Source organism: Engystomops pustulosus, chromosome 11 (genome assembly GCF_040894005.1).
Source record: "Engystomops pustulosus chromosome 11, aEngPut4.maternal, whole genome shotgun sequence".
Lineage (NCBI taxonomy): Eukaryota > Metazoa > Chordata > Amphibia > Anura > Leptodactylidae > Engystomops > Engystomops pustulosus.
In genome coordinates, this window is record NC_092421.1 from 89,741,403 (window position 1) to 89,885,581 (window position 144,179).

Consider the following 144,179-nt stretch of genomic DNA (forward strand, 5'->3'; position numbering starts at 1 on the left):
CTCGAATCTTCCCAGTGCCCAAACCTGGGGGTAAATGGTGATCGACTTGAGGTACACAAACAAGTTTCTAGTGAAAAGTTATTGAGGTTGGAAACAGACAGGGGCAGCTCTGCTAGAGACCGGAGATGACCGCGATACCATTGCCCTAACAGATCCAAACCTGCATAAACCCATCATGGAGAAACACTGGGACTGAGAATAGCGATTCAAACTGGGGGCACTTGTGGGGTGAGGGGCATATACACTCACCGGCCACTTTATTAGGTACACCTGTCCAACCGCTCGTTAACACTTAATTTCTAATCAGCCAATCACATGGCAGCATCTCAGTGCATTTAGGCATGTAGACATGGTCAAGACAATCTCCTGCAGTTCTCCCGAGCATCAGTATGGGGAAGAAAGGTGATTTGTGGCCTGTGAACGTGGCATGGTTGTTGGTGCCAGAAGGGCTGGTCTGAGTATTTCAGAAACTGCTGATCTACTGGGATTTTCACGCACAACCATCTCTAGGGTTTACAGAGAATGGTCCGAAAAAGAAAAAACATCCAGTGAGCAGCAGTTCTGTGGGCGGAAATGCCTTGTTGATGCCAGAGGTCAGAGGAGAATGGGCAGACTGGTTCGAGCTGATAGAAAGGCAACAGTGACTCAAATCGCCACCCGTTACAACCAAGGTAGGCAGAAGAGCATCTCTGAACGCACAGTACGTCCAACTCTGAGGCAGATGGGCTACAGCAGCAGAAGACCACACCGGGTGCCACTCCTTTCAGCTAAGAACAGGAAACTGAGGCTACAATTTGTACAAGCTCATCGAAATTGGACAGTAGAAGATTGGAAAAACGTTGCCTGGTCTGATGAGTCTCGATTTCTGCTGCGACATTCGGATGGTAGGGTCAGAATTTGGTACAACAACATGAAAGCATGGATCCATCCTGCCTTCTATCAGCGGGTCAGGCTGATGGTGGTGGTGTCATGGATCCATCCTGCCTTGTATCAGCGGGTCAGGCTGGTGGTGCTGGTGTCATGGATCCATCCTGCCTTGTATCAGCGGCTCAGGCTGGTGGTGGTGGTGTCATGGATCCATCCTGCCTTGTATCAGCGGGTCAGGCTGGTGGTGCTGGTGTCATGGATCCATCCTGCCTTCTATCAGCGGCTCAGGCTGGTGGTGCTGGTGTCATGGATCCATCCTGCCTTGTATAACGGGTCAGGCTGGTGGTGCTGGTGTCATGGATCCATCCTGCCTTGTATCAGCGGCTCAGGCTGGTGGTGGTGGTGTCATGGATCCATCCTGCCTTGTATCAGCGGCTCAGGCTGGTGGTGGTGGTGTCATGGATCCATCCTGCCTTGTATCAGCGGGTCAGGCTGGTGGTGGTGGTGTCATGGATCCATCCTGCCTTGTATCAGCGGGTCAGGCTGGTGGTGGTGGTGTCATGGATCCATCCTGCCTTGTATCAGCGGGTCAGGCTGGTGGTGGTGGTGTCATGGATCCATCCTGCCTTGTATCAGCGGCTCAGGCTGGTGGTGCTGGTGTCATGGATCCATCCTGCCTTGTATCAGCGGCTCAGGCTGGTGGTGGTGGTGTCATGGATCCATCCTGCCTTGTATCAGCGGGTCAGGCTGGTGGTGGTGGTGTCATGGATCCATCCTGCCTTGTATCAGCGGGTCAGGCTGGTGGTGCTGGTGTCATGGATCCATCCTGCCTTTTATCAGCGGGTCAGGCTGGTGGTGGTGGTGTCATGGATCCATCCTGCCTTGTATCAGCGGGTCAGGCTGGTGGTGCTGGTGTCATGGATCCATCCTGCCTTGTATCAGCGGTCAGGCTGGTGGTGGTGGTGTCATGGATCCATCCTGCCTTGTATCAGCGGGTCAGGCTGGTGGTGCTGGTGTCATGGATCCATCCTGCCTTGTATCAGCGGGTCAGGCTGGTGGTGGTGGTGTCATGGATCCATCCTGCCTTGTATCAGCGGGTCAGGCTGGTGGTGCTGGTGGTGTCATGGATCCATCCTGCCTTGTATCAGCGGCTCAGGCTGGTGGTGGTGGTGTCATGGATCCATCCTGCCTTGTATCAGCGGCGCAGGCTGGTGGTGGTGGTGTCATGGATCCATCCTGCCTTGTATCAGCGGGTCAGGCTGGTGGTGGTGGCGTCATGGATCCATCCTGCCTTGTATCAGCGGCTCAGGCTGGTGGTGGTGGTGGTGTCATGGATCCATCCTGCCTTGTATCAGCGGCTCAGGCTGGTGGTGGTGGTGTCATGGATCCATCCTGCCTTGTATCAGCGGCTCAGGCTGGTGGTGGTGGTGGTGTCATGGATCCATCCTGCCTTGTATCAGCGGCTCAGGCTGGTGGTGGTGGTGTCATGGATCCATCCTGCCTTGTATCAGCGGCTCAGGCTGGTGGTGGTGTCATGGATCCATCCTGCCTTGTATCAGCGGCTCAGGCTGGTGGTGGTGGTGTCATGGATCCATCCTGCCTTGTATCAGCGGCTCAGGCTGGTGGTGGTGGTGTCATGGATCCATCCTGCCTTGTATCAGCGGTTCAGGCTGCTGGTGGTGGTGTCATGGATCCATCCTGCCTTGTATCAGCGGGTCAGGCTGGTGGAGGTGGTGTCATGGATCCATCCTGCCTTGTATCAGCGGGTCAGGCTGGTGGTGGTGGTGTCATGGATCCATCCTGCCTTGTATCAGCGGGTCAGGCTGGTGGTGGTGTCATGGATCCATCCTGCCTTGTATCAGCGGCTCAGGCTGGTGCTGGTGGTGTCATGGATCCATCCTGCCTTGTATCAGCGGCTCAGGCTGGTGGTGCTGGTGTCATGGATCCATCCTGCCTTGTATCAGCGGGTCAGGCTGGTGGTGCTGGTGTCATGGATCCATCCTGCCTTGTATCAGCGGCTCATGCTGGTGGTGGTGGTGTCATGGATCCATCCTGCCTTGTATCAGCGGGTCAGGCTGGTGGTGGTGGTGTCATGGATCCATCCTGCCTTGTATCAGCGGGTCAGGCTGGTGGTGGTGGTGTCATGGATCCATCCTGCCTTGTATCAGCGGCTCAGGCTGGTGGTGGTGGTGTCATGGATCCATCCTGCCTTGTATCAGCGGCTCAGGCTGGTGGTGGTGGTGTCATGGATCCATCCTGCCTTGTATCAGCGGCTCAGGCTGCTGGTGGTGGTGTCATGGATCCATCCTGCCTTGTATCAGCGGGTCAGGCTGGTGGTGGTGGTGTCATGGATCCATCCTGCCTTGTATCAGCGGCTCAGGCTGGTGGTGGTGGTGTCATGGATCCATCCTGCCTTGTATCAGCGGCTCAGGCTGGTGGTGGTGGTGTCATGGATCCATCCTGCCTTGTATCAGCGGGTCAGGCTGGTGGTGCTGGTGTCATGGATCCATCCTGCCTTGTATCAGCGGCTCAGGCTGGTGGTGGTGGTGTCATGGATCCATCCTGCGTTGTATCAGCGGGTCAGGCTGGTGGTGGTGGTGTCATGGATCCATCCTGCCTTGTATCAGCGGGTCAGGCTGGTGGTGGTGGTGTCATGGATCCATCCTGCCTTGTATCAGCGGGTCAGGCTGGTGGTGCTGGTGTCATGGATCCATCCTGCCTTGTATCAGCGGCTCATGCTGGTGGTGGTGGTGTCATGGATCCATCCTGCCTTGTATCAGCGGCTCAGGCTGGTGGTGGTGGTGTCATGGATCCATCCTGCCTTGTATCAGCGGGTCAGGCTGGTGCTGGTGGTGTCATGGATCCATCCTGCCTTGTATCAGCGGGTCAGGCTGGTGGTGGTGGTGTCATGGATCCATCCTGCCTTGTATCAGCGGGTCAGGCTGGTGGTGGTGGTGTCATGGATCCATCCTGCCTTGTATCAGCGGCTCAGGCTGGTGGTGGTGGTGTCATGGATCCATCCTGCCTTGTATCAGCGGGTCAGGCTGGTGGTGGTGGTGTCATGGATCCATCCTGCCTTGTATCAGCGGCTCAGGCTGGTGGTGGTGGTGTCATGGATCCATCCTGCCTTGTATCAGCGGTTCAGGCTGGTGGTGGTGGTGTCATGGATCCATCCTGCCTTGTATCAGCGGTTCAGGCTGGTGGTGGTGGTGTCATGGATCCATCCTGCCTTGTATCAGCGGGTCAGGCTGGTGGTGGTGGTGTCATGGATCCATCCTGCCTTGTATCAGCGGGTCAGGCTGGTGGTGGTGGTGTCATGGATCCATCCTGCCTTGTATCAGCGGCTCAGGCTGGTGGTGGTGGTGTCATGGATCCATCCTGCCTTGTATCAGCGGTTCAGGCTGGTGGTGGTGGTGTCATGGATCCATCCTGCCTTGTATCAGCGGGTCAGGCTGGTGGTGGTGGTGTCATGGATCCATCCTGCCTTGTATCAGCGGGTCAGGCTGGTGGTGGTGGTGTCATGGATCCATCCTGCCTTGTATCAGCGGCTCAGGCTGGTGGTGGTGGTGTCATGGATCCATCCTGCCTTGTATCAGCGGGTCAGGCTGGTGGTGGTGTCATGGATCCATCCTGCCTTGTATCAGCGGGTCAGGCTGGTGGTGGTGGTGTCATGGATCCATCCTGCCTTGTATCAGCGGCTCAAGCTGCTGGTGGTGGTGTCATTGATCCATCCTGCCTTGTATCAGCGGGTCAGGCTGGTGGTGGTGGTGTCATGGATCCATCCTGCCTTGTATCAGCGGCTCAGGCTGGTGGTGGTGGTGTCATGGATCCATCCTGCCTTGTATCAGCGGCTCAGGCTGGTGGTGGTGGTGTCATGGATCCATCCTGCCTTGTATCAGCGGCTCAGGCTGGTGGTGGTGGTGTCATGGATCCATCCTGCCTTGTATCAGCGGCTCAGGCTGGTGGTGGTGGTGTCATGGATCCATCCTGCCTTGTATCAGCGGGTCAGGATGGTGGTGCTGGTGTCATGGATCCATCCTGCCTTGTATCAGCGGCTCATGCTGGTGGTGGTGGTGTCATGGATCCATCCTGCCTTGTATCAGCGGCTCAGGCTGGTGGTGGTGGTGTCATGGATCCATCCTGCCTTGTATCAGCGGCTCAGGCTGGTGGTGGTGGTGTCATGGATCCATCCTGCCTTGTATCAGCGGGTCAGGCTGGTGGTGGTGGTGTCATGGATCCATCCTGCCTTGTATCAGCGGGTCAGGCTGGTGGTGGTGGTGTCATGGATCCATCCTGCCTTGTATCAGCGGGTCAGGCTGGTGGTGGTGGTGTCATGGATCCATCCTGCCTTGTATCAGCGGGTCAGGCTGGTGGTGGTGGTGTCATGGATCCATCCTGCCTTGTATCAGCGGCTCAGGCTGGTGGTGGTGGTGTCATGGATCCATCCTGCCTTGTATCAGCGGCTCAGGCTGGTGGTGGTGGTGTCATGGATCCATCCTGCCTTGTATCAGCGGCTCAGGCTGGTGGTGGTGGTGTCATGGATCCATCCTGCCTTGTATCAGCGGGTCAGGCTGGTGGTGCTGGTGTCATGGATCCATCCTGCCTTGTATCAGCGGCTCAGGCTGGTGGTGGTGGTGTCATGGATCCATCCTGCCTTGTATCAGCGGGTCAGGCTGGTGGTGCTGGTGTCATGGATCCATCCTGCCTTGTATCAGCGGGTCAGGCTGGTGGTGGTGGTGTCATGGATCCATCCTGCCTTGTATCAGCGGCTCAGGCTGGTGATGGTGGTGTCATGGATCCATCCTGCCTTGTATCAGCGGCTCAGGCTGGTGGTGCTGGTGTCATGGATCCATCCTGCCTTGTATCAGCGGCTCAGGCTGGTGGTGCTGGTGTCATGGATCCATCCTGCCTTGTATCAGCGGCTCAGGCTGGTGGTGCTGGTGTCATGGATCCATCCTGCCTTGTATCAGCGGGTCAGGCTGGTGGTGGTGGTGTCATGGATCCATCCTGCCTTGTATCAGCGGGTCAGGCTGGTGGTGGTGGTGTCATGGATCCATCCTGCCTTGTATCAGCGGGTCAGGCTGGTGGTGGTGGTGTCATGGATCCATCCTGCCTTGTATCAGCGGCTCAGGCTGGTGGTGGTGGTGTCATGGATCCATCCTGCCTTGTATCAGCGGGTCAGGCTGGTGGTGGTGGTGTCATGGATCCATCCTGCCTTGTATCAGCGGCTCAGGCTGGTGGTGGTGGTGTCATGGATCCATCCTGCCTTGTATCAGCGGCTCAGGCTGGTGGTGGTGGTGTCATGGATCCATCCTGCCTTGTATCAGCGGCTCAGGCTGGTGGTGGTGGTGTCATGGATCCATCCTGCCTTGTATCAGCGGCTCAGGCTGGTGGTGGTGTCATGGATCCATCCTGCCTTGTATCAGCGGCTCAGGCTGGTGGTGGTGGTGGTATGGATCCATCCTGCCTTGTATCAGCGGGTCAGGCTGGTGGTGGTGGTGTCATGGATCCATCCTGCCTTGTATCAGCGGCTCAGGCTAGTGGTGGTGGTGTCATGGATCCATCCTGCCTTGTATCAGCGGGTCAGGCTGGTGGTGCTGGTGTCATGGATCCATCCTGCCTTGTATCAGCGGCTCAGGCTGGTGGTGGTGGTGTCATGGATCCATCCTGCCTTGTATCAGCGGCTCAGGCTGGTGGTGCTGGTGTCATGGATCCATCCTGCCTTGTATCAGCGGGTCAGGCTGGTGCTGGTGGTGTCATGGATCCATCCTGCCTTGTATCAGCGGCTCAGGCTGGTGGTGGTGGTGTCATGGATCCATCCTGCCCTGTATCAGCGGCTCAGGCTGGTGGTGGTGGTGTCATGGATCTATCCTGCCTTGTATCAGCGGGTCAGGCTGGTGGTGGTGGTGTCATGGATCCATCCTGCCTTGTATCAGCGGGTCAGGCTGGTGGTGCTGGTGTCATGGATCCATCCTGCCTTGTATCAGCGGGTCAGGCTGGTGCTGGTGGTGTCATGGATCCATCCTGCCTTGTATCAGCGGGTCAGGCTGGTGGTGCTGGTGTCATGGATCCATCCTGCCTTGTATCAGGGGGTCAGGCTGGTGGTGCTGGTGTCATGGATCCATCCTGCCTTGTATCAGCGGCTCAGGCTGGTGGTGGTGGTGTCATGGATCCATCCTGCCTTGTATCAGCGGGTCAGGCTGGTGGTGCTGGTGTCATGGATCCATCCTGCCTTGTATCAGCGGCTCAGGCTGGTGGTGGTGGTGTCATGGATCCATCCTGCCTTGTATCAGCGGCTCAGGCTGGTGGTGGTGGTGTCATGGATCCATCCTGCCTTGTATCAGCGGCTCAGGCTGGTGGTGGTGGTGTCATGGATCCATCCTGCCTTGTATCAGCGGGTCAGGCTGGTGGTGGTGGTGTCATGGATCCATCCTGCCTTGTATCAGCGGGTCAGGCTGGTGGTGGTGGTGTCATGGATCCATCCTGCCTTGTATCAGCGGCTCAGGCTGGTGGTGGTGGTGTCATGGATCCATCCTGCCTTGTATCAGCGGCTCAGGCTGGTGGTGCTGGTGTCATGGATCCATCCTGCCTTGTATCAGCGGCTCAGGCTGGTGGTGGTGGTGTCATGGATCCATCCTGCCTTGTATCAGCAGCTCAGGCTGGTGGTGGTGGTGTCATGGATCCATCCTGCCTTGTATCAGCGGGTCAGGCTGGTGGTGGTGGTGTCATGGATCCATCCTGCCTTGTATCAGCGGCTCAGGCTGGTGGTGGTGGTGTCATGGATCCATCCTGCCTTGTATCAGCGGCTCAGGCTGGTGGTGGTGTCATGGATCCATCCTGCCTTGTATCAGCGGGTCAGGCTGGTGTTGCTGGTGTCATGGATCCATCCTGCCTTGTATCAGCGGCTCAGGCTGGTGGTGGTGGTGTCATGGATCCATCCTGCCTTGTATCAGCGGGTCAGGCTGGTGGTGCTGGTGTCATGGATCCATCCTGCCTTGTATCAGCGGCTCAGGCTGGTGGTGGTGGTGTCATGGATCCATCCTGCCTTGTATCAGCGGGTCAGGCTGGTGGTGGTGGTGTCATGGATCCATCCTGCCTTGTATCAGCGGCTCAGGCTGGTGGTGGTGGTGTCATGGATCCATCCTGCCTTGTATCAGCGGCTCAGGCTGGTGCTGGTGGTGTCATGGATCCATCCTGCCTTGTATCAGCGGCTCAGGCTGGTGGTGGTGGTGTCATGGATCCATCCTGCCTTGTATCAGCGGGTCAGGCTGGTGGTGGTGGTGTCATGGATCCATCCTGCCTTGTATCAGCGGCTCAGGCTGGTGGTGGTGGTGTCATGGATCCATCCTGCCTTGTATCAGCGGGTCAGGCTGGTGGTGGTGGTGTCATGGATCCATCCTGCCTTGTATCAGCGGTCAGGCTGGTGGTGGTGGTGTCATGGATCCATCCTGCCTTGTATCAGCGGGTCAGGCTGGTGGTGGTGGTGGTGTCATGGATCCATCCTGCCTTGTATCAGCGGCTCAGGCTGGTGGTGGTGGTGTCATGGATCCATCCTGCCTTGTATCAGCGGCTCAGGCTGGTGGTGGTGGTGTCATGGATCCATCCTGCCTTGTATCAGCGGGTCAGGCTGGTGGTGGTGGTGTCATGGATCCATCCTGCCTTGTATCAGCGGGTCAGGCTGGTGGTGCTGGTGTCATGGATCCATCCTGCCTTGTATCAGCGGCTCAGGCTGGTGGTGGTGGTGTCATGGATCCATCCTGCCTTGTATCAGCGGCTCAGGCTGGTGCTGGTGGTGTCATGGATCCATCCTGCCTTGTATCAGCGGCTCAGGCTGGTGGTGGTGGTGTCATGGATCCATCCTGCCTTGTATCAGCGGGTCAGGCTGGTGGTGGTGGTGTCATGGATCCATCCTGCCTTGTATCAGCGGGTCAGGCTGGTGGTGGTGGTGTCATGGATCCATCCTGCCTTGTATCAGCGGGTCAGGCTGGTGCTGGTGGTGTCATGGATCCATCCTGCCTTGTATCAGCGGCTCAGGCTGGTGGTGGTGGTGTCATGGATCCATCCTGGCTTGTATCAGCGGGTCAGGCTGGTGGTGGTGGTGTCATGGATCCATCCTGCCTTGTATCAGCGGGTCAGGCTGGTGGTGCTGGTGTCATGGTGTCTTTGGGCCCCTTGGTACAACGCCACAGCCTACCTGAGTATTGTTGCTGCCCATGTCCATCCCTTTATGAGCACAATGTACCCTGTAACATCTGATGGCTACTTTCAGCAGGATAATGCGCCATGTCATAAAGCTGGAAGCATCTCAGACTGGTTTCTTGAACATGACAATGAGGTCACTGGACACAAATGGCTCCACAGTCACCAGATCTCAGTACAATAGAACATCTTTGGGATGTGGTGGAACGGGAGATTCGCATCATGGATGTGCAGCCGACAAATCTGCGGCAATTGTGTGATGCCATCATGTCACTATGGAGCAAAATCTCTGAGGAGCTTCCAGCACCTTGTTGTATCTATGCCACGAAGAATTGAGGCAGTTCTGAAGGCAAAAGGGGGTCCAACCCGTTACTAGCATGGTGGACCTAATAAAGTGGCCGGTGAGTGTATGATATATGTAGTATTATCTGGTAACGGTACACGGTAGTATTTGATAAGGGTGTTATGGTATTATCTGGCGACGGTTTTGTGTAATTACTTATCATTACATTCTTGACATTATACAATAATACATAAAGATTTCTGTATTTACATAGAAAAATAATAGCGCTATACACAAGACGATGAGGAACGGAAGAGGAAGGAAAATATTTAAAAAATGTGCAGCTTTGCAGAATTCATCCAGCAGGAAATCAGCAGATGCATCGAATATCCGCATTATATGTTCTGCCTGAACAGTGGAGGAGCCAACCTGCAACACACAAGCAGCACAACCATCATACTGTATAGAGGAGAGAGACCAGTACATAGGGGGCAGTATTATAGTAGTTATATTCCTGTACATAGGAGGCAGTATTATAGTAGTTATATTCTTGTACATAGGGGGCAGTATTATAGTAGTTATATTCCTGTACATAGGGGGCAGTATTATAGTAGTTATATTCCTGTACATAGGGGGCAGTATTATAGTAGTTATATTCCTGTACATAGGGGGCAGTATTATAGTAGTTATATTCTTGTACATAGGGGGCAGTATTATAGTAGTTATATTCCTGTACATAGGGGGCAGTATTATAGTAGTTATATTCCTGTACATAGGGGGCAGTATTATAGTAGTTATATTCTTGTACATAAAGGGCAGTATTATAGTAGTTATATTCCTGTACATAGGGGGCAGTATTATAGTAGTTATATTCCTGTACATAGGGGGCAGTATTATAGTAGTTATATTCCTGTACATAGGGGGCAGTATTATAGTAGTTATATTCCTGTACATAGGGGGCAGTATTATAGTAGTTATATTCCTGTACATAGGGGGCAGTATTATAGTAGTTATATTCTTGTACATAAAGGGCAGTATTATAGTAGTTATAATCCTGTACATAGGGGGCAGTATTATAGTAGTTATATTCCTGTACATAGGGGGCAGTATTATAGTAGTTATATTCCTGTACATAGGGGGCAGTATTATAGTAGTTATATTCCTGTACATAGGGGGCAGTATTATAGTAGTTATATTCCTGTACATAGGGGGCAGTATTATAGTATTTATATTCTTGTACATAGGGGGCAGTATTATAGTAGTTATATTCCTGTACATAGGGGGCGGTATTATAGTAGGTATATTCTTGTACATAGGGGACAGTATTATAGTAGTTATATTCTTGTACATAGGGGCAGTATTATAGTAGTTATATTCTTGTACATAGGGGGCAGTATTATAGTAGTTATATTCTTGTACATAGGGGGCAGTATTATAGTAGTTATATTCTTGTACATAGGGGGCAGTATTATAGTAGTTATATTCCTGTACATAGGGGCAGTATTATAGTAGTTATATTCCTGTACATAGGGGCAGTATTATAGTAGTTATATTCCTGTACATAGAGGGCAGTATTATAGTAGTTATATTCCTGTACATAGGGGGCAGTATTATAGTAGTTATATTCTTGTACATAGGGGGCAGTATTATAGTAGTTATATTCCTGTACATAGGGGGCAGTATTATAGTAGTTATATTCCTGTACATAGGGGGCAGTATTATAGTAGTTATATTCCTGTACATAGGGGGCAGTATTATAGTAGTTATATTCTTGTACATAGGGGGCAGTATTATAGTAGTTATATTCCTGTACATAGGAGGCAGTATTATAGTAGTTATATTCTTGTACATAGGGGCAGTATTATAGTAGATATATTCTTGTACATAGGGGGCAGTATTATAGTAGTTATATTCCTGTACATAGGAGGCAGTATTATAGTAGTTATATTCCTGTACATAGGGGGCAGTAGTATAGTAGTTATATTCTTGTACACAGGAGGCAGTATTATAGTAGTTATATTCCTGTACATAGGGGGCAGTATTATAGTAGTTATATTCCTGTACATAGGGGGCAGTAGTATAGTAGTTATATTCTTGTACACAGGGGGCAGTATTATAGTAGTTATATTCTTGTACATAGGGGGCAGTATTATAGTAGTTATATTCTTGTACATAGGGGGCAGTATTATAGTAGTTATATTCTTGTACATAGGGGGCAGTATTATAGTAGTTATATTCTTGTACATAGGGGGCAGTATTATAGTAGTTATATTCTTGTACATAGGGGGCAGTATTATAGTAGTTATATTCCTGTACATAGGGGCTGTATTATAGTAGTTATATTCCTGTACATAGGGGCAGTATTATAGTAGTTATATTCCTGTACATAGAGGGCAGTATTATAGTAGTTATATTCCTGTACATAGGGGGCAGTATTATAGTAGTTATATTCTTGTACATAGGGGGCAGTATTATAGTAGTTATATTCCTGTACATAGGGGGCAGTATTATAGTAGTTATATTCCTGTACATAGGGGGCAGTATTATAGTAGTTATATTCCTGTACATAGGGGGCAGTATTATAGTAGTTATATTCTTGTACATAGGGGGCAGTATTATAGTAGTTATATTCCTGTACATAGGAGGCAGTATTATAGTAGTTATATTCTTGTACATAGGGGCAGTATTATAGTAGATATATTCTTGTACATAGGGGGCAGTATTATAGTAGTTATATTCCTGTACATAGGAGGCAGTATTATAGTAGTTATATTCCTGTACATAGGGGGCAGTATTATAGTAGTTATATTCCTGTACATAGGGGGCAGTAGTATAGTAGTTATATTCTTGTACACAGGGGGCAGTATTATAGTAGTTATATTCCTGTACATAGTGCGTAGTATTATAGTAGTTATATTCCTGTACATAGGGGGCAGTATTATAGTAGTTATATTCCTGTACATAGGGGGCAGTATTATAGTAGTTATATTCCTGTACATAGGGGGCAGTATTATAGTAGTTATATTCCTGTACATAGGGGGCAGTATTATAGTAGTTATATCCCTGTACATAGGGGGCAGTATTATAGTAGTTATATTCCTGTACATAGGGGGCAGTATTATAGTAGTTATATTCCTGTACATAGGGGGCAGTATTATAGTAGTTATATTCCTGTACATAGGGGGCAGTATTATAGTAGTTATATTCCTGTACATAGGGGGCAGTATTATAGTAGTTATATTCCTGTACATAGGGGGCAGTATTATAGTAGTTATATTCCTGTACATAGGGGGCAGTATTATAGTAGTTATATTCCTGTACATAGGGGGCAGTATTATAGTAGTTATATTCTTGTACATAGGGGGCAGTATTATAGTAGTTATGTTCCTGTACATAGGGGGCAGTATTATAGTAGTTATATTCCTGTACATAGGGGGCAGTATTATAGTAGTTATATTCTTGTACATAAAGGGCAGTATTATAGTAGTTATATTCCTGTACATAGGGGGCAGTATTATAGTAGTTATATTCCTGTACATAGGGGGCAGTATTATAGTAGTTATATTCCTGTACATAGGGGGCAGTATTATAGTAGTTATATTCCTGTACATAGGGGGCAGTATTATAGTAGTTATATTCCTGTACATAGGGGGCAGTATTATAGTAGTTATATTCTTGTACATAAAGGGCAGTATTATAGTAGTTATATTCTTGTACATAGGGGGCAGTATTATAGTAGTTATATTCCTGTACATAGGGGGCAGTATTATAGTAGTTATATTCCTGTACATAGGGGGCAGTATTTTAGTAGTTATATTCCTGTACATAGGGGGCAGTATTATAGTAGTTATATTGTAGTACATAGGGGGCAGTATTATAGTAGTTATATTCCTGTACATAGGGGCAGTATTATAGTAGTTATATTCCTGTACATAGGGGGCAGTATTATAGTAGTTATATTCCTGTACATAGGGGGCAGTATTATAGTAGTTATATTCTTGTACATAGGGGGCACTATTATAGTAGTTATATTCCTGTACATAGGGGGCAGTATTATAGTAGTTATATTCCTGTACATAGGGGGCAGTATTATAGTAGTTATATTCTTGTACATAGGGGGCAGTATTATAGTAGTTATATTCCTGTACATAGGGGGCAGTATTATAGTAGATATATTCCTGTACATAGGGGGCAGTATTATAGTAGTTATATTCCTGTACATAGGGGGCAGTATTATAGTAGTTATATTCCTGTACATAGGGGGCAGTATTATAGTAGTTATATTCCTGTACATAGGGGGCAGTATTATAGTAGTTATATTCTTGTACATAGGAGGCAGTATTATAGTAGTTATATCCCTGTACATAGGGGGCAGTATTATAGTAGTTATATTCTTGTACATAGGGGGCAGTATTATAGTAGTTATATTCCTGTACATAGGGGGCAGTGTTATAGTAGTTATATTCCTGTATATAGGGGGCAGTATTATAGTAGTTATATTCTTGTACATAGGAGGCAGTATTATAGTAGTTATATTCCTGTACATAGGGGGCAGTATTATAGTAGTTATATTCTTGTACATAGGGGGCAGTATTATAGTAGTTATATTCTTGTATATAGGGGGCAGTATTATAGTAGTTATATTCCTGTACATAGGGGGCAGTATTATAGTAGTTATATTCTTGTATATAGGGGGCAGTATTATAGTAGTTATATTCTTGTACATAGGGGGCAGTATTATAGTAGTTATATTCCTGTACATAGGGGCAGTATTATAGTAGTTATATTCCTGTACATAGGGGGCAGTATTATAGTAGTTATATTCCTGTACATAGGGGCAGTATTATAGTAGTTATATTCCTGTACATAGGGGGCAGTATTATAGTAGTTATATTCTTGTACATAGGGGGCAGTATTATAGTAGTTATATTCCTGTACATAGGGGGCAGTATTATAGTAGTTATATTCTTGTACATAGGGGGCAGTATTATAGTAGTTATATTCCTGTACATAGGGGGCAGTATTATAGTAGATATATTCCTGTACATAGGGGGCAGTATTATAGTAGTTATATTCCTGTACATAGGGGGCAGTATTATAGTAGTTATATTCCTGTACATAGGGGGCAGTATTATAGTAGTTATATTCCTGTACATAGGGGGCAGTATTATAGTAGTTATATTCTTGTACATAGGAGGCAGTATTATAGTAGTTATATCCCTGTACATAGGGGGCAGTATTATAGTAGTTATATTCCTGTACATAGGGGGCAGTATTATAGTAGTTATATTCTTGTACATAGGGGCAGTATTATAGTAGTTATATTTCTGTACATAGGGGGCAGTATTATAGTAGTTATATTCCTGTACATAGGGGGCAGTGTTATAGTAGTTATATTCCTGTATATAGGGGGCAGTATTATAGTAGTTATATTCTTGTACATAGGGGGCAGTATTATAGTAGTTATATCCCTGTACATAGGGGGCAGTATTATAGTAGTTATATTCTTGTACATAGGGTACAGTATTATAGTAGTTATATTCCTGTACATAGGGGGCAGTATTATAGTAGTTATATTCTTGTACATAGGGGGCAGTATTATAGTAGTTATATTCCTGTACATAGGGGGCAGTATTATAGTAGTTATATTCTTGTACATAGGGGGCAGTATTATAGTAGTTATATTCCTGTACATAGGGGGCAGTATTATAGTAGTTATATTCCTGTACATAGGGGGCAGTATTTTAGTAGTTATATTCCTGTACATAGGGGGCAGTATTATAGTAGTTATATTGTAGTACATAGGGGGCAGTATTATAGTAGTTATATTCCTGTACATAGGGGCAGTATTATAGTAGTTATATTCCTGTACATAGGGGGCAGTATTATAGTAGTTATATTCCTGTACATAGGGGGCAGTATTATAGTAGTTATATTCCTGTACATAGGGGCAGTATTATAGTAGTTATATTCCTGTACATAGGGGCAGTATTATAGTAGTTATATTCCTGTACATAGAGGGCAGTATTATAGTAGTTATATTCTTGTACATAGGGGGCAGTATTATCGTAGTTATATTCCTGTACATAGGGGGCAGTATTATAGTAGTTATATTCTTGTACATAGGGGGCAGTATTATAGTAGTTATATTCCTGTACATAGGGGGCAGTATTATAGTAGTTATATTCCTGTACATAAGGGGCAGTATTATAGTAGTTAAATTCCTGTACATAGAGGGCAGTATTATAGTAGTTATATCCCTGTACATAGGGGGCAGTGTTATAGTAGTTATATTCTTGTACATAGGGGCAGTATTATAGTAGTTATACTCCTGTACATAGGGGGCAGTATTATAGTAGTTATATCCCTGTACATAGGGGGCAGTATTATAGTAGTTATATTCCTGTACATAAGGGGCAGTATTATAGTAGTTAAATTCCTGTACATAGAGGGCAGTATTATAGTAGTTATATCCCTGTACATAGGGGGCAGTGTTATAGTAGTTATATTCTTGTACATAGGGGCAGTATTATAGTAGTTATACTCCTGTACATAGGGGGCAGTATTATAGTAGTTATATTCCTGTACATAGGAGGCAGTATTATAGTAGTTATATTCCTGTACATAGGGGGCAGTATTATAGTAGTTATATTCCTGTACATAGGGGGCAGTATTATAGTAGTTATATTCCTGTACATAGGGGGCAGTATTATAGTAGTTATATTCCTGTACATAGGGGGCATTATTATAGTAGTTATATTCCTGTACATAGGGGGCAGTATTATAGTAGTTATATTCGTGTACATAGGGGGCAGTATTATAGTAGTTATATTCCTGTACATAGGGGGCAGTATTATAGTAGTTATATTCCTGTACATAGGGGGCAGTATTATAGTAGTTATATTCTTGTACATAGGGGGCAGTATTATAGTAGTTATATTCTTGTACATAGGGGGCACTATTATAGTAGTTATATTCCTGTACATAGGGGGCAGTATTATAGTAGTTATATTCCTGTACATAGGGGGCAGTATTATAGTAGTTATATTCTTGTACATAGGGGGCAGTATTATAGTAGTTATATTCCTGTACATAGGGGGCAGTATTATAGTAGTTATATTCTTGTACATAGGGGGCAGTATTATAGTAGTTATATTCCTGTACATAGGGGGCAGTATTATAGTAGTTATATTCTTGTACATAGGGGGCAGTATTATAGTAGTTATATTCTTGTACATAGGGGGCACTATTATAGTAGTTATATTCCTGTACATAGGGGGCAGTATTATAGTAGTTATATTCCTGTACATAGGAGGCAGTATTATAGTAGTTATATTCCTGTACATAGGGGGCAGTATTATAGTAGTTATATTCCTGTACATAGGGGGCAGTATTATAGTAGTTATATTCCTGTACATAGGGGGCAGTATTATAGTAGTTATATTCCTGTACATAGGGGGCAGTTATATAGTAGTTATATTCTTGTACATAGGAGGCAGTATTATAGTAGTTATATCCCTGTACATAGGGGGCAGTATTATAGTAGTTATATTCTTGTACATAGGGGGCAGTATTATAGTAGTTATATTCCTGTACATAGGGGGCAGTGTTATAGTAGTTATATTCCTGTACATAGGGGGCAGTATTATAGTAGTTATATTCTTGTACATAGGGGGCAGTATTATAGTAGTTATATTCCTGTACATAGGGGGCAGTAGTATAGTATATTCTTGTACATAGGAGGCAGTATTATAGTAGTTATATTCCTGTACATAGGGGGCAGTATTATAGTAGTTATATTCTTGTACATAGGGGGCAGTATTATAGTAGTTATATTCTTGTATATAGGGGGCAGTATTATAGTAGTTATATTCCTGTACATAGGGGGCAGTATTATAGTAGTTATATTCTTGTATATAGGGGGCAGTATTATAGTAGTTATATTCCTGTACATAGGGGGCAGTATTATAGTAGTTATATTCCTGTACATAGGGGCAGTATTATAGTAGTTATATTCCTGTACATAGGGGGCAGTATTATAGTAGTTATATTCCTGTACATAGGGGGCAGTATTATAGTAGTTATATTCCTGTACATAGGGGGCAGTATTATAGTAGTTATATTCTTGTACATAGGGGGCAGTATTATAGTAGTTATATTCCTGTACATAGGGGGCAGTATTATAGTAGATATATTCCTGTACATAGGGGGCAGTATTATAGTAGTTATATTCCTGTACATAGGGGGCAGTATTATAGTAGTTATATTCCTGTACATAGGGGGCAGTATTATAGTAGTTATATTCCTGTACATAGGGGGCAGTATTATAGTAGTTATATTCTTGTACATAGGAGGCAGTATTATAGTAGTTATATCCCTGTACATAGGGGGCAGTATTATAGTAGTTATATTCCTGTACATAGGGGGCAGTATTATAGTAGTTATATTCTTGTACATAGGGGCAGTATTATAGTAGTTATATTTCTGTACATAGGGGGCAGTATTATAGTAGTTATATTCCTGTACATAGGGGGCAGTGTTATAGTAGTTATATTCCTGTATATAGGGGGCAGTATTATAGTAGTTATATTCTTGTACATAGGGGGCAGTAGTATAGTATATTCTTGTACATAGGGGGCAGTATTTTAGTAGTTATATCCCTGTACATAGGGGGCAGTATTATAGTGGTTATATTCCTGTATATAGGGGGCAGTATTATAGTAGTTATATTCCTGTATATAGGGGGCAGTATTATAGTAGTTATATTCTTGTACATAGGGGGCAGTAGTATAGTATATTCTTGTACATAGGGGGCAGTATTTTAGTAGTTATATCCCTGTACATAGGGGCAGTATTATAGTAGTTATATTCCTGTACATAGGGGACAGTATTATAGTAGTTATATTCTTGTACATAGGGTACAGTATTATAGTAGTTATATTCCTGTACATAGGGGGCAGTATTATAGTAGTTATATTCTTGTACATAGGGGGCAGTATTATAGTAGTTATATTCCTGTACATAGGGGGCAGTATTATAGTAGTTATATTCTTGTACATAGGGGGCAGTATTATAGTAGTTATATTCCTGTACATAGGGGGCAGTATTATAGTAGTTATATTCTTGTACATAGGGGGCAGTATTATAGTAGTTATATTCCTGTACATAGGGGGCAGTATTATAGTAGTTATATTCCTGTACATAGGGGGCAGTATTATAGTAGTTATATTCCTGTACATAGGGGGCAGTATTATAGTAGTATTATTCCTGTACATAGGGGGCAGTATTATAGTAGTTATATTCCTGTACATAGGGGGCAGTATTATAGTAGTTATATTCCTGTACATAGGAGGCAGTATTATAGTAGTTATATTCCTGTACATAGGGGGCAGTATTATAGAAGTTATATTCCTGTACATAGGGGGCAGTATTATAGTAGTTATATCCCTGTACATAGGGGGCAGTATTATAGTAGTTATATTCCTGTACATAGGGCGCAGTATTATAGTAGTTATATTCCTGTACATAGGGGGCAGTATTATAGTAGTTATATTCCTGTACATAGGGGGCAGTATTATAGTAGTTATATTCCTGTACATAGGGGGCAGTATTTTATTTGTAGACCCCTTTTACACAACTGAAATGACACTTACCCTTTATAACCACACTCACATCTTCTATGTTGGTGCAAGTTTTGGATTAGCCATGTCCTGTACCTTGCTCTCCTCTGAAAGAGAAGAATATTATAAAGTGTATTAATGCCTTGAGTGAAGCAGATATAATGAGCTATTAATGTGACATATGACCCTTATATTCTGGGAGTTTCCCTAATAGAACGATAAACAGTTGAAATTTAGTGTTCAGCAAATCATAAAAGCCTAAATTTATCTAAATTTACATTCAAACAAATGAGGACTGATCTGCAGTGACCTGGTTTGGCCTCTGCACAGAGGATGGCGCTGTTTAGTCCAGTTCTTTGTGGGGGTGCTGAGTGCTGGACCTCCACTGCTCTGATATTGCGGAGCTTTTCCTATATGACACTGCATTTAGCCCAGGATACACCTTTATGTCTGGGTCTCCATACGGGGAAGGAAGGTTAGTTTTGGGCACCTAAGTGAGTGCTGAAAGGCCCCGGCCCCCTGCAGGTAAGTAAGGTATAGTCCCATTAAGTAGGGGAAGGACTTACCACTCTCCGGTGCCGGGCGATCAAAATTGTCAGGATGGTCACAATCAGGACAAACACGATGACTCCCACCACGACGGTCACCCAGAAGAAGGGGCTGGCCTGGAAACCAAGCGCCGGCTCTGCAGAAGGAAGAGGATACAAGTCTGAGTTATCTCCTCTTAAAGGGTCTCTGGAGATTCCCAGGTTTACGCAAAATATTTAGGCTGTGGACCTTCCAATCTCCCAATAGACTGAGACGTCTCGTCTTTCCCTGGAGGAGAAGCGTCAGGGGATCTCTAATGATTAGAGAACAGATCAGATGCTTCCGTGTCCAGCTCCTCCTCCCCTCTCGCAGCGTAGAGTCTCAGGGAGAAAGAGCAGCTACATCACATAGGAAAAGGGATCTACGAGCCGCTGGAAGGTGAAGGAGACGGGACTATAATCCGATCTTTAGTATATCATTAGACCTCACACTGCTGTGCTGCTTCTAGCTTCAGCTTTCTGTCTCTGCTATGAGTAAAAGCTGCATCAGTCTGGTTGGACACTACAGCATTCACACAGAGTAGAGGGGCAGGGCTGTGGAGCCGGTCCATGCAGGGAGCTAAGGTGTAGACCCCGCCCCCCGGAGCCTAATGGTCCCTAATTCCCTGACCACATGATAGGTGGGGGTCCCATACCCAGCGTCAGGGTGGCCCTGGTCAGCTCTTTCTTCAGGAGGAAGGCGCCACAGGTCCAGTTTCCCGTTGTCTCCGGTAGAACAGTCATTGCTTTGGCGAGGTTTGGTTCTCCTGGAGGTCCGCAGATCTGGTGGTCGCTGTCCCCGTGTCGCCAGCAGAGCCTCCCCGCCTGGTCCAGGCAGTTGATGTGGCACAGGAGGGTCACGTTCCCCCCGGTGATGATGTCGCTGTGAGACGAGGACACTGGGAAAGGAAAATATAGAATAAACTTTAAAGCGGCTACAAGTCCATGAAACCCGGAATCCTCCAGCGCTGATCCGGAGGACATAAGGCTGAAGCTGATTGGCCCAATGTAGGGAAGCCGCTTTCCTGGGTGACAAATTGCATCGTGTGAATTGTGTCACGTGATACTGGAGTGCGGAGCTTGTGCAACAAAACAACATTTTTAAGTCATTTATGACAACATTTTAGAATTTTATGTTATTTGAGGACGACTAAATGTAATAATTTGACATAGAACCCCCCATATAAATGACCCCCCATATAGAGGACCCTCATATAGTGGAAATCCGCCCGCCCCTGTATAGAGGACCCCAATATAGCGGAACCCCCCCCCTGTATAGAGGACCCCAATATAGCGGAACCCCCCATATAGAAGACCCCCATATAGTGGAACCCCCCGTATAGAGGACCCCCATATAGCGGAACCCACGTTTAGAAGACCCTCCGTGTAGAGGACCCCCATATACCGGAACCCCCGTGTAGAGGACCCCCATATAGCGGAACCCCACGTATAGAAGACCCTCCGTGTAGAGGACCCCCATATACCGGACCCCCCCCATATAGAAGACCCCCATATACCGGAACCCCCGTGTAGAGGACCCCCGTATAGAAGACCCTTTGTATAGAGGACCCCATTTGGCGGAACCACCCCCCCTCCCCCTGTATAGAGGACCTTCTAGGACAGTGATGGCTAACCTATGGCACTGGTGGTGGAGGTGGCACTCGGAGCCCTTTCTGTGGGCACTCAGGCCATCACTATTGCACTCCAGGTATCTTCCTGCAGTCCCAGACAGCCCAGGACTTGCTGTGCACAGAGGTATTGTAAAGTGACAGCTCTACCTGGGACTATTTTCTGCTATATTGGTGCCTCAGGTGCTGGTATCAATGAAAGATGTGACACAGAAAGGAGTATAAATCACAAATTACATTTCTGTATTGGCACTTTGCGAGAAATAAGCGGGACTTTGTTGTAGTTTGGGCACTCGGCCTCTAAAAGGTTTGCCATCACTGTTCTAGGATGAAACTATCATCGCTTTCTCATCACAGAACTACAACTCCCAACCTGTGATATTGGCCACACACAGGTCCCGGTGCAGCCGCCTCTGTCGCCCAGCGATCTGCAGGACGATCTCCATCCGGTAGTGGCCGCTCTTTGGATGGGTGAGGGCGACGCTCAGGTCCTCGGGGTGCGCCTTCTCCTGACACCTGGAGGGCCAACACGCGGCCCCCGATGTCACTGTCAGCGTCTGCACCGTCACTTTGTTACTGGATAAATACTTGAGATCTCCTTCTACGGCCCCGACCCCTCCCTGCAGGGGGGACTCCCGAACCTTGAAATTAAAGATGAAGGGGAGGGAGAGCGGCTGCTGCCCCCCCAGGTACACGATGGAAGGAGACAATGTAAAACCTGCAGATAAAGCGAAAACTTAGTCAGATAATACGAACAAAGTTGAACCAAAATATAAGTATTCAGTGATATCAGCAGCATGTTATAGAGCAGGAGGAGCTGAGCAGATTGTACATAGTGTCCTATCTGCAGGCAGCATGTTATAGAGCAGGAGGAGCTGAGCAGATTGTACATAGTGTCCTATCTGCAGGCAGCATGTTATAGAGCAGGAGGAGCTGAGCAGATTGTACATAGTGTCCTATCTGCAGGCAGCATGTTATAGAGCAGGAGGAGCTGAGCACATTGTACATAGTGTCCTATCTGCAGGCAGCATGTTATAGAGCAGGAGGAGCTGAGCACATTGTACATAGTGTCCTATCTGCAGGCAGCATGTTATAGAGCAGGAGGAGCTGAGCAGATTGTACATAGTGTCCTATCTGCAGGCAGCATGTTATAGAGCAGGAGGAGCTGAGCAGATTGTACATAGTGTCCTATCTGCAGGCAGCATGTTATAGAGCAGGAGGTGCTGAGCAGATTGTACGTAGTGTCCTATCTGCAGGCAGCATGCTAGAGAGCAGGAGGAGCTGAGCACATTGTACATAGTGTCCTATCTGCAGGCAGCATGTTATAGAGCAGGAGGAGCTGAGCAGATTGTACATAGTGTCCTATCTGCAGGCAGCATGTTATAGAGCAGGAGGAGCTGAGCAGATTGTACATAGTGTCCTATCTGCAGGCAGCATGTTATAGAGCAGGAGGAGCTGAGCACATTGTACATAGTGTCCTATCTGCAGGCAGCATGTTATAGAGCAGGAGGAGCTGAGCACATTCTACATAGTGTCCTATCTGCAGGCAGCATGTTATAGAGCAGGAGGAGCTGAGCAGATTATACATAGTGTCCTATCTGCAGGCAGCATGTTATAGAGCAGGAGGAGCTGAGCAGATTGTACATAGTGTCCTATCTGCAGGCAGCATGTTATAGAGCAGGAGGAGCTGAGCAGATTGTACATAGTGTCCTATCTGCAGGCAGCATGTTATAGAGCAGGAGGAGCTGAGCAGATTGTACATAGTGTCCTATCTGCAGGCAGCATGTTATAGAGCAGGAGGAGCTGAGCAGATTGTACATAGTGCGCTATCTGCAGGCAGCATGTTATAGAGCAGGAGGAGCTGAGCAGATTGTACATAGTGTCCTATCTGCAGGCAGCATGTTATAGAGCAGGTAGAGCGGAGCTGATTGTACACAGTGTCCTATCTGCAGGCTGCATGTTATAAAGCAGGAGGAGCTGAGCAGATTGTACATAGTGTCCTATCTGCAGGCAGCATGTTATAGAGCAGGAGGAGCTGAGCAGATTGTACATAGTGCGCTATCTGCAGGCAGCATGTTATAGAGCAGGAGGAGCTGAGCAGATTGTACATAGTGTCCTATCTGCAGGCAGCATGTTATAGAGCAGGAGGAGCTGAGCACATTGTACATAGTGTCCTATCTGCAGGCAGCATGTTATAGAACAGGAGGAGCTGAGCAGATTGTACATAGTATCCTATCTGCAGGCAGCATGTTATAGAGCAGGAGGAGCTGAGCACATTGTACATAGTGTCCTATCTGCAGGCAGCATGTTATAGAGCAGGAGGAGCTGAGCACATTGTACATAGTGTCCTATCTGCAGGCAGCATGTTATAGAGCAGGAGGAGCTGAGCACATTGTACATAGTGTCCTATCTGCAGGCAGCATGTTATAGAGCAGGAGGAGCTGAGCAGATTGTACATAGTGTCCTATCTGCAGGCAGCATGTTATAGAGCAGGAGGAGCTGAGCAGATTGTACATAGTGCGCTATCTGCAGGCAGCATGTTACAGAGCAGGAGGAGCTGAGCAGATTGTACACAGTGTCCTATCTGCAGGCGGCATGTTATAGAGCAGGTAGAGCGGAGCTGATTGTACACAGTGTCCTATCTGCAGGCTGCATGTTATAGAGCAGGAGGAGCTGAGCAGATTGTACATAGTGTCCTATCTGCAGGCAGCATGTTATAGAGCAGGAGGAGCTGAGCACATTGTACATAGTGTCCTATCTGCAGGCAGCATGTTATAGAGCAGGGGGAGCTGAGCACATTGTACATAGTGTCCTATCTGCAGGCAGCATGTTATAGAACAGGAGGAGCTGAGCAGATTGTACATAGTATCCTATCTGCAGGCAGCATGTTATAGAGCAGGAGGAGCTGAGCAGATTGTACATAGTGTCCTATCTGCAGGCAGCATGTTATAGAGCAGGTAGAGCGGAGCTGATTGTACACAGTGTCCTATCTGCAGGCTGCATGTTATAAAGCAGGAGGAGCTGAGCAGATTGTACATAGTGTCCTATCTGCAGGCAGCATGTTATAGAGCAGGAGGAGCTGAGCAGATTGTACATAGTGCGCTATCTGCAGGCAGCATGTTATAGAGCAGGAGGAGCTGAGCAGATTGTACATAGTGTCCTATCTGCAGGCAGCATGTTATAGAGCAAGAGCTGAGCACATTGTACATAGTGTCCTATCTGCAGGCAGCATGTTATAGAACAGGAGGAGCTGAGCAGATTGTACATAGTATCCTATCTGCAGGCAGCATGTTATAGAGCAGGAGGAGCTGAGCACATTGTACATAGTGTCCTATCTGCAGGCAGCATGTTATAGAGCAGGAGGAGCTGAGCAGATTGTACATAGTATCCTATCTGCAGGCAGCATGTTATAGAGCAGGAGGAGCTGAGCACATTGTACATAGTGTCCTATCTGCAGGCTGCATGTTATAGAGCAGGAGGAGCTGAGCAGATTGTACATAGTGTCCTATCTGCAGGCAGCATGTTATAGAGCAGGAGGAGCTGAGCAGATTGTACATAGTGTCCTATCTGCAGGCAGCATGTTATAGAGCAGGAGGAGCTGAGCAGATTGTACATAGTGCGCTATCTGCAGGCAGCATGTTATAGAGCAGGAGGAGCTGAGCAGATTGTACATAGTGTCCTATCTGCAGGCAGCATGTTATAGAGCAGGTAGAGCGGAGCTGATTGTACACAGTGTCCTATCTGCAGGCTGCATGTTATAAAGCAGGAGGAGCTGAGCAGATTGTACATAGTGTCCTATCTGCAGGCAGCATGTTATAGAGCAGGAGGAGCTGAGCAGATTGTACATAGTGCGCTATCTGCAGGCAGCATGTTATAGAGCAGGAGGAGCTGAGCAGATTGTACATAGTGTCCTATCTGCAGGCAGCATGTTATAGAGCAGGAGGAGCTGAGCACATTGTACATAGTGTCCTATCTGCAGGCAGCATGTTATAGAACAGGAGGAGCTGAGCAGATTGTACATAGTATCCTATCTGCAGGCAGCATGTTATAGAGCAGGAGGAGCTGAGCACATTGTACATAGTGTCCTATCTGCAGGCAGCATGTTATAGAGCAGGAGGAGCTGAGCACATTGTACATAGTGTCCTATCTGCAGGCAGCATGTTATAGAGCAGGAGGAGCTGAGCACATTGTACATAGTGTCCTATCTGCAGGCAGCATGTTATAGAGCAGGAGGAGCTGAGCAGATTGTACATAGTGCGCTATCTGCAGGCAGCATGTTATAGAGCAGGAGGAGCTGAGCAGATTGTACACAGTGTCCTATCTGCAGGCGGCATGTTATAGAGCAGGTAGAGCGGAGCTGATTGTACACAGTGTCCTATCTGCAGGCTGCATGTTATAGAGCAGGAGGAGCTGAGCAGATTGTACATAGTGTCCTATCTGCAGGCAGCATGTTATAGAGCAGGAGGAGCTGAGCACATTGTACATAGTGTCCTATCTGCAGGCAGCATGTTATAGAGCAGGGGGAGCTGAGCACATTGTACATAGTGTCCTATCTGCAGGCAGCATGTTATAGAACAGGAGGAGCTGAGCAGATTGTACATAGTATCCTATCTGCAGGCAGCATGTTATAGAGCAGGAGGAGCTGAGCAGATTGTACATAGTGTCCTATCTGCAGGCAGCATGTTATAGAGCAGGTAGAGCGGAGCTGATTGTACACAGTGTCCTATCTGCAGGCTGCATGTTATAAAGCAGGAGGAGCTGAGCAGATTGTACATAGTGTCCTATCTGCAGGCAGCATGTTATAGAGCAGGAGGAGCTGAGCAGATTGTACATAGTGCGCTATCTGCAGGCAGCATGTTATAGAGCAGGAGGAGCTGAGCAGATTGTACATAGTGTCCTATCTGCAGGCAGCATGTTATAGAGCAAGAGCTGAGCACATTGTACATAGTGTCCTATCTGCAGGCAGCATGTTATAGAACAGGAGGAGCTGAGCAGATTGTACATAGTATCCTATCTGCAGGCAGCATGTTATAGAGCAGGAGGAGCTGAGCACATTGTACATAGTGTCCTATCTGCAGGCAGCATGTTATAGAGCAGGAGGAGCTGAGCAGATTGTACATAGTATCCTATCTGCAGGCAGCATGTTATAGAGCAGGAGGAGCTGAGCACATTGTACATAGTGTCCTATCTGCAGGCTGCATGTTATAGAGCAGGAGGAGCACAGCACATTGTACATAGTGTCCTATCTGCAGGCAGCATGTTATAGAGCAGGAGGAGCTGAGCACATTGTACATAGTGTCCTATCTGCAGGCAGCATGTTATAGAGCAGGAGGAGCTGAGCACATTGTACATAGTATCCTATCTGCAGGCAGCATGTTATAGAGCAGGAGGAGCTGAGCAGATTGTACATAGTGTCCTATCTGCAGGCAGCATGTTATAGAGCAGGTAGAGCGGAGCTGATTGTACACAGTGTCCTATCTGCAGGCTGCATGTTATAGAGCAGGAGGAGCTGAGCAGATTGTACATAGTGTCCTATCTGCAGGCAGCATGTTATAGAGCAGGAGGAGCTGAGCACATTGTACATAGTGTCCTATCTGCAGGCAGCATGTTATAGAGCAGGAGGAGCTGAGCAGATTGTACATAGTATCCTATCTGCAGGCAGCATGTTATAGAGCAGGAGGAGCTGAGCACATTGTACATAGTGTCCTATCTGCAGGCTGCATGTTATAGAGCAGGAGGAGCACAGCACATTGTACATAGTGTCCTATCTGCAGGCAGCATGTTATAGAGCAGGAGGAGCTGAGCAGATTGTACATAGTATCCTATCTGCAGGCTGCATGTTATAGAGCAGGAGGAGCACAGCACATTGTACATAGTGTCCTATCTGCAGGCAGCATGTTATAGAGCAGGAGGAGCTGAGCACATTGTACATAGTGTCCTATCTGCAGGCAGCATGTTATAGAGCAGGAGGAGCTGAGCACATTGTACATAGTGTCCTATCTGCAGGCAGCATGTTATAGAGCAGGAGGAGCTGAGCAGATTGTACATAGTGTCCTATCTGCAGGCAGCATGTTATAGAGCAGGAGGAGCTGAGCAGATTGTACATAGTGTCCTATCTGCAGGCAGAATGTTATAGAGCAGGTAGAGCGGAGCTGATTGTACACAGTGTCCTATCTGCAGGCTGCATGTTATAGAGCAGGAGGAGCTGAGCAGATTGTACATAGTGTCCTATCTGCAGGCAGCATGTTATAGAGCAGGAGGAGCTGAGCACATTGTACATAGTGTCCTATCTGCAGGCAGCATGTTATAGAGCAGGGGGAGCTGAGCACATTGTACATAGTGTCCTATCTGCAGGCAGCATGTTATAGAACAGGAGGAGCTGAGCAGATTGTACATAGTATCCTATCTGCAGGCAGCATGTTATAGAGCAGGAGGAGCTGAGCACATTGTACATAGTGTCCTATCTGCAGGCAGCATGTTATAGAGCAGGAGGAGCTGAGCAGATTGTACATAGTGTCCTATCTGCAGGCAGCATGTTATAGAGCAGGAGGAGCTGAGCACATTGTACATAGTGTCCTATCTGCAGGCAGCATGTTATAGAGCAGGAGGAGTTGAGCACATTGTACATAGTGTCCTATCTGCAGGCAGCATGTTATAGAGCAGGAGGAGCTGAGCACATTGTACATAGTGTCCTATCTGCAGGCAGCATGTTATAGAGCAGGAGGAGCTGAGCAGATTGTACATAGTATCCTATCTGCAGGCAGCATGTTATAGAGCAGGAGGAGCTGAGCACATTGTACATAGTGTCCTATCTGCAGGCAGCATGTTATAGAGCAGGAGGAGCTGAGCAGATTGTACATAGTATCCTATCTGCAGGCAGCATGTTATAGAGCAGGAGGAGCTGAGCACATTGTACATAATGTCCTATCTGCAGACAGCATGTTATAGAGCAGGAGGAGCTGAGCACATTGTACATAGTGTCCTATCTGCAGACAGCATGTTATAGAGCAGGAGGAGCTGAGCACATTGTACATAGTGTCCTATCTGCAGGCAGCATGTTATAGAGCAGGTAGAGCGGAGCTGATTGTACACAGTGTCCTATCTGCAGGCTGCATGTTATAGAGCAGGAGGAGCTGAGCAGATTGTACATATTATCCTATCTGCAGGCAGCATGTTATAGAGCAGGAGGAGCTGAGCACATTGTACATAGTGTCCTATCTGCAGACAGCATGTTATAGAGCAGGAGGAGCTGAGCACATTGTACATAGTGTCCTATCTGCAGGCAGCATGTTATACAGCAGGGGGAGCAGAGCAGATTGTACATAGTGTCCTATCTGCAGGCAGCATGTTAAAGAGCAGGAGGAGCTGAGCAGATTGTACATAGTGTCCTATCTGCAGGCAGCATGTTATACAGCAGGGGGAGCAGAGCAGATTGTACATAGTGTCCTATCTGCAGGCAGCATGTTATAGAGCAGGAGGAGCTGAGCACATAGTACATAGTGTCCTATCTGCAGGCAGCATGTTATAGAGCAGGAGGAGCTGAGCAGATTGTACACAGTGTCCTATCTGCAGGCAGCATGTTATAGAGCAGGAGGAGCTGAGCAGATTGTACACAGTGTCCTATCTGCAGGTAGCATGTTATAGAGCAGGAGGAGCTGAGCACATTGTACATAGTGTCCTATCTGCAGGCAGCATGTTATAGAGCAGGAGGAGCTGAGCAGATTATACACAGTGTCCTATCTGCAGGCTGCATGTTATAGAGCAGGAGGAGCTGAGCACATTGTACATAGTGTCCTATCTGCAGGCAGCATGTTATAGAGCAGGAGGAGCTGAGCACATTGTACATAGTGTCCTATCTGCAGGCAGCATGTTATAGAGCTGAGCACATTGTACATAGTGTCCTATCTGCAGGCAGCATGTTATAGAGCAGGTAGAGCGGAGCTGATTGTACTCAGTGTCCTATCTGCAGGCAGCATGTTATAGAGCAGGGGGAGCTGAGCAGATTGTACATAGTGTCCTATCTGCAGGCAGCATGTTATAGAGCAGGAGGAGCTGAGCACATTGTACATAGTGTCCTATCTGCAGGCAGCATGTTATAGAGCAGGAGGAGCTGAGCAGATTGTACACAGTGTCCTATCTGCAGGCAGCATGTTATAGAGCAGGAGGAGCTGAGCAGATTGTACATAGTGTCCTATCTGCAGGCAGCATGTTATAGAGCAGGAGGAGCTGAGCAGATTGTACATAGTGTCCTATCTGCAGGCAGCATGTTATAGAGCAGGAGGTGCTGAGCAGATTGTACATAGTGTCCTATCTGCAGGCAGCATGTTATAGAACAGGAGGAGCTGAGCAGATTGTACATAGTGTCCTATCTGCAGGCAGCATGTTATAGAGCAGGAGGAGCTGAGCAGATTGTACATAGTGTCCTATCTGCAGGCAGCATGTTATAGAGCAGGAGGAGCTGAGCAGATTGTACATAGTGTCCTATCTGCAGGCAGCATGTTATAGAGCAGGGGGAGCTGAGCAGATTGTACATAGTGTCCTATCTGCAGGCAGCATGTTATAGAGCAGGAGGAGCTGAGCAGATTGTACATAGTGTCCTATCTGCAAGCAGCATGTTATAGAGCAGGAGGAGCTGAGCACATTGTACATAGTGTCCTATCTGCAGGCAGCATGTTATAGAGCAGGAGGAGCTGAGCACATTGTACATAGTGTCCTATCTGCAGGCAGCATGTTATAGAGCAGGAGGAGCTGAGCACATTGTACATAGTGTCCTATCTGCAGGCAGCATGCTATAGAGCAGGAGGAGCTGAGCGGATTGTACATAGTGTCCTATCTGCAGGCAGCATGCTATAGAGCAGGAGGAGCTGAGCGGATTGTACATAGTGTCCTATCTGCAGGCAGCATGTTATAGAGCAGGAGGAGCTGAGCAGATTGTACATAGTGCGCTATCTGCAGGCAGCATGTTATAGAGCAGGAGGAGCTGAGCACATTGTACATAGTGTCCTATCTGCAGGCAGCATGTTATAGAGCAGGAGGAGCAGAGCAGATTGTACATAGTGTCCTATCTGCAGGCAGCATGTTATAGAGCAGGAGGAGCTGAGCACATTGTACATAATGTCCTATCTGCAGACAGCATGTTATAGAGCAGGAGGAGCTGAGCACATTGTACATAGTGTCCTATCTGCAGACAGCATGTTATAGAGCAGGAGGAGCTGAGCACATTGTACATAGTGTCCTATCTGCAGGCAGCATGTTATAGAGCAGGTAGAGCGGAGCTGATTGTACACAGTGTCCTATCTGCAGGCTGCATGTTATAGAGCAGGAGGAGCTGAGCAGATTGTACATATTATCCTATCTGCAGGCAGCATGTTATAGAGCAGGTGGAGCTGAGCACATTGTACCTTTCACGCTGATGGTTTTGGAGATCTTGGTTTGGACGCCATTGTTCATTGTTATGTGACAGGTGTATTCGCCGCTTTCTTCTATCGTCACGTTCGTCTTTTCCAGGCTCGGTCCTTCTGTAATTGGTTTTCCGTCTTTCAACCAGGATACACGGAGACCCTGGACTGTAGAGGACTTCACGCTGAGCCTCAGGTCCTCGGTCATGATGAGGACATCAGAAGGTTCTGCTAAGACTAAAATATTAACAAATGCTTCAGGAAATTCTGTCTCTGGCCCTGAACCAGAACTTTCCATGTACCGGACCTCCAAGGCCTCAGGAAACCAGCGGGTGAGTCCGGTGATTAACCTGTGTAATAGAGCCGGTTCTGGAGCTCCGTTATGTGGACCAGACACCTGCGCAGGGCATTGACTACAATGGGGGTCATTCACTAAGGGCCCGATTCGCGTTTTCGGAAATCATCGCGTTTTCAGGCAGAAGATTTACCACCTAAATAACATTTTGAAATATCTGAAGAATTTATTTTGATGTCTCACGGCTACAAATCGAATATCGCTTTTCCGGATTTTCAGAATTTATTATTTTGGGGATAATTTGTTTTTTTAATGAAATTTTCAATATTTAACATTTAAAATCCCCCCCATCAAACACAGATTTTAGGAAAATTGTTAACCCCTTGGCCGTTACTTCTCCCCAGTACAGAGACCCCCCACATGTGGCCGTTACTTCTCCCGAGTGCAGAGACCCCCCACATGTGGCCGTTACTTCTCCCGAGTGCAGAGACCCCCCACATGTGGCCGTTACTTCTCCCCAGTACAGAGACCCCCCACATGTGGCCGTTACTTCTCCCCAGTGCAGAGACCCCCCACATGTGGCCGTTACTTCTCCTATGTACAGAGACCCCCCACATGTGGCCGTTACTTCTCCCGAGTGCAGAGACCCCCCACATGTGGCCGTTACTTCTCCCAGGACAGAGACCCCCCACATGTGGCCGTTACTTCTCCCGAGTGCAGAGACCCCCCACATGTGGCCGTTACTTCTCCCGAGTGCAGAGACCCCCCCACATGTGGCCGTTACTTCTCCCCAGTACAGAGACCCCCCACATGTGGCCGTTACTTCTCCCGAGTACAGAGACCCCCCACATGTGGCCGTTACTTCTCCCGAGTGCAGAGACCCCCCACATGTGGCCGTTACTTCTCCCGAGTGCAGAGACCCCCCACATGTGGCCGTTACTTCTCCCGAGTGCAGAGACCCCCCACATGTGGCCGTTACTTCTCCCGAGTGCAGAGACCCCCCACATGTGGCCGTTACTTCTCCCGAGTGCAGAGACCCCCCCACATGTGGCCGTTACTTCTCCCCAGTACAGAGACCCCCCACATGTGGCCGTTACTTCTCCCGAGTGCAGAGACCCCCCACATGTGGCCGTTACTTCTCCCCAGTACAGAGACCCCCACATGTGGCCGTTACTTCTCCCGAGTGCAGAGACCCCCCCACATGTGGCCGTTACTTCTCCCCAGTACAGAGACCCCCCACATGTGGCCGTTACTTCTCCCGAGTGCAGAGACCCCCCACATGTGGCCGTTACTTCTCCCGAGTGCAGAGACCCCCCACATGTGGCCGTTACTTCTCCCGAGTGCAGAGACCCCCCCACATGTGGCCGTTACTTCTCCCGAGTGCAGAGACCCCCCACATGTGGCCGTTACTTCTCCCGAGTGCAGAGACCCCCCACATGTGGCCGTTACTTCTCCCGAGTGCAGAGACCCCCCCCACATGTGGCCGTTACTTCTCCCGAGTGCAGAGACCCCCCACATGTGGCCGTTACTCCTCCCGAGTGCAGAGACCCCCCCCACATGTGGCCGTTACTTCTCCCGAGTGCAGAGACCCCCCACATGTGGCTGTTACTTCTCCCGAGTATAGAGACCCCCCACATGTGGCCGTTACTTCCCCCGAGTGCCGAGACCCCCCACATGTGGCCGTTACTTCTACCGAGTGCCGAGACCCCCCACATGTGGCCGTTACTTCTCCCCAGTGCAGAGACCCCCCACATGTGGCCGTTACTTCTCCCGAGTACAGAGACCCCCCACATGTGGCCGTTACTTCTCCCGAGTACAGAGACCCCCCACATGTGGCCGTTACTTCTCCCGAGTACAGAGACCCCCCACATGTGGCCGTTACTTCTCCCGAGTGCAGAGACCCCCCCACATGTGGCCGTTACTTCTCCCCAGTACAGAGACCCCCCACATGTGGCCGTTACTTCTCCCGAGTACAGAGACCCCCCACATGTGGCCGTTACTTCTCCCGAGTGCAGAGACCCCCCACATGTGGCCGTTACTTCTCCCGAGTGCAGAGACCCCCCACATGTGGCCGTTACTTCTCCCGAGTGCAGAGACCCCCCACATGTGGCCGTTACTTCTCCCGAGTGCAGAGACCCCCCACATGTGGCCGTTACTTCTCCCGAGTGCAGAGACCCCCCCACATGTGGCCGTTACTTCTCCCCAGTACAGAGACCCCCCACATGTGGCCGTTACTTCTCCCGAGTGCAGAGACCCCCCACATGTGGCCGTTACTTCTCCCCAGTACAGAGACCCCCACATGTGGCCGTTACTTCTCCCGAGTGCAGAGACCCCCCCACATGTGGCCGTTACTTCTCCCCAGTACAGAGACCCCCCACATGTGGCCGTTACTTCTCCCGAGTGCAGAGACCCCCCACATGTGGCCGTTACTTCTCCCGAGTGCAGAGACCCCCCACATGTGGCCGTTACTTCTCCCGAGTGCAGAGACCCCCCCACATGTGGCCGTTACTTCTCCCGAGTGCAGAGACCCCCCACATGTGGCCGTTACTTCTCCCGAGTGCAGAGACCCCCCACATGTGGCCGTTACTTCTCCCGAGTGCAGAGACCCCCCCCACATGTGGCCGTTACTTCTCCCGAGTGCAGAGACCCCCCACATGTGGCCGTTACTCCTCCCGAGTGCAGAGACCCCCCCCACATGTGGCCGTTACTTCTCCCGAGTGCAGAGACCCCCCACATGTGGCTGTTACTTCTCCCGAGTATAGAGACCCCCCACATGTGGCCGTTACTTCCCCCGAGTGCCGAGACCCCCCACATGTGGCCGTTACTTCTACCGAGTGCCGAGACCCCCCACATGTGGCCGTTACTTCTCCCCAGTGCAGAGACCCCCCACATGTGGCCGTTACTTCTCCCGAGTACAGAGACCCCCCACATGTGGCCGTTACTTCTCCCGAGTACAGAGACCCCCCACATGTGGCCGTTACTTCTCCCGAGTACAGAGACCCCCCACATGTGGCCGTTACTTCCCCCGAGTGCCGAGACCCCCCACATGTGGCTGTTACTTCTCCCGAGTGCAGAGACCCCCCACATGTGGCTGTTACTTCTCCCGAGTATAGAGACCCCCCACATGTGGCCGTTACTTCTCCCGAGTATAGAGACCCCCCACATGTGGCCGTTACTCCTCCCGAGTGCAGAGACCCCCCCACATGTGGCCGTTACTCCTCCCGAGTGCAGAGACCCCCCCACATGTGGCCGTTACTTCTCCCGAGTGCAGAGACCCCCCACATGTGGCCGTTACTTCTCCCGAGTACAGAGACCCCCCACATGTGGCCGTTACTTCTCCCGAGTGCAGAGACCCCCCCACATGTGGCCGTTACTTCTTCCGAGTACAGAGACCCCCCACATGTGGCCGTTACTTCTCCCCAGTGCAGAGACCCCCCACATGTGGCCGTTACTTCTCCCGAGTGCAGAGACCCCCCACATGTGGCCGTTACTTCTCCCGAGTGCAGAGACCATCCCACATGTGGCCGTTACTTCTCCCCAGTGCAGAGACCCCCCACATGTGGCCGTTACTTCTCCCGAGTACAGAGACCCCCCACATGTGGCCGTTACTTCTCCCGAGTGTGGAAAACCCCCACATGTGGCCGTTACTTCTCCCGGGTGCAGAGACCCCCCACATGTGGCTGTTACTTCTCCCGAGTGCAGAGACCCCCCACATGTGGCTGTTACTTCTCCCGAGTATAGAGACCCTCCACATGTGGCCGTTACTTCTACCGAGTGCAGAGACCCCCCACATGTGCCCGTTACTTCTCCCGAGTACAGAGACCCCCCACATGTGGCCATTACTTCTCCCGAGTGCAGAGACCCCCCACATGTGGCCGTTACTTCTCCCGAGTGTAGAGACCCCCCACATGTGGCCGTTACTTCTCCCGGGTGCAGAGACCCCCCACATGTGGCCGTTACTTCTCCCGAGTGCAGAGACCCCCCCACATGTGGCCGTTACTTCTCCCGAGTGTAGAGACCCCCCACATGTGGCCGTTACTTCTCCCGGGTGCAGAGACCCCCCACATGTGGCTGTTACTTCTCCCGAGTGCAGAGACCCCCCACATGTGGCCGTTACTTCTCCCGAGTGCAGAGACCCCCCACATGTGGCCGTTACTTCTCCCGAGTGCAGAGACCCCCCACATGTGGCTGTTACTTCTCCCGAGTATAGAGACCCCCCACATGTGGCCGTTACTTCTCCCCAGTGCAGAGACCCCCCACATGTGGCCGTTACTTCTCCCGAGTACAGAGACCCCCCACATGTGGCCGTTACTTCTCCCGAGTGCAGAGACCCCCACATGTGGCCGTTACTTCTCCCCAGTGCAGAGACCCCCACATGTGGCTGTTACTTGTGTTATTGGGGCACAGCGGGGTGCAGGAGGGGAGGAGGGACCTGCAGCTGCCAGGATTTTACTTTCCTCATTGGCCGCTTTTGTAGGATATAAAATTTTCGCTTTTCCGTTATTGGGGTCATGTGACGGCATTTTTTTTGTGGGATGAGAAGCTTTTCCCAGTGTCACCATTTTGGGGTCCGTTTCTCCCATTGCTGATAATTTAGGAACTTTTTTTTAGGGCAGGAGTAGAAAAGCATCAATTCTGTGCTGGATTTTATTTTTAATAATCCTGGGATCTTTATTCTAGGCGTCGCTGCGATCACGGGGATTCGGATATTATTTTTAATGTTTTACTAAATTTGCCAAATAAAACCCTAATGTGGGGAAAATCATTTTTGCATTGCCTCTTCCAAGTGGCAGAACATTTTAGCTGTTGTGGCTACGGAGCTGGTTGATGGCTCGTTCTTTGCAGGACATGTTGTACTTTGCACCAGGATCATTCTGGAGTGCAGAGGTTCTTTTGATCACTTTTTATAGCATTTTTTGTGGGATTCAATGGGTAAAAATCCAAATTTTGGCAGTTTTTTACAGTTTTTTTTGTACAGCGTTCATCGTGCGGGTTCAATAATTATTTACTGTTATTCTACGGGTTGTTCCGGACGCGGTGATACCATGTATGTGGGGTTTGTTTTATGATTTAGACTTTTTGGGGTTATACGTCTCTTTACATGTTATGGGGCTTATGGGCAGTTTTATTGATTTATTTATTACTTTATTTTTTATTGAATAACATTTTTTTTTCACTTTTTTCACCAATGGGACATGAACCATCTGATTGCTTCTTCATGATAATATCCTGCAATACTGATGTATAATACTGATGTATAGCCGGGTGTGGGCAGTGTCAGCCTGTGCACATACACCGCCCATGGGTGTTACATTGGGGTGTCAGCTGTTAGTTACAGCCGACACCCCCATAATCCCGATGCCGGTTCCGCTCAGATCTTGATCTGAACCGGCATCAGCTCTGCGTACGATATATCGGACGCTGAGCCCAAAAGGGTTAAAAGGAAACCAATGAGAAAAACAAAAACCTTGTTGTGACTTTTACCTTGAAAGACAAAGATTTCCAGCGTGGTTACGACCTCCCCGGCTCTTACACAGGTGAAGGTCCCAGCGTCTTCCAGCTTCACGTGTTTTGTCTCCAGATTAATGGAGCTGCGGACTAAGACCTGGAAGTGTCCGCTCCCTGCGCAGACACCGATAAAGGGAAAACCTAAGAATTACCATAATGTCATGTATCCACTTCCTGCAAATGCTTCATATTGTTTGTATCAATTCCTCCCGATTTTCTAGATCTCTGCTTCCTGTCATCCTATAGAAAAGCTTCATTGTTTACCAAATAGAAATCTAACCCTGGTCATGTGATGTCACACAGGTGCACGAGCCACAGAGAGCAATCAGAGCTGTGTGATATAACGAGCCGTGCACCTGTGTGACATCACATGACCAGGGATATAATGAGCCGTGCACCTGTGTGACATCACATGACCAGGGATATAACGAGCCGTGCACCTGTGAGACATCACATGACCAGGGATATAACGAGCTGTGCACCTGTGTGACATCAGATGACCAGGGATATAATGAGCCGTGCACCTGTGTGACATCACATGACCAGGTATATAGCAAGCTGTGCACCCGTGTCACATCACATGACCAGGGATATAACGAGCCCTGCGCCTGTGTGACATCACATGACCAGGGATATAACGAGCCGCGCAGCTGTCTGACATCACATGACCAGGGATATAACGAGCCGTGCACCTGTGTGACATCACATGGCCAGGGATATAACGAGCTGTGCACCTGTGTGACATCACATGACCAGGGATATAACGAGCCGAGCACCTGTGTGACATCACATGATCAGGGATATAACAAGCTGTGCACCTGTGTGACATCACATGACCAGGGGTATAACGAGCCGTGCACCTGTGTGACATCACATGACCGGGGATATAACGAGCCGTGCACCTGTGTGACATCACATGACCAGGGATATAATGAGCCATGAACCTGTGTGACATCACATGACCAGGTATATAACGAGCCGTGCACCTGTGTGACATCACATGACCAGGGATATAACGAGCCGCGTACCTGTGTGACATCACATGACCAGGGATATAACAAGCCGTGCACCTGTGTGACATCACATGACCAGGGATATAACGAGCCGTGCACCTGTGTGACATCACATGACCAGGGATATAACAAGACGTGCACCTGTGTGACATCACATGACCAGGGATATAACGAGCCGTGCACCTGTGTGACATCTCATGACCAGGGATATAACGAGCCGTGCACCTGTGTGACTTCTCATGACCAGGGATATAACGAGCCGTGCACCTGTGTGACATCACATGACCAGGGATATAACGAGCCGTGCACCTGTGTGACATCACATGACCAGGGATATAACGAGCCATGCAACTGTGTGACATCACATGACCAGGGATATAACGAGCCGTGCACCTGTGTGACATCACATGACCAGGGATATAACGAGCCGTGCACCTGTGTGACATCACATGACCAGGGATATAACGAGCTGTGCACCTGTGTGACATCTCATGACCAGGGATATAACGAGCCGTGCACCTGTGTGACATCACATGACCAGAGATCTAACGAGCCATGCACCTGTGTGACATCACATGACCAGGGATCTAACGAGCTGTGCACCTGTGTGACATCATATGACCAGGGATATAACGAGCCGTGCACCTGTGTGACATCACATGACCAGGGATATAACGAGCCGTGCACCTGTGTGACATCACATGACCAGGGATATAACGAGCCGTGCACCTGTGTGACATCACATGACCAGGGATATAACGAGCCGTGCACCTGTGTGACATCACATGACCAGGGATATAACGAGCCGTTCACCTGTATGACTTCACATGACCAGGGATATAACGAGCCGTGCACCTGTGTGACATCACATGACCATGGATATAACGAGCTGTGCACCTGTGTGACATCACATGACCAGGGATATAACGAGCCCTGCGCCTGTGTGACATCACATGACCAGGGATATAACGAGCTGTGCACCTGTGTGACATCACATGACCAGGGATATAACGAGCCCTGCGCCTGTGTGACATCACATGACCAGGGATATAACGAGCCGCGCAGCTGTCTGACATCACATGACCAGGGATATAACGAGCCGTGCACCTGTGTGACATCACATGACCAGGGATATAATGAGCCGTGCACCTGTGTGACATCACATGACCAGGGATATAACGAGCCGTTCACCTGTATGACTTCACATGACCAGGGATATATAACGAGCTGTGCACCTGTGTGACATCACATGACCAGGGATCTAACGAGCCGCGTACCTGTGTGACATCACATGACCAGGGATATAACGAGCCGTGCACCTGTGTGACATCACATGACCAGGGATATAATGAGTCGTGCACCTGTGTGACATCACATGACCAGGGATATAACGAGCCGTGCACCTGTGTGACATCACATGACCAGGGATATAATGAGCCCTGCACCTGTGTGACATCACATGACCAGGGATATAACGAGCTGTGCACCTGTGCGACATCACATGACCAGGGATATAACGAGCCGTGCACCTGTGTGACATCACATGACCAGGGATAGAACGAGCCATGCACCTGTGTGACATCACATGACCAGGGATATAACGAGCCGTGCACCTGTGTGACATCACATGACCAGGGATATAACGAGCCATGCACCTGTGTGACATCACATGACCAGGGATATAACGAGCCGTGCACCTGTGTGACATCACATGACCAGGGATATAACGAGCCGTGCACCTGTGTGACATCACATGACCAGGGATATAACGAGCTGTGCACCTGTGTGACATCACATGACCAGGGATATAACGAGCCGTGCGCCTGTGTGATATCACATGACCAGGGATAGAACGAGCCCTGCACCTGTGTGACATTACATGACCAGGGATATAACGAGCCCTGCACCTGTCTGACATCACATGACCAGGGATATAACGAGCCCTGCACCTGTGTGACATCACATGACCAGGGATATAACGAGCCGTGCACCTGTGTGACATCACATGACCAGGGATATAACGAGCCTTGCACCTGTGTGACATCACATGACCAGGGATATAACGAGCCGTGCACATGTGTGACATCACATGACCAGGGATATAACGAGCCGTGCACCTGTGTGACATCACATGACCAGGGATATAACGAGCCATGCACCTGTGTGACATCACATGACCAGGGATATAACGAGCTGTGCACCTGTGTGACATCACATGACCAGGGATATAACGAGCCGTGCGCCTGTGTGATATCACATGACCAGGGATAGAACGAGCCATGCACCTGTGTGACATCACATGACCAGGGATATAACGAGCTGTGCACCTGTGTGACATCACATGACCAGGGATAAAACGAGCCGTGCGCCTGTGTGATATCACATGACCAGGGATAAAACGAGCCCTGCACCTGTGTGACATCACATGACCAGGGATATAACGAGCCCTGCGCCTGTGTGACGTCACATGACCAGGGATATAACGAGCCGTGCACCTGTGTGACATCACATGACCAGGGATATAACGAGCCATGCACCTGTGTGACATCACATGACCAGGGATATAACGAGCCCTGCGCCTGTGTGACGTCACATGACCAGGGATATAACGAGCTGTGCACCTGTGTGACATCACATGACCAGGGATATAACGAGCCCTGCGCCTGTGTGATATCACATGACCAGGGATAGAACGAGCCATGCACCTGTGTGACATCACATGACCAGGGATATAACGAGCTGTGCACCTGTGTGACATCACATGACCAGGGATATAACGAGCCGTGCGCCTGTGTGATATCACATGACCAGGGATAAAACGAGCCGTGCACCTGTGTGACATCACATGACCAGGGATATAACGAGCCGTGCGCCTGTGTGACATCACATGACCAGGGATATAACGAGCCCTGCGCCTGTGTGACGTCACATGACCAGGGATATAACGAGCCCTGCGCCTGTGTGACGTCACATGACCAGGGATATAACGAGCCTTGCACCTGTGTGACATCACATGACCAGGGATATAACGAGCCGTGCACCTGTGTGACATCACATGACCAGGGATATAACGAGCCGTGCACCTGTGTGACATCACATGACCAGGGATCTAACGAGCTGTGCACCTGTGTGACATCATATGACCAGGGATATAACGAGCCGTGCACCTGTGTGACATCACATGACCAGGGATATAACGAGCCGTGCACCTGTGTGACATCACATGACCAGGGATATAACGAGCCGTGCACCTGTGTGACATCACATGACCAGGGATATAACGAGCCGTGCACCTGTGTGACATCACATGACCAGGGGTATAACGAGCCGTGCACCTGTGTGACATCACATGACCAGGGATCTAACGAGCCGTGCAGCTTTCTATAGAATAACAGGAAGCAGAGATCTAAAAAAATCTGGAGGAATTGATACAAAAAAAACCTTTTCTTTACAGAATTAATTATTGAAGGGCTCGTCCACTTTCAGAAAAAAAATGTATATTAATTCCCACTTAGCAGGACCGGTAATGATGTCATGAGCAGCTGATCACATGTTGATGACATCATCAGAGTTCCTTCATGCAGGGGGCGTGTCTCTGTGTAATCTGCCATTTTGTCACATGGAAACAGGTGGAAGTTTCCAGCATTTGGGCACCAGGTGTATATATATATACCAGGTACTATGGATGAGATTACTATGTACTTATAGTCACACGAGTGGAAGGTTCCTTTAATTTCTGCGTCACATGGGTGATTATCAAGCAGGTGACCCTATAATAGGAGGAGCCCGGTCGCTGCAGAACCTCTTACCTGAGTTCTTGCCGTGTGTCGTTCCCCATTTGTTGTGTTTTATGAATAAGTTTCCATCTTTGTTCCATATAATTTCTGGGGTATCGCCGCTTCTATGGTCCCCGCAGGACAGAGACAGGTCCTTCCCGACCTCAGCCGTCATCTTCTCACTGGACGCCTCGGGGACACCTGGAGATGAGAGTAAGGGGGCGCGTACATGACATAGGGGGTGACCTGAGAACCGTTGGGCGTGGCCATGTCACTGGGGTGTGGCCGTGTCACTGGGGCGTGGCCGTGTCAATGGGGCGTGACCATGTCACTGGGGTGTGGCCGTGTCACTGGGGCGTGGTTGTGTCACTGGGGTGTGGCCGTGTCACTGGGGCGTGGTTGTGTCACTGGGGTGTGGCCGTGTCACTGGGGCGTGGTTGTGTCATTGGGGCGTGGCGGCGTCATATTATCCCTCCTCAGGGCGGACCTGGGATCATAGAGTCGGACCTATTCCTCCCGTCCTAGAGGGTTTGGGGTGCAGACCAGGGCCGGGGGTCCCCCTTGTGCTCTCAGCTTTTGGGTCTTATCTTCTCTATGTAACCCCATAACCTGGTGGCCATGAGTGGTATTGCAGCCCAGGTATTTCCAGGTGAGTTCTGCAGGTAGATGCCCCCCCAGCACTTACCTCCCTGGAGGAGCAGGAGGCACAGTCCCAGCAGTTTCTCCGCCATTTCCTGGAGCCGTCTGGTTCCTTGCGTTTTCCTTGAAGAATAATGATGAAGATTTTAGGTCCCACAAAAGTCCTCGGATTCGTTTTTTTTGTAGTTTTTGCTGCAATTTTTACATCTGGTTCATAAATCTAATTCCAGATCTAAAGTACAGACACAGGGAAAGATGGGTGGGATCTCCTGCCCATCACACCCAGGGAAAGCTGAGTGACAGTCATCATGTCCGCGCTGTGGGGAATTGCTCTGGTAGTTGACTGGTAGCAGTGCAGGAAGCAGGGACACACGCAGGTTTAAAGTCCAACTTAAGTGTTTATTCACACTTGCAAAACAGAACACAAATTCAGCCTTGGCTTAGGCACATGCAAAAACATTATAAAAGTAATTCCTGCCCGGCTAGGCGCTGTCTAATACATTTGGAGGACCCTAGCTATCCGGGTACCAGGCTGCCTGACACACGCTCTTGGCCAGCAGTAGTACAGGAGGCACTCAGTTACCTTTGCTGTGAGAATGCAATCTCGCTTTCAGCTCTGCAGGTAGGGCCTCTCCTACTGCTTCTGGCCTGCAGACTAAATCAGACCCTAACGAGGCCTGTGACCCGCACCTGTGACCCTATACCTGTGCCCTGCCCCTGTGCCCTGCACCTGTAACCCTATACCTGTGCCCTGCCCCTGTGCCCTGCACCTGTAACCCTATACCTGTGCCCTGCCCCTGTGCCCTGCACCTGTGACCCTATACCTGTGCCCTGCCCCTGTGCCCTGCACCTGTAACCCTATACCTGTGCCCTGCCCCTGTGCCCTGCACCTGTGCCCTGCACCTGTGACCCTATACCTGTGCCCTGCCCCTGTGCCCTGCACCTGTAACCCTATACCTGTGCCCTGCCCCTGTGCCCTGCACCTGTAACCCTATACCTGTGCCCTGCCCCTGTCACCTGCCCCTGTGCCCTGCACCTGTGCCCTGCCCCTGTGACCTGCCCCTGTGCCCTGCACCTGTAACCCTATACCTGTGCCTTGCCCCTGTGCCCTGCACCTGTAACCCTATACCTGTGCCCTGCCCCTGTGCCCTGCACCTGTGACCCTATACCTGTGCCCTGCCCCTGTGCCCTGCACCTGTAACCCTATACCTGTGCCCTGCCCCTGTGCCCTGCACCTGTGCCCTGCACCTGTGCCCTGCCCCTGTGCCCTGCACCTGTAACCCTATACCTGTGCCCTGCCCCTGTGCCCTGCACCTGTAACCCTATACCTGTGCCCTGCCCCTGTGCCCTGCCCCTGTGACCTGCCCCTGTGCCCTGCACCTGTAACCCTATACCTGTGCCCTGCCCCTGTGCCCTGCACCTGTAACCCTATACCTGTGCCCTGCCCCTGTGCCCTGCACCTGTAACCCTATACCTGTGCCCTGCCCCTGTGCCCTGCACCTGTGCCCTGCCCCTGTGACCTGCCGCTGTGCCCTGCACCTGTGACCCTATACCTGTGCCCTGCCCCTGTGCCCTGCCCCTGTGCCCTGCACCTGTGACCTGCACCTGTGACCCTATACCTGTGCCCTGCCCCTGTCACCTGCACCTGTCACCTGCCCCTGTGACCTGCCCCTGTGCCCTGCACCTGTGACCCTATACCTGTGCCCTGCCCCTGTGCCCTGCACCTGTGCCCTGCCCCTGTGACCTGCCCCTGTGCCCTGCACCTGTGACCCTATACCTGTGCCCTGCCCCTGTCACCTGCCCCTGTGCCCTGCCCCTGTGACCTGCCCCTGTGACCTGCCCCTGTGCCCTGCACCTGTGCCCTGCCCCTGTGACCTGCCCCTGTGCCCTGCCCCTGTGCCCTGCACCTGTGCCCTGCCCCTGTGCCCTGCACCTGTGCCCTGCCCCTGTCACCTGCCCCTGTGCCCTGCACCTGTGCCCTGCCCCTGTGACCTGCCCCTGTGCCCTGCACCTGTGACCCTATACCTGTGCCCTGCACCTGTAACCCTATACCTGTGCCCTGCCCCTGTGCCCTGCACCTGTGCCCTGCCCCTGTGCCCTGCACCTGTGACCCTATACCTGTGCCCTGCACCTGTAACCCGCACCTGTGCCCTGCCCCTGTGCCCTGCCCCTGTGCCCTGCCCCTGTGACCTGCCCCTGTGCCCTGCACCTATGCCCTGCACCTGTGACCCTGCACCTGTGACCCTGCCCCTGTGCCCTGCACCTGTGACCCGCACCTGTGACCCGCACCTGTGCCCTGCACCTGTGACCCTGTACCTGTGCCCTGCACCTATGCCCTGCACCTGTGACCCTGCACCTGTGCCCTGCCCCTGTGACCTGCCCCTGTGCCCTGCACCTATGCCCTGCACCTGTGACCCTGCACCTGTGACCCTGCCCCTGTGCCCTGCACCTGTGACCCGCACCTGTGACCCGCACCTGTGCCCTGCACCTGTGACCCTGTACCTGTGCCCTGCACCTATGCCCTGCACCTGTGACCCTGCACCTGTGCCCTGCACCTGTGCCCTGCCCCTGTGACCCGCCCCTGTGACCTGCCCCTGTGACCCGCACCTGTGGGCTATACAGAAACCCAGGAGCGAAGCCCGGGTGGAGTAGGAGTCCCACTACTCCATAATAAGCCGCCCAGTACGGACATTACCAATGTGTCCATGTTAGCGAGGCCAAAACAGACCAGACAGACTATTCCTGCTCATCACATGGGTCACTGCGGACAGGGCTTTTACCACCTGCATTTCATCTGCCTGTAGGACAAATAGCGGTTTTCCCAGATGACGCCTCGCACTATACCGCGCCCTGTGTGATGTATATTCGTGCAGATGCAGAGGATGTGATTTGGAGAGACGGGAGAAGGGGGAGGGGGGGGCTGAAGTGGTTTTGTGGGCGCTGCACGCCCCAACCCCAAACCTGCCATATCCCAGGATGCAGACACAGAAAACCCGTACAGACTTCCTGTTACTGCGGGAGACCACCGGAAAACGGGGGAAGAGGCCGCTACATGAGATAAGTGCTGATGGAGAGGAGGTAGGTAGCTGCACAGTACAACTTCTCCCGGACATGAATGCTGCACAGTACAACTTCTCCCAGACATGAATGCTGCACAGTACAACTTCCCCCAGACATGAATGCTGCACAGTACAACTTCCCCCAGACATGAATACTGCACAGTACAACTTCCCCCAGACATGAATGCTGCACAGTACAACTTCCCCCAGACATGAATGCTGCACAGTACAACTTCTCCCGGACATGAATGCTGCACAGTACAACTTCTCCCAGACATGAATACTGCACAGTACAACTTCCCCCGGACATGAATACTGCACAGTACAACTTCCCCCAGACATGAATACTGCACAGTACAACTTCCCCCAGACATGAATACTGCACAGTACAACTTCTCCCGGACATGAATGCTGCACAGTACAACTTCCCCCGGACATGAATGCTGCACAGTACAACTTCTCCCAGACATGAATGCTGCACAGTACAACTTCCCCCAGACATGAATGCTGCACAGTACAACTTCCCCCAGACATGAATACTGCACAGTACAACTTCCCCCAGACATGAATGCTGCACAGTACAACTTCCCCCAGACATGAATGCTGCACAGTACAACTTCTCCCGGACATGAATACTGCACAGTACAACTTCTCCCGGACATGAACACTGCACAGTACAACTTCTCCCGGACATGAATACTGCACAGTACAACTTCTCCCGGACATGAATGCTGCACAGTACAACTTCTCCCGGACATGAATACTGCACAGTACAACTTCTCCCGGACATGAATACTGCACAGTACAACTTCTCCCAGACATGAATACTGCACAGTACAACTTCTCCCAGACATGAACACTGCACAGTACAACTTCTCCCGGACATGAACGCTGCACAGTACAACTTCTCCCGGACATGAATACTGCACAGTACAACTTCCCCCGGACATGAACACTGCACAGTACAACTTCTCCCAGACATGAATGCTGCACAGTACAACTTCCCCCAGACATGAATGCTGCACAGTACAACTTCTCCCAGACATGAATACTGCACAGTACAACTTCCCCCGGACATGAATACTGCACAGTACAACTTCTCCCAGACATGAATGCTGCACAGTACAACTTCCCCCAGACATGAATACTGCACAGTACAACTTCTCCCAGACATGAATACTGCACAGTACAACTTCCCCCGGACATGAATACTGCACAGTACAACTTCTCCCAGACATGAATGCTGCACAGTACAACTTCCCCCAGACATGAATGCTGCACAGTACAACTTCCCCCAGACATGAATGCTGCACAGTACAACTTCTCCCAGACATGAATACTGCACAGTACAACTTCTCCCAGACATGAATACTGCACAGTACAACTTCTCCCAGACATGAATGCTGCACAGTACAACTTCCCCCGGACATGAATACTGCACAGTACAACTTCTCCCAGACATGAATACTGCACAGTACAACTTCTCCCAGACATGAATACTGCACAGTACAACTTCTCCCAGACATGAATACTGCACAGTACAACTTCCCCCGGACATGAACGCTGCACAGTACAACTTCCCCCGGACATGAATACTGCACAGTACAACTTCTCCCAGACATGAATACTGCACAGTACAACTTCCCCCGGACATGAATACTGCACAGTACAACTTCCCCCAGACATGAATGCTGCACAGTACAACTTCCCCCAGACATGAATGCTGCACAGTACAACTTCCCCCAGACATGAATACTGCACAGTACAACTTCTCCCAGACATGAATGCTGCACAGTACAACTTCCCCCAGACATGAATGCTGCACAGTACAACTTCCCCCAGACATGAATGCTGCACAGTACAACTTCTCCCGGACATGAATGCTGCACAGTACAACTTCTCCCAGACATGAATACTGCACAGTACAACTTCTCCCAGACATGAATACTGCACAGTACAACTTCCCCCGGACATGAATGCTGCACAGTACAACTTCTCCCGGACATGAATACTGCACAGTACAACTTCTCCCGGACATGAATACTGCACAGTACAACTTCTCCCGGACATGAATACTGCACAGTACAACTTCCCCCGGACATGAATACTGCACAGTACAACTTCCCCCAGACATGAATGCTGCACAGTACAACTTCTCCCGGACATGAATGCTGCACAGTACAACTTCTCCCAGACATGAATACTGCACAGTACAACTTCTCCCAGACATGAATACTGCACAGTACAACTTCTCCCAGACATGAATACTGCACAGTACAACTTCTCCCAGACATGAATACTGCACAGTACAACTTCCCCCAGACATGAATACTGCACAGTACAACTTCTCCCAGACATGAATACTGCACAGTACAACTTCCCCCGGACATGAATACTGCACAGTACAACTTCCCCCGGACATGAATGCTGCACAGTACAACTTCTCCCGGACATGAATGCTGCACAGTACAACTTCTCCCGGACATGAATACTGCACAGTACAACTTCTCCCAGACATGAATACTGCACAGTACAACTTCCCCCAGACATGAATGCTGCACAGTACAACTTCCCCCAGACATGAATGCTGCACAGTACAACTTCCCCCAGACATGAATGCTGCACAGTACAACTTCTCCCGGACATGAATACTGCACAGTACAACTTCCCCCAGACATGAATACTGCACAGTACAACTTCTCCCAGACATGAATGCTGCACAGTACAACTTCCCCCAGACATGAATGCTGCACAGTACAACTTCCCCCAGACATGAATGCTGCACAGTACAACTTCTCCCGGACATGAATGCTGCACAGTACAACTTCTCCCAGACATGAATACTGCACAGTACAACTTCTCCCAGACATGAATGCTGCACAGTACAACTTCTCCCAGACATGAATACTGCACAGTACAACTTCTCCCAGACATGAATACTGCACAGTACAACTTCCCCCGGACATGAATGCTGCACAGTACAACTTCCCCCGGACATGAATGCTGCACAGTACAACTTCTCCCGGACATGAATGCTGCACAGTACAACTTCTCCCGGACATGAACACTGCACAGTACAACTTCCCCCGGACATGAATACTGCACAGTACAACTTCTCCCGGACATGAATACTGCACAGTACAACTTCTCCCGGACATGAATACTGCACAGTACAACTTCTCCCGGACATGAATACTGCACAGTACAACTTCTCCCGGACATGAATACTGCACAGTACAACTTCTCCCGGACATGAACACTGCACAGTACAACTTCTCCCAGACATGAATACTGCACAGTACAACTTCTCCCGGACATGAATACTGCACAGTACAACTTCCCCCGGACATGAACACAGCACAGTACAACTTCCCCCGGACATGAATACTGCACAGTACAACTTCCCCCAGACATGAATACTGCACAGTACAACTTCTCCCAGACATGAATACTGCACAGTACAACTTCTCCCGGACATGAATACTGCACAGTACAACTTCCCCCAGACATGAATACTGCACAGTACAACTTCCCCCAGACATGAACACTGCACAGTACAACTTCCCCCGGACATGAATACTGCACAGTACAACTTCTCCCAGACATGAATACTGCACAGTACAACTTCTCCCAGACATGAATACTGCACAGTACAACTTCTCCCGGACATGAATGCTGCACAGTACAACTTCTCCCGGACATGAATACTGCACAGTACAACTTCTCCCAGACATGAATACTGCACAGTACAACTTCTCCCAGACATGAATGCTGCACAGTACAACTTCCCCCGGACATGAATACTGCACAGTACAACTTCCCCCAGACATGAATGCTGCACAGTACAACTTCTCCCAGACATGAATACTGCACAGTACAACTTCTCCCGGACATGAATACTGCACAGTACAACTTCCCCCAGACATGAATGCTGCACAGTACAACTTCTCCCAGACATGAATACTGCACAGTACAACTTCTCCCGGACATGAATACTGCACAGTACAACTTCTCCCAGACATGAATACTGCACAGTACAACTTCTCCCAGACATGAATGCTGCACAGTACAACTTCTCCCAGACATGAATACTGCACAGTACAACTTCTCCCAGACATGAATGCTGCACAGTACAACTTCTCCCAGACATGAATACTGCACAGTACAACTTCTCCCAGACATGAATACTGCACAGTACAACTTCTCCCGGACATGAATGCTGCACAGTACAACTTCTCCCGGACATGAATACTGCACAGTACAACTTCTCCCGGACATGAATGCTGCACAGTACAACTTCTCCCGGACATGAATACTGCACAGTACAACTTCTCCCAGACATGAATGCTGCACAGTACAACTTCCCCCAGACATGAATACTGCACAGTACAACTTCCCCCAGACATGAATACTGCACAGTACAACTTCCCCCAGACATGAACACTGCACAGTACAACTTCTCCCGGACATGAATACTGCACAGTACAACTTCTCCCGGACATGAATACTGCACAGTACAACTTCCCCCAGACATGAATACTGCACAGTACAACTTCCCCCAGACATGAACACTGCACAGTACAACTTCTCCCGGACATGAATACTGCACAGTACAACTTCTCCCAGACATGAACGCTGCACAGTACAACTTCCCCCGGACATGAATACTGCACAGTACAACTTCTCCCGGACATGAATACTGCACAGTACAACTTCCCCCGGACATGAATGCTGCACAGTACAACTTCTCCCGGACATGAATACTGCACAGTACAACTTCTCCCGGACATGAATACTGCACAGTACAACTTCTCCCGGACATGAATACTGCACAGTACAACTTCCCCCGGACATGAATACTGCACAGTACAACTTCTCCCGGACATGAATACTGCACAGTACAACTTCTCCTGGATCGGTCTGTGTGTAGTGGGGTGCATTATGTGTTGGGGGTGCCGGGGGGCTTCGGGCAGATTCCCCACATTTCCTGCGCTCTGTCCCAGCGAGACCCCGGATCCGTTGTATGAGCCTCCAGTGACCCCAGAACATCCGGCTCAGTACTGCCCCATAGTTACCCCCACACGGAGGGCAGAACAGAGAGAACAGCAGTGTGAGGAAACCTCTCTCCAGAGACTGTCAGCAGTCTGTATGGTCGCAGCTGCTGACAGTTCCCTATGTTGCGGTTCCGGAGCCCCTCACATGATCCGTGCACCGGGGAGGACCTGGAGGTTCTGGCTCGGAGCTGGGGGTAAGATCCGTCATGCAGGAAGGAGGGGCAGGAGAGCGGGGCAGGAAGGAGGGGCAGGAGAGCGGGGCAGGAAGGAGGGGCAGGAGAGCGGGGCAGGAGAGCGGGGCAGGAAGGAGGGGCAGGAGAGCGGGGCAGGAAGGAGGGGCAGGAAGGAGGGGCAGGAAGGAGGGGCAGGAGAGCGGGGCAGGAAGGAGGGGCAGGAGAGCGGGGCAGGAAGGAGGGGCAGGAGTGCGGGGCAGGAAGGAGGGGCAGGAGAGCGGGGCAGGAAGGAGGGGCAGGAGTGCGGGGCAGGAAGGAGGGGCAGGAGAGCGGGGCAGGAAGGAGGGGCAGGAGAGCGGGGCAGGAAGGAGGGGCAGGAGTGCGGGGCAGGAAGGAGGGGCAGGAGTGCGGGGCAGGAAGGAGGGGCAGGAGAGCGGGGCAGGAAGGAGGGGTAGGAGTGCGGGGCAGGAAGGAGGGGCAGGAGAGCGGGGCAGGAAGGAGGGGCAGGAGTGCGGGGCAGGAAGGAGGGGCAGGAGAGCGGGGCAGGAAGGAGGGGCAGGAGAGCGGGGCAGGAAGGAGGGGCAGGAGTGTGGGGCAGATTCTCACCCCTTCATCTAGAACAGTGGTTCTCAACCTGTGGGTCGCGACCCCGGCGGGGGTCGAACGACCAATAAACAGGGGTCGCCTAAAGCCATCGGCGCCACGATTTTATAGCATTTTTTGGCACGGATACAATATTCTTGTACAGGGTTTGGGGGGGAGAAGCACTGATCTAGGAGAAAGCTGGGGACATCAAACATTCCGAAATATTCTCCTTTACCCAAACAATTCTCATTTTCTAACAAAGTTTCCAATTCTTCCGCTTCCGGGTCTGGTTGTGGCAGCGATTTATCATCAGTCAGAGCTGTGGTTACCGCACTGCGGGGTCCGGGGGTCTCAGGAAGGATGGGGGGGGGGGGGGTACGTTTAGGGAAACATATTCGGAAGCGACTGGTAAATCAGAGCAAATCTCTGGTGAGAATGATGAATACCTGAATCCCACCACATCCCCCCGAGGAGCGCCCCCCCCCCCGTATACCGCACCCTATATACACGACCCCCCAGGAGCGGGCTCTGAGGTGCACCCCCGCCCACATACGCCGCACGCTATATATACGACCCCTTGCAACCAGAACAACAATATATCAGGTCCAAATGCGGCGCCACCCGGTGGCCAGAAGCTTTCTGCATCATTGTGACCACCAGATACATACGACATTTCCTACGCAGGAGCTTGCGCTCAGATTCGGAGCAAATAAATGGCCAAACGCAACTCGTGTCCGGGGGCTGTAGTATCACACAATATTGAATAAGCTGCAGTACCACATACAACCTACAGACTAGAGGGGCGCTGCTTCTATTAAAAAGCTTTATTGGTCTTTCTAATAAACAGGGGGTGGGGATAATATATATATATACTGTATGTGATAAATGTAACAAATCTTAATAATGCTGAACCACAGAGGATGATCCCCGCAGTGAACTGTGGATCTTTTTAGGTTAATAAAGTCGATCTATATGAACCCGATCACAAGGTTCCTTTCTTATTAAATATACATTAGAAATTCTGTGCTTTAGAGATCCCCTTTAAATATATAATTTGGTAAAACAGGACAGGGCTGTTATATCAGGACTCGCCAGCAGAGGGCACTAGATACAAGCAGCCAGAATCATGTGGAAGGGAACCTCCGGTACTGGACCTGCTAACAGAATCATAAGAATAATCAATGTATCAATAATGTATCGATAATAATTAGAGATGAGCGAGTATACTCGTCCGAGTATACTGCTGGGTGGAGTATTAGCATACTCGGACCGGCTCGTTACTCGGACGAGTATCTCGCCGGCTCGAGATCGAGCATTAAATTAAGTGAAGAACAGTATTTTTATTACATAATAAAATATCCCAGATGTTTGCAGATGTTTTACTTGTAAGAACACATTGAAATAACACTATTCTTCACTTTGCAGGTGTTCGCGCGTATCTCCGAACCTATCGGAAGACACGCACGCACATCTGCAATGTGAAGAATAGAAGTAAAACATTAAAAACAGTGAATACAGGAGCATTTAAGTGCAGAACACATTGAAAGAACAATATTCTTCACATTCCAGATGTTCTGAACATCTCCTAACTTAGCGGGAGACACGCGCGAACACCTGCAAAGTGAAGAATAGTGTTATTTCAATTTTTTCTTACAAGTAAAACATCTGCAAACATCTGGGTTATTTTATTATGCACTGTTCTTTTAATGTTCTCTTTTACTAAAAAAATGCTCGAGTCTCCCATTGACTTCAATGGGGTTCGTTATTCGAGACGAGCACTCGAGCATCGGGAAAAGTTCGTCTCGAATAACGAGCACCCGAGCATTTTAGTGCTCGCTCATCTCTAATAATAATGTATCAATAATAATGTATCAATAATGTATTAATAATAATAATGTATCAATAATAATGTATCAATAATGTATTAATAATAATAATGTATCAATAATAATGTATCAATAATAATGTATCAGCAGCAGGAGAAATGACAAGTTTATGTTCTTTTTTACATTTTTGCTGAGTAGTTACATTCCCTCTCATTTTGACCTCCTCTTAGGGGAAGTTCATTTCTATAATGTAGGAAATTTTAGGCAATAACCACAGGATCTTTTATTGATCTGTAAGAGGAGTGATTAGTGTAGGATTGTGGGGGGTCTCCCGTGCACCCGACCTCCCACCCATCTGCAGGATTGTAGCAGACAGATCGCTGCTTCTGTTTCCTGGTGAATATGGCTGATGTGTAATACCGCGCTCGGCCACCACACCACATGTGGCGCTGTGCTTGGTGAAAGTAAAGGTAATCCAGCGTTCACCCGAATACTAATAATTTGTGGGAGTGTCGGACTCCACCCATCTGATATATGTCACCCGCCCTAAGGATGAGCCGCACGATGTGTAGCTGCTCTAGGACTGTTATACTGTTACATAGAGATGGATGGCGCAGCCGCCGCAGAGTTACTATAGAAGAGACAAACATTTCTATCCAGCGTTTATTAAGTGTATAAAAGGTGAAAGTGGGGGGTCCCTTTAAGAGTTCTGGGGGGGGGGAGGCATTGTGTGACTATAGATTATGCGTCTGCTGATTATTTCCTATTACCTCGCTGCACACAGAATGACAGCTCAGCACTTTCCCAATAACTGACGAGTCATCGTTATTGTGACGCCTCGTTAACCACATTTAGGGGAGTTCACTCTATTACAAGAAGTGACAGATCGAGACGTCCACACGAGGTCATTACAGAGAATCAACAACCTCTGCTGTCAGATTCTTATCTGTTTCTTGGAAAGCTGGGTGACTGAAAAGCAATATGGCTCAAAAATGAAGCCCCGCCCACAAAACAGCAGGGGTCATTAGGGGTCAGGACCTCCCACCATGTTCTACTGACATGATGCTCTTTTAAGCAAATTCTACACCTACCAAATTTTAACACCTGTAAGCTAAGCCCCACCCCTTATATCTGAGCTCCACCTCCTCTCAGCTAAAGCACAAGAACATTTCCAAAAACAAAACATTTTGAATTAGAAATGCAAAAAATTCTGGTCGTTTTCCAAGAGACAACATATTCCAATATCTTCACCAAAATTCTCTGAGCCTTAAAGTAGTTTTCGGATTCCTGCATCTCCAGTAGCAGCTCCCCGGTCTCTGAGGCTTCCAGGACCACGGGATCAGTAGTGATGATATCATGGACAATACAGAGGTCAGGGGTCAAAGAGTCCAATACTATACACCATCCAGTGCTCTACAGCGTCCAATAATCTACAGTGTCCAGTGCTCTACAGCGTCCAACAGTCTACAGCGTCCAACAGTCTACAGCGTCCAACAGTCTACAGCGTCCAATAGTCTACAGCGTCCAATAGTCTACAGCGTCCAATAATCTACAGCGTCCAATAGTCTACAGCGTCCAATAGTCTACAGCGTCCAATAGTCTACAGCGTCCAATAATCTACAGCGTCCAATAGTCTACAGCGTCCAATAGTCTACAGCGTCCAATAATCTACAGCGTCCAATAATCTACAGCGTCTAATAGTCTACAGCGTCCAATAGTCTACAGCGTCCAATAATCTACAGCGTCCAATAATCGACAGCGTCCAATAGTCTACAGCGTCCAATAGTCTACAGCGTCCAATAATCTACAGCGTCCAATAGTCTACAGCGTCCAATAGTCTACAGCGTCCAATAATCTACAGCGTCCAATAGTCTACAGCGTCCAATAGTCTACAGCGTCCAATAGTCCACAGCGTCCAATAATCTACAGCGTCCAATAATCTACAGCGTCCAATAGTCTACAGCGTCCAATAATCTACAACGTCCAATAGTCTACAGCGTCCAATAGTCTACAGCGTCCAATAGTCTACAGCGTCCAATAATCTACAGCGTCCAATAGTCTACAGCGTCCAATAGTCTACAGCGTCCAATAATCTACAGCGTCCAATAGTCTACAGCGTCCAATAATCTACAGCGTCCAATAGTATACAGCGTCCTATAGTCTACAGCGTCCAATAATCTACAGCGTCCAATAATCTACAGCGTCCAACAGTCTACAGCGTCCAATAATCTACAGCGTCCAATAGTCTACAGCGTCCAATAGTCTACAGCGTCCAATAATCTACAGCGTCCAATAATCAACAGCGTCCAATAGTCTACAGCGTCCAATAGTCTACAGCGTCCAATAGTCTACAGCGTCCAATAGTCTAAAGCGTCCAATAATCTACAGCGTCCAATAATCTACAGCGTCCAATAGTCTACAGCGTCCAATCATCTACAGCATCCAATAGTCTACAGCGTCCAATAATCTACAGAGTCCAATAGTCTACAGCGTCCAATAGTCTACAGTGTCCAATAATCTACAGCGTCCAGTGCTCTACAGCGTCCAATAGTCTACAGCGTCCAATAATCTACAGCATCCAATAGTCTACAGCGTCCAATAATCGACAGCGTCCAATAATCGACAGCGTCCAATAGTCTACAGCGTCCAATAGTCTACAGCGTCCAATAATCTACAGCGTCCAATAGTCTACAGCGTCCAATAATCTACAGCGTCCAATAGTCTACAGCGTCCAATAGTCTACAGCGTCCAATAATCTACAGCGTCCAATAATCTACAGCGTCCAATAGTCTACAGCGTCCAGTGCTCTACAGCGTCCAATCATCTACAGCATCCAATAGTCTACAGCGTCCAATAATCTACAGCGTCCAATAGTCTACAGCGTCCAATAGTCTACAGCGTCCAATAATCTACAGCGTCCAATAATCTACAGCGTCCAATAATCTACAGCGTCCAATAGTCTACAGCGTCCAATAGTCTACAGCGTCCAATAGTCTACAGCGTCCAATAATCTACAGCGTCCAATAATCTACAGCGTCCAGTGCTCTACAGCGTCCAATAGTCTACAGCGTCCAATAATCTACAGCGTCCAATAGTCTACAGCGTCCAATAGTCTACAGCGTCCAATAATCTACAGCGTCCAATAATCTACAGCGTCCAATAGTCTACAGCGTTCAATAGTCTACAGCGTCCAATAATCTACAGCGTCCAATAGTCTACAGCGTCCAATAATCTACAGCGTCCAATAGTCTACAGCGTCCAATAGTCTACAGCGTCCAATAATCTACAGCGTCCAATAGTCTACAGCGTCCAATAGTCTACAGCGTCCAATAGTCTACAGCGTCCAATAATCTACAGCGTCCAATAGTCTACAGCGTCCAATAGTCTACAGCGTCCAATAATCTACAGCGTCCAATAGTCTACAGCGTCCAATAGTCTACAGCGTCCAATAGTCCACAGCGTCCAATAATCTACAGCGTCCAATAATCTACAGCGTCCAATAATCTACAGCGTCCAATAGTCTACAGCGTCCAATAGTCTACAGCGTCCAATAGTCTACAGCGTCCAATAATCTACAGCGTCCAATAGTCTACAGCGTCCAGTGCTCTACAGCGTCCAATCGTTTACAGCGTCCAATAATCTACAGCGTCCAACAGTCTACAGCGTCCAATAGTCTACAGCGTCCAATAATCTACAGCGTTTAATAGTCTACAGCGTCCAATAGTCTACAGCGTCCAATAGTCTACAGCGTCCAATAATCTACAGCGTCCAATAGTCTACAGCGTCCAATAATCTACAGCGTCCAATAGTATACAGCGTCCTATAGTCTACAGCGTCCAATAATCTACAGCGTCCAATAATCTACAGCGTCCAACAGTCTACAGCGTCCAATAATCTACAGCGTCCAATAGTCTACAGCGTCCAATAGTCTACAGCGTCCAATAATCTACAGCGTCCAATAGTCTACAGCGTCCAATAGTCTAAAGCGTCCAATAATCTACAGCGTCCAATAATCTACAGCGTCCAATAGTCTACAGCGTCCAATCATCTACAGCATCCAATAGTCTACAGCGTCCAATAATCTACAGAGTCCAATAGTCTACAGCGTCCAATAGTCTACAGTGTCCAATAATCTACAGCGTCCAATAATCTACAGCGTCCAATAGTCTACAGCGTCCAATAGTCTACAGCGTCCAATAGTCTAAAGCGTCCAATAATCTACAGCGTCCAATAATCTACAGCGTCCAATAGTCTACAGCGTCCAATCATCTACAGCATCCAATAGTCTACAGCGTCCAATAATCTACAGAGTCCAATAGTCTACAGCGTCCAATAGTCTACAGTGTCCAATAGTCTACAGCGTCCAATAATCTACAGCATCCAATAGTCTACAGCGTCCAATAATCTACAGCGTCCAATAATCGACAGCGTCCAATAGTCTACAGCGTCCAATAGTCTACAGCGTCCAATAATCTACAGCGTCCAGTGCTCTACAGCGTCCAATAGTCTACAGCGTCCAATAATCTACAGCGTCCAATAGTCTACAGCGTCCAATAGTCTACAGCGTCCAATAATCTACAGCGTCCAATAGTCTACAGCGTCCAATAATCTACAGCGTCCAATAGTCTACAGCATCCAATAGTCTACAGCGTCCAATAATCTACAGCGTCCAATAATCTACAGCGTCCAATAGTCTACAGCGTCCAGTGCTCTACAGCGTCCAATCGTTTACAGTGTCCAATAATCTACAGCGTCCAATAATCTACAGCATTTAATAGTCTATAGCGTCCAGTGCTCTACAGCGTCCAATAATCTACAGCGTCCAATAGTCTACAGCGTCCAATAGTCTACAGCGTCCAATAATCTACAGCGTCCAATAGTCTACAGCAGTGATGGCAAACCTTTTAGAGGCCGAGTGCCCAAACTACAACAAAGTCCCGCTTATTTATCGCAAAGTGCCAATACAGAAATGTAATTTGTGATTTATACTCCTTTCTGTGTCACATCTTTCATTGATACCAGCACCTGAGGCACCAATATAGCAGAAAATATTCCCAGGTAGAGCTGTCACTTTACAATAGCTCTGTGCACAGCAAGTCCTGGGCTGTCTGGGACTGCAGGAAGATACCTGGAGTCATCTCTGGTGATGGCCTGAGTGCCCACAGAAAGGGCTCCGAGTGCCACCTCTGGCACCAGTGCCATAGGTTAGCCATCACTGCTATAGACTATTAAATGCTGTAGATTATTGGACGCTGTAGATTATTGGACGCTGTAAACGATTGGACGCTGTAAACGATTGGACGCTGTAGAGCACTGGACGCTGTAGACTATTGGACGCTGTAGATTATTGGACGCTGTAGAGCACTGGACGCTGTAGACTATTGAATGCTGTAGATTATTGGACGCTGTAGATTATTGGACGCTGTAAACGATTGGACGCTGTAGAGCACTGGACGCTGTAGACTATTGGACGCTGTAGATTATTGGACGCTGTAGATTATTGGACGCTGTAAACGATTGGACGCTGTAGAGCACTGGACGCTGTAGACTATTGGACGCTGTAGATTATTGGACGCTGTAGATTATTGGACGCTGTAGACTATTGGACGCTGTAGACTATTGGACGCTGTAGATTATTGGACGCTGTAGACTATTGGACGCTGTAGATTATTGGACGCTGTAGACTATTGGACGCTGTAGATTATTGGACGCTGTAGACTATTGGACGCTGTAGATTATTGGACGCTGTAGACTATTGGACGCTGTAGACTATTGGACGCTGTAGATTATTGGACGCTGTAGAGCACTGGACGCTGTAGACTATTGGATGCTGTAGATTATTGGATTCTGTAGATTATTGGACGCTGTAGATTATTGGACGCTGTAGATTATTGGACGCTGTAGACTATTGGACGCTGTAGACTATTAGACGCTGTAGACTATTGGACGCTGTAGATTATTGGACGCTGTAGATTATTGGACGCTGTAGACTATTGGACGCTGTAGACTATTGGACGCTGTAGATTATTGGACGCTGTAGATTATTGGACGCTGTAAACGATTGGACGCTGTAGAGCACTGGACGCTGTAGACTATTGGACGCTGTAGATTATTGGACGCTGTAGATTATTGGACGCTGTAGATTATTGGACGCTGTAGACTATTGGACGCTGTAGATTATTGGACGCTGTAGACTATTGGACGCTGTAGATTATTGGACGCTGTAGACTATTGGACGCTGTAGACTATTGGACGCTGTAGATTATTGGACGCTGTAGAGCACTGGACGCTATAGACCAGTGATGGCAAACCTTTTAGAGGCCGAGTGCCCAAACTACAACAAAGACCCGCTTATTTATCGCAAAGTGCCAATAAAGAAATGTAATTTGTGATTTATACTCCTTTCTGTGTCACATCTTTCATTGATACCGGCATCTGAGGACACCAATAAAGCAGAAAATAGTCCCAGGTAGAGCTGTCACTTTAAAATAGCTCTGTGCACAGCAAGCCCTGGGCTGTCTGGGACTGCAGGAAGATAACTGGAGTGCAATAGTGATGGCCTGAGTGCCCACAGAAAGGGCTCCGAGTGCCACCTCTGGCGCCAGTGCCATAGGTTAGCCATCACTGGTCTACAGCGTCCAATAATCTACAGCGTCCAATAATCTACAGCGTCCAATAGTCTACAGCGTCCAATAGTCTACAGCGTCCAATAATCTACAGCGTCCAATAATCTACAGCGTCCAATAGTCTACAGCGTCCAGTGCTCTACAGCGTCCAATCGTTTACAGCGTCCAATAATCTACAGCGTCCAATAATCTACAGCATCCAATAGTCTACAGCGTCCAGTGCTCTACAGCGTCCAATAATCTACAGCGTCCAATAGTCTACAGCGTCCAATAGTCTACAGCGTCCAATAGTCTACAGCGTCCAATAATCTACAGCGTCCAATAGTCTACAGCGTCCAATAATCTACAGCGTCCAATAGTCTACATCGTCCAATAGTCTACAGCGTCCAATAGTCTACAGCGTCCAATAATCTACAGCGTCCAATAATCTACAGCGTCCAATAGTCTACAGCGTCCAGTGCTCTACAGCGTCCAATCGTTTACAGCGTCCAATAATCTACAGCGTCCAATAATCTACAGCATCCAATTGTCTACAGCGTCCAGTGCTCTACAGCGTCCAATAATCTACAGCGTCCAATAGTCTACAGCGTCCAATAGTCTACAGCGTCCAATAATATACAGCGTCCAATAGTCTACAGCGTCCAATAATCTACAGCGTCCAATAGTCTACAGCGTCCAATAACCTACAGCGTCCAATAGTCTACAGCGTCCAATAGTCTACAGCGTCCAATAATCTACAGCGTCCAATAATCTACAGCGTCCAATAGTCTACAGCGTCCAGTGCTCTACAGCGTCCAATCGTTTACAGCGTCCAATAATCTACAGCGTCCAATAATCTACAGCATCCAATAATCTACAGCATCCAATAGTCTACAGCGTCCAGTGCTCTACAGCGTCCAATAATCTACAGCGTCCAATAGTCTACAGCGTCCAATAATCTACAGCGTCCAATAATCTACAGCGTCCAATAGTCTACAGCGTCCAGTGCTCTACAGCGTCCAATCGTTTACAGCGTCCAATAATCTACAGCGTCCAATAATCTACAGCATTTAATAGTCTATAGCAGTGATGGCTAACCTATGGCACTGGTGCCAGAGGTGGCACTCGGAGCCCTTTCTGTGGGCACTCAGGCCATCACTATTGCACTCCAGGTATCTTCCTGCAGTCCCAGACAGCCCAGGATTTGCTGTGCACAGAGCTATTTTAAAGTGACAGTGCTACCTGGGACTATTTTCTGCTTTATTGGTGTCCTCAGGTGCTGGTATCAATGAAAGATGTGACACAGAAAGGAGTATAAATCACAAATTACATTTCTGTATTGGCACTTTGCGATAAATAAGCGGGTCTTTGTTGTAGTTTGGGCACTCGGCCTCTAAAAGGTTTGCCATCACTGGTCTATAGCGTCCAGTGCTCTACAGCGTCCAATAATCTACAGCGTCCAATAGTCTACAGCGTCCAATAATCTACAGCGTCCAATAGTCTACAGCGTCCAATAATCTACAGCGTCCAATAATCTACAGCGTCCAATAGTCTACAGCGTCCAGTGCTCTACAGCGTCCAATCGTTTACAGCGTCCAATAATCTACAGCGTCCAATAATCTACAGCATCCAATAGTCTACAGCGTCCAATAATCTACAGCGTCCAATAGTCTACAGCGTCCTATAGTCTACAGCGTCCAATAATCTACAGCGTCCAATAGTCTACAGCGTCCAATAGTCTACAGTGTCCAATAGTCTACAGCGTCCAATAATCTACAGTGTCCAATAATCTACAGCGTCCAATAGTCTACAGCGTCCAATAATCTACAGCGTCCAATAGTCTACAGCATCCAATAATCTACAGCGTCCAATAGTCTACAGCGTCCAGTGCTCTACAGCGTCCAATAGTCTACAGTGTCCAATAATCTACAGCGTCCAGTGCTCTACAGCGTCCAATAGTCTACAGCGTCCAATAATCTACAGCGTCCAATAGTCTACAGCATCCAATAATCTACAGTGTCCAATAGTCTACAGCGTCCAATAATCTACAGCGTGCAATAATCGACAGCGTCCAATAGTCTACAGCGTCCAATAGTCTACAGCGTCCAATAGTCTACAGCGTCCAATAATCTACAGCGTCCAATAGTCTACAGCGTCCAATAGTCTACAGCGTCCAGTGCTCTACAGCGTCCAATAGTCTACAGCGTCCAGTGCTCTACAGCGTCCAATAGTCTACAGCGTCCAGTGCTCTACAGCGTCCAATAGTCTACAGCGTCCAATAATCTACAGCGTCCAATAGTCTACAGCGTCCAATAATCTACAGCGTCCAATAGTCTACAGCGTCCAGTGCTCTACAGCGTCCAATAATCTACAGCGTCCAATAATCTACAGCGTCCAATAGTCTACAGCGTACAATAGTCTACAGCGTCCAATAATCTACAGCGTCCAATAATCTACAGCGTCCAATAGTCTACAGCGTCCAATAGTCTACAGCGTCCAATAGACTACAGCGTCCAATAATCTACAGCGTCCAATAGTCTACAGCGTCCAATAGTCTACAGCGTCCAATAATCTACAGCGTCCAATAGTCTACAGCGTCCAATAGTCTACAGCATCCAATAATCTACAGCGTCCAATAGTCTACAGCGTCCAGTGCTCTACAGCGTCCAATAGTCTACAGCGTCCAATAATCTACAGCGTCCAGTGCTCTACAGCGTCCAATAGTCTACAGCGTCCAATAATCTACAGCGTCCAATAGTCTACAGCATCCAATAATCTACAGTGTCCAATAGTCTACAGCGTCCAATAATCTACAGCGTGCAATAATCGACAGCGTCCAATAGTCTACAGCGTCCAATAGTCTACAGCGTCCAATATTCTACAGCGTCCAATAATCTACAGCGTCCAATAGTCTACAGCGTCCAATAGTCTACAGCGTCCAGTGCTCTACAGCGTCCAATAGTCTACAGCGTCCAGTGCTCTACAGCGTCCAATAGTCTACAGCGTCCAGTGCTCTACAGCGTCCAATAGTCTACAGCGTCCAATAATCTACAGCGTCCAATAGTCTACAGCGTCCAATAATCTACAGCGTCCAATAGTCTACAGCGTCCAGTGCTCTACAGCGTCCAATAATCTACAGCGTCCAATAATCTACAGCGTCCAATAGTCTACAGCGTACAATAGTCTACAGCGTCCAATAATCTACAGCGTCCAATAATCTACAGCGTCCAATAGTCTACAGCGTCCAATAGTCTACAGCGTCCAATAGACTACAGCGTCCAATAATCTACAGCGTCCAATAGTCTACAGCGTCCAATAGTCTACAGCGTCCAATAATCTACAGCGTCCAATAGTCTACAGCGTCCAATAGTCTACAGCGTCCAATAATCTACAGCGGCCAATAGTCTACAGCGTCCAATAGTCTACAGCGTCCAATAATCTACAGCGTCTAATAGTCTACAGCGTCCAATAGTCTACAGCGTCCAATAGTCTACAGCGTCCAATAGTCTACAGCGTCCAATAATCTACAGCGTCCAATAGTCTACAGCGTCCAATAATCTACAGCGTCCAATAATCTACAGCGTCCAATAGTCTACAGCGTCCAATAGTCTACAGCGTCCAATAATCTACAGCGTCCAATAATCTACAGTGTCCAATAGTCTACAGCGTCCAATAGTCTACAGCGTCCAATAGTCTACAGCGTCCAATAATCTACAGCGTCCAATAGTCTACAGCGTCCAATAATCTACAGCGTCCAATAATCTACAGCGTCCAATAGTCTACAGCGTCCAATAGTCTACAGCGTCCAATAATCTACAGCGTCCAATAATCTACAGCGTCCAATAATCTACAGCGTCCAATAGTCTACAGCGTCCAATAGTCTACAGCGTCCAATAATCTACAGCGTCCAATAATCTACAGCGTCCAATAATCTACAGCGTCCAATAATCTACAGCGTCCAGTGCTCTACGGCATCCAATAATCTACAGCGTCCAATAATCTACAGCGTCCAATAGTCTACAGCGTCCAATAGTCTACAGCGTCCAATAGTCTACAGCGTCCAATAATCTACAGAACATATAGAAAACAAAGACTGAAAAACCGACGGAACAGAAAACTGTTCCGATTTTCACCGATAAAACTCTGGAGACGATTTCGGAAGAATCCTACAGCCCTGGACCTTTCAAGGTCCTCCAAAGGTCCTACAACCACAGACTGAAAGCAGCAGAAGGGGCTCATCCTTCATTCCCCAAGAAGCTTCTAGTCCCTGGTGTAGGGAGTGAGTCCGGACTTGTAGGGGCCACAATATTCCTCCAGCCGGGGCCCGGGGCAGTACTATCAGCCCCCCTGTAGGTAGTTCCAATGACCATGACCCATCCCCCCGGGTCCTCCTATCCTGAATACATACTATTGGATAGAGATGATTCGGGATGTTCTCCTCCTCGTAGTCTATCACTTCCAGCCTAAATCTGAGTCATTTCCTATCATTCTGCTTATAAACAGTAATTAATATCCTAATGAGAAGCCAACGATTGTTTATCCCCCAGAACTCGGCAAATAATATTCATGGAGCAGCTGCACCCCCCCGAGGTCCATAACCTCCCCGCCCCCCAGGTCCGTAACCCCCCCCCATCCACTCACATGGAGAACCACAGAGAAGCGCGTGCAGAAATGTACAAAACATACAAATCATAAAGAATGATAATAAGAAGAATGTCCTGATACATCAACGTAAAAGTGTGTAATAGAATTATGAATGATATGAAAGCGCAAACATTATAATAGAAATCCCAGGAAAAAATGACATTAGTAAAAGTGATGGGAATGACAATATCCTAGAACACAGGAGAAGTACAATTGTCCTTGTTACTACATTTCCATCTGTTCCTTTATTCCCCAATATATAAATAAATCCGTCCCGCGCCGATAATTTACCGCAACGTAAATCATAAACTTCCGACCGTCCATCAAATCTCTGACAATTCTGCTTCACCTTCACGTTGCCCTGGTGACAGCGCCGCCACAAATCGTGGGAACCATCGAAATCAGAAACTTTTTACAGTTCTTTATATGTTTAGAGGCCAGCGTCATAGTTACAGTCCAGCTGCAGGACATCACTGGGGGGATCCGGGGTCTTCTCCTGCGATGATGAGTTATTAGAGACCCCTGCAGAGCCAGAGCCGCACCCGCGCATGTGTGCGGATACTCAGAAGCCTGCAGGACACTTATATACTGTGCCATTATTTATCCTTTATATACTGCAGCATTATTTCTTTTTCATATATTGCGGTATTATATCCTTTATAATGCGGTATTATATCCTTTATATTGTATTGCGGTATTATATCCTTTATATTATATTGCGGTATTATATCCTTTATATTGCGGTATTATATCCTTTATATTGCGGTATTATATCCTTTATAATGCGGTATTATATCCTTTATATTATATTGCGGTATTATATCCTTTATATTATATTGCGGTATTATATCCTTTATATTGCGGTATTATATCCTTTATATTGTATTGCGGTATTATATCCTTTATATTATATTGCGGTATTATATCCTTTATATTGCGGTATTATATCCTTTATAATGCGGTATTATATCCTTTATATTATATTGCGGTATTATATCCTTTATATTATATTGCGGTATTATATCCTTTATATTGCAGTATTATATCCTTTATATTGTATTGCGGTATTATATCCTTTATATTATATTGCGGTATTATATCCTTTATATTGCGGTATTATATCCTTTATATTGCGGTATTATATCCTTTATAATGCGGTATTATATCCTTTATATTATATTGCGGTATTATATCCTTTATATTATATTGCGGTATTATATCCTTTATATTGCGGTATTATATCCTTTATATTGCGGTATTATATCCTTTATATTATATTGCGGTATTATATCCTTTATATTGTATTGCGGTATTATATCCTTTATATTATATTGCGGTATTATATCCTTTATATTATATTGCGGTATTATATCCTTTATATTGTATTGCGATATTATATCCTTTATATTGCGGTATTATATCCTTTATATTGCGGTATTATATCCTTTATATTGTATTGCGGTATTATATCCTTTATATTGTATTGCGGTATTATATCCTTTATATTATATTGCGATATTATATCCTTTATATTATATTGCGGTATTATATCCTTTATATTATATTGCGGTATTATATCCTTTATATTATATTGCGGTATTATATCCTTTATATCGCGGTATTATATCCTTTATATTATATTGCGGTATTATATCCTTTATATTATATTGCGGTATTATATCCTTTATATTATATTGCGGTATTATATGCTTTATATTGCGGTATTATATCCTTTATATATTGTATTGCAGTATTATATCCTTTATATTGCGGTATTATATCCTTTATATTGTGGTATTATATCCTTTATATTATATTGCGGTATTATATCCTTTATATATTGTATTGCGGTATTATATCCTTTATATTGTGGTATTATATCCTTTATATTATATTGCGGTATTATATCCTTTATATTATATTGTGGTATTATATCCTTTATATATTGTATTGCAGTATTATATCCTTTATATTGTGGTATTATATCCTTTATATTATATTGCGGTATTATATCCTTTATATTATATTGTGGTATTATATCCTTTATATATTGTATTGCAGTATTATATCCTTTATATTATATTGCGGTATTATATCCTTTATATTATATTGTGGTATTATATCCTTTATATTATATTGTGGTATTATATCCTTTATATTATATTGCAGTATTATATCCTTTATATTGTGGTATTATATCCTTTATATTATATTGCGGTATTATATCCTTTATATTATATTGCGGTATTATATCCTTTATATTATATTGTGGTATTATATCCTTTATATATTGTATTGCAGTATTATATCCTTTATATTATATTGCGGTATTATATCCTTTATATTATATTGTGGTATTATATCCTTTATATTATATTGTGGTATTATATCCTTTATATTATATTGCAGTATTATATCCTTTATATTGTGGTATTATATCCTTTATATTATATTGCGGTATTATATCCTTTATATTATATTGCGGTATTATATCCTTTATATTATATTGCGGTATTATATCCTTTATATTGTGGTATTATATCCTTTATATTGTGGTATTATATCCTTTATATTGCAGTATTATATCCTTTATATTGTGGTATTATATCCTTTATATTATATTGTGGTATTATATCCTTTATATATTGTATTGCGGTATTATATCCTTTATATTGTGGTATTATATCCTTTATATTATATTGTGGTATTATATCCTTTATATTATATTGCGGTATTATATCCTTTATATATTGTATTGCGGTATTATATCCTTTATATTGTGGTATTATATCCTTTATATTATATTGCGGTATTATATCCTTTATATTATATTGCGGTATTATATCCTTTATATTGTGGTATTATATCCTTTATATTATATTGTGGTATTATATCCTTTATATTATATTGCGGTATTATATCCTTTATATTATATTGTGGTATTATATCCTTTATATATTATATTGCAGTATTATATCCTTTATATATTGCGGTATTATATCCTTTATATATTGTATTGCGGTATTATATCCTCCGGTCTGCCTCCATCCAATGTAACCGCATTGCTGGGTCTATGTTCCGAAACACAGTTTGACTCCTGTGGGTTTTTGTGAGACAACCCTGGGTCAGCGTAGAACCCCTCAGATACTGTGCAGCAGGGGTACATTTTTGGGGGGCTCTTTGGAGGTGCAGTTACTTATCTCTCCTATAACATAGACGGGGCACATTGATCTTTGTTATCCTCTAATTCTTCTATTAGGGGCAGGACACAATCACACATGTCAGAGGGGTGAAGGTCCTTCAAAGGTCTTCAAACTACAGAACTAAAGGTGGACACAAGGGACCCCCAGTAGTTTGATTCTAGTTCCATATAGAGGAAGTAAAGGCCAAATAGAATTTATAAAGGTTATAGACTTTGATGTACAACATGGAATCTGAGCGGAGCCGCGACGCATCCTCGTATATAACGAGAGGTTCCAACATGCGACCAGTACATGCGACCAGTACATGCGACCAGTACATGTGATCAGTACATGCGACCAGTACATGCGACCAGTACATGTGATCAGTACATGCGACCAGTACATGCGACCAGTACATGTGATCAGTACATGCGACCAGTACATGCGACCAGCACATGCGATCAGCACATGCGATCAGTACATGCGACCAGTACATGCGACCAGTACATGCGATCAGCACATGCGACCAGTACATGCAATCAGTACATGCGACCAGTACATGCGACCAGTACATGTGATCAGCACATGTGATCAGCACATGCGACCAGTACATGCGACCAGTACATGTGATCAGCACATGCGACCAGTACATGTGATCAGCACATGCGACCAGTACATGTGACCAGCACATGCGACCAGTACATGCGACCAGTACATGCGACCAGTACATGTGATCAGCACATGCGACCAGTACATGCGATCAGTACATGCGACCAGCACATGCGATCAGTACATGCGACCAGTACATGCGATCAGTACATGCGACCAGCACATGCGACCAGTACATGCGACCAGCACATGCGACCAGCACATGCGACCAGCACATGCGACCAGTACATGCGAAAAGCACATGCGACCAGTACATGCGACCAGCACATGTGACCAGTACATGCGACCAGTACATGCGACCAGCACATGCGACCAGTACATGCGACCAGCACATGCGACCAGTATATGCGATCAGTACATGCAACCAGTACATGCGATCAGTACATGCGACCAGCACATGCGACCAGTACATGCGACCAGTACATGTGATCAGCACATGCGACCAGTACATGCAATCAGTACATGCGACCAGTACATGTGATCAGCACATGCGACCAGTACATGCGACCAGTACATGTGATCAGCACATGCGACCAGTACATGCAATCAGTACATGCGACCAGTACATGCGACCAGTACATGTGATCAGCACATGCGACCAGTACATGCAATCAGTACATGCGACCAGCACATGCGACCAGTACATGCGACCAGTACATGTGATCAGCACATGCGACCAGTACATGCAATCAGTACATGCGACCAGTACATGTGATCAGCACATGCGACCAGCACATGCGACCAGTACATGCGAAAAGCACATGCGACCAGCACATGTGACCAGTACATGCGACCAGTACATGCGACCAGCACATGCGACCAGTATATGCGATCAGTACATGCAACCAGTACATGCGATCAGTACATGCGACCAGCACATGCGACCAGTACATGCGACCAGTACATGTGATCAGCACATGCGACCAGTACATGCAATCAGTACATGCGACCAGTACATGTGATCAGCACATGCGACCAGTACATGCGACCAGTACATGTGATCAGCACATGCGACCAGTACATGCAATCAGTACATGCGACCAGTACATGCGACCAGTACATGTGATCAGCACATGCGACCAGTACATGCAATCAGTACATGCGAGCAGTACATGCGACCAGCACATGCGACCAGCACATGCGACCAGTACATGCGACCAGTACATGCGACCAGTACATGCGACCAGTACATGCGAGCAGTACATGCGATCAGTACATGTGACCAGCACATGCGATCAGTACATGCGACCAGTACATGCAACCAGCACATGCGATCAGTACATGTGACCAGTACATGCGACCAGCACATGCGATCAGCACATGCGACCAGTACATGCGATCAGTACATGCGACCAGTACATGCGACCAGTACATGCGACCAGTACATGCGACCAGTACATGCGACCAGTACATGTGGTCAGTACATGTGGTCAGTACATGCGACCAGTACATGCGACCAGTACATGCGATCAGTACATGCGATCATCCTGTAGCTTCTATAAGGTGAGATGTAACCTGTCCTCACACCAACCATCCCAGGGCTTCCCCAATAATCTGAGGGGCTTCACTCCCCGGACATGATGTTTCTGCCCCTCGTCCATTGTTACAAGAGAAATAAATGGAAACCAATGAAAACTCAAGTATTTCTGCCAAATATTGAAATAAGAATAAGACCCGTTCTCTCCGGGATATTCCTGTAGCAGAGGAGGAAGAAAGAAGATGATGGTCCCATAATCCTACAGAGGAAACGTAAAAGCCCGAGGCCACTTACCCCTCAGGAGGCTGAAGAATTCCTCCCTGACCCCACACATGGCCACCAGAGTCTGTCCCTACAGCAACAGCAGGAGAAGATTGTGTGCCCTAAACCTTACATGAAAACAGCAGAATCTGACCCCTGAATCAGTCGTGATGAGGGATATGTAAGGCTACACATATGCAAATAACATATGAGAAAAGCGCAAGGAACATATGTCAAGCAGCCAAAAATTAGTAGTCTCAATATTTATTAATTACAATACAAAAAACAGGAAACTCAATTGGACAAACAGTATAAAAACATTTAAAACACGAAAGTACAGATCGACTGTCTTCGTGAAAGGACGTAGCAGGTGCTGACATGCGATGGTGTCAACCAACCTGCAACAGGGCCCCCCAGAATACACCGGAAAAGATGTACCGATAGGTATCACAAACAACACTCTAGCTACAACAAAAATAATAAATAAATTATCACATGACCTATACAATGTAAGGGTCTAGGCAAGAGAGGACCCAGTGATGGTCAACTCCATACGTCGCCACCAGGGCATGAAGGAAATAAAGGCCCTGACGGTGTGAAGTACTCCACGGAGTGGGTGTCACTCCAAGGGAATGGATGCAGTGAACAAGGCTAGAGGACAATAGTTACCGAGTATGTGGAGGTGATCCAAGGGAGCCCGATGGGTGCCCCACGCGTATAGCCGCAAATCGCGGCTTCCTCAGGGGACCCCTCTCTTGCCTAGACCCTTACATTGTATAGGTCATGTGATAATTTATTTATTATTTTTGTTGTAGCTAGAGTGTTGTTTGTGATACCTATCGGTACATCTTTTCCGGTGTATTCTGGGGGGCCCTGTTGCAGGTTGGTTGACACCATCGCATGTCAGCACCTGCTACGTCCTTTCACGAAGACAGTCGATTTGTACTTTCGTGTTTTAAATGTTTTTATACTGTTTGTCCAATTGAGTTTCCTGTTTTTTGTATTGTAATTAATAAATATTGAGACTACTAATTTTTGGCTGCTTGACATATGTTCCTTGCGCCTTTCCCCTAAACCTTACATAACACAATCCAGGCCCAAGATAAGTAACAGAAACGATCATACACAAAAATACACAAACAGCCAATGGAAAGAAAGAACCAAGAGCATTAGAGGGATTTTATATAACACAGGAAATACATGACGAGTCTCCATAGTGTAATATATATATGTAACAATAGTAACAATGTAACAATATAGTATAATATATATATATATATGTAACAATAGTAACAATGTAACAATATAGTATAATATATATATATATATGTAACAATAGTAACAATGTAACAATATAGTATAATATATATATATATATATATATATATATATATATATATATATATATGTAACAATAGTAACAATGTAACAATATAGTATAATATATATATATATATATATGTAACAATAGTAACAATGTAACAATATAGTATAATATATATATATATATATATATATGTAACAATAGTAACAATGTAACAATATAGTATAATATGTATATATATGTAACAATAGTAACAATGTAACAATATAGTATAATATGTATATATGTAACAATAGTAACAATGTAACAATATAGTGTAATATAAATATATATGTAACAATAGTGATATGAAATGGTTAAAGGAGATTCCAAAATTCTATAAATAAAGTTTAGTGAAGTGAGGACAAGATCTGTAACATAATGTAAAGAACTTTGTAGACAAATAACGATTATTGCAGGATCCAAAACTACAACATAAACTCCACTGTCTGCAAGGACCTTACGCTGTTTAATAAACTTTATTAATAACTTTCTGGAGATCCCCAGAAAAGACAGAAAACCAACAGAAAAGACAGAAAAACATAAAGCCGATGCGATTCCGTCAGAATAAAGAGTCGCTCTCATCGATGGGAAAATCATAAACAAAATATAAGATTGTGTCAATAAAGTTCATTGAAGAAGATTTACATTTTGTTACTTTGGCCCAAAAGTCCAATTCCTGACAAAATTCCCACTCACAATACATTGCAAAATATGGGAACATCTTGAGCAAACTTTATTTATACCGTCCTGGAGATCCCCTTTAGGTAAGTAGCAGAAGTGCAAACTGTAGAGGTGGTCACGGATAATATTAAGAAACCCAAATAATAGACCATAAAGTTCTATATTGTAAGGTACGTGATGGGAGCTTCTTCCACCCACTGCTGTTCGGACGCCACTGACCCTCATGTAGAGCAGACGCTCCGACCTCACACGACCTACAGCCACCGAATCCCGTCTCACCCAGAGCCCTCCTGGCCAAACATCTGCCCCAAATCAGGATGGAGAAGGGGAGGCGACCGTTACCCGAAACACACGCGCCACAAAACCAGCGCAACGTTCACTACAAGGAATATATTACAATAGGTTTACTCAATGTGACCCAATTATGTTGCCCCGACCCCGGGCCTAAAGCTTCCAGCAGAACTTTTTGGTTTTCCAAAACTGAACATATAAAACCGGCTACAAGAATAACACAAGAATCTCTTACGTTTTTATTCTATTATTATGATCCAACCGAATCCTCAGAAGAAAATAAGAGAAACCCCCCACAGTTTCTAAACGGATTCCCCCGCTTTGTCTGTAACCATTTCCCCCCCCGCGACGACTCGTGAGCCGACAGCAGCTTCAAAAGTTACCGAAAACGGCATTTAATAAAAGTAACGTAAAAAGAAAATGCACAAAAATTCAAAAACAAAACCCCAAATGTTTTCTGTTTGGTGAAAATTGGAGACGAGCGGAGACGAGTCCTGTGAGATTCTGGAGGAGACATTCATCTGTTTCACTTCTAAAATCAATCAGGCAACGAAAAATAACCTAAAGAACAGTCACAAAAACCCTAAAAAATGAAGGGAATCCCCGATATGTATAAGTCAGGACACCCCTGAGGAGGGAGGACCACAAAGTCCAGCAATCCATGGAGTCTATGGGACCCTCGTCACCTCCCGTATCACATGAAGCAAGATGGAATTATAGAAAATTACTAAATATATTCATCTTAAATGACAGAATTTTAAAAACACAGATTTATTTTTCTATGTGACAAAATCAATGACAGTAACAGACTGGACTCCGGTGATGGGATCTCATGTGTCACTCCGTACTGAGTAAAGATGATGAAATACAATTCTCATACAGGAAGGAGACAATCGGGTTCTCAATTCTCTTTTATAAATTTTTCTAAAACTTTTAACTATAAATTTAATCTTTTTTAAATATCTGATTCCAAATCTTTGTACGACTGGGACCGGGCACCGTGAACGTGGAACATGACGGACAATCATTGTAAATCGTTGGGATTTTTGTTGTTATTTGGGATTTCAATCTTTTTATTCTTAACAATTTTTAAAAAAAAAAATCTCCAATTTTGTTTATTATTTATTATTTATCGGTCAAGTTTTTGGGGCCAGTAAGATAAAAACCCTCAATCTCCTGGAGCCGGTGCAATGTAAGGCTACATGTACCCCCTGTACCCCATGATTGCATGGGGCCAATGGATATTTGGGGCCCCTCCGCTTCCTGGAGACCGCACCCCCTGCAATACCCCTGGATCTCTACGCAGGAAGGTCACAGACTTATTACAATCTATTCCCTCATTGATAAAATAATTATTCTTTGCTTATCATAAAATTAACTCTTTCACACATTTTTTGGGGGATTTACTGGACATTTTTAGGCCAAAGAAATTAAACATTTTGTAAGCGATAAATAATGAAATGTCAGTGAATCTAGAGCCCCGTGTGAAATGTATCAGAGAAATCGGTTTTCTGTTAAATTTTTATTAAAAAAATGTATAAAATATAGAACAGAGCGCTAATGATTTCGCTTACAAACGTTTGAAAACTTTACACAAAAATTATACAAAAAACAAAAAAAATCCCAAATAATTTCTCTTATCAAATAAAAACACAATTTAGATAAAAAAGGAAATACACAACAAATGTAAAGTAAGAGTTTTCTAGCAGTTACCTGCAGGATCTGGGGCACAGATGTGTCTGCTGCGGGCGCTGCCTCCTCCTGGGGTTCTGCTCGTGTATCCCCTCCCCCCGCGCACAGGAAGCGTCTCATGTGGTTCGGCATCGATCAGAACAGCTGAGACATCAGTGATGACACCGCCTGCGCCGCTCCCGGGGCGCCTCATCCAGGGCCCATTCAAAAACATTCAAAACTTTTTATAAAGTTTTCAAAAATTAACTGGTTCATGGTTTAGATACATCAGTAGACAGTATCGGTTATCACTGGCTTAGATACATCAGTAGACAGTATCGGTTATCACTGGCTTAGATACATTAGTAGGTTATCACTGGCTTAGATACATCAGTAGACAGTATCGGTTATCACTGGCTTAGATACATCAGTAGGTTATCACTGGCTTAGATACATCAGTAGACAGTATCGGTTATCACTGGCTTAGATACATCAGTAGACAGTATCGGTTATCACTAGCTTAGATACATCAGTAGACAGTATCGGTTATCACTGGCTTAGATACATTAGTAGGTTATCACTGGCTTAGATACATCAGTAGACAGTATCGGTTATCACTGGCTTAGATACATCAGTAGGTTATCACTAGCTTAGATACATCAGTAGACAGTATCAGTTATCTCTGGCTTAGATACATCAGTAGACAGTATCAGTTATCTCTGGCTTAGATACATCAGTAGGTTATCACTGGCTTAGATACATCAGTAGACAGTATCAGTTATCACTAGCTTAGATACATCAGTAGACAGTATCAGTTATCTCTGGCTTAGATACATCAGTAGGTTATCACTAGCTTAGATACATCAGTAGACAGTATCAGTTATCTCTGGCTTAGATACATCAGTAGGTTATCACTAGCTTAGATACATCAGTAGACAGTATCAGTTATCTCTGGCTTAGATACATCAGTAGGTTATCACTAGCTTAGATACATCAGTAGACAGTATCAGTTATCTCTGGCTTAGATACATCAGTAGACAGTATCAGTTATCTCTGGCTTAGATACATCAGTAGGTTATCACTAGCTTAGATACATCAGTAGACAGTATCAGTTATCTCTGGCTTAGATACATCAGTAGGTTATCACTAGCTTAGATACATCAGTAGACAGTATCAGTTATCACTGGCTTAGATACATCAGTAGACAGTATCGGTTATCACTGGCTTAGATACATCAGTAGGTTATCACTAGCTTAGATACATCAGTAGACAGTATCAGTTATCTCTGGCTTAGATCCATCAGTAGGTTATCACTAGCTTAGATACATCAGTAGACAGTATCAGTTATCTCTGGCTTAGATACATCAGTAGGTTATCACTAGCATAGATACATCAGTAGACAGTATCAGTTATCTCTGGCTTAGATACATCAGTAGGTTATCACTAGCTTAGATACATCAGTAGACAGTATCAGTTATCTCTGGCTTAGATACATCAGTAGGTTATCACTAGCTTAGATACATCAGTAGACAGTATCAGTTATCTCTGGCTTAGATACATCAGTAGACAGTATCAGTTATCTATGGCTTAGATACATCAGTAGGTTATCACTAGCTTAGATACATCAGTAGACAGTATCAGTTATCTCTGGCTTAGATACATCAGTAGGTTATCACTAGCTTAGATACATCAGTAGACAGTATCAGTTATCTCTGGCTTAGATACATCAGTAGACAGTATCAGTTATCTCTGGCTTAGATACATCAGTAGGTTATCACTGGCTTAGATACATCAGTAGACAGTATCAGTTATCACTAGCTTAGATACATCAGTAGACAGTATCAGTTATCTCTGGCTTAGATACATCAGTAGGTTATCACTAGCTTAGATACATCAGTAGACAGTATCAGTTATCTCTGGCTTAGATACATCAGTAGGTTATCACTAGCTTAGATACATCAGTAGACAGTATCAGTTATCTCTGGCTTAGATACATCAGTAGACAGTATCAGTTATCTCTGGCTTAGATACATCAGTAGGTTATCACTAGCTTAGATACATCAGTAGACAGTATCAGTTATCTCTGGCTTAGATACATCAGTAGGTTATCACTAGCTTAGATACATCAGTAGACAGTATCAGTTATCTCTGGCTTAGATACATCAGTAGACAGTATCAGTTATCTCTGGCTTAGATACATCAGTAGGTTATCACTAGCTTAGATACATCAGTAGACAGTATCAGTTATATCTGGCTTAGATACATCAGTAGGTTATCACTAGCTTAGATACATCAGTAGACAGTATCAGTTATCACTGGCTTAGATACATCAGTAGACAGTATCGGTTATCACTGGCTTAGATACATCAGTAGGTTATCACTAGCTTAGATACATCAGTAGACAGTATCAGTTATCTCTGGCTTAGATCCATCAGTAGGTTATCACTAGCTTAGATACATCAGTAGACAGTATCAGTTATCTCTGGCTTAGATACATCAGTAGGTTATCACTAGCATAGATACATCAGTAGACAGTATCAGTTATCTCTGGCTTAGATACATCAGTAGGTTATCACTAGCTTAGATACATCAGTAGACAGTATCAGTTATCTCTGGCTTAGATACATCAGTAGGTTATAACTAGCTTAGATACATCAGTAGACAGTATCAGTTATCTCTGGCTTAGATACATCAGTAGGTTATCACTAGCTTAGATACATCAGTAGACAGTATCAGTTATCTCTGGCTTAGATACATCAGTAGACAGTATCAGTTATCTCTGGCTTAGATACATCAGTAGGTTATCACTGGCTTAGATACATCAGTAGACAGTATCAGTTATCACTAGCTTAGATACATCAGTAGACAGTATCAGTTATCTCTGGCTTAGATACATCAGTAGGTTATCACTAGCTTAGATACATCAGTAGACAGTATCAGTTATCTCTGGCTTAGATACATCAGTAGGTTATCACTAGCTTAGATACATCAGTAGACAGTATCAGTTATCTCTGGCTTAGATACATCAGTAGACAGTATCAGTTATCTCTGGCTTAGATACATCAGTAGGTTATCACTAGCTTAGATACATCAGTAGACAGTATCAGTTATCTCTGGCTTAGATACATCAGTAGGTTATCACTAGCTTAGATACATCAGTAGACAGTATCAGTTATCTCTGGCTTAGATACATCAGTAGACAGTATCAGTTATCTCTGGCTTAGATACATCAGTAGGTTATCACTAGCTTAGATACATCAGTAGACAGTATCAGTTATCTCTGGCTTAGATACATCAGTAGGTTATCACTAGCTTAGATACATCAGTAGACAGTATCAGTTATCACTGGCTTAGATACATCAGTAGACAGTATCGGTTATCACTGGCTTAGATACATCAGTAGGTTATCACTAGCTTAGATACATCAGTAGACAGTATCAGTTATCTCTGGCTTAGATCCATCAGTAGGTTATCACTAGCTTAGATACATCAGTAGACAGTATCAGTTATCTCTGGCTTAGATACATCAGTAGGTTATCACTAGCATAGATACATCAGTAGACAGTATCAGTTATCTCTGGCTTAGATACATCAGTAGGTTATCACTAGCTTAGATACATCAGTAGACAGTATCAGTTATCTCTGGCTTAGATACATCAGTAGGTTATCACTAGCTTAGATACATCAGTAGACAGTATCAGTTATCTCTGGCTTAGATACATCAGTAGGTTATCACTAGCTTAGATACATCAGTAGACAGTATCAGTTATCTCTGGCTTAGATACATCAGTAGACAGTATCAGTTATCTCTGGCTTAGATACATCAGTAGGTTATCACTGGCTTAGATACATCAGTAGACAGTATCAGTTATCACTAGCTTAGATACATCAGTAGACAGTATCAGTTATCTCTGGCTTAGATACATCAGTAGGTTATCACTAGCTTAGATACATCAGTAGACAGTATCAGTTATCTCTGGCTTAGATACATCAGTAGGTTATCACTAGCTTAGATACATCAGTAGACAGTATCAGTTATCTCTGGCTTAGATACATCAGTAGACAGTATCAGTTATCTCTGGCTTAGATACATCAGTAGGTTATCACTAGCTTAGATACATCAGTAGACAGTATCAGTTATCTCTGGCTTAGATACATCAGTAGGTTATCACTAGCTTAGATACATCAGTAGACAGTATCAGTTATCACTGGCTTAGATACATCAGTAGACAGTATCGGTTATCACTGGCTTAGATACATCAGTAGGTTATCACTAGCTTAGATACATCAGTAGACAGTATCAGTTATCTCTGGCTTAGATCCATCAGTAGGTTATCACTAGCTTAGATACATCAGTAGACAGTATCAGTTATCTCTGGCTTAGATACATCAGTAGGTTATCACTAGCATAGATACATCAGTAAACAGTATCAGTTATCTCTGGCTTAGATACATCAGTAGGTTATCACTAGCTTAGATACATCAGTAGACAGTATCAGTTATCTCTGGCTTAGATACATCAGTAGGTTATCACTAGCTTAGATACATCAGTAGACAGTATCAGTTATCTCTGGCTTAGATACATCAGTAGGTTATCACTAGCTTAGATACATCAGTAGACAGTATCAGTTATCTCTGGCTTAGATACATCAGTAGACAGTATCAGTTATCTCTGGCTTAGATACATCAGTAGGTTATCACTGGCTTAGATACATCAGTAGACAGTATCAGTTATCACTAGCTTAGATACATCAGTAGACAGTATCAGTTATCTCTGGCTTAGATACATCAGTAGGTTATCACTAGCTTAGATACATCAGTAGACAGTATCAGTTATCTCTGGCTTAGATACATCAGTAGGTTATCACTAGCTTAGATACATCAGTAGACAGTATCAGTTATCTCTGGCTTAGATACATCAGTAGACAGTATCAGTTATCTCTGGCTTAGATACATCAGTAGGTTATCACTAGCTTAGATACATCAGTAGACAGTATCAGTTATCTCTGGCTTAGATACATCAGTAGACAGTATCAGTTATCTCTGGCTTAGATACATCAGTAGGTTATCACTAGCTTAGATACATCAGTAGACAGTATCAGTTATCTCTGGCTTAGATACATCAGTAGGTTATCACTAGCTTAGATACATCAGTAGACAGTATCAGTTATCTCTGGCTTAGATACATCAGTAGGTTATCACTAGCTTAGATACATCAGTAGACAGTATCAGTTATCTATGGCTTAGATACATCAGTAGGTTATCACTAGCTTAGATACATCAGTAGACAGTATCAGTTATCTCTGGCTTAGATACATCAGTAGGTTATCACTAGCTTAGATACATCAGTAGACAGTATCAGTTATCTCTGGCTTAGATACATCAGTAGACAGTATCAGTTATCTCTGGCTTAGATACATCAGTAGGTTATCACTAGCTTAGATACATCAGTAGACAGTATCAGTTATCTCTGGCTTAGATACATCAGTAGGTTATCACTAGCTTAGATACATCAGTAGGTTATCACTGGCTTAGATACATCAGTAGACAGTATCAGTTATCTCTGGCTTAGATACATCAGTAGACAGTATCAGTTATCTCTGGCTTAGATACATCAGTAGACAGTATCAGTTATCTCTGGCTTAGATACATCAGTAGACAGTATCAGTTATCTCTGGCTTAGATACATCAGTAGGTTATCACTAGCTTAGATACATCAGTAGACAGTATCAGTTATCTCTGGCTTAGATACATCAGTAGGTTATCACTAGCTTAGATACATCAGTAGGTTATCACTGGCTTAGATACATCAGTAGACAGTATCAGTTATCTCTGGCTTAGATACATCAGTAGGTTATCACTGGCTTAGATACAATGAGGGATATTTATCATTGTAAATCTGTTCTTTGTTGTTTAATTTTTGAGCAAAAATTTAGCAATTTTTTTTATTTTTTTTTGCTTCATTTAATCGCAAAGAGTTTCAGGGCGCGTTCACACGTTGCGTTTTGGTTGCGTTTTCATTGCGTTTGGAACGCATATACAACAGCTGAGGTAATTTGCCTAATTACATTACCGTTTAGGTTTGTAAACGCAATGTTAACGCATGCGTTAACAAAACGCATGCGTTAACGCGTTGTTAACGCATGCGTTAACATTGCGTTTACGATGCGTTTTGTTAACGCATGCGTTAACAGTGATGAAATTAGGCAAATCACCTCTCCTCAGCTGTTGTATATGCGTTTCAAACGCAATGAAAACGCAGGTCAAAACGCAACGTGTGAACGCGCCCTCAATGTTATTCTTGCAAATGTTCCCAAGGCAACAACAAATGTATCATCGTATGTGGGGGAGCAGCGCCGGGCAGCGGGGGGTTAACTACTTACCCTGGAGCAGGCGATGATTTGCAATATAGTCCCTATAAATCCCTACAGCTGATCCCTACCTTCAGATGTAGATTTTTTCGATGATCATTTGCATATTTGTTAATTAATTGATTGTAAATATATAAGGTACAAATTATCGCTGTGGATTTTTTTGTTTGTTTTGAGCAGAATGTTTACATTTTTGTCTTATTTTTGTTTTTATTAATAAAAACACAAATTACGATTGTTTTCAACGAAAACAACCAACACAAGGTTAAATATCGCAAAATGTGATGAATAAAATAGACCAGACATAGAAATGATTAAAGACAAAAGAACATGGAGAAATAAAAAGACAGTGGGGGTCATTTACTAAGGGCCCGATTTGCGTTTTTGCGATGGGTTAACCGAATTCTTAAATTTTGCGCTGATTTTCCCTGTGTTGCCCCGGGGTCGTCTGTAAGTCAGGTGTCCCTAAGTAGGGGACCGCCTGTATTATATTTTGGACATCTAATTCATGGGTAAAGCTCTTTATTTTTGCCATGACTGTGGCTCCTGCTGCAGTTCCTCAGTTTTCCTTTCTGTCTGTCAATAATAAAATCACCTAAAACTTCTGCAGACCAGGATTTCTTGAGTTGGAGTTCTGTTCAAGCAGAGGCTTCACCGCCCCTAGTGGTGATACATGGAACTTCAAGGTGTTTACCTTTATAAACTGCATAAACTTACAGATCACAGAGCAGAATAGTGAGTGCAGCTCTGGAGCTCGTTAGAGGAGGGCGTGCCTGAGCTCCAGGAATAATCCACCTCCACCTGGGGCCTGCTTTCTCCTCTCCCAGGGAGGGAGTGGGTTTCCAGGCATGAGCCCGGGCGGCAAGCCCCAGGCTCCTGCTTCCTGGGCCAGGCCGGCGGGGGGCAGGGGTAGCCAGGAACCGGACAGCGCTATGGAGGACTCAGGGGTGAGACGTTCCACCAGGAGTCATAGCAATGCGGCTCCTAATCCCCCTGAGAAGCGGAGAACCCAGAAGCTGGATGTCCATGATGGTGCGGGTGAGAGCTGTCCTCTGGGGCTGGAGATAAGAAGTGGAGTGCTCACAGAGGTAAGGCTGATCATGTGGGGGGAGGCTGGGCGGTGCAGGAGGAGGCTGACCATGTGGGGGGAGGCTGGGCGGTGCAGGGGGAGGCTGACCATGCGGTGGGAGGCTGACCATGCGGGGGGAGGCTGGGCGGTGCAGGGGGAGGCTGACCATGCGGGGGGAGGCTGGGCGGTGCAGGGGGAGGCTGACCATGCGGGGGGAGGCTGGGCGGTGCAGGGGGAGGCTGACCATGCGGTGGGAGGCTGACCATGCAGGGGGGAGGCTGGGCGGTGCAGGGGGAGGCTGACCATGCGGGGGGAGGCTTGGCGGTGCAGGGGGAGGCTGACCATGCGGGGGGAGGCTGGGCGGTGCAGGGGGAGGCTGACCATGCGGGGGGAGGCTGGGCGGTGTACGGGGAGGCTGACCATGCGGGGGGAGGCTGGGCGGTGCAGGGCGAGGCTAACCATGCGGGGGGAGGCTGGGCGGTGCAGGGGGAGGCTGACCATGCGGGGGGAGGCTGGGCGGTGCAGGGGGAGGCTGACCATGTGGGGGAAGGCTGGGCGGTGCAGGGGGAGGCTGACCATGCGGGGGGAGGCTGGGCGGTGCAGGGACCCCGGGAGTCCTTGTCCACCTATGCCTCCTGCGTCCAGAGCCACCTCTGTGAGTATGAAGAGGCGACTAAGACCATCAGGAGGCTCCGGGAGGAGCTGCGATGTGCCCGCACCACAGACTGAAATCCGACATTGAGAAGCTTCTAATAAGAAAGAGTTTTATTTGTAATAACGGTGGTCCATTTAAGGAAAATTATTAAATGAAGACAGATTTGCAAAAACGGCTGATAACAGAGAGCAAAGGCTGATGGTGTTGCAGCCTGCGAGCCAGGTGGAGGAGGAGGATGATGGGACGAGTTTGGTATCTGGTCAGGGATTCCAGAAGCCTCTGGCCCTCAGGGATTGCCCAAGTCGGGATCTGAGGGTGGGTTTGAGTATGTTGAATTCCATCAGGATCCCCTTGAGGGCGCGTTTTCATCGCGTTTGAAACTCATTACAACAGCTGTGGAGAGGTGATTTGCCTAATTATATCACTGTGAGGGACAATCTGAAGTGTAGGAGCTCTGAGGAAAGGGGTTGTCCCCGGGAGGAGTGCGGTGGTCTGCTGGAGAGCATGGACCACTTCCTGCTTCAGTGCCCCTTTAACACAGAGGTGTACAGCCGGGTGGGCGCTTCCATCCATTGGCCCGGGTTGGCCGGTCTCTCCTATGCGGAGTGGGCCTATGGAGCATTCAGAGGCCTGGGTGGCCGGGACCGCTGCACGTTATTCCTAGTTAGCCTAGTGGTCAGGTACCACACGTGGAACGCACGGTGTTTAGTGTCGACGCAGCGTAAAATCCTCCCGGTGGATGAGATGGTTAGGAACATTCTGGGTGACCTGGTGAAGGTGCGCTCTCTGGAGTATGAGAGGCTGGGCACGGGGAGGGCCTCTCTCCTTAGTGTCCCTTAGTCTGTCATCTCCCCCCTGGTGAAGGTGCGCTCTCTGGAGTATGAGAGGCTGGGCACGGGGAGGGCCTCTCTCCTTAGTGTCCCTTAGTCTGTCCTCTCCCCTCCTGGTGAAGGTGCGCTCTCTGGAGTATGAGAGGCTGGGCACAGGGAGGACCTCTCTCCTTAGTGTCCCTTAGTCTGTCCTCTCCCCTCCTGGTGAAGGTGCGCTCTCTGGAGTATGAGAGGCTGGGCACGGGGAGGACCTCTCTCCTTAGTGTCCCTTAGTCTGTCCTCTCCCTCCTGGTGAAGGTGCGCTCTCTGGAGTATAAGGGTCTGGGCACGGGGAGGACCTCTCTCCTTAGTGTCCCTTAGTCTGTCCTCTCCCCTCCTGGTGAAGGTGCGCTCTCTGGAGTATAAGGGTCTGGGCACGGGGAGGGCCTCTCTCCTTAGTGTCCCTTAGTCTGTCCTCTCCCCTCCTGGTGAAGGTGCGCTCTCTGGAGTATGAGAGGCGGGGCACAGGGAGGGCCTCTCTCCTTAGTGTCCCTTAGTCTGTCCTCTCCCTCCTGGTGAAGGTGCGCTCTCTGGAGTATGAGAGGCTGGGCACGGGGAGGACCTCTCTCCTTAGTGTCCCTTAGTCTGTCATCTCCCCCCTGGTGAAGGTGCGCTCTCTGGAGTATGAGAGGCTGGGCACGGGGAGGGCCTCTATCCTTAGTGTCCCTTAGTCTGTCCTCTCCCCCCTGGTGAAGGTGCGCTCTCTGGAGTATAAGGGTCTGGGCACGGGGAGGACCTCTCTCCTTAGTGTCCCTTAGTCTGTCCCCTCCCCTCCTGGTGAAGGTGCGCTCTCTGGAGTATGAGAGGCTGGGTACGGGGAGGGCCTCTTTCTTTAGTGTCCCTTAGTCTGTCCTCTCCCCTCCTGGTGAAGGTGCGCTCTCTGGAGTATGAGAGGCTGGGCACAGGGAGGACCTCTCTCCTTAGTGTCCCTTAGTCTGTCCTCTCCCCTCCTGGTGAAGGTGCGCTCTCTGGAGTATGAGAGGCTGGGCACAGGGAGGACCTCTCTCCTTAGTGTCCCTTAGTCTGTCCCCTCCCCTCCTGGTGAAGGTGCGCTCTCTGGAGTATGAGAGGCTGGGCACAGGGAGGACCTCTCTCCTTAGTGTCCCTTAGTCTGTCCCCTCCCCTCCTGGTGAAGGTGCGCTCTCTGGAGTATGAGAGGCTGGGTACGGGGAGGGCCTCTCTCCTTAGTGTCCCTTAGTCTGTCCTCTCCCCTCCTGGTGAAGGTGCGCTCTCTGGAGTATGAGAGGCTGGGCACGGGGAGGACCTCTCTCCTTAGTGTCCCTTGGTCTGTCCTCTCCCCTCCTGGTGAAGGTGCGCTCTCTGGAGTATGAGAGGCTGGGCACGGGGAGGGCCTCTCTCCTTAGTGTCCCTTAGTCTGTCCTCTCCCTCCTGGTGAAGGTGCGCTCTCTGGAGTATGAGAGGCTGGGCACAGGGAGGGCCTCTCTCCTTAGTGTCGCTTAGTCTGTCCTCTCCTCTCCTGGTGAAGGTGCGCTCTCTGGAGTATGAGAGGCTGGGCACGGGGAGGGCCTCTCTCCTTAGTGTCCCTTAGTCTGTCCTCTCCTCCTGATGAAGGTGCGTTCTCTGGAGTATGAGAGGCTGGGCACGGGGAAGACCTCTCTCCTTAGTGTCCCTTAGTCTGTCCTCTCCCTCCTGGTGAAGGTGCGCTCTCTGGAGTATGAGAGGCTGGGCATGGGGAGGGCCTCTCTCCTTAGTGTCCCTTAGTCTGTCCTCTCCCCTCCTGGTGAAGGTGCACTCTCTGGAGTATGAGAGGCTGGGCACGGGGAGGGCCTCTCTCCTTAGTGTCCCTTAGTCTGTCCTCTGTCCCCTGGTGAAGGTGCGCTCTCTGGAGTATGAGAGGCTGGGCACGGGGAGGGCCTCTCTCCTTAGTGTCCCTTAGTCTGTCCTCTGTCCCCTGGTGAAGGTGCGCTCTCTGGAGTATGAGAGGCTGGGCACGGGGAGGGCCTCTCTCCTTAGTGTCCCTTAGTCTGTCCTCTCCGCTCCTGGTGAAGGTGCGCTCTCTGGAGTATGAGAGGCTGGGCACGGGGAGGGCCTCTCTCCTTAGTGTCCCTTAGTCTGTCCTCTCCCTCCTGGTGAAGGTGCGCTCTCTGGAGTATGAGAGGCTGGGCACGGGGAGGGCCTCTCTCCTTAGTGTCCCTTAGTCTGTCCTCTCCCCCCTGGTGAAGGTGCGCTCTCTGGAGTATGAGAGGCTGGGCACGGGGAGGGCCTCTCTCCTTAGTGTCCCTTAGTCTGTCCTCTCCTCCTGATGAAGGTGCGTTCTCTGGAGTATGAGAGGCTGGGCACGGGGAAGACCTCTCTCCTTAGTGTCCCTTAGTCTGTCCTCTCCCTCCTGGTGAAGGTGCGCTCTCTGGAGTATGAGAGGCTGGGTACGGGGAGGGCCTCTCTCTTTAGTGTCCCTTAGTCTGTCCTCTCCCCCCTGGTGAAGGTGCGCTCTCTGGAGTATGAGAGGCTGGGCACGGGGAGGGCCTCTCTCCTTAGTGTCCCTTAGTCTGTCCTCTCCCCTCCTGGTGAAGGTGTGCACTCTGGAGTATGAGAGGCTGGGCACGGGGAGGACCTCTCTCCTTAGTGTCCCTTAGTCTGTCATCTCCCCCCTGGTGAAGGTGCGCTCTCTGCAGTATGAGAGGCTGGGCACGGGGAGGGCCTCTCTCCTTAGTGCCCCTTAGTCTGTCCTCTCCCTCCTGGTGAAGGTGCGCTCTCTGGAGTATGAGAGGCTGGGCACGGGGAGCACCTCTCTCCTTAGTGTCCCTTAGTCTGTCCTCTCCCCACCTGGTGAAGGTGCGCTCTCTGGAGTATGAGAGGCTGGGCACGGGGAGGACCTCTCTCCTTAGTGTCCCTTAGTCTGTCCTCTCCCTCCTGGTGAAGGTGCGCTCTCTGGAGTATGAATGGCTGGGCACGGGGAGGACCTCTCTCCTTAGTGTCCCTTAGTCTGTCCTCTCCCTCCTGGTGAAGGTGTGCTCTCTGGAGTATGAGAGGCTGGGCACGGGGAGGACCTCTCTCCTTAGTGTCCCTTAGTCTGTCCTCTCCCCTCCTGGTGAAGGTGCGCTCTCTGGAGTATGAGAGGCTGGGCACGGGGAGGGCCTCTCTCCTTAGTGTCCCTTAGTCTGTCCTCTCCCCCCCTGGTGAAGGTGCGCTCTCTGGAGTATGAGAGGCTGGGCACGGGGAGGGCCTCTCTCCTTAGTGTCCCTTAGTCTGTCCTCTCCCTCCTGGTGAAGGTGCGCTCTCTGGAGTATGAGAGGCTGGGCACGGGGAGGGCCTCTCTCCTTAGTGTCCCTTAGTCTGTCCTCTCCCCCCTGGTGAAGGTGCGCTCTCTGGAGTATGAGAGGCTGGGCACGGGGAGGGCCTCTCTCCTTTAGTGTCCCTTAGTCTGTCCTCTCCCCTCCTGGTGAAGGTGCGCTCTCTGGAGTATGAGAGGCTGGGCACGGGGAGGACCTCTCTCCTTAGTGTCCCTTAGTCTGTCCTCTCCCTCCTGGTGAAGGTGTGCTCTCTGGAGTATGAGAGGCTGGGCACGGGGAGGACCTCTCTCCTTAGTGTCCCTTAGTCTGTCCTCTCCCCTCCTGGTGAAGGTGCGCTCTCTGGAGTATGAGAGGCTGGGCACGGGGAGGGCCTCTCTCCTTAGTGTCCCTTAGTCTGTCATCTCCTCTCCTGGTGAAGGTGCGCTCTCTGCAGTATGAGAGGCTGGGCACGGGGAGGGCCTCTCACCTTAGTGTCCCTTAGTCTGTCCTCTCCCCTCCTGGTGAAGGTGCGCTCTCTGGAGTATGAGAGGCTGGGCACGGGGAAGGCCTCTCTCCTTAGTGTCCCTTAGTCTTTCCTCTCCCCCCTGGTGAAGGTGCGCTCTCTGGAGTATGAGAGGCTGGGCACGGGGAGGGCCTCTCTCCTTAGTGTCCCTTAGTCTGTCATCTCCCTCCTGGTGAAGGTGCGCTCTCTGCAGTATGAGAGGCTGGGCACGGGGAGGGCCTCTCTCCTTAGTGTCCCTTAGTCTGTCCTCTCCCCCCTGGTGAAGGTGCGCTCTCTGGAGTATGAGAGGCTGGGCACGGGGAGGACCTCTCTCCTTAGTGTCCCTTAGTCTGTCCTCTCCCCTCCTGGTGAAGGTGCGCTCTCTGGAGTATGAGAGGCTGGGCACGGGGAGGGCCTCTCTCCTTTAGTGTCCCTTAGTCTGTCCTCTCCCCTCCTGTACAGGCGTAGGGTAAAAAATCAGGACCAGTAACCGCGCTTCTTGGTGTTGACAAGGCTTTTATTTAGATGCATACAAGGACGACGCGTTTCGGGAGCGTACCGCTCCCTTCCTCAGGTCCGTATAGTTTTTTTTAAAACAATGCTCTATTATACAAAAAAATATATGAATAAATGTATATAGATAAGAGATAAATGGATATACATAAAAGTCAATTAAAAAACTTTTTTCAATTCATATATAAAAATCATATATAAGACACACAATTAGATATAAATAATTCATATATAAAACGTTTTGAGATACATGGAAACGGTAGTGAGCCATTAGTCAAATTAGATGAGTATATAAATATATAACATATAGAAACATGATGGTTGGTAGTTCATTATTGAAGAGGTTCTAGTAATGGCGTGATGTATAGCACATGATACCCAATATAAAGGTGGAGCTGAAAAGAAGTCTGGAGTGATATAGAAAGAAGATATTAACTGTCCCGTATAGCCTCAGTCTCTCCTGTGCTGGTGGTGGGGGACACATGATGTAGGGACTCCCGATGTGCTCAGTACCTATTACCCGTACACCCATCAAAACCCTGTGTACCTTTACCTTTTCCAAGAGAAATACACGGAAAAGACGCCTTTGAAGTTGGAATATGGCGGCCACAGCAGCCTCTTTATTAACAAACATACAAAAAGGGAATTTAAATATATTAACATAAATAACATTTTACAATTGAACATTTATAAACTATACATGAAAGAACCTGCAGAAAGAAGGTCTATGAGGGCCGGCGAGAATAGTGTATGCAATATTCCCCACACCGCACCGCTCCGGCTCGTGGGGTGACATAATTGTCGCAGACACTCAATTTCCTCCTCCCAGGTCCACCCACCGGGTGTGACCAAACGCTCGTTGTTACCAAACCACTTCCACCTGTATAGTGCTTCACCCCACTGGCCCTCGTAGACCCCGCCATACATGGGCAGTAGTAAACCCCTTTATTGCTGTGCGCTCCGCCATACCTGAAAACCCTGTTCTATACCATCCCGAATCCCCAAAGCCCACAAATCAATGCCCATATCATTCAGATGAACCCCGTCGGCACGACGAAATTGTGGATCGGTATTCTCTAGGTCGTCGTGACGCACCGCGATCCCCCCTTGTCGGGTAATGAACTTAAACACCGCTTTGTTAACTTTGGCCCGAGCGCGGTTCAGCCTATACACCGACCTGGCGTTACGCCATTTGAGTCGGGGAAGGATATCAGACCAAATGAGAACGATTCCTGGGAAGAAGGACAGCAGGCGCATGGTGTCATATTTAATATCTCTAATCAGCGTCTGAGAAGTGCGGGAGCCTAAATCATTGCCCCCCAGGTGCAAACAAAGGACGTTAGGTTCCCTATCCAGCCGGGCATAGTAATGTAGCTGAGGGAGGAGAGCACTCCATAACATTCCCCGAGTTCCTAACCAATGGACCTCAGCTTCACCTCTGGGTAAGCCCAACCTGCGACCCTGCGGGTGGACGTCGGCTCTGCATGCACCCCCAGACAACAAATGAGTGGCCTACAATCCATTACAGGCATGTGGACGATGCTAAAAAACAAAAAACAAAACAAAACAAAACAAAACAAAACGGGGGGGGGGGGGGGGGAATAAAAAAAAACCTTTGTTGTGTTTCCGACAAAAGAGAGCAAGTGGAGGGTTGGGGGGGTGTAAGGGAGAAGGGGGGTGGGGTTGATTATAGGATGGGAGGGGGGGGGCGGCAACTTACACTACCAAATAGGGCGAACATAAGTCTTAAAGCGATTTGACTCCCACCGACCGATTTGTTTAATAACCTCATCCGGAGGACCCCAACGAGCTGCCCCAATACGAAAGGAATGCGAAGCAAATTCGCGTGGGTCTAAGTCCAGATTTGCCAGTAACTTCCTGAACATGACTACAAACTGGTATTTAGTTAAAGGTACACCATCTTTGTGGATTAATAAAGGAATAAACCCCTTGGGCCGCAGTTTTAAAAATTGAGACAGCAACACTACAGGGCAGGCCGGCGAATCCGGCAAACTATTTAACACTATTGTGTAACCCTTTCCCGATTGATCCGTTTTAGATCTGGCCAAGAAACATTCTATTTTACCTTCCGTCAAGCATACGGCACTGAACGGGAGACCATCAGGTTTGGTTTTGCTGGAATTCAGCAATTCCCCAATTCTAAAAGCCCCAAAGAAAGCTCGGGCGAATGCTGCTCTAAATAGCGCTACTTCATAGGCATCTCTGCAAGCCATAGGAAGAGATGCCGTTAATTTCAGCAGCAATGCAAAGGAGACCGGACGACGGGTACGGGGGTCTGCTGGAAACTGCGGGTGTAACCCTTTATTGCTTGTTTGATCAAGAAATGTTTAGTAAAGTCTTGATCTGCGAAAAGTTTAAAATAAAACGCGAGAGCTGCTACCTCTCTCCGCAAAATCGTCGGGGATACCGACATCTCAAGGCGGTGGTCTAGGAATCCCACTAAAACTGCTACAAGGTTATTTTGATAAGGACTAACACCTAACCCCTCACACCACTGTTCCCAAGATTGCCTTGTCGCCTTGTAAGACCTCCATGTACTGGGAGCTAAGGACTGTTTTATAAAGGACAATGCAACCTGAAGGGGATATCCCCAACATGTGGTCGCACCTAGGTCGGTATGGGATCCGCGTGCGGGGCCAGGGACCGGAACAACTCCCACTGTAAATGAGATAAAGCAAATGCTGTAGCATTAGGCTCGCTCGGGACATGTCTAGCACTCAACCAAATATTGTTTGACAGACATAACAGCACGAGATGTCTAAGAACATTAACAACCTGCGGGGATGAAGCTGTTAGAGATGTCAAACCCTGAGCCACCGACTCATTGGGGTGTATATTTTTAAACGCCTGTTAGCCAGTCTAAAACCCCAAACCGTCAAAGCGACCACTAATGTGAACAGTCCCGTTAGTGTAGTGTTCCTGATGACACCCGCTTTTTCCCACTCTGCAGGCCAAGCCTCCGCCAACCAGGCGCCCTTTAAATAAGCCCCAAAACCGAGACCGTCAGACGCATCAGTGTAAAATTCCACCTCTGCGATGGATGTCCAATCCTGTAGCCAAACCGACTTGCCATTAAACTTAGCCAAAAATGATGACCAAATCGCCAAATCTGCTCTATGCGCCGCTGATAACCTAATAAAGTGAAGAGGAGCGCGAACTCCCACCGTGGCTAATGCTAGTCTACGACTGAAGATCCTACCCATGGGCATGATTCTTGTGGCAAAGGCCAGCTTCCCCAGAAGCGACTGCAGTTATCGTAGTCGCAGTTTTCGTGCTGACCGGGCCGTCTCAATCGACTCGCGCAAGTCCTGTAGCTTATCCTGTGGCAAGCGACGTTCCATTGCGACAGAGTCGATCTCAATGCCCAAAAAGCGCATGGTTGTTGCCGGGCCTTCTGTTTTCTCAGGTGCTAGCGGAACCCCGAAAAGACTTGCTATTCTCTGTACCGTGTTCAGTAATACTGAGCACACATGCGAATTTGGGGGGCCTATGCAGAGGAAATCATCCAAGTAATGAAGAATGGAATCGATGCCCGATTCCATCTTCACCACCCATTCCAAGAAAGTACTGAATTGTTCAAAGTAGGAGCATGAAAGCACGCAACCCATGGGGAGACATTGATCTACAAAATAGGCCCCATCCCAGTAACAGCCTAGCAAATGAAAAGACTCGGGATGAACCGGGAGCAGACGAAAGGCTGCTTCAATATCCGTCTTTGCCATAAGGGCCCCAGGGCCCATTAGTCTGACTAAGTCAATCGCCTTATCGAATGACACGTAAGATACTGAACAGAGTTCATCCGTTATCCCGTCATTCACTGACAGACCCGGGGGGTGAGATAGGTGATGAATTAAGCAAAATTTATTGGGTTCCTTTTTAGGGACTACCCCCAATGGTGAGACTATAAGATTACTTAAAGGCATTAATTTGAAAGGACCTGCCATGCGGCCCAATGCTACTTCTTTAAACAATTTTTCATGAACTACTTGTGGATGTTCCCTAGCTGACTTTAAATTTTTAGTGACCACTGTTACCCGTTTAGATGTTGAGGGGATTTTGAAACCTACACTAAAGCCTTCTAACAAAAATTTTGCTCCCTCCCTGTCAGGATACTTACTGCTTACTTGGACCGGCGTCCTCCCCTTTTCTAGAAGAATCGGAGGTACGGCCTCGTGATTTTCTGAAACATCTGGCTGCCGAGTGCACACCACCGCAATGGGAGCACTCGTGTTTAAACCTACATGTGTTACCGAAGCGACAGCTGATTCATTGAACTGCCAGCAAGTGCCTGATTTTGCAGCTCCTGCTGGGACAACAGCTGTCCCTTGGGTAACGGATCCGTAAGAGGAGCTTGCACGAAAGGGCTGAGGACCTATCCTAGCCGCCACCATTAGCCTCATCCACAGACTAATGTCCCTGTGATCCCAGCGCATGGAGGGGCGCATCGCCTTTCTCTGTCTGAACTGTTCGTCATAGCGCAACCAGGATATTCCTCCGTAAAGGCGATGCGCCTCGCCAATGGCGTCCATATAAGAAAATAAAGCGGAGCAATGCTGAGGGGCTTTTTCGCCTATCACACTGGCTAGGATGGCAAATGCTTGGAACCAGTTATTAAAAGTTCTGGGAATTAATTGGTACCTACGTTTTATCTCGTCTTCCTTTTTATACTCTTCTGGACGTGGTTTATCTAGGGAGTAGTGAAAAAATTTCCACGTACTCATCCTTCCAAATTTTTTTCTTTGACTTCTTGCTGTAAATGATAACCTAGTGGACCCTCGAAACAAACATATATTTCGCTCCGAGGGCCATCCTCCAGGCGTAACTCGGCAGGCAACGGGGTTTTGGCCGTCTGCACGACTGGAGCTGGGCCTGGTACTATCTGAGGTGACCAAACAGGTGTCGGACTACCCGCGTTTAACGCCCTCCCCATTAATTCCTGAAAGCCTGACCATAAATGTGCTACCCAGGGGGGGAGAGAACACGGGGCACCTGATTGTGGAAAATTAGCATTAAAGGAATACATTTGAGGGGAGGGGGATGGGGGCATAGGAGGTAGGGGCTGTGTGGTACCTGCCGTGCTGGTAAGGAAATCCGCGTTGACATCACGGGTGCTGGAGAAGAAACCAGCGGGGTATGCACCACCGCTGCAAACACGTAGTTCTGGGGCCTACTGGTCGTGCTGACATCAAGCGCGGCGGGAGGTGAGAGGGAGGGTGTGCGGGAGGCTCTATCCCTCCCCCGCTCGGCGGGAGCTGACACTCGGGGCGATGGGGATCTCTGCCTATCGGCAGCGGTTCTCCTGGGTCTCTGCAGCGGCTGTGAGGTCTGCTGGGCTCTGGGATCTGCGCTGGGACATGGAAGTCCCCCTAGCACCGGCAGACGGAGGGCGAACCCTCTTACCCACCGGGGGCGCACGGGTCCCACGCGCGCCGGTGTTCTGGCGGGTGTTGGGCCTTGCAGGACCGTTGACGGAGGGGACGATAGTGGGAGAGGCGTCGGTCCTGAAGCGCTCCGGGGGGGGAGCCCGTCGCGCCGGCCGTGAAGATAGAGGAGATGCCGGGGCGGAAGGAGTTAAGGCGGCCTGCAGCTGAGCACACAACCAATCCTGGCCGGGCTCAGCTGCTGCCGCCCGCATGATATCCTGGATGTGGGACATGGTCTGACCTTCTTCCTCTGCCGACGTGACGATCTGTTCGGTTCCCTGTCGTCGTGGCAAGAGGAAGAAGGGGCCGTCCCTGCCCCCCTTTTAAGAGCCGGGAGACTGCAGCTCCCGCGAGATCTTCGGCGCGGGCATAAGCCCCGCCCCCTTAACCCCATCGCTCCGGTCCCCCTCATCATGACAGGCCTCCGCTACCGGCTCCGCCTCCTGGTCATTTCGGCCCTAACTGATTCTTCCCTAGGATGGTGTTAGTTCTATAAACATGATCTCTTATAGCTCATATTGCAGTAGGTTGTAAATAAGGGGAGATAGTTAGGGCTTACCCTAGCGGTGTTAGCGATAGTTGATATCGCTGTATTAGTTCTGTGGATGGGAGAGTGTTGGTCCGTCCCTGTGGGATATAAGATGTAAGGTATGGGTAATCTAGTTGGTGTGCGCTTTAGTGTAAGTGAAACTTACTTTGCTGGGGTCCGGGTAGTCTGGGAGCCCTGCGTATGGTGTCTCTTGTTGCTGGGTAGGGAGCGCTGTGCGGCGCGTCTCCCGTTGACAGCTCTTATATATGTGAGCGCACGCATGCGTACATGGAGGTAAGACACTAGAAAGAGAACTTATACCAACCAAACCCTGAGAATCCAATCACAAAAGGCTAATCAGGGCAACTCTGAGACACACAATATTAAGAAGACCCCACCCTTGAGCAATACCAAACCTAGATTCCCTTTACAACAAATCAATGATGTACCCAATCACCCAACTAGGAATAAAACCCCACCCCCAAAGAAGACCCCAACAAAAACTATAACAGATTCAGACTCATTGAGCCCCCGAACATCAAGTCAAAATGCAAATATAGAAGATTCTCAAATACCGGAGGAACTACTGTCACTTACCATACATGCCGAAAGTCCCCCCGAAACAGGTCCAGTCGAGTTCACCAACCGCACCATAGAAGCCTCATTCTCTAATAGCCTCATGCCATCTTTTTTAGAGCTTCCCCAGCTCCAAAAAACTCCGCCATTAAGGGACGAGATCATACCCTGAGGAAGCCCGTATAGCGGGCGATACGCGTGGGGCATTCCTACCTCTTCTCCCCCAGGACCCAGATCATTGGTAATATTTAGAGATGGGCGAATACTTCGCCCGCTCGATAAAATGGCAGCTCCCGCCGTTTTGCTTTTTGGCGGCCAGAAACAGAGCCAATCACAAGCCAGGAGACTCTGCACTCCACCCAGCATGACGTGGTACCCTTACACGTGGATAGCAGTGGTTGGCTGGCCAGATCAGGTGACCCTGGGATAGACTAGCCGCTGCCCGCGCTGCTCGGATCATTCTGTGTCTGGATGCCGCTAGGGAGAGAGCTGCTGCTGGTCAGGGAAAGCGTTAGGGTGTTCTATTAGCTTACTGTTAGGCAGGAGTGATTCTCAAAGAACCCAACAGCCCTTCTTAGGGCTACAATAACGTTCTACTTTTTTTTTTTTTTGTTTGCTTGTGGCTGGGCTTGCTGGCACTAGTAGTGCAGCTAGTACCATATTGTGAGGAATTTGCAGGGGGACTTGCGACCGCTGTGTTTTGCGCTTAGTGACGCACATATCCATAGCAAAGACCGAAGTGGGAAAATTTATTAGGGGTTTGATTTCAATTAGGCACAGTCTGCCATTTTCTTTTTATTTTACGTTTATTTTTTCATAACTCAGTGTCATCTCATCTGGCATAGTAGTGTGCTTTCATACTTGGCTAGAAAATAGCCATAGCAATAGGATAGCATCGTTTGGTTTTAAAAACTAAAAAACACAAAAAAACACAAAAAAAAGTAAAAAAAAAATTTAAGTTATAACTTTTATTTTCAAAATGTTTAACCCGAGGGCTAGGGGTAGAGGACGAGGGCGGGGACGTGGGCGTCCAACTACTGCAGGGGTCAGAGGCCATGGTCCTGGGCGGGGTGAGACACCACCTGCTGATGAGGGAGCAGGGGAACGCCGCAGAGCTACACTCCCTAGGTTCATGTCTGAAGTTACTGGGACTCGTGGTAGAGCACGGTTGAGGCCAGAACAGTGCGAACAGGTGATGTCGTGGATTGCTGACAATGCTTCGAGCAATTTGTCCACCACCAGTCAGTCTTCCACGCAGTCCACCCATGTCACCGAAATCGGCACTCCTCCAGCTCCTGCACCTCAGCCTCCTCCCCCCCAGTCTGCCCCCTCCCACCAAAATTTGGCATTTGAACCGGCATACTCTGAGGAACTGTTTTCTGGACCCTTCCCACAGTCACAAACCACTTGTCCGGTTGCTGCTGAGCAATTTTCCGATGCCCAGGTTTTCCACCAGTCACAGTCTGTGGGTGATGATGACCTTCTTGACGTAGTGGAAGTGTGTAAAGAGTTGTCCGACGATGAGGAGACACGGTTGTCAGACAGTGGGGAAGTTGTTGTCAGGGCAGGAAGTCCGAGGGGGGAGCAGACTGAGGGATCGGATGATGATGAGGTGACAGACCCAAGCTGGGTTGATAGGCCGGGTGAACACAGTGCTTCTGAGACGGAGGAGAGTCCTCGACCAGAACAGGCAGAAGAGGCAGTGGTGGGGCCAGACGGAGAGGCAGGGCCAGAGCAGGTGCATCAGCGCTAAATGTGTCACGTAAACAAGCTCCCGTGGCGAGGGCTCCCGCGGCGAGGGCTAGATTTTCAGAAGTCTGGAGGTTCTTTAAGGAAACACCGGATGACCGACGGACTGTGGTGTGCAACCTTTGCCAAACCAGGATCAGCAGGGGTTCCACCACTACTAGCTTAACTACCACCAGTATGCGCAGGCATATGAATGCTAAACACCCCACTCAGTGGCAACAAGCCCGTTCACCTCCGGCCGTGCACACCACTGCTCCTTCCCCTGTGTCAGCTGATAGTCAGCCCCCTGCCCAGGACCCTGGCACAAAAACCCCATCGTCGCCTCCACGATCCTCCACAGCATCCACCAGCGTTCAGCTCTCCATACCCCAGACGCTGGAGCGGAAAAGGAAATATAGTGCAACCCACCCGCACGCCCAATCCCTTAATGTCCACATCTCCAGATTGCTTAGCCTGGAGATGCTGCCCTATAGGCTAGTAGAGACCGAGGCCTTTCGCAACCTCATGGCGGCGGCCGCCCCTCGGTATTCGGTCCCCAGCCGCCACTACTTTTCCCGATGTGCCGTCCCAGCCCTGCACCAGCACGTGTCAGACAACATCATCCGTGCCCTGACCAACGCCGTTTCTGACAAGGTCCACCTGACCACGGACATGTGGACGAGTGCTGCCGGGCAGGGCCACTATGTATCGCTGACGGCACATTGGGTTAACTTGGTGGAGGCTGGGACCGAGTCTGACCCTGCGGCTGGTCATATACTGCCGACGCCGAGGATTGCGGGGCCTACCTCGGTCCAGGTGTTTCAGGCCTACTATGCCTCCTCCTCCTCCCACCCCTCCTCCACCTCCTCCTCCGAACTACCATCCGTGGGCATGGCGCCATCAGTCGCTAGCTCTAGGCACAGCAGCAGTGCCGTCGCTAAGCGACAGCAGGCGGTGCTCAAACTGCTGAGCCTAGGCGATAAAAGGCACACCGCCCAAGAGCTATTACAGGGCATCACGGCGCAGACTGATCTGTGGCTGGCACCGCTGAACCTGAAGCCAGGCATGGTTGTGTGTGACAACGGCCGTAACCTGGTGGCGGCTCTGCAACTCGGCAGACTGACACATGTGCCATGCCTGACCCATGTGTTAAATCTGATAGTTCAGCGTTTCCTCAAGACATACCCCAATCTGTCTGATTTGCTCACGAAGGTGCACCGCATCTGTGCGCATTTCAGGAAGTCCAGCACAGATGCTGCCACTCTCAGGGCAGCGCAGCGCCGCCTCCAACTGCCCGCTCACCGACTGTTGTGCGACGTGCCCACGAGGTGGAATTCAACACTGACCATGTTATCCAGAGTTTACCAGCAGCGCCGAGCGATTGTAGACTGCCAGATGTCAACTTCCACCAGAACTGGTAGTCAGGTCAGTCAGCTTCCTCAAGTCTACAATGAGGAGTGGACGTGGATGTCTGATATCTGTCAGGTGCTGAGTAACTTTGAGGAGTCAACACAGATGGTCAGTGGCGATGCCGCCATCATCAGCCTCACCATCCCGCTGCTTGGCCTGTTGAAAAACTCTCTGATCAGCATGAAGTCGGAAGCTTTGCGCTCGTCACAAGAGACGGGGGAAGAAGATTCCCTTGTTGATAGCCAAAGCACCCTGAGGTCTGTTTCTCAGCGCATATCGGAGGAGGTGGAGGTGGAGGAGGATGAGGATGAGGAGGAAGAGGAGGAGAATGTTGGCGAGACACAAGAGGGGACCATTGTTGAGTCCTTCACTGTTCAGCGTGTATGGGCAGAAGAAGAGGAGTTGGAGGAGTTGGAGGAGGAGGAAATGGACAGTCAGGCCAGTGAGGGGAGTGAATTCTTACGCGTTGGTACTCTGGCGCATATGGCAGATTTCATGCTAGGCTGCCTATCCCGTGACCCTCGCGTTCAAAGAATTTATTCCAGCACCGATTACTGGGTGTTCACTCTCCTGGACCCACGGTACAAGCAAAATCTTTCCACTCTCATCCCTGGAGAGGAAAGGAGTGTGAGAATGCATGAATACCAGCAGGCCCTGGTGCACAAGCTGAAACAGTATTTCCCTTCTGACAGCGCTAGCGGCAGAGTGCGTAGTTCTGCGGGACAAGTAGCGAGGGAGAGTAGGCGAGCAGGCAGCTTGTCCAGCACTGGCAAGGGTACGCTTTACAAGGCTTTTGCCAGCTTTATGTCACCCCAGCAAGACACTGTCACCTGTCCCCAGTCTCGGCAGAGTAGGGCTGATCTTTACAGAAAGATGGTGAGGGAGTACGTAGCTGACCATACCATCATCCTAAATGATCACACAGCTCCCTACAACTACTGGGTTTCAAAGCTGGACATGTGGCACGAACTGGCGCTGTACGCCTTGGAGGTTCTTGCCTGCCCTGCCGCTAGCGTCTTGTCCGAGCGGGTTTTCAGTGCAGCTGGTGGCATCATCACCGATAAGCGTACACGCCTGTCGACTGACAGCGCTGACAGGCTGACGCTTATCAAGATGAATAAAGCCTGGATTTCTCATAATTTCCAATCTCCACCAGGTGAAGGAAGCTCAACCTGAATAATTTATCCACTCCTCCTCCTCCTCATTTTCCTCCTTCTCCTCCTCTTTGTACAGTAAAGCAGAGGAAACTGGCTATTTTTTGACAGGGCCCACTGGCTCTAGCTATAGTACTTCATGCATTTAATTTTTCTGGAGGGCCACCGACCCGGTCCTCTGTTTTAAACAATTTTTGGGAGTGCCACATACAGGCACTCAATCTATTCCATTTTTCTGGAGGGCCACCTACCTGCTCCTCTGGTTTGAAAAATGTTTGGGACTGCCACATACAGGCACTATCCAAATTAAATTGTCTCCATAGCAGCCTCCACACGTTGTCTCCATTGCTACCTCCAAAAGTCGTCCATATAGCTGCCTCCATACATCGTCCCCTTATCAAACGAGGTGTGTCAGGCAGAATTTTGGGTTGTTTTCATGGATTCCACATCAAAGTTGTTAACTTTGTCGCCACCCTGCTGTGTTATCCACAAAATATACTGGCAAACTTTTATCATTTACCAATATTATTTCAGCGCTTCTTGCGCATCTGTTTACATTCCCCTCACCCGGCATATCCTAAACTTATAAGAACGCTACTACACTTAACTTGGTGCAGGCTGGGACCGAGTCTGACCCTGGGGCTGGTCATATACTGCCGACGCAGAGGATTGCGGGGCCTACCTCGGTCCAGGTCTCAAAGGCCTACTATACCTCCTCCCAACCCTCCTCCACCTCCTCCTCCTCCGAATTACCATCTGTGGCCATGGCGCCATCAGTCGGTAGCTCTAGGCACAGCAGCAGTGCCGTCGCTAAGCGACAGCAGGCGGTGCTCAAACTGCTGAGCCTAGGCGATAAAAGGCACACCGCCCAAGAGCTATTACAGGGCATTCCACATCAAACTTGTTAACTTTGTCGCCACCCTGCTGTGTAATCCACAAAATATACTGGCAAACTTTTATCATGTAGCGATATTATTTCAGCGCTTCTTGCTCACCTCCTTTGGTTCCTCTCTCCCACCCATTGGTTTGAAGCCTGAGTCCATTTGGGGTATGTCGCCATGCCACTCTCTAGCCTGCTGCCGCTGCCTCTGCGTGCCGTCCCCTATAGTGTCAGGGACAATTATTGGATGTTTTAGATGCTATCTAGCTTCATTCTGTCACTCTGTCATGGCCATGCTGTTGCCCATAATTTTGGCATAATGGTGCGATTAAGCAGCCTCAGAGGCATCCATGCATGCTGCCCCTGCTGTTTCCTGTCCATTTCCGTGGTGTTTCCATCCTTTTCTGAGGTTCCCAGGTGTTTGGCCAAGCTTCCCTGTGCAGAGCCTTGGTCCCCTTGAAAAATGCTCCAGTCTCCCATTGACTTCAATGGGGTTCGTTATTCGAGACGAGCACTCGAGCATCGGGAAAAGTTCGTCTCGAATAACGAGTACCCGAGCATTTTAGTGCTCGCTCAGCTCTAGTAATATTGCTTTACAACATATTTTTGACTTCTGCACTTGATCTATTTATTTGTCCACTTGCACTTTAGTTGCTAGTTGTTTTTGATGGCACATCTTGCACTTTAGCTACCATGCAGTACTTCGTGTAACTCGACATATTCTCATGTACAAGAACTTTTATTATCATGATATATTCTTTTGTTGTAAAATCATGAATTTTGGTGATACCTGTATATATACCTGGGGGTCCTGAGTCTCTTACCCACTTCTAGGGTATTTTAAGTGTTTTTATCATGTATTGTGAACTTGAATAAAATTTATATTTATTTTGCAAATTACATCTGTCTTCTCTTTGTAAAATGTAGTTCCATAACCAAAGGGTGCAAAGCTCCGCAAAGCCTCCATAACCAAAGGGTGCAATGCTCTGCAAAGCCTCCATAACCAAAGGGTGTGATGTTCTGCAGGAGGTCAGACATGTTCAGATGTGATCTCTGAGCCGCTGGGGTGCAAATCTGCAAGAGACGAGACTGAGATGAGAATATGAGAGATGGGAAATCACATATCAGGAGATTCCTGCACTTACCCCGGACACTCACATCTTCTGTGCTGGTGCAAGTTCTTCAACAGCCGTGCCCGGCGCTGCAACCACACAAGGTATTATATTACCGCCTGGCACCAGCGCACCTTCATCTATAATAAACTGGTCTCCCAGGGCATATTGGGGGAGTTCCCTGGAGAGATGTGTAATCAGACCTCACACTGCTGTGCTCTGTGCTCTCTGCAGCCAGTGTTATGTATTGTCCCTGGAGAGATGTGTAATCAGGCCTCACACTGCTGTGCCCTGTGCTCTCTGCAGCCAGTGTTATGTATTGTCCCTGGAGAGATGTGTAATCAGACCTCACACTGCTGTGCTCTGTGCTCTCTGCAGCCAGTGTTATGTATTGTCCCTGGAGAGATGTGTAATCAGACCTCACACTGCTGTGCTCTGTGCTCTCTGCAGCCAGTGTTATGTATTGTCCCTGGAGAGATGTGTAATCAGACCTCACACTGCTGTGCTCTGTGCTCTCTGCAGCCAGTGTTATGTATTGTCCCTGGAGAGATGTGTAATCATACCTCACACTGCTGTGCTCTGTGCTCTCTGCAGCCAGTGTTATGTATTGTCCCTGGAGAGATGTGTAATCAGACCTCACACTGCTGTGCTCTGTGCTCTCTGCAGCCAGTGTTATGTATTACCCCTGTGTAATCAGACCTCACACTGCTGTGCTCTGTGCTCTCTGCAGCCAGAGTTATGTATTGTCCCTGGAGAAATGTGTAATCAGACTTCACACTGCTGTGCTCTGTGCTCTCTGCAGGCAGTGTTATGTATTGTCCTTGGAGAGATGTGTAATCAGACCGCTGTGTATGTTAGTAGCAGCAGGACTGTGAAATGTATGGATTTATATTCCAGGATTGTAGCTTCTCCAAGTGCACTGGGGACATGTCCTCACACTGCTGAGCTCTATCCTCACACTGCTGTGTTCTGTGCTCACTGCAGCTTTGTGTGTAGTATTAGTAGCAGCAGGACTGTGAAATATGGATTTATATTCCTGGATTGTAGCTTCTCCAAGTGCACTTGGGCTGTGTCCTCACACTGCTGTGCTCTGTGCTCTATGCATTACACTTCTCCATAGCCTCGCCTATCTGCTGTTGTATCCAATCAGAAGCCTGCTACAGATTTTAATCAGAGCTGAATGAATTAGCAGCTGAAGGCAGAGAGTAAAGAGCACAGCAGTGTGAGGACATTGGTCTGGGATGAGGATGGAGTCATCTCTCTCTATCCTTGTCTTGTCCTCACAAGCACAAAGATGTTCCGCTTTACTCACCAGCCTGCGATTCCGGGCGATGACGAGGACAATGGTGACCGCAATGAATACAATGATGAGGATTCCCACTCCGGCCGTCACCCAGAACAGGGAGTTAGGAATAATTGGTCCTGACCACGTGGTCATACCCCTGGTTACAGCTAGGTGGGGCTGTTTCTAGAACATTTTCACAAGTTTTCCTAGAGCGGTGGTGACCCCTGACCCCTGGAGTGACCCCTTTGTACGTCGGATGACTGTTTCCCAGGGGTTGTCTAGGACCCTCGGATGCTTTTTGGGACACTCGCCGCTCACCTCCCTGTAATTGAATAAACAAGTGTGCCCGCGTCTTTGAGACGCACATACGTTTTATGGGGAGGCTGCGCAGTTACTCCCAGGTGCAGGCAGCACAATGACAGCGGCTATGGGAGCGCGGGCAGGTAAGTACCGGCTACTCTGGGGGACAGTCCTGTGACTGCGATTCATAATAGAAGCCAAATTACCACAACAGGAGGAAGTGCAACATCCCCCACCGGGGCCTAGCCTTTGCTCGGGGCCTGGAGTCAGCCGGGGCCCGCAGTACCTGAGTGGCTGGCGGTTGCGGCCTAAGCACGCTATTGTCACGGTGCTTGGTATGGGGACCGGAGGGCTGTCCTACAGCCTGGCAGGTCTCCAGCAGGGTGGTGTTGGCAAGAAATGATGAGGGAGAGGCTGCTATAGCGGATCTCCCTGGGGCAACCCTTTGGTGTCTAGAGTATGAGTCTCTGTGTGGTGGACAGGGTGCCGGTGGTGATGGTAGTTGTAGTAGCAGGGACCAGACGGAGGCAGAGGTTGAACAAAAACAACTTACAGTTCTTTATTGGAACCGACAGGAACCGCAGCAACGTGCCTTTAACAGAGTAGTGGATTGCTGAGATGCAGTTGGAGGGAGCCACAGGATGTAGAGCGCCAGCCTGGATGCAGATGGCAGGCTGGGAGATAGCTGTGTCCTAGTAGGATGCTTCAGCTTGTCCTGGAGTGCTTCAGGTATCACCCTTAAAGGTAGGATGATACCCCTTTCCTCACTATACTAGCTATTAGCTCCACTCTTCAGGCAGGGGCTAGGCTCTTCCTGCTCTGGTCTGGTATGGTAGCTGCACAGAGTCTGTACTGGAGTAACTCCAGTCTCCTTCTGCAGATTCCTATGTCTGACTGCTCTCCACTCTCTTCTTGAGAGAACTGACTTCTAGAAGTTTCCTCAACAGGGATCTTGTTACTCCCCTGGTCAGGTGGTGGCTGCTCCTCCAATTACATCTCAGCTCACAGAAACAGAGTGTAACACATGTGATTGGCTGACACATATGACATCACATAAAACACTTAACTCCTGCCTTACCAGGCAGGATCTACCACTGTAATGTTCCCCTGTGTCCTATAAGGACTATGTAGTGTTATGTAGTGACATGCTGTGGGGCTGACTAGACCCTACACAGGCTGCAAGCTACATGGTGGGACGTATTCACAACCACTCCTCTGCCTTGCATCGGCGAGGGTGTTGCAGAAGTGTAAACATTGGGAATGTTGGGGACCCCCTGAATGCTGCTGTCTCCTCCCCGAGCGTCACATTGGCGCTGAGCAGCCTCTCCTTCCCCCCGGTGACGCTGCAGGTCCAGGTCCCCGCTCTTATCTTCTGCCGTGACTTCTACTTCTAAGAACGTTTGTCCCGGTCGTCCACACGTCTCCAGATTTGTTTCCATTTGCTGCCAACAAAGTTTGTGATTGTTGTGGAGGCGAGTGACTCCAGGGGCCCCCAGCTCCCCGGGCAGGTGACGCGACACTCCAGGGGCCCCCAGCTCCCTGGGCAGGTGACGCGACACTCCAGGGGCCCCCGGCTCCCCGGGCACAGGTCACGTCCAGAGTCAGACACTGGAAAAGAAATGGTCATATGTAAATACGATGGACATGATCCAGGTTCCCCCAAATCTACTCCTTATCTCTAGAAATAGTTGTGATCCAGCGCTGTATCCGAGCCGCGTCCCTTATACAGTCATGGCCAGAAGTTGTGAGAATGACACAAATGATAATTGTTACAAAGTCTCCGGCATCAGGTGGTATAATGGTAATTTGCATATTCTCCAGAATGTTATAAAGAGCGATCAGCTTATCAGCAATTAATTACACAGTCAGTATTTACCTAGAAAATGAACTTTTTCCCCCAAAACACATTTCCCCTCATTGCAGGCGCCTTAGGCGGAGCAGCTGCCATGGTGCCAGTGATGTCTCCAGTAACACAGGTGCGGGGGCTGATGGGGACAGGGCTGGGGACAATGTGTCATGTGTAAGTAACAATCACCACTGGGCAGTATAATAGGAGCAGGTAACATGGTGTCAGTGATGTCTCCAGTAACACAGGTGCGAGGGCTGATGGGGACAGGGCTGGGGACAATGTGTCATGTGTAAGTAACAATCACCACTGGGCAGTATAATAGGAGCAGGTAACATGGTGTCAGTGATGTCTCCAGTAACACAGGTGCAGGGGCTGATGGGGACAGGGCTGGGGACAATGTGTCATGTGTAAGTAACAATCACCACTGGGCAGTATAATAGGAGCAGGTAACATGGTGTCAGTGATGTCTCCAGTAACACAGGTGCGGGGGCTGATGGGGACAGGGCTGGGGACAATGTGTCATGTGTAAGTAACAATCACCACTGGGCAGTATAATAGGAGCAGGTAACATGGTGTCAGTGATGTCTCCAGTAACACAGGTGCAGGGGCTGATGGGGACAGGGCTGGGGACAATGTGTCATGTGTAAGTAACAATCACCACTGGGCAGTATAATAGGAGCAGGTAACATGGTGTCAGTGATGTCTCCAGTAACACAGGTGCGGGGGCTGATGGGGACAGGGCTGGGGACAATGTGTCATGTGTAAGTAACAATCACCACTGGGCAGTATAATAGGAGCAGGTAACATGGTGTCAGTGATGTCTCCAGTAACACAGGTGCGGGGGCTGATGTGGACAGGGCTGGGGACAATGTGTCATGTGTAAGTAACAATCACCACTGGGCAGTATAATAGGAGCAGGTAACATGGTGTCAGTGATGTCTCCAGTAACACAGGTGCGGGGGCTGATGGGGACAGGGCTGGGGACAATGTGTCATGTGTAAGTAACAATCACCACTGGGCAGTATAATAGGAGCAGGTAACATGGTGTCAGTGATGTCTCCAGTAACACAGGTGCAGGGGCTGATGGGGACAGGACTGGGGACAATGTGTCATGTGTAAGTAACAATCACCACTGGGCAGTATAATAGGAGCAGGTAACATGGTGTCAGTGATGTCTCCAGTAACACAGGTGCAGGGGCTGATGGGGACAGGGCTGGGGACAATGTGTCATGTGTAAGTAACAATCACCACTGGGCAGTATAATAGGAGCAGGTAACATGGTGTCAGTGATGTCTCCAGTAACACAGGTGCGGGGGCTGATGGGGACAGGGCTGGGGACAATGTGTCATGTGTAAGTAACAATCACCACTGGGCAGTATAATAGGAGCAGGTAACATGGTGTCAGTGATGTCCCCAGTATCACAGGTGCAGGGGCTGATGGGGACAGGGCTGGGGACAATGTGTCATGTGTAAGTAACAATCACCACTGGGCAGTATAATAGGAGCAGGTAACATGGTGTCAGTGATGTCTCCAGTAACACAGGTGCGGGGGCTGATGGGGACAGGGCTGGGGACAATGTGTCATGTGTAAGTAACAATCACCACTGGGCAGTATAATAGGAGCAGGTAACATGGTGTCAGTGATGTCTCCAGTAACACAGGTGCGGGGGCTGATGGGGACAGGGCTGGGGACAATGTGTCATGTGTAAGTAACAATCACCACTGGGCAGTATAATAGGAGCAGGTAACATGGTGTCAGTGATGTCTCCAGTAACACAGGTGCGGGGGCTGATGGGGACAGGGCTGGGGACAATGTGTCATGTGTAAGTAACAATCACCACTGGGCAGTATAATAGGAGCAGGTAACATGGTGTCAGTGATGTCCCCAGTAACACAGGTGCGGGGGCTGATGGGGACAGGGCTGGGGACAATGTGTCATGTGTAAGTAACAATCACCACTGGGCAGTATAATAGGAGCAGGTAACATGGTGTCAGTGATGTCTCCAGTAACACAGGTGCAGGGGCTGATGGGGACAGGGCTGGGGGACAATGTGTCATGTGTAAGTAACAATCACCACTGGGCAGTATAATAGGAGCAGGTAACATGGTGTCAGTGATGTCCCCAGTAACACAGGTGCGGGGGCTGATGGGGACAGGGCTGGGGACAATGTGTCATGTGTAAGTAGCAATCACCACTGGGCAGTATAATAGGAGCAGGTAACATGGTGTCAGTGATGTCCCCAGTAACACAGGGGCGGGGGCTGATGGGGACAGGGCTGGGGACAATGTGTCATGTGTAAGTAACAATCACCACTGGGCAGTATAATAGGAGCAGGTAACATGGTGTCAGTGATGTCCCCAGTAACACAGGTGCGGGGCTGATGGGGACAGGGCTGGGGACAATGTGTCATGTGTAAGTAACAATCACCACTGGGCAGTATAATAGGAGCAGGTAACATGGTGTCAGTGATGTCCCCAGTAACACAGGTGCGGGGGCTGATGGGGACAGGGCTGGAGACAATCTGCCAGGATAAGTAACAATCACACCCCTGGACACTTTACAAGGAGGCTGAGGACTGGGGGACAGACGGATATTCTGCAGGAGGTGCAGGGAGTGGACGCTGAGGACTGGGGGACAGACGGATATTCTGCAGGAGGTGCAGGGAGTGGACGCTGAGGACTGGGGGACAGACGGATATTCTGCAGGAGGTGCAGGGAGTGGACGCTGAGGACTGGGGGACAGACGGATATTCTGCAGGAGGTGCAAGGAGCGGACGCTGAGGACTGGGGGACAGACGGATATTCTGCAGGAGGTGCAGGGAGTGGACGCTGAGGACTGGGGGACAGACGGATATTCTGCAGGAGGTGCAGGGAGTGGACGCTGAGGACTGGGGGACAGACGGATATTCTGCAGGAGGTGCAGGGAGTGGACGCTGAGGACTGGGGGACAGACGGATATTCTGCAGGAGGTGCAGGGAGTGGACGCTGAGGACTGGGGGACAGACGGATATTCTGCAGGAGGTGCAGGGAGCGGACGCTGAGGACTGGGGGACAGACGGATATTCTGCAGGAGGTGCAGGGAGCGGACGCTGAGGACTGGGGGACAGACGGATATTCTGCAGGAGGTGCAGGGAGTGGATGCTGAGGACTGGGGGACAGACGGATATTCTGCAGGAGGTGCAGGGAGTGGACGCTGAGGACTGGGGGACAGACTGATATTCTGCAGGAGGTGCAGGGAGTGGACACTGAGGACTGGGGGACAGACGGATATTCTGCAGGAGGTGCAGGGAGTGGACGCTGAGGACTGGGGGACAGACTGATATTCTGCAGGAGGTGCAGGGAGTGGACGCTGAGGACTGGGGGACAGACTGATATTCTGCAGGAGGTGCAGGGAGTGGACGCTGAGGACTGGGGGACAGACGGATATTCTGCAGGAGGTGCAGGGAGTGGACGCTGAGGACTGGGGGACAGACTGATATTCTGCAGGAGGTGCAGGGAGTGGACGCTGAGGACTGGGGGACAGACTGATATTCTGCAGGAGGTGCAGGGAGTGGACGCTGAGGACTGGGGGACAGACGGATATTCTGCAGGAGGTGCAGGGAGTGGACGCTGAGGACTGGGGGACAGACGGATATTCTGCAGGAGGTGCAGGGAGTGGACGCTGAGGACTGGGGGACAGACGGATATTCTGCAGGAGGTGCAGGGAGTGGACGCTGAGGACTGGGGGGGGGGGGTGATTGTCTCTGATGAATCCCCTTTCCGATTATTGGGAGCAGACAAGGTGAGCGATGCCCCCAGTCCTGTCTCCTGCACCTGTAAAGCTCCTGCAGCCATTCATGTGGGGGGGGGGGGGGATTGGCCTAAAATCACCTCCATGAATAAAGAATGGAGCAGAATGTCCTCCAGGAGCCGCTTCTCCCGACCCTCTAGGAGCCGCTTCTCCCGACCCTCCAGGAGCCGCTTCTCCCGACCCTCCAGGAGCAGATGGTGATGAGCAGAGCCTCCTCCAGCATGATGGAGCACCGGCCATAAAGGGGAGAATGGTGCAGGGAACAGAACACAGAGATTCTGGGTCCATGGCCCGGGAACAGAACACAGAGATTCTGGGTCCATGGCCCGGGAACAGAACACAGAGATTCTGGCTCCATGGCCCGGGAACAGAACACAGAGATTCTGGGTCCATGGCCTGGGAACAGAACACAGAGATTCTGGGTCCATGGCTCCGGTAACAGAACACAGAGATTCTGGGTCCATGGCTCCGGGAACAGAACACAGAGATTCTGGGTCCATGGCTCCGGGAACAGAACACAGAGATTCTGGGTCCATGGCCCGGGAACAGAACACAGAGATTCTGGGTCCAAGGCCCGGGAACAGAACACAGAGATTCAGGGTCCATGGCCCGGGAACAGAACACAGAGATTCTGGCTCCATGGCCCGGGAACAGAACACAGAGATTCTGGGTCCATGGCCTGGGAACAGAACACAGAGATTCTGGGTCCATGGCTCCGGTAACAGAACACAGAGATTCTGGGTCCATGGCTCCGGGAACAGAACACAGAGATTCTGGGTCCATGGCTCCGGGAACAGAACACAGAGATTCTGGGTCCATGGCCCGGGAACAGAACACAGAGATTCAGGGTCCATGGCTCCGGGAACAGAACACACAGATTCTGGGTCCATGGCCCGGGAACAGAACACAGAGATTCTGGGTCCATGGCCGGGGAACAGAACACAGAGATTCTGGCTCCATGGCCCGGGAACAGAACACAGAGATTCTGGCTCCATGGCCCGGGAACAGAACACAGAGATTCTGGGTCCATGGCCCGGGAACAGAACACAGAGATTCTGGGTCCATGGCCCGGGAACAGAACACAGAGATTCTGGGTCCATGGCTCCGGGAACAGAACACAGAGATTCTGGGTCCATGGCCCGGGAACAGAACACAGAGATTCTGGGTCCATGGCTCCGGGAACAGAACACAGAGATTCTGGGTCCAAGGCCCGGGGACAGAACACAGAGATTCTGGGTCCATGGCTCCGGGAACAGAACACACAGATTCTGGGTCCATGGCCCGGGAACAGAACACAGAGATTCTGGGTCCATGGCCGGGGAACAGAACACAGAGATTCTGGGTCCATGACCCGGGAACAGAACACACAGATTCTGGGTCCATGGCTCCGGGAACAGAACACAGAGATTCTGGGTCCATGGCCCGGGAACAGAACACAGAGATTCTGGGTCCATGGCTCCGGGAACAGATCACAGAGATTCTGGGTCCATGGCCCGGGAACAGAACACAGAGATTCTGGGTCCATGGCTCCGGGAACAGAACACAGAGATTCTGGGTCCATGGCCCGGGAACAGAACACAGAGATTCTGGGTCCATGGCCCGGAGACTCCCCGGATCTTATCCCATTGAGAACTTGTGGTCAATCATCAGGAGACGGGGGACAAACAAAACCCAACACATTGTGACAGAATGCAGCAGTGATAGTGCAGGAATGGACGGCGATCAGTCAGGATCTGGTGCAGGAGGTGAGTGAGAGCTGCCAGGGAGAATTGCAGAGGTCCTGAAGAAGAAGGAGAGGTCCTGCAGATACTGACTGGCTGCAGTAACTCCTCCCACCTGACAATAAAAGCTTCTGCTCCCCATAATATGATTGCACTTGTATCTCTGTATGTGATAAACATCTGACAGACCAGAGGGAACATCATGTGACAGGAGGAGATTTGTGTCATTCTCAGGACTTATGGCCAGGACTGTATATACTGTATCCTCTGTGTACCCTCTGTATACAGGACTGTATATACTGTACCCTCTGTATACAGGGCTGTATATACTGTACCCTCTGTATACAGGACTGTATATACTGTATCCTCTGTATACAGGACTGTATATTCTGTATCCTCTGTATACAGGACTGTATATACTGTATCCTCTGTACACAGGACTGTATATACTGTACCCTCTGTATACAGGACTGTATATACTGTATCCTCTGTATACAGGACTGTATATTCTGTATCCTCTGTATACAGGACTGTAGATACTGTATCCCCTGTATGCAGGACTGTATATACTGTATCCCCTGTATACAGGACTGTATATACTGTATCCTCTGTGTACAGGACTGTATATACTGTACCCTCTGTATACAGGACTGTATATACTGTACCCTCTGTATACAGGACTGTATATACTGTATCCTCTGTATACAGGACTGTATATTCTGTATCCTCTGTATACAGGACTGTAGATACTGTATCCCCTGTATGCAGGACTGTATATACTGTATCCCCTGTATACAGGACTGTATATACTGTATCCTCTGTGTACAGGACTGTATATACTGTATCCTCTGTATACAGGGCTGTATATACTGTATCCTCTGTATACAGGGCTGTATATACTGTATCCTCTGTATACAGGGCTGTATATACTGTATCCTCTGTATACAGGACTGTATATACTGTACCCTCTGTATACAGGGCTGTATATACTGTATCATCTGTATACAGGGCTGTATATACTGTATCCTCTGTATACAGGGCTGTATATACTGTACCCTCTGTATACAGGACTGTATATACTGTATCCTCTGTATACAGGACTGTATATACTGTATCCTCCGTATACAGGACTGTATATACTGTACCCTCTGTATACAGGACTGTATATACTGTATCCTCTGTATACAGGACTGTATATACTGTATCCTCTGTATACAGGGCTGTAGATACTGTATCCTCTGTATACAGGGCTGTAGATACTGTATCCTCTGTATACAGGGCTGTAGATACTGTATCCTCTGTATACAGGGCTGTATATACTGTATCCTCTGTATACAGGGCTGTATATACTGTATCCTCTGTATACAGGGCTGTATATACTGTATCCTCTGTATACAGGACTGTATATACTGTACCCTCTGTATACAGGGCTGTATATACTGTATCATCTGTATACAGGGCTGTATATACTGTATCCTCTGTATACAGGACTGTATATACTGTATCCTCTGTATACAGGGCTGTATATACTGTATCCTCTGTATACAGGGCTGTATATACTGTATCCTCTGTATACAGGACTGTATATACTGTATCCTCTGTATACAGGACTGTATATACTGTATCCTCTGTATACAGGACTGTATATACTGTATCCTCTGTATACAGGACTGTATATACTGTATCCTCTGTATACAGGACTGTATATACTGTATCCTCTGTATACAGGACTGTATATACTGTATCCTCTGTATACAGGGCTGTATATACTGTATCCTCTGTATACAGGACTGTATATACTGTATCCTCTGTATACAGGACTGTAGATACTGTACCCTCTGTATACAGGGCTGTATATACTGTATCCTCTGTATACAGGACTGTATATACTGTACCCTCTGTATACAGGGCTGTATATACTGTATCCTCTGTATACAGGGCTGTATATACTGTATCCTCTGTATACAGGACTGTATATACTGTATCCTCTGTATACAGGGCTGTATATACTGTATCCTCTGTATACAGGGCTGTATATACTGTATCCTCTGTATACAGGACTGTATATACTGTATCCTCTGTATACAGGACTGTAGATACTGTATCCTCTGTATACAGGACTGTATATACTGTATCCTCTGTATACAGGACTGTATATACTGTATCCTCTGTATACAGGACTGTATATACTGTATCCTCTGTATACAGGGCTGTATATACTGTATCCTCTGTATACAGGACTGTATATACTGTATCCTCTGTATACAGGACTGTAGATACTGTATCCTCTGTATACAGGACTGTATATACTGTATCCTCTGTATACAGGACTGTATATACTGTATCCTCTGTATACAGGACTGTATATACTGTATCCTCTGTATACAGGACTGTATATACTGTATCCTCTGTATACAGGACTGTATATACTGTATCCTCTGTATACAGGACTATATATACTGTACCCTCTGTATACAGGGCTGTATATACTGTACCCTCTGTATACAGGACTGTATATACTGTACCCTCTGCATACAGGGCTGTATATACTGTATCCTCTGTATACAGGACTGTATATACTGTATCCTCTGTATACAGGACTGTATATACTGTATCCTCTGTATACAGGACTGTATATACTGTATCCTCTGTATACAGGACTGTATATACTGTATCCTCTGTATACAGGACTGTATATACTGTATCCTCTGTATACAGGACTGTATATACTGTATCCTCTGTATACAGGACTGTATATACTGTATCCTCTGTATACAGGACTGTATATACTGTACCCTCTGCATACAGGGCTGTATATACTGTATCCTCTGCATACAGGGCTGTATATACTGTATCCTCTGCATACAGGACTGTATATACTGTACCCTCTGCATACAGGGCTGTATATACTGTATCCTCTGCATACAGGACTGTATATACTGTACCCTCTGCATACAGGGCTGTATATACTGTATCCTCTGCGTACAGGACTGTATATACTGTATCCTCTGCTTACAGGGCTGTATATACTGTATCCTCTGCATACAGGGCTGTATATACTGTACCCTCTGCATACAGGACTGTATATACTGTATCCTCTGCGTACAGGACTGTATATACTGTATCCTCTGTATACAGGACTGTAGATACTGTGTCCTCTGTATACAGGACTGTATATACTGTACCCTCTGTATACAGGACTGTATATACTGTATCCTCTGTATACAGGGCTGTATATACTGTATCCTCTGTGTACAGGACTGTATATACTGTGTCCTCTGTGTACAGGACTGTATATACTGAACCCTCTGTATACAGGGCTGTATATACTGTATCCTCTGTGTACAGGACTATATATACTGTACCCTCTGTATACAGGGCTGTATATACTGTACCCTCTGTGTACAGGACTGTAGATACTGTATCCTCTGTATACAGGACTGTATATACTGTATCCTCTGTATACAGGACTGTATATACTGTATCCTCTGTATACAGGACTGTATATACTGTACCCTCTGTACACAGGACTGTATATACTGTACCCTCTGTATACAGGACTGTATATACTGTATCCTCTGTATACAGGACTGTATATACTGTATCCTCTGTATACAGGACTGTATATACTGTACCCTCTGTATACAGGACTGTAGATACTGTATCCTCTGTATACAGGACTGTATATACTGTATCCTCTGTGTACAGGACTGTAGATACTGTATCCTCTGTATACAGGACTGTATATACTGTATCCTCTGTGTACAGGACTGTAGATACTGTATCCTCTGTGTACAGGACTGTAGATACTGTACCCTCTGTATACAGGGCTGTATATACTGTACCCTCTGTATACAGGGCTGTATATACTGTACCCTCTGTATACAGGACTGTATATACTGTGCCCTCTGTATACAGGACTGTATATACTGTATCCTCTGTGTACAGGACTGTATATACTGTATCCTCTGTATACAGGACTGTATATACTGTATCCTCTGTATACAGGACTGTATATACTGTATCCTCTGTATACAGGACTGTATATACTGTATCCTCTGTATACAGGACGGTAGATACTGTATCCTCTGTATACAGGACGGTAGATACTGTATCCTCTGTATACAGGACTGTATATACTGTATCCTCTGTATACAGGACTGTATATACTGTATCCTCTGTATACAGGACTGTAGATACTGTGTCCTCTGTGTACAGGACTGTATATACTGTATCCTCTGTGTACAGGACTGTATATACTGTACCCTCTGTATACCGGACTGTATATACTGTACCCTCTGTATACCGGACTGTATATACTGTATCCTCTGTATACCGGGCTGTATATACTGTATCCTCTGTATACAGGGCTGTATATACTGTGCCCTCTGTATACAGGGCTGTATATACTGTATCCTCTGTATACCGGGCTGTATATACTGTATCCTCTGTATACAGGACTGTATATACTGTACCCTCTGTATACAGGGCTGTATATACTGTATCCTCTGTATACAGGACTGTATATACTGTATCCTCTGTGTACAGGACTGTATATACTGTATCCTCTGTATACAGGACTGTATATACTGTATCCTCTGTGTACAGGACTGTATATACTGTATCCTCTGTATACAGGACTGTATATACTGTATCCTCTGTGTACAGAACTGTATATACTGTACCCTCTGTATACAGGACTGTATATACTGTACCCTCTGTATACAGGACTGTATATACTGTACCCTCTGTATACAGGACTGTATATACTGTACCCTCTGTATACCGGGCTGTATATACTGTATCCTCTGTATACCGGACTGTATATACTGTATCCTCTGTATACAGGGCTGTATATACTGTGCCCTCTGTATACAGGACTGTATATACTGTACCCTCTGTATACAGGACTGTATATACTGTACCCTCTGTATACAGGGCTGTATATACTGTATCCTCTGTATACAGGACTGTATATACTGTATCCTCTGTGTACAGGACTGTATATACTGTATCCTCTGTATACAGGACTGTATATACTGTATCCTCTGTGTACAGAACTGTATATACTGTATCCTCTGTGTACAGGACTGTATATACTGTACCCTCTGTATACAGGACTGTATATACTGTACCCTCTGTATACAGGACTGTATATACTGTACCCTCTGTATACAGGACTGTATATACTGTATCCTCTGTATACAGGACTGTATATACTGTACCCTCTGTATACAGGACTGTATATACTGTATCCTCTGTATACAGGACTGTATATACTGTATCCTCTGTATACAGGACTGTATATACTGTACCCTCTGTGTACAGGACTGTATATACTGTACCCTCTGTATACAGGACTGTATATACTGTACCCTCTGTATACCGGACTGTATATACTGTATCCTCTGTGTACAGGACTGTATATACTGTATCCTCTGTATACAGGGCTGTATATACTGTGCCCTCTGTATACAGGACTGTATATACTGTACCCTCTGTATACAGGGCTGTATATACTGTATCCTCTGTATACAGGACTGTATATACTGTATCCTCTGTGTACAGGACTGTATATACTGTACCCTCTGTATACAGGACTGTATATACTGTACCCTCTGTATACAGGACTGTATATACTGTATCCTCTGTGTACAGGACTGTATATACTGTACCCTCTGTATATAGGGGAACTGTAGATACTGTACCCTCTGTATACAGGGCTGTATATACTGTGCCCTCTGTATACAGGACTGTATATACTGTACCCTCTGTATGCAGGGCTGTATATACTGTATCCTCTGTATACAGGACTGTATATACTGTATCCTCTGTGTACAGGACTGTATATACTGTACCCTCTGTATACAGGACTGTATATACTGTACCCTCTGTATACCGGGCTGTATATACTGTATCCTCTGTGTACAGGACTGTATATACTGTATCCTCTGTATACAGGACTGTATATACTGTACCCTCTGTATACAGGACTGTATATACTGTACCCTCTGTATACCGGGCTGTATATACTGTATCCTCTGTGTACAGGACTGCAGATATTCTATATAGAAGAGACAAGACTGTGAGAAGAAGCAGAGGTAATAATAATATAATAATTTGCGGTCGGTTCCTTTCAGTCTTTGACATTTGATCATTTCTGGTTTTTCTCGTGTTCTTGAACAGAACCAATGACTTCCACAGAAATGATTCTGAAAATAGAAATTTCCAGGTAAGAAGTGGCATCTGCGTCGTCCGCGCAAGGGATCGGCCCTGCGATTATTAATGATGTCTTTCTAGTAACCACTGTAACCATGGAAACTATAGGAGACTAACGATTATTCCGCGGAAGCTTCTGTCCTTCATATATCGGTAACACGGACGCTGCGCCGACATTTTGTCTCCTTTAAGCGCTCCCTTTACACTACTCTGTATACAGCGTGTACCCTTACCTGGGCTGTTCATTCATTGGGGGTCATTTACTAAGGGCCCGATTCGCGTTTTCCCGACGTGTTACCCGAATATTTCCGATTTGCGCCGATTACCCCTGTATTGCCCTGCGATCGGATTGTGGCGCATCGGCGCTGGCATGAACGCAACGGAAATTGGGGACGTGGCCGAGCGAAAACCCAACGGATTCGGAAAAACCGCCGCATTTAAAAAAAAAAAAAAGTGTCGCGGGACTCGCACTTACCTTCACCCGGTATAGGCTCGTGCGTTCGGAGGAACTGCCTTAGTGAATCGCCGGAAGACCCGAATCCACCGCAGAGAACGCGCCGCTGGATCGCGAATGGACCGGGTAAGTAAATCTGCCCCAATGTCTCTCCTGGAATTTTTAGTACATTTTAAATAATTAATTGTTTATCAGTAAGGTTTCTCTATTTTATAAGATTATTATTGGCATGGATTTCCCTCTTTTCGGCTAGTTTTTGGTAATAGATTATTGCTCTGTAACAAATAGGGGCTCAGGGTAATAAGGGAGTCAAGACAAGGGGGGGAGGGGGGTCTGAGATTATAAGTGGGGGCTCTGAAATAATAATGGAAGATCCTGCTATTACAAATTAGGTCTCTAAGATCAAAAGTCAGAGCCCCAAAATTACAGAGAGATAGAAAGGGAACCTTCGGAAAAAAATAAGGTCTCTTATCTTAGGACAAGGCCCCGGGACGAGGAGGGCGGCTGTAATATAGTAATGGATAGCAAAATAGGAAAAAAGATTGTAGTTCATCTCATCCTGCACAAGGACATCGCCCCCCCCCCCTCCCCCGCTGTGTTCTGGGGGTAACGCACCTGTAAGGTTAGACAGACACACCTCGCCCGTCAGCTTCTTCAATCTTCCCCCCATCTTCAGGAGGATCTCCCTCTGATATCGCCCACTTTTTGGGTTTAGAAGCTGAATACTCAGGTCGTTCCACTTCTCAGACGCGTCCTTGGAATCGCTTGTCGTTGGCCATCTGACAGCTCCTTCTGTGACACTGAGATGATGAAGGATCTGGGATGAATATCTGATGGACCCTTCCACAGCCTGGACCTCCGAGGTGCCCCGCCAAACGTTAAAGGTAAAGGTCCAGGGAATGGTGACAGGGCTATATACAAAAAGTCCTCCAGCTCACCTGGATCATGTGGCAACTTAGTCTGCTAGCACGGATCCACCCCGCTGCTGGGCAATGGAGTCCACAAAAAAGACATTTCCGGATCCAGCTAGGTGCAGATTAAAATCGCCTTTATTGGATTTTCAGGGCATCCATCAGATACAATCCAGGTGGCATGGTACAATGGTCAGCGCGTTTCTAGCACATACAAGTGCTCTTAGTCATGACTGAGGAGTGTGCTCGACCTGTTTGTTATATAACCCGTCGGCCACTCCTCCCCCTTCAGATTCCACCAATCACATGTGATAACAATAAAACATGTCAATCTTTGCAAAACTTAGTACAAAATTCCATTGCAAGGCATTATAGGCGCAAGAATTATACATAATAATCATGTTATAAAAATGAAGCTTAAATAATACAGAGGCAATGTTTATCTTTGTGTTCCGTGGGTCCTTTCAGCTGTTACCAAGGGAACTCCCCGCTGATCTGGGATCTGCGGTCATGTGACTTGTCACCTGGTACAGCAACCGGTGAAGAGCCGGAATACATTCAATAGTAAAACATTCCGTGCATCGAGGACCAACCAGCCTGGCATATCTCACGGTCGTTGGGGAACACTTTGTGTTAATAATATTATCCACGAGGTACCAAAGGTTGGTCGGACGATCGTTACCGATTAGCCCAGTAACTAAATACAAAGAGTAAGACACAAATATTAAAATATTATATTTAAAAAAAAAACAATGAGTAAATATAAAACCACATAAGTAGTGACTGTAAACATGCATTAATATGTAAACATGTAAACATTAAACATGTAAACATGCATTAAGCAAGTTGTGTGGGATATGCAATGGATTTATTTCCATCCCTAAAAAGTGTGTACGGAAGGTACACCCCTAAGAAAAAAAAAAAAGAGAGAAAACCCAAAAACTGAGTTTTGGCTATTAAACACATAGAAAGGCATAACACGACACTATCTAGCGGATGACACTCGGCACATTCAGTAGTGGTACATAAAGTCGTTCTTATAGTTCATCCCTGATGGAAACATTGTTTTGAGCTTACATTGCCAATAGGCTTCCCTGTTTTTTAATAAAGTGCTTATATTGCCCCCTCGTGTGGGTCGCCTGATCTTCTCAAATGCATGTGCTCTCAGACTGGCAGTTTTTCCCTCATGTACCATCACAAAGTGTCTGGATATCCCTGACAAGTTTTTCCCTGCTGGGTTTTTGATATCTTTTAGATGTTCCAAGAGTCTAGTCTAGAACTTTCTGCTTGTTTGGCCTATATACTGTAAATGGCATTCATCACAATACACAGTATATATTACATTGGTACTGTACACCTTCCCAACCTGAAATCTCTTTAAGAGCCATTCTTTGGCTATATGATAGATTTTGGTGTTTTTTTTTAACCCTTTATTTTGGATATTCTCATGGAGAGACCTAATATCCCTTTCCACCCGTTCCTGAAAGAGACCCATGGAATCTGTTCTCTCTTTTGTCGGGTAGAAAGACGGGTTTTTGATGTGATACTGTGTCATATTCCTATATAGCGATAGCGATCATTTAAGAGTGGGGAATAATTACATAGACCAGATGAGCCTCCTATTGTCCGACACCATAACATACCGTGACTTAGGAGGGGATCCTACTGAAGTGTTCTCTGCAAATTGTTGGAGTTATGCAGGGAAGGTGTAGCTTTGGGGGTTCTTAAAGATAAACAAATAGAACGTCTCATCCCCACAAATGCTACCATTCCAATTCTGCATGGTCTCCCGAAGACGCATAAAGGAATCCATCCCCCACCCATGAGACCGATTGTGGCGGGTATCGGATCCATCAATGAGAACCTCTGTGGATGGTTAGACCACCACCTTCAACCCTTAGTACAAAAAATCCCAGGTTTTTTGAAAGATAGCGGGGAGGTACTTGGAGCTATGCATAACAAAATATGGAAAAAAGAATTCTCATGGCTCAGTTGCGATGTGGTAGCTCTCTACCCATCAATTCCGCATAATGTAGCCTTGAAAGTGCAACACCCTCGCCGATGCAAGGCAGAGGAGTGGTTGCGAATACGTCCCACCATGTAGCTTGCAGCCTGTATAGGGTCTGATCAGCCCCACAGCATGTCACTACATAACACTAGATAACACAGATGAGTACTGCAGTGGTAGACCCTGCCTGGCAAGGCAGGAGTTAATTGTTTCCTGTGAGCCAACCACATGTGTTACACTCTGTTTCTGTGAGCTGAGATGTAATTGGAGGAGTAGCCACCACCTGACCAGGGGAGTAACAAACCTGTTCTAGAGAACAGTTCTAGAAGAGAGTCAGACCCAGGAGTCTGAAGAAGAGAGGAGTTAGCTGAGCAGTAGCTCAGAAGCAGACTGGAGTTAATCCAGTAGAAACTCAGAGGAGTCTGTGCAGCTAGCACACCAGACCAAGAGCAGGTGAGCCAGCTCCCTGCCTGAAGAGTGGAGCTAATAGTTAGTAGTGAGGAAAGGGGTATCATCCTACCTTCCAGGGTGATACCTGAAGCACTCCAGGACAAGCTGAAGCATCCTACTAGGACACAGCTACCTCCCAGCCTGCCCTCTGCATCCAGGCTGGCACTCTACATCCTGTGGCTACCTCCAACTGCATCTCAGCACTCCACTACTCTGTTAAGGCACGTTGCTGCGGTTCCTGTCGGTTCCAATAAAGAACTGTAAGTTGTTTTTGTTCAACCTCTGCCTCCGTCTGGTCCCTACTACGGCTGCCACCATGACAGGCACCCTGTCCACCACACAGAGACTCATAAAGGGTCAACCCAGGGAGATCCGCTATAGCAGCCTCTCCCTCATCATTTCCTGCCAACACCACCTGCTGGAGACCTGCCAGGCTGTAGGACAGCCCTCCGGTCCCCATTCCAAGCACCGTGACACTAGCGTGCCTAGGCTGCAACCACCAGCCACTCAGGTACTGCGGGCCCCGGCTGACTCCAGGCCCCGAGAAAAGGCTAGGCCCCGGTGGGGGATGTTGCAAGTGGCGTCACGAACAGGATATATACTTCTGTGCCTTATTCTGGCACTATAGACTGTACTTTATTACAAAGACTGTGCTGCCTAACCCTGCTGCCATTCGGGTTTAGGCCCAAGTGATTGTTTGCATTACTACTTTGAACTGTGTTATACTGCTGCCACGTGCTGTAAAGCTCCGCTCCAGCACTCAAGAGGTTAATCCCTGCAAAGAACTTTGTCAGCTCTGCTACATCCGGCGCTGCTGCGCCTGAAGCATTTACCTCAGAGGCGTGTGGCGCAGCAAGTATTTACAGCCCGCCAAATCCTCACTGGCGGGAACTCCAGAGTCATCATTAGGCTCCGCCCCCTGCGTGAGTGGCGCAAAGTACCATGGAGGAGGAGCTGGAGCGTGTGCGGCCTGCAACGAAGAGGGTTAATCGGCCATCTTGGATTTCGGCACAGGCCGCGCCTGAAGCCTGCCAGCAGCGTGCGCCTCATCCGGAGTTCCAGCGCACGTGTCCTGCGACTGGAGGAGAACACCGCTGAGCATCACCGAGCCCCTGCTGCCTGCCGGACATCGGGAACGGAGTCTTTCATGCACCGGAGCTGTCCTGTCACCGCGGCTGATCCTGAGTGAGTACCGCTGGGGGGTAGAGATTGTTTCCGACGCTAGGTTATTGGCTCACCTCCCAGGGAATAGTGACTGTGTCTTAAAGTGCCCACGTCCCATTCTAGCCATCGCTCATAGCAACGGACATTGTGTAACCCTACAGACTTCCCTCAGCTAGGCCAGTCATGTCCGCCCAGGACGAAGATACGGGACTGGAGCAAGTCCCGTCCCCTGGTCCCTCCTCAGGGTACCGGAGCATGTTAAGTCCTCCAGAGAGTCCCTTCAGCCCTGCTACAGCTAGTGTCCCTGGGACCCCCACCATGATGCCTCTGACTATGCCCTACTATCTGGGGGCCCCCTGGTTTCCCCACTACGAGGGAGAATCACACACTCTCCCTGAATTCAGAGACAAATTGTTAGCCACCTTCGCCCTGTACCCATTCACAGAGGAACAGAAAGTGGGCATCCTAACCCGGCAGTTGAAAGGACCCGCTCTCCGGGAAGTCAAGTCTTGGCCCCGAGAACAGCGTCAGAATGTGGTCCAATTTCTTGATAGGCTGCGCAACACCTTTGACAAGTGTACTGCCTCAGAGTTGAAGCAGCAATTCTTTGGGAAAAGACAGAAGCCCCAAGAGTCCATCCGAGACTTTGCCCTCTCCCTACAGGAGACATGGAAGGCCATAACCCGTCTTGAGCCCAAAGACGCTGAAACCTCTGACCAAACCCTGAGGGAACAATTCATTAATGGACTTGTTGATAGAAATCAAAGGTGTCAACTAAAGATTATCTCTTCTCAACATGCCCAGGCCTCCTTTCTTGAGTTTAAGGAAATTGCCATTGACATATTAGGGGACTGACCGCCTACTGGACCGCAGCAAGAGCCTGAATCCGTGGAAATGGAGGAATCTGCTCTAGCGTGCCATCCAACGCAGTCGACATCACCTACTCCTGCGGCTACGGAAGTTGCTGGCTTAGCAGGACAGGTCCCTAATCTGGCGGACACCCTGCATTAAATTCTTGATCGGTTGACCCAGTTGGAAGTGACTGTCTCCGCTATGAGGAAGAAACCTTCAGAGAACTCTGTACGGTCAACTACCCCTCGTGACTCCCCGGCCAAACAGCGCCCAAGAGAAGCGAAGTCGTTAGGCACCTGGAGTCAGAAGAAACCCTGCCAGCGGTGCAGCTACTGCCATAAATATGGGAATGAAGAGGATGGATGTCGTCAGTTAAATGACAAACCCTTGGAGCTAAGGGACGACCTCCAAGGGAAGAACCTGTAAGTCCCCGAGATGCCAACTGGATGCCCAGGTTCGTGGGGACTCGTCCCATGGTTCATGTAACCATCAACGGAGTTACCCTACCGGCCTTAATTGATAGCGGCTCTCAAGTGACCACCCTCAGGAGTGCTGCCTTCGAGAAATGCCGAGGAAGAGAATCCTTAGTCCAGCCTCCCAAGGCTTACTTGAACATTATTGCTACGAACGGAAATCCCGTACCCATCCGCGGCTATTGGGAGCCCACGCTAACCATTGGAGACACTGAGTTAACCAGACAGGGCGTAGTGGTGACACGAGTGCCTGAAAACAGTAACTTCTCTCTGGTACTGGGTACCAATGTCCTCCGCAACTGCTACCCCAAAGTGCTGAAGGCTCTCCACGACTTGCCAACAGTGCCCAACGGTTCCTGAAAGGCAATTCAGGAGACTATGCAGGTTCTAGCGGCGCAACAGAAGTTTGCTGGCCCTAATGGAGAAATCTGCAGAGCCCGGATCAAGGATCCCCAACCTGTCCGCCTTCAACCTGGGACTGAGACGTTAGTATGGTGTCGAGCCTGCATGGGCGTCCAAGGTCAAGACTACCAGGCGATAGTAGAACCTCTACCAGCTGATGAAGACCTGCCCATTCTAGCCGCCGGGAGCCTAGTCACTGTATCCCGAGGACAAGTACCCATTCGACTACTAAATGTGGGAGACTCCCCAGTGGATCTGAGAAAGTACCAGGCCGTAGCCACTCTCTTCAGCGTCCATCCTGAAGACTTGGTGGAAACCTCTCTGTCTGCCTCCCAACAGTTGGAACTGAAGCAAAGTGCTGAAGGCGAGCCTGTCGAGCAATCCTGGTGGCTTGAGCTCAATATTGGAGACGAGATTTTACTCCTGCAGACCAAGTACAAGGTGTCCTGGATGTTGTTATGAAGCACCACCAGGCCTTCAGCAAACACCCACTGGATTTTGGGCAGACTACCCTGATCCAACATACCATCCCTACTGGCTCTCATCCTCATCAAGGAACGATACCGGCCCATACCTCCAGCCCGCTACCAAGAGGTGAAGAAGCTGGTACAAGAGATGAAGACAGCCAACGTTATCCGGGAAAGTCACAGCCCATGGGCTGCCCCGCTGGTCCTTGTAAAAAAGAAGGATGGAACCCTTCGATTCTGTGTTGACTATAGGAAGATCAACAATATCACCCACAAGGATGCCTATCCTCTGCCTCGAATCGAGGAATCCCTCGCAGCCCTAGGGTCAGCTGCCTACTTCTCTACCCTGGACCTGACCAGTGGCTACTGGCAAGTGGCCATGGCGCCGGAAGACAGAGAGAAGACGGCTTTCACCACCCCAATGAGCCTGTTCGAGTTCAACAACATGCCGTTCGGGCTATGCAACGCCCCAGGCACATTTCAACGGCTGATGGAGAGATGTTTGGGTCATCGCAACTTCGAGACCGTCCTGCTATATTTGGACGACATCATCATCTACTCCAAGACTTATGAAGACCACCTCCACCATCTGGCTGAAGTCTTCCAAATCCTGACCCAACATGGGTTGAAGGTCAAGCCATCCAAGTGCCACCTGCTACAAACTAGCGTCAAGTACCTGGGACATGTGGTGAGAGCTCATGGAATTGAGCCAGATCCAGAGAAGATTGCAGCTGTTCACGACTGGCCTACCCCATCAACCATACGGGACATCAAAAGCTTCCTGGGATTTGCCAGTTATTACAGGCGTTTTATCCCAAAGTTTGCCCAGCTGGCGGCTCCCCTGCAAGAACTCCTAAGGGGCCTGCCAAAAGAGAGCCAACGTTCCCGAGTATCCATTGAGTGGACAGCCGAACGAGAAGCTGCCTTCCAGATGCTCAAGCAACGGTTGACTGAGCCTCCGGTGTTGGGATATCCAGACTATAATCTGCCTTTCACCCTATACACTGATGCCAGCAAGCAAGGCCTAGGGGCTGTACTATCCCAGCTCCAAAACGGAACTGAAAGGGTCATAGCCTACGCCAGCCGTTCCCTCCGAGAACCGGAGCAAAACGACCAGAACTACAGTTCCTTCAAGTTGGAGTTTCTGGCGTTAGTCTGGGCTGTGACGGAAAAGTTCAAGGACTACCTGGCTGCATCCTTCTTCACTGTCTTCACAGACAATAATCCCTTGGTGCATCTGAACACCGCTTGTCTTGGAGCACTGGAGCAACGGTGGGCCTCCAGACTTGCCAACTTCAACTTTACTATCAAGTACCGGGCTGGTAAGACCAATGACAACGCCGACGCTCTGTCCCATCTCCCTGACCAGTGGGAGGGACCCTCCACGGATGCTCAGTGGGAAGATGTGGAGATGCCAGCGTTCTATGCCCGGTTTGTGCGTCAAAATGCCCAGAGAGTTTACTCCTTACTGTCAGAGGCAGCGCCAGCTACTCCTCAAGAAGAGTCAGAGCCCCCTGCGGAAAAGGACCTTTGGATAAGTCTTCAGGCTGATAGCCGCTCCATAGGAGAAGTAATGGACTATCTCTCTAGTGGGCGAGTGCCTGAAAGAATCCGCTGCAGAAGAGCTGATGGAGAACTGTCTCAATTGTGGCATCAGAGAAAGACTCTGAACATGCATCAGGGTCTGCTAAAGAGAAGAACTCTGGATCCAATCACTTATGACCGGCTGTATCAAATTGTGATTCCCAGGAGGGACGCCAAGATAATACTGAATATGTACCATGACCAGTCTGGACACTTTGGCGCTCAGAAGACTGAAGCCACCCTCCGAAGGCGCTTCTACTGGGTCAACATGAAGCCCGTCATCGAAGCCTGGTGTTGGGAATGCCCAGCCTGCGGCATCGCTCGAGGAGAGCGACACAATCAAAGGGCCCCTCTACATCCCATTGTGAGCCAACGGCCCCTTAGAGATCCTGGCATTGGATCATGTGAAGTTGGAGCCCAGCAGATCCGGTCACAGTTATGCTCTCATGATCATCGACCACTATACCAAATTTGTGGTTGCAGTACCTGTCAGAGATCTATCTACAAGGACCACCGCAGCGGCCCTGTGGAAGAGCTTCATCCTCCCCTATGGCTGTCCGGACCAGATCCTTACGGACCAAGGAACAGTGTTTCAGTCCCAAGTCTTCCAAGAGCTGTGCACTCTATATGGCTGTAAAAAGCTGAGGACCACAGCCTATCATCCCCAAGGCAACGGGCTTTGCGAAAAGATGAATCAGACTCTAATCAATATGCTGAGGACTCTGACCCCTGAAAAAAAGGCTGACTGGCCAAAACTGTTGCCCGAATTAGTGTACCTGTACAACACTCATTGCTCCACAGGGTACACCCCGTATTATCTGATGTTCGGGAGACACGGCCATCTCCCTGCTGATATGACCTGGGACATGGAGTCCCCTGATTCCCAGTCTTTACTCCCCCAGACTGACTGGGTTCACGAACACCAGAGGCGCCTGGCGGATGCCAGAGAAGTTGTGGATCTGAGGTTGGAAGAGGCCCGAGAGAAACAAAAAAGGGACTTCGATCGTAATGTCTGTGCTGAGCCTCTTGCCCCAGGAGATCGAGTGTGGCTGCGCAACAACCATCCCACCAGTAAGCTAGATGGGCGTTGGGAGCGTGAGCCATACCTAGTTAGGGACAGTCTCTCCCCTGAAGTCTACGAGATTTCAAGAGGAGACTGTCTACTACTCCGGGTACATAGGAACCGGCTGAAGAGATGTCTTCGTCCTTTTGCCCCTATGTCCACACCTCTCACCTCGACCCCCAACTTACAGACCTCCTTGTGTTCACCTACCCCCAGTTTCTTAGAACTTGTGACTGTGCCTCAACTCTGTTTTGTTGCTTCCACTCCAGTAAGAGGTACCTCGGAGAGACCATCATCCCCACCGCAGTCTCCAATACTGCTGCCTGTGGAGGATGATCCGGCTCCAGAGTCTGCAGCCCCTGAGGCATCAGAGACAGCTGAGACTCCGACTCCAGCGCCTGACTCAGAGGAGGACGATGAGGAGGTTGTTATCTTCTCCCAGCCGGAACTTCGGAGGTCTCAAAGGGAGACAAAATCCATTGCTTTGCTTGTAGCCTTAAAGAATCTGAGTCTCTGAAGGGAATCACGTTACCAGAGGTCATTATTAGCATAGTCCATGTAGTAAGCGATTGCATGTTCTGTGTGAGTTTATAATTGTAATATCATGTAAGTAGTGAGTGCATGTGCTGAGTTATCATCAGGGTGCATTGTCTGTGTGGTTAAGGTGCCTACGGCCTTCTTTGCATAAGTAACTCGTGGGTGGTGGCAGTGTGGATTCTGTGAAGTAAATTTAGCGTAAGGACGCCATTTTGTGGAAGTGGGCGGAGCTTAAGGGCTAAATTCTGGGACTCCATAGAGTAGTTATCCCAGTGTGTGAACTCCGGTGAGTCGGGTTCGTGACACAGTATATAGGCCAAACAAGCAGAAAGTTCTAGACTAGACTCTTGGAACATCTAAAAGATATCAAAAACCCAGCAGGGAAAAATTTGTCAGGGATATCCAGACACTTTGTGATGGTACATGAGGGAAAACTGCCAGTCTGAGAGCACATGCATTTGAGAAGATCAGGCGACCCACACGAGGGGGCAATATAAGCACTTTATTAAAAAACAGGGAAGCCTATTGGCAATGTAAGCTCAAAACAATGTTTCCATCAGGGATGAACTATAAGAACGAATTTATGTACCACGACTGAATGTGCTGAGTGTCATCCGCTAGATAGTGTCGTGTTATGCCTTTCTATGTGTTTAATAGCCAAAACTCAGTTTTTGGGTTTTTTCGCTTTTTTTTTTTTTCTTAGGTGTGTAGTAACAAGTGTGTACAAGGATGTGTTACCCGGATCGAGTGCCCAGCAGGGTACCGGACACTTCCGTACACACTTTTTAGGGATGGAAATAAATCCATTGCATATCCCACACAACTTGCTTAATGCATGTTTACATGTTTAATGTTTACATGTTTACATATTAATGCATGTTTACAGTCACTTATATTTACTCATTGTTTTTTTTTTAAATATAATATTTTAATATTTGTGTCTTACTCTTTGTATTTAGTTACTGGGCTAATGGGTAACGATCGTCCGACCAACCGATGGTACCTCGTGGATAATATTATTAACACAAAGTGTTCCCCAGTGACCGTGAGATATGCCAGGCTGGTTGGTCCTCGATGCACGGAATGTTTTACTATTGAATGTATTCCGGCTCTTCACCGGTTGCTGTACCAGGTGACAAGTCACATGACCGCAGATCCCAGATCAGCGGGGAGTTCCCTTGGTAACAGCTGAAAGGACCCACGGAACACAAAGATAAACATTGCCTCTGTATTATTTAAGCTTCATTTTTATAACAAACATGATTATTATGTATAATTCTTGCGCCTATAATGCCTTGCAATGGAATTTTGTACTAAGTTTTGCAAAGATTGACATGTTTTATTGTTATCACATGTGATTGGTGGAATCTGAAGGGGGAGGAGTGGCCGACGGGTTATATAACAAACAGGTCGAGCACAGAAACGCGGTGACCATTGTACCATGCCACCTGGATTTTATCTGATGGATGCCCTGAAAATCCAATAAAGGCGATTTTAATCTGCACATAGCTGGATCCGGAAATTTCTTTTTAATGTTGACAGGGCTCCCCCCCGATGTGTTGACTATGGAAGGTTTAGCATCGAATCCTGAAAAACCCATACAAAGGAGCTATGAAATGAGGGGCGGGACACGGGGGACGTAGACCTAGGAGACGTAGGAGACCTATAAGGTCCATTGTTGGCAGGGTTTGGATCTGTTACCAAAAACTTTGACTTCTCGGATGATGCGAATTGCGTTTTCACCCTCCATCCTAACACGGCACACATAGCGACCCTGTAGCTGCACGTGGTTTTCCTCCATTTTTGGACCCTCTGATTTCACAATCCCGTCCTTCTCCCATGAGATTTCGAGTCCTGAAATTAGTGACGGTTTCAATTCTAGGACCAGGTCTTCTGATTGGAGGAGACTGTAAGAGGGGAGTGCGGATACTGGAAAAAACAAAAACTATTGACTTGGAATATTCTAAGGATACAGATATTTAGCAGATCCATGAGAAACGTGTGGTCATCAGGTGGAAACCATAGTCCTAGGGACCTCAAGTCCCGGACAAGAGCAAATCAGACCTGAAAAACAATTCTGACCCTAAAGTCAGGTCAGACTTCAAATATTCAGACCATCAATAAATTTAGACCCAAAAGCAGACGCCAAAAGTAATCTGGACACGTTAAGGCTAGAGATGAGCGAACATGCTCGTCCGAGCTTGATGCTGGTTGGAGCATTAGGGTACTCGAAACTGCTCGTTGCTCGGACGAATACTTCGCCCGCTCGAGAAAATGGCAGCTCCCGCCGTTTTGCTTTTTGGCGGCCAGAAACAGAGCCAATCACAAGCCAGGAGACTCTGCACTCCACCCAGCATGACGTGGTACCCTTACACGTGGATAGCAGTGGTTGGCTGGCCAGATCAGGTGACCCTGGGATAGACTAGCCGCTGCCCGCGCTGCTCGGATCATTCTGTGTCTGGATGCCGCTAGGGAGAGAGCTGCTGCTGGTCAGGGAAAGCGTTAGGGTGTTCTATTAGCTTACTGTTAGGCAGGAGTGATTCTCAAAGAACCCAACAGCCCTTCTTAGGGCTACAATAACGTTCTACTTTTTTTTTTTTTATTTGCATCTAGTACCATTTTGTGAGGAATTAGCAGGGGGACTTGCTACCGTTGTGTTTAGCTCTTAGTGGCACACATATCCACCTCAAACACCAAAGTGGGAAAATTTAGTAGGGGTTGGATTTCAATTAGGCACAGTCTGGCATTTTTCCTTTTTTATTTTACGTTTATTTTCTTTAATAACTCAGTGTCATCTCATCTGGCATATTAGTGTGCTTTCATACTTGGCTAGAAAATAGCCATAGGAGAATCCAAACGGCTTACGCCTACAGTAGCGTTATATATATTTGATTTCTGGTTGATCTGCTGGTGGCTGTAGTTTCTGCAGTGCATGTACTTGCCAATTGTGAGCAATTTGTAGTGAGACTTGCGACCGCTGTGTTTTGCGCTTAGTGACGCACATATCCATTGCAAAGACCGAAGTGGCAAAATTTATTAGGGGTTGGATTTCAATTAGGCACAGTCTGCCATTTCCTTTTTTATTTTACGTGTATTTTGTTTAATAACTCAGCGTCATCTCATCTGGCATAGCAGTGTGCTTTCATACTTGGCTAGAAAATAGCCATAGCAATAGGATAGCATCGTTTGGTTTTAAAAACTCAAAAACACAAAAAAAAAAAAAAACCACAAAAAAAAGTTAAAAAAAAATGAAAGCTATAACTTTCATTTTAAAAATGTTTAACCCGAGGGCTAGGGGTAGAGGACGAGGGCGGGGACGTGGGTGTCCAACTACTGCAGGGGTCAGAGGCCGTGGTCCTGGGCGGGGTGAGACACCACCTGCTGATGAGGGAGCAGGGGAACGCCGCAGAGCTACACTCCCTAGGTTCATGTCTGAAGTTACTGGGACTCGTGGTAGAGCACTGTTGAGGCCAGAACAGTGCGAACAGGTGATGTCGTGGATTGCTGACAATGCTTCGAGCAATTTGTCCACCAGTCAGTCTTCCACGCAGTCCACCCATGTCACCGAAATCGCCACTCCTCCAGCTCCTGCACCTCAGCCTCCTCCCCCCCAGTCTGCCCCCTCCCAGGAAAATTTGCCATTTGAACCGGCATACTCTGAGGAACTGTTTTCTGGACCCTTCCCACAGTCACAAACCACTTGTCCGGTTGCTGCTGAGCAATTTTCCGATGCCCAGGTTTTCCACCAGTCACAGTCTGTGGGTGATGATGACCTTCTTGACGTAGTGGAAGTGTGTAAAGAGGTGTCCGACGATGAGGAGACACGGTTGTCAGACAGTGGGGAAGTTGTTGTCAGGGCAGGAAGTCCGAGGGGGGAGCAGACTGAGGGATCGGAGGATGATGAGGTGACAGACCCAAGCTGGGTTGAGAGGCCGGGTGAACACAGTGCTTCTGAGACGGAGGAGAGTCCTCGACCAGAACAGGTTGGAAGAGGCAGTGGTGGGGCCAGACGGAGAGGCAGGGCCAGAGCTGGTGCATCAGCGCCAAATGTGTCAACTAGTGAAGCTCCCGTGGCGAGGGCTCTTGCGGCGAGGGCTAGATCTTCAGAAGTCTGGAGGTTCTTTAAGGAAACACCGGATGACCGACGGACTGTGGTGTGCAACATTTGCCAAACCAGGCTCAGCAGGGGTTCCACCACTACTAGCTTAACTACCACCAGTATGCGCAGGCATATGAATGCTAAGCACCCCACTCAGTGGCAACAAGCCCGTTCACCTCCGGCCGTGCACACCACTGCTCCTTCCCCTGTGTCAGCTGATAGTCAGCCCCCTGCCCAGGACCCTGCCACAAAAACCCCATCGTCGCCTCCACGATCCTCCACAGCATCCACCAGCGTTCAGCTCTCCATACCCCAGACGCTGGAGCGGAAACGCAAATATAGTGCAACCCACCCGCACGCCCAAGCCCTTAATGTGCACATCTCCAGATTGCTTAGCCTGGAGATGCTGCCCTATAGGCTAGTAGAGACCGAGGCCTTTCGCAACCTCATGGCGGCGGCCGCCCCTCGGTATTCGGTCCCCAGCCGCCACTACTTTTCCCGATGTGCCGTCCCAGCCCTGCACCAGCACGTGTCAGACAACATCACCCGTGCCCTGACCAACGCCGTTTCTGACAAGGTCCACCTGACCACGGACACGTGGACGAGTGCTGCCGGGCAGGGCCACTATATATCGCTGACGGCACATTGGGTTAACTTGGTGGAGGCTGGGACCGAGTCTGACCCTGGGGCTGCTCATATACTGCCGACGCCGAGGATTGCGGGGCCTACCTCGGTCCAGGTGTTTCAGGCCTACTATGCCTCCTCCTCCTCCCACCCCTCCTCCACCTCCTCCTCCGAACTACCATCCGTGGGCACGGCGCCATCAGTCGGTAGCTCTAGGCACAGCAGCAGTGCCGTCGCTAAGCGACAGCAGGCGGTGCTCAAACTGCTGAGCCTAGGCGACAAAAGGCACACCGCCCAAGAGCTATTACAGGGCATCACGGCGCAGACTGATCTGTGGCTGGCACCGCTGAACCTGAAGCCAGGCATGGTTGTGTGTGACAACGGCCGTAACCTGGTGGCGGCTCTGCAACTCGGCAGACTGACACATGTGCCATGCCTGGCCCATGTGTTAAATCTGATAGTTCAGCGTTTCCTCAAGACATACCCCAATCTGTCAGATTTGCTCACGAAGGTGCGCCGCATCTGTGCACATTTCAGGAAGTCCAGCACAGATGCTGCCACTCTCAGGGCAGCGCAGCGCCGCCTCCAACTGCCCGCTCACCGACTGTTGTGCGACGTGCCCACGAGGTGGAATTCAACACTGACCATGTTATCCAGAGTTTACCAGCAGCGCCGAGCCATTGTAGACTGCCAGATGTCAACTTCCACCAGAACTGGTAGTCAGGTCAGTCAGCTTCCTCAAGTCTACAATGAGGAGTGGACGTGGATGTCTGATATCTGTCAGGTGCTGAGTAACTTTGAGGAGTCAACACAGATGGTCAGTGGCGATGCCGCCATCATCAGCCTCACCATCCCGCTGCTTGGCCTGTTGAAAAACTCTCTGGTCAGCATGAAGTCGGAAGCTTTGCGCTCGTCACAAGAGACGGGGGAAGAAGATTCCCTTGTTGATAGCCAAAGCACCCTTAGGTCTGTTTCTCAGCGCATATCGGAGGAGGTGGAGGTGGAGGAGGATGAGGAGGAAGAGGAGGAGAATGTTGGCGAGACACAAGAGGGGACCATTGTTGAGTCCTTCACTGTTGAGCGTGTATGGGCAGAAGAAGAGGAGTTGGAGGAGTTGGAGGAGGAGGAAATGGACAGTCAGGCCAGTGAGGGGAGTGAATTCTTACGCGTTGGTACTCTGGCGCATATGGCAGATTTCATGCTAGGCTGCCTATCCCGTGACCCTCGCGTTCAAAGAATTTATTCCAGCACCGATTACTGGGTGTTCACTCTCCTGGACCCACGGTACAAGCAAAATCTTTCCACTCTCATCCCTGCAGAGGAAAGGAGTGTGAGAATGCATGAATACCAGCAGGCCCTGGTGCACAAGCTGAAACAGTATTTTCCTTCTGACAGCGCTAGCGGCAGAGTGCGTAGTTCTGCGGGACAAGTAGCGAGGGAGAGTAGGCGAGCAGGCAGCTTGTCCAGCACTGGCAAGGGTACGCTTTACAAGGCTTTTGCCAGCTTTATGTCACCCCAGCAAGACACTGTCACCTGTCCCCAGTCTCGGCAGAGTAGGGCTGATCTTTACAGAAAGATGGTGAGGGAGTACGTAGCTGACCATACCATCGTCCTAAATGATCACACAGCTCCCTACAACTACTGGGTTTCAAAGCTGGACATGTGGCACGAACTGGCGCTGTACGCCTTGGAGGTTCTTGCCTGCCCTGCCGCTAGCGTCTTGTCCGAGCGGGTTTTCAGTGCAGCTGGTGGCATCATCACCGATAAGCGTACACGCCTGTCGACTGACAGCGCTGACAGGCTGACGCTTATTAAGATGAATAAAGCCTGGATTTCTCCTAATTTCCAATCTCCACCAGGTGAAGGAAGCTCAACCTGAATAATTGATCCACTCCTCCTCCTCCTCCTCATTTTCCTCCTTCTCCTCCTCTTTGTACAGTAAAGCAGAGGAAACTGGCTATTTTTTGACAGGGCCCACTGGCTCTTGCTATAGTACTTTATGCATTTAATTTTTCTGGAGGGCCACCGACCCGGTCCTCTGTTTTAAACAATTTTTGGGAGTGCCACATACAGGCACTCAATCTATTCAATTTTTCTGGAGGGCCACCTACCTGCTCCTCTGGTTTGAAAACTTTTTGGGACTGCCACATACAGGCACTCAATCGATTCAATTTTTCTGGAGGGCCACCTACCTGCTCCTCTGGTTTGAAAACTTTTTGGGACTGCCACATACAGGCACTCAATCTATTCTATTTTTCTGGAGGGCCACCTACCTGCTCCTCTGGTTTGAAAACTTTTTGGGACTGCCACATACAGGCACTCAATCTATTCCATTTTTCTGGAGGGCCACCTACCTGCTCCTCTGGTTTGAAAAATTTTTGGGACTGCCACATACAGGCACTATCCAAATTAAATTGTCTCCATAGCAGCCTCCACACATTGTCTCCATTGCTACCTCCAAAAGTCGTCCATATAGCTGCCTCCATACATCGTCCCCTTATCAAACGAGGTGTGTCAGGCAGAAATTTGGGTTGTTTTCATGGATTCCACATCAAAGTTGTTAACTTTGTCGCCACCCTGCTGTGTTATCCACAAAATATACTAATAAACTTTTACCATTTAGGGATATTATTTCAGCGCTTCTTGCGCATCTGTTTACATTCCCCTCACCCGGCATATCCTAAACTTATAAGAACGCTACTACACTTGATCTTATACAAAAGGTTCTTAGAAGTGCTGTTTGGGGAGTAGCCTAGAGACAGGGGCTTGGATTGGCGAAAGCTCGCCTGGCAGCGGAGCGCCAGCTCCATCACAAGATCCAACTAACATAGTTTTAACTGCAGCACCTTTAATCTACTACTAGTTCACTGCCTCCATAATAATAATAATCTTTATTTATATAGCGCCATCATATTCCGTAGCGCTTTACAAATCATAGGAAACAAATACAAATGTAATGTAACAGAGCACAACATTTGTATGGAACAACAGGAGTGAGGTCCCTGCTCGCCAGAGCTTACGGTTTATGAAGATGATGGGGTAACACGAGGTAAAAGAATATTTAATGGTCAAGCCATTCTTCTTAGGGAATAGAACAAAATATAATAAATGGAATTGCTGTCGCTTGAACCACTCAGCCGTCATCTTATATACCAGGTCCAGGGTGAATGGGACTGCAGAGAAGTCTGGTGCCTGTTGGTTGCTGGATAACAGATGGGAGGACGACACAGGACGGGTTAGTAGAAGAGTTAAAACTTCATGCAGTTAATGAGTGTTATAGGCTTGCCTAAAGAAATGGGTTTTAAGAGCACGTTTGAAACTTTGGAGGTTAGGTATTAGTCTGATAGTCCAGGGCAGAGCATTCCATAGAATTGGTGCAGCTCTAGAGAAGTCTTGGAGACGCGAGTGGGAGGTCCGCACTAGGGTAGAGGTTAATCTAAGATCACTGGCGGATCTAAGAGCACGGGTTGGGCGATAGACTGAGATAAGAGAGGAGAGGTAGGGGGGTGCAGCATTATACAGAGCTTTATGGATGAGGGTTATTATTTTAAACTATTCGAAAGGAGACTGGCAGCAAGTGCAGCGACTGGCATGAACTGTAAGCATACATGGTCCCCTTATCAAACGAGCTGTGTCAGGCAGAATTTTGGGTTGTTTTCATGGCTTCCACAACAAACTTGTTAACTTTGTCGCCACCCTGCTGTGTAATCCACAAAAAATACTGGCAAACTTTTATCATTTACCGATATTATTTCAGCGCTTCTTGCGCATCTGTTTACATTCCCCTCACCTGCCATATCCTAAACTTATAAGAACGCTACTACACTTGATCTTATACAAAAGGTTCTTAGAAGTGCTGTTTGGGGAGTAGCCTAGAGACAGGGGCTTGGATTGGCGAAAGCTCGCCTGGCAGCGGAGCGCCAGCTCCATGCCAAGATCCAACTAACATAGTTTTAACTGCAGCACCTTTAATCTACTACTAGTTCACTGCCTCCATACATGGTCCCCTTATCAAACGAGCTGTGTCAGGCAGAATTTTGGGTTGTTTTCATGGATTCCATGTTAACTTTGTCGCCACCCTGCTGTGTAATCCACAAAATATACTGGCAAACTTTTATCATGTACCGATATTATTTGAGCGCTTCTTGCTCACCTCCTTTGGTTCCTCTCTGCCACCCATTGGTTTGAAGCCTGAGTCCATTTAGGGTATGTCGCCATGACACTCTCTAGCCTGCTGCCGCTGCCTCTGCATGCCGTCCCCTATAGTGTCAGGGTCAATTATTGGATGTTTTAGATGCTATCTAGCTTCATTCTGTCACTCTGTCATGGCCATGCTGTTGCCCATAATTTTGGCATAATGGTGCGGTTATGCAGCCTCAGAGGCATCCATGCATGCTGCCCCTGCTGTTTCCTGTCCATTTCCGTGGTGTTTCCATCCTTTTCTGAGGTTTCCAGGTGTTTGGCCAAGCTTCCCTGTGCAGAGCCTTGGTCCCCTTGAAAAATGCTCGAGTCTCCCATTGACTTCAATGGGGTTCGTTATTCGAGACGAGCAGTCGAGCATCGGGAAAAGTTCGTCTCGAATAACGAGTGCCCGAGCATTTTAGTGTTCGCTCATCTCTAGTTAAGGCATAAAATATGGAGAATATGGAAAGATTTATACTCCGGACCCAAGAACAGCATCAGAGCCAATCACCAAAGCAACCAAACGATTGGCCGCATGACTTCGAGTTCAGACCCGATGCCACAAATTGCTCCACAATGGACCTCGCCCTGGACCCGGTGTCTCGCTGTTGGTGAAGTCTTTTTACAACCTCAGATCTGCATCTGTCGGCGCCATGACGTACCATGAAAGACGAGGAGCCGAACGCTTCTGAGAACCTCCGTGTACTGACAAGTCCCAGAATCCTTGGCCTCAGTGTTCGTCACCGTCAGGTTATTGGTCAAGTGCGAAGAAACGACTTTTATCTTTTGCTAAAACAAAGTGAAGAAGAGAAATAAAACCGCCAGTCACCAGTCAGGAGGAGTCGGCGTCTACATCGGTCCCTGCAGAAGTCCCAGGAAGCTGACGCTTCCTTTCAGGCTTTGCCGTATAGAGTTAGACACAATAATCAGAGTCTTCTCATGCTCATTCATCATTATTCGCAGTAAATAGCCTCTGGATATACAGATAAGACTGTGAATGCTGTTTGCAGCTCCCTTATCAGGGGTGGGGGAGGGGTGTAGCATGATGGTGCTGCAACCCAAAGAAAAATGTGTACACAATGCCCTGGCTATTATGTATTTAAAGGGAACCTGTCAGCAGGAGCCCTATTTCTGGCTCCCCCATGTCCCCATAGAGAAAGGTTTACACATCCCCAAAAGAGTTTTTATAGTAAAACTGGCTTTTTTTTTTTAAAAAAAAAGATAAGTTAGATGAAAGTCTACCTTTCTGTATGCAGAGCGGTGTCCCAAGTAGCATGGGATTTGCCAGTGAGGAGGGGCAGACATGTATGACGTCCTGAGGGGGGAAGCGATGGGGGGGGGGGAGATATGGGGGGCATGGGAAGGGCCAGTGCGGAGGGGACAGACATGGGGGAGGAGACATGAGGAACATGGGAGGGGCCAGTGCGGAGGGGACAGACATGGGGGAGGAGATATATGGGACATGGGAGGGGCCAGTGCGGAGGGGACATAGATGGGGCAGGAGATATGGGGGACATAGGAGTGGCCAGTGCGGAGGGGACAGACATGGGGGAGGAGATATATGGGACATCGGAGTGGCCAGTGCGGAGGGGACAGATATGGGGGAGGAGATATATGGGACATGGGAGGGGCCAGTGCGGAGGGGACAGACATGGGGGAGGAGATATGGGGGACATGGGAGGGGCCAGTGCGGAGGGGACAGACATGAGGAGGAGATATAGGGAACATAGGAGGGGCCAGTGAGGAGGGGGGCAGATATGGGGGACATGGGATGACTTTCATCTAACTTATCTTTTTTTCATAGTTTTACTATGAAAACTCTTTGCCAGTGTGGACACTATTCTCTATGGACATGGAGGAAGCCAGAAAAAGGCCTCCTGCTGACAGGTTCCCTTTAATGGTCCAGTATACCCATGTAGGGAAGAAATGCCTTATGAACCCCTTGAGGATACCCGGCCCGGATGTCGCTGCACCCTGAGGACCTTCTCTAGTTATGACTTCATCTGTCACGTTCCACACCTCTACGCTGATCTACACGAGGTCTATAGTGGAGATCCGGTGCTCAGTGTCTCCTTCCTCTCCCGTATCTGGTGCTCTGGGGGCTGTTCACCCTGGTTGACCACGTAAGGGGCACCATGTGGCTCCCAAGCTGTTTTGAGGACCCCTGGTGTAGGCAGTCATTGAGCAGATGATACTATGGAGCCAACATCCCGGCACTCGGTGATATCTTTATACTTCAGATTTTAAGATTAGTTTTACCTTTTACTTTGTTGCCAAAGAAACTCATGGATTTTCTGTGTCTTATAAGAAGCTGCCCATCCTTGTGCCACGAAACGTCTTCATTGATTTGTTTATTACACGGAAGCGACCCCGTCTTTCCGATCTCCGCTAATATATTCTCCACTGATGGCAACGAGAAACCTGACATAAAAAATACATCAATGCTCTGAATATTTCAATCGATTCGTCCAGGTCCATTGATATCTGACCAGGACACGGTGCAACCACATGGACGACTTCTTACTCACATGATTGGACGTACAAGAAGGTTAAGCAGATTCCACATGACCTCTTCTTCATGGCCAAAATCTGAAATATTGATTCCCAATGACTTCGTAAACTCTTAATCCAGTTCTGTAACGACCCAGATCGCTCTCCAGAACCACTGAGCCCAATAAGACCATCACAATTCCTGTATAATTTTGCCATTTCAAACCTACATAATGCCTTATAGAGAAGATATAGGGGATCATTTACTAAGGGTCGCTCTTTAGTCGGGCTGTTCACGTTATTCTAGGCTGAAATGGCTTGTGCAGGTATTTAATAAGTGTCTGCGCTGGGATTGTATTGTGTTACCTACCAGCAGCAGGAGAAGGCATCCTCCCCAGCACCACATGCGGCAGCAGGATCCCGGCACTGCTTGGATCAGGCCCTGACGCTCCCCGTGGTAAGCAGCAAAGCCATGTGCAACACCCGACCCTCCCCTTATGTTCCGTGTGGGTCTCAAGTCTCCTCCTCCCCCCCAATGAAGTCTCCAGGAGCCACCCTTATAGCCAGCCGGGTGCATGCCACCTTCTTGCAAGCCCGGAGGCGTATAGCCGTTGGGCTAATGACTGCACAAAGGGGTCTTAGTTAGCGGGGTTCTATGTACAGGAATAGGCCCTCTTTAACTGAGGTGGTTTTTCCCTTCCTTTCTGTCTCCCTGCGTATTCCAGGGAGGTGGGGGCTACGTGACTAGGGGCGGGGCTACGTGACTAGGGGTGGGGCTGGTGGGCGGGGCTACGTGACTAGGGGCGGGGCTACGTGACTGGGGGCGGGGCTTGTGTCGTGGGTGGTACAGGAAGTGAGCATAGCATAAATAGGGGCTGCAGATGTCACTCACCCTCTTTCCGGATCGCGTTTCCCACCCGCCCTCCCTTTGTTTAAGGTATTTTCGGCGTTACTTTTGTCACAGCTGGCGGTTAGTTGGGTTATTTGGCCTACATGCCCATTGGCTGGCAGGCATACAGGTGGGAGGGGTTTTTGTTGCACTTTGTTTGTTGTTATTTAAATTTGTTTACCTGTTCAAATTATGTTTTAATAATACAAAAAAAATAATATAAAATAATAAGAAATGTTTATTACAATAATATATAAAGCTGTGGCCGACCCTCACGTCAACCCACATATGTTCAACTTTAATACAAGTCTCTGTGTGTTTTTTTTTAATCGTTGAATATTGGTTTAGGGTTAAAGGGGCCCGTGCTCCCGGTGGTTTATGGTTTAAATTTATTTGGGCAGTCATCCCCATGTTCTCTCCCCACACGTGTTTTCCTCAATGCTACCCTGCAAACAGTAGATGTAACCCCTGTGCCACATACAGCCCGCAAGGAATCCAGGCGCACTCCCCCAATGCATTCCCAGCACCAGCAGAATGGACCCTCAGTGGCCACACCACAATGATAGTGCTGATACTGGCTCTAAGCTCTCATCCTTAGGTCACAGCCATAGTAGAAACTGCTATTTAAGCTCCTCATCATCTGGTTCAACCGGCCACAATGCAACGTTACGAGTTCTCCCGCTATCAGCCCAAGGGCCCCAGGCGTTCTTCAAGCCGCCGTTCTCGCAGATCACCACCAGTAGCCTCTCAGCAGACAACCACCCATAAGCAGAGACCATCAGCAGCCTCTCAGCAGACGACCACCCATAAGCAGAGACCATCAGCAGCCTCTCAGCAAACGACCGACCAGAACCAAAGACCATCAGCAGCCTCTCATCAGTCAGCCGTCCACAGCCGACGCAGACCGCAGCGTCCGGAGAGTTCAGTGGCCTTCCTTCTTGGTCGGCCATTACCTCTACACACAACAAGAACACCACAGACATGATCACATCAATAAAATCCTTTTTAACCCGGGGGAGGAGCGGGAGTACAGGTTAGAGATCACATAGGGACAGCTTCCAGTGTCAATCCAGGGTCAGGAACTACCTTTAGGGACAATGTTCTGTGCAGTTTCCGCCTAAGGAACAAATGTATCCGAGGAAATTCAAGAAATAATGAGGAAAGGTGATTATGTGGATATATGGTCTCTTTTAAACGTAGACCATATCACATTCAACAAGGAACGTTATTTTGAGTTTCTAAAACCCTCAACGATGGGCTGCAGGCTTTACAACACGACTCAAAGGTCTCCAGCCACAGCTCCCGATCTCTTTGTATATCTAGATACAATGATCAGCGCCTTCAATCCCAGTGTAGGGTGGGCATCCAAGGCCACTGACTGACGTTTGGCTACAACTCATACTAGCACAACGTTCTTCCTTCCGCATCGTTGCGGCGACCACCGCCCACTCGTGTGATATGAGTGCCCAAGCCATAAAATCAATGGCCAATGGAAGTCCGATTGTTTTAAATCTTACGTTCGGCCAGACCTTAACCCCTTGTTTTAATTTAGCTTTTCTTTTCCCATAGTTTTTCTTGATATTTTTCAGGACCCCTCACGCATGTCTGGATAGTTGGCCATTCTTTTATACACTGGGCGGAGCGGAGATCGGCGGACTGAGCCTAGGACTATCTAACGCCCGGGTGCACTGGCACACGGCATGAGGTGGACCCAGGTCCTGGCAGGTGTAGTGCAGATCAGTCAAATCTGTCAGGAACAGGCCCTCTTGATTTTTCATGCTGGAGGTAACGACCTCGTCTCCCTTATGAAGCAAGAGCTGTGTCGCTTTTCAACAAAGTCTGTGTCACTCGCATGGCCGGTGTTATAGGAGAGGAGCCAGAGACCCTGAGGCAATCGAGAGCTGGTGAAATTGTTAATATAAGAATTTCTATCATTCAGCTTCTGTAGGTGAGGTCTCTCCGTCACGCAGACCTGGAAGGGGACAACCGTCATCTCCTGATAGTGGATGGAGTTCATCCAAACCCGATGGGCTTAGCCATCTTTTTGCTTGGTCTCCAGGAAGCGGCTGAGAAAGCCATCGCCTTGGGCCGTGTGGAGGGTCGCTGACGGCTTTAGATTACTTAGGGGGGTGCTCTGTGGCGGAATAAGTGACATCTGCCGCCAGCAGCCGCCATTTGGGTGAAGGGTTTTTTCCCAGGAGAAGAGAAGGGCTCATGTAGGCAGGTTTTTTGTTATTTGATCAATTAAATGTTTTTTCTCTAAAATAAATGCCGTGGCCTCTCCACATCCCCATAACACGTACAGTGCAGGGTCCATTAGTGGTGCGTTTCTGTGGGTTTAGGTAATCCATAGTTAAGAGCCTATTTTCTGGGAGTAGTTTCCAAGTTCTTGCAGTCCTACCCTGGAGGTCAACACCTGAGCCAAGACCCTAAAACATAACTATGGATATCGACTCAACCAGAGGCGGACGTTTGTAGAGGAGGACGGATTTGTGACTTGTAGGTGACGTGAGAGAAACCATTTCCTAGGAGATGATGATGCAGTTTTTGTCTTTATCTGACGTTGGATCTTCACAAACTCCTGAGACCTTTGGGGACAGATGTTCCTCAGACTGGATGTAAATATGTCACTGTACACATGAAGCTACAATCTCCATCACTCTAGCAGACGGAGATGTGTGGTCTGATGTGGTTTGTGGTCTTCATCTGCCCCCACCTTCCGTCCTCGTGTCCCAGTACACAGAGAGATTTCTACAGGCGAGAACTTCCTGCAGATGTGGGGAGACCACAATACAGAGGAAGATAGTTCATATGCAAAAGTATCCAAAAAAGTGAAATGTTATGTGGAGGAACAACACGGAGCTCCTCCTCTGTATCATTCATTCTGCCCCTAGACAAGCCCCTCGAGATCTGTCTCTAGAAAGCTGAGTAATTAGACTTGTTTTCCAGGATTATATCCTCTCCATGTGTCCTGGGAATGTGCCCTTACACTGCTGTGCTCTGTGCTCTCTGTATGAAACTACCTCACAGTCCACCCAATCATGCAGCAGTAACTCAGAGCAGAGGGGCTCTGGAGCAGCTCAGTGCAGAGAGCTAAGACCACAGCAGTGTGAGGACACATCTCCAATGCTGGAATATAACTCCATCCGATATATACAAAGGTAGGCTGACACGTCTCTCCAGGGACTATACATACCACTGGCTGCAGTCCTGCCCGGCCGTCCCTGCTGACACGTTACCTTTAAGTTCTCCCTCTGAGGTTGTCTTGGGTTGCTTGGACATGTGGTGCAACAGTCATAAGGCACATTGAGCCTCTCGCCTCAGGCAGCAGTACCTGCAACCAGGTTGGGGGGCAGCATGAGGGGTACAATCACCGGACCAGACAAAGTTTAGGTTCACCCCTGGCTTGGACCATGAGGTTTCCATGAGGTTTGGATTGTCTTCACCCATTATCATGTAGGGATGAATAGGGAGCATCAGCTGTGATGGAGGACGGTCCTGGGCCCTTCCTGATCTCATCTCAGCCGCTTTCCCAGGTTTTCTATAATGATTCCCCTCATCAGATCCAGGATACAACAACGAGCAACGTCCGGAAGCGATGGGTAAATCAGAGCGAAGCTATGGCAAACCTCAAGCCCGCAGGAAGCCCACCACATCCCCCAGAAGACGACGTCTCATCCACCCACATATACAGCAACCTAATACACACTATATACACAGCCTATACAGAGCCCCCTCACTATACACAGCCTATACACAGCCCCCTCACTATACACAGCCTATACACAGCCCCCTCACTATACACCGCCTATACAGAGCCCCCTCACTATACACAGCCCCCTCACTATACACAGCCCCCTCACTATACACAGCCTATACAGAGCCCCCTCACTATACACAGCCTATACAGAGCCCCTCACTATACACAGCCTATACAGAGCCCCCTCACTATACACAGCCTATACACAGCCCCCTCACTATACACAGCCTATACAGAGCCCCCTCACTATACACAGCCTATACAGAGCCCCCTCACTATACACAGCCTATACAGAGCCCCCTCACTATACACAGCCTATACAGAGCCCCCTCACTATACACAGCCTATACAGAGCCCCCTCACTATACACAGCCTATACAGAGCCCCCTCACTATACACAGCCTATACAGAGCCCCCTCACTATACACAGCCTATACACAGCCCCCTCACTATACACAGCCTATACACAGCCCCCTCACTATACACAGCCTATACAGAGCCCCCTCACTATACACAGCCTATACAGAGCCCCCTCACTATACACAGCCTATACACAGCCCCCTCACTATACACAGCCTATACAGAGCCCCCTCACTATACACAGCCTATACAGAGCCCCCTCACTATACACAGCCTATACAGAGCCCCCTCACTATACACAGCCTATACAGAGCCCCCTCACTATACACAGCCTATACACAGCCCCCTCACTATACACAGCCCCCTCACTATACACAGCCTATACAGAGCCCCCTCACTATACACAGCCTATACACAGAGCCCCCTCACTATACACAGCCTATACAGAGCCCCCTCACTATACACAGCCCCCTCACTATACACAGCCCCCTCACTATACACAGCCTATACAGAGCCCCCTCACTATACACAGCCCCCTCACTATACACAGCCCCCTCACTATACACAGCCTATACAGAGCCCCCTCACTATACACAGCCCCCTCACTATACACAGCCCCCTCACTATACACAGCCTATACAGAGCCCCCTCACTATACACAGCCTATACACAGCCCCCTCACTATACACAGCCTATACAGAGCCCCCTCACTATACACAGCCTATACAGAGCCCCCTCACTATACACCGCCTATACAGAGCCCCCTCACTATACACAGCCTATACAGAGCCCCCTCACTATACACAGCCTATACAGAGCCCCCTCACTATACACAGCCTATACAGAGCCCCCTCACTATACACAGCCTATACAGAGCCCCCTCACTATACACAGCCTATACAGAGCCCCCTCACTATACACAGCCTATACAGAGCCCCCTCACTATACACAGCCTATACAGAGCCCCCTCACTATACACAGCCTATACAGAGCCCCCTCACTATACACAGCCTATACAGAGCCCCCTCACTATACACAGCCCCCTCACTATACACAGCCCCCTCACTATACACAGCCCCCTCACTATACACAGCCTATACAGATCCCCCTCACTATACACAGCCTATACAGAGCCCCCTCACTATACACAGCCTATACAGAGCCCCCTCACTATACACAGCCTATACAGAGCCCCCTCACTATACACAGCCTATGCAGAGCCCCCTCACTATACACAGCCCCCTCACTATACACAGCCTATACAGAGCCCCCTCACTATACACAGCCTATACACAGAGCCCCCTCACTATACACAGCCTATACACAGAGCCCCCTCACTATACACAGCCTATACAGAGCCCCCTCACTATACACAGCCTATACAGAGCCCCCTCACTATACACAGCCTATACAGAGCCCCCTCACTATACACAGTCTATACAGAGCCCCCTCACTATACACAGCCTATACAGAGCCCCCTCACTATACACAGCCTATACAGAGCCCCCTCACTATACACAGCCTATACAGAGCCCCCTCACTATACACAGTCCCCTCACTATACACAGCCTATACAGAGCCCCCTCACTATACACAGCCTATACAGAGCCCCCTCACTATACACAGCCCCCTCACTATACACAGCCCCCTCACTATACACAGCCTATACAGAGCCCCCTCACTGTACACAGCCCCCTTACTATACACAGCCCCCTCACTATACACAGCCTATACAGAGCCCCCTCACTATTCACAGCCTATACACAGCCCCCTCACTATACACAGCCTATACACAGCCCCCTCACTATACACAGCCTATACAGAGCCCCCTCACTATACACAGCCTATACACAGCCCCCTCACTATACACAGCCTATACAGAGCCCCCTCACTATACACAGCCTATACAGAGCCCCCTCACTATACACAGCCTATACAGAGCCCCCTCACTATACACAGCCTATACATAGCCCCCTCACTATACACAGCCTATACAGAGCCCCCTCACTATACACAGCCTATACAGAGCCCTCTCACTATACACAGCCTATACAGAGCCCCCTCACTATACACAGCCTATACATAGCCCCCTCACTATACACAGCCTATACAGAGCCCCCTCACTATACACAGCCTATACAGAGCCCCCTCACTATACACAGCCTATACACAGCCCCCTCACTATACACAGCCTATACAGAGCCCCCTCACTATACACAGCCTATACAGAGCCCCCTCACTATACACAGCCTATACAGAGCCCCCTCACTATACACAGCCCCCTCACTATACACAGCCTATACAGAGCCCCCTCACTATACACAGCCTATACAGAGCCCCCTCACTATACACAGCCCCTCACTATACACAGCCTATACACAGCCCCCTCACTATACACAGCCTATACACAGCCCCCTCACTATACACAGCCTATACAGAGCCCCCTCACTATACACAGCCTATACAGAGCCCCCTCACTATACACAGCCTATACAGAGCCCCCTCACTATACACAGCCTATACAGAGCCCCCTCACTATACACAGCCCCCTCACTATACACAGCCTATACAGAGCCCCCTCACTATACACTGCCTATACAGAGCCCCCTCACTATACACAGCCTATACAGAGCCCCCTCACTATACACAGCCTATACAGAGCCCCCTCACTATACACAGCCTATACAGAGCCCCCTGACTATACACAGCCCCCTCACTATACACAGCCTATACAGAGCCCCCTCACTATACACAGCCTATACAGAGCCCCCTCACTATACACAGCCTATACAGAGCCCCCTCACTATACACAGCCTATACAGAGCCCCCTCACTATACACAGCCTATACAGAGCCCCCTCACTATACA

At 48.2% G+C, this 144,179-nt stretch overlaps 1 protein-coding gene across 1 annotated transcript; it reads right to left on the reverse strand.

The window, feature by feature from the left end:
* Positions 1 to 9,088: 9,088 nt before the first annotated feature.
* CD4 (CD4 molecule) lies at positions 9,089 to 73,539 on the reverse strand. Its single transcript, XM_072129651.1, has 10 exons — positions 73,379 to 73,539; positions 41,839 to 41,915; positions 41,187 to 41,354; positions 36,341 to 36,478; positions 30,565 to 30,798; positions 21,537 to 21,881; positions 20,192 to 20,434; positions 19,536 to 19,654; positions 19,003 to 19,076; positions 9,089 to 9,778 (listed from the first exon to the last, which is right to left on the reverse strand). The coding sequence occupies exons 2-10, from the start codon at positions 41,882 to 41,884 to the stop codon at positions 9,745 to 9,747; spliced, it is 1,401 nt and encodes a 466-aa protein (XP_071985752.1). The 5' UTR covers positions 41,885 to 41,915; positions 73,379 to 73,539; the 3' UTR covers positions 9,089 to 9,744.
* Between the last annotated feature and the right edge of the window lie 70,640 nt (positions 73,540 to 144,179).

Coding starts and splice junctions, on each gene's coding strand:
- CD4 (XM_072129651.1), bottom strand. CDS start 41,884: ATGGCGGAGAAACTGCTGGGACTGTGCCTCCTGCTCCTCCAGGGAG. Junction 20,435..21,536: donor GTGTGTGGCCAATATCACAG/GTTGGGAGTTGT, acceptor TTCCTTTCCCAG/TGTCCTCGTCTCACAGCGAC. Junction 9,779..19,002: donor TGTGAGTGTGGTTATAAAGG/GTAAGTGTCATT, acceptor TGTGTGTTGCAG/GTTGGCTCCTCCACTGTTCA.